The following is a 121,973-nucleotide window of genomic DNA, read 5'->3' on the forward strand; positions in this document are numbered from 1 at the left end:
TCACAATTCAGCGACAAAGACAAACAGCAAAGAAATAAAACCATACAATTATTCAGCACTCATTTAAGGAGAAATGAGAAGAATTAATTAACTGCTCAATTAATCAATATATTAATCAACCAGTTAACAGTTAACCAGTTAATAATAATGAAATAAAAATAAAAAACAACTAAAAACATTAAAACAGATAGCTGCTAGTTATAGGCTTTATTAAAAAAGATATGTTTTGAGTCGTCTTTAAAACTGTCCACTGAGCCAGCAAGTCTAATACTTAAGGGCAGGATGTTCCATATTTTTTAGGCGTAATAGCTAAAAGAAGCATCCCCAAAGGCTTTTGTACTGACATTAGGAACAGTTAAAAGAGCAGCTGTGGAGGATCTCAGGGTTTGTGGAGGGACATAAGGTTTCACTGAGGTTTCTTTCTTGAGGTTGCTTGGGGTTTCTTGAGAGTAAATCTGTACAATTCTTCAAGTATTGTACTTAAGTACAAATTTTAAGTAAGTATAATTTACTTTAGTAATTATATGTTACTTGATACTTTAATGAATGGCACAAGTTTCTTTTCGACAATATAGGGGACATATGAAACAAGGGGTTTGCCTCCGCCTCAGGAAATTTTGAATATCAAACGCTTTTTGTCTTCCCTTCTGGTAAATTTTTCTGCGCTAATTTGTGCTTCCTCTGTATCGATTTATGTTGTATATGTCTTGATATTGAGGGGGGCCTGTCCCCTGCGAAATATTACACCTGTCCTGTCCCTTTACTAATCAATAGTATATGTAATATAAATAATAGTTAGAAAATAGCTCCACCTCAACAATCAACTATTAATATAATAATATCGAGGGCTGAGAACCAAGTAAGTGACATTTCACCAACTTTACAGGAGAGCCAAAACAAAAAATGACCGTACTTTGTTCTTACTTTCTGTACTGTTTTCACCTATTTGAAGCACATTTATTGACACAGATGGATGGCACAATACTTAATTAATAATAATTTATCTTTTAGTCAAAAAAATATTTTTTCTACATTTCTAAATTTCAAAAATAGTCACATACGCCTTTTTGGCACCAAGATTTTCAGTTCATTTGGATATAATATATGGGCGTATCTGATCATTTCATGAGCAGAAAAGAATATGAATGTGCTTTTAAAAGAACAACAGTCATTTTTATACAATAAAAGTCATTAAAAAATATATTTATATTTGATTATTTATTTCAATGCTATTTATTTTTGAGTAGTTATACCATCGACAGAATAGACAGAAAGCAATTACAATGATACAATACAATGAACATCGATGATAATTTAAGAATTCATTTAATTATTAAACATTTCATTTAAATGATCATTTAAATTCATTGAAATTATTGTTAAAATCTGATTCCATACTATCAGTGGACTAGACAACAATAGGAATTAATATGTTTTCAAGTATTTGGAGTAGGCCTATGCGCAACAGTATCCATGATGCGCTAAAGTACCCTCCTGGGAGCCAAAACGCGCGCTAAAGTGCCCTCTTGGGAGCCAAAACGCGCGCTAAAGTGCCCTCCTGGGAGCCAAAACACACGCTAAAGTGCCCTCTTGGGAGCCAAAGCGCGCTTCATCATAGTTTGTTTCTTTTGAGGTGTCAAATAAATATTTGAAATGTGTATTGTTCCCTGTGTGTTTTTATCACAGAGCCATCTTGGGTGAAGAAAACACACTAAACTCCAGAAGACTATTAGGACCAAGAAATACTATGAAACATTACTGTAATGACTTCTATGTTAGACCCTTTTTTGATCTATATTGAGCCAGAACTATATCTCACAGAACCAGTTCGGATTATCTGGTGCTAATATGGTGTTAAAATGCACTAGAATACAGGAAATGGCATCTACTTAATTGAAAATTTTCCCCAGACCCCCCCAGGGATTTATTTCCTTCACACATCCATGTCTCTGTGTGTTCTTCACAGTCCAACGTTGAATCTACACAGTTCTCGTGGATGCTGATCCTAACTACAAACTAACTTGAGTAGTCTGTCTAGTTAGTCTGTTTTAAGGCTTTATAATGTGCCATTTGTGTAACATATAAACATGTCTAAAGTGCCCTCGAAAACACATGGAACTTAGTGCCCTCTTCAGTGGCTGTATGTGCCCTTTTTTTTCTTTTCGCCCCTGCCTTTCAAAAAGTCTGTGCACGCCACTGCACAACACCACTTGGACAAATTATATTCAAGCTAAAAACAACTATTAAAACTTATCCTCATCAGTCTGACTCACGGCATTTTCTATAATACATAATCACACTATGTAACTGTTTCTGTAATGATGTGCAGAATTTCTCCCCATAATAGTTACCCCCCCTTCACCTGTCTTATAACTAAATAATATATATATAATAACTGAAATAGGCTACTAGTTTAGTAGGCTAGTTAGGCAACTAGCTTCTGCTCGCTAAAGGCTAAACTAGCCAGATAAAGGCTGAAGGATACCTTTACTGAAACAATGTGGAGTTAAAACTTACCTTCATCACTTATTTCTGGTGTTTGAAATAACTGTGACAATACCTCTTTAGTGTTAAACACCACTTTTCTGTGTCAGCCTTTTCTAGTCTTACATTTACTATCAGCCATTTTGACTTATGTGCTTTCTTCAGACTTTGCCCATAATGCATTTCTCAGTGCCAAAAGGGCGTAACTGCTTCTGTATGTTCACAGTTAAGACCTTTGGTTTTTGTTTAATAACTCTAAATTTATTAATATTTTACTCCTATAATTTTGTCAGTAGAAAGAGCTCATCAAGAGCTTTCAGGTGATATATATAACTCAATTTTGGCCAAAATGTCACTTACACCCTCTTGGTTCTCAGCCCTCGATATAACACTGACTTATTTTTATTATGAGTACTTTTACTTTTGATACTAAGGGACATTTTGCTGCTAAAACTCATGTGCTTTTACTGTAAGATTTTGAATACTTGACTCTTATCTGAACAGTCTGCCTGGCTTGGATCATGCACTCATGCAGTGGTTCTCAACCAGGGGTCCGGAGACCCACCAGCTTCCTTGAGGGGGTTCCAGGGGGTCCCAGAAAAATGAAAATAGTTTATTTTCACTGTTTAATTCACTATATGACTGAGCCCAGTGTGAGTAAGAGTCATAAGAGTCACTATTCTGATTAGAGTTTTCACTTTTCCATATTATAGAGTGTCTACAGGTCCTTAAAACATCTTAAATTCAGTGTTACAAGGCCTTAAAAGTCATTAAATACTCTTAAACTTGAATTTGTGAGGTCTTAACCGCTACAAAAAATTATCTAATTTCATTTATACATCTTTTCATTTCTGTTTGTGGAAATGAGTGAAGCTTTTTAATGTGTAAGTCCACATTTGTAATGTTACAAATCTTTAAAACTATAATACCGTCCTTGTACTTCAGACCTGCACTTACCTGTTGGCTAAATGTAGATCAACTTAACTCACTCTAATAACCATATTCCTACATAACACCTACCTCTTCACAAGGCCACGTAAATACTACTTACCTGCAATGCTTACATAAGGAAAACATGATTTGTCCAAGCATCTGTCCTAAATTTGGGTAAAGGCGTCTTGAAAGGGTCTTAAAAAGCATTAAACTTAGACACCCTGGGTTATCTCCTCAACTATAATTGACATCTACAGAATTCTGGTCTTTATCAAATCTAACAACCAAAATCTTTTCAGGTGGAGGCTCCTGAGGTGAAATCTTATCAAATGGGGTTCAGTCACATAATGTCCCTCAATGTATGGGTCCTTGACACGAAAGAGATTGAGAACCATTAATCTAATACTATGATGGGTTGAAAACCTTTCGTCTTAGGATGAACCCAGAAGTCCACTACAACATACAAATCTATGATTTACACAGGTACACGTGTGCTCCTATTATATAATATTAAGCATCTAAAAGATTTATAGAGACATGAGGTATAAAAGGATTTGTATGAATATATTGTTAATATCACTGGACCAAACAATAGCTGATATATGCCAAATCTGTATGTATGTTCACTATATGCATTTTCACAGGTGTTGATGGCACAAAGTAGCCCATACAGCATAGATTTCAGAGGGACGTAAGGGATATAGAACATGTGCATTTGTCTCCCCCAAAAGAAACATGAAAGTAGCAGAGGACTTTTATTTTACAAAGGTATAGATAAATACACCAAAAATTGAGCAGGAAAAGGAACAAATTGGTGCAAAAAAAATGAACCACAGTGCAGTTTAATGCTCAAACTTTACTGGCAGACAACCCCCAGGCTCCTGTTTCATATGTGTACACCACATGTTAAAACTCGTGGTGAGGGAAAAATCGATACAGTATTGTATCGCGATATTTTTGTGTGGCAATATCGTATCGTCAGACATTGCCAGGTATGATTTCTTTATTGCATAAATCATTAATATTGTAAATACAACTTTAGGTAGCCTGCTTGAATAATGTTATCAGTTGCTTTTATCACAATACTCAGCATATTGCAACATGTTTAATATCGCAATAACATTGTATCGTGACTAAAGTATCGTGATAATATCGTATCGTGGATCCTGTGGTTATTTTAACCCTATGGGCCCGAACGACGCATTGTGCGTCCAAATTCACACCTGTTCTTCTCTATTGATTTTCTCCGCGACCGTGCGTCATAGCGAGAAGCCACGCCTATCAAACAGCGAAATTTTAGCTTTCCGACAAGACCAAGCACTTGTCGGTAGTCCAATGTTTTTATAGCGAAAAAAAATGCTAAAGTTACACTAAAATCATGAATAACAGAGCTTTAATACAGCTTTGCACACACATTACTCTTGGACGGATTACTCGCGAATGCAGGGTCACACAGAAATGCCAGCATATCACATGAAAGCGCAGGAGCAGAGCTTTCCAGTGATGCCACACACATCATTGTACCGTCATCCCATCACGCTATAAATCCAGATTTATTGTCTACAAAATAAAAACCTGACGAATTTCTTCAAAATCCATTATACGGATCTTGTTATCAGTCACTTCATATAGTGAGGAATATGGTATCTTACCACGTCTTAGTCTTGCGTGTGTTTCTCCCTGTCTATCCACACTTGTAGTCCGGCTTTCAAGATGCAAATATCTCCATATTGTCCAGTTGACACTCCATCAAACTTTGTATGACAAAACCAGCCACTTCACCTTTGCGCACCCAGACAACTGCAGCCTAATTATGCATGCATGACAGGGCCGTAGTCACCATATACATTGAGGGGGACATATGTGTCCCCCAATGCCCAAAATGCCCCCCAATATATAACTGAAACTGAAAAACAACAACAAACTTCGTTTACTGCAAACAAAGTGGCAAATATTATCTTGGAGGACATCACTGCACTTGGTTGACTATTTTTCTATTATCTTAGATGTAAATATTGCATGTTTCTTTCAGATAAAACACATTTTTGACTTGTGAATGAGTCAGTGGAATTTCTTGCAATAATGAAAAAATACTGGCAATCATGTCGGCCTGGCACAAACGACATGTTTTGCACAACTGTGAAGTGACAGAATGTCCCACCATCATGGTTCTAATATTGTCAGATTCCAGAGAGTCTCCCCTCTTCATATATGGCAGAATATGTCTTCTTCCAACTTGCTATGGTGAGATACATGTAAAAATGTAAGAATTTAGTCACACAGATTTGTTTTTTTCATTGATATAAAAATTAATATAAAATACAGGCACATAGAAGGACATGATAGCCCTGATTGACCTGAAAAAAACAAGATATAGCATGTGTATCTAGCCTTTATAATGACTGTGATATGAGCTTAAAAGTAAAGGCAGTAAAAATACCCCAAAAACGCCTAGGGCCCATAGGGTTAAAACCTACACCCTTATCACATTTGATTTGTATAGGTTGCTGATTTACACTCTGCACCCTCTACTGACATACTAAAATTTAAACTATCTAATAAAGGCTGAACAACCAAATATTAAAAATGAGTTTATATACATAGGGCCGTAGTTAACTGTCTGATGAATTTCAGTTTAGCTCTACATGCTGCTTTCCTGCTCTCTTTGTTCAGAGATACTGACAGAAACATGTGACTATAGAGATACATATGTGCCTTTGCATCAACTATAACCTGCTCACAACTTAACCTTGGGCAATCTAGCTTTCTTTTGACTCCTATTGTTACACAGAACATAGACTGATGTCTCATTAACAGGCTCAGCTTCCATTCTGTTAATGGAAACAAAGCCAGATGAAGTTCAAGTTCTTTAGTCTTATCATAGGAACAACAATTAGAGAGAAGCAGTTGTTGGCAATGAAAATCTGAGGCCCCATGGCTGCCTCCAACAATGCTCATTAAATAGCTATAAAACAGGAAATCATGCAAGTAGAAATAAAATCTGGATCGAAGGCTTTGAAGCACAGGGCTAAAATATAAACATAAATAAAATTAAAGTAATATAATTGTGTGTGTGGGCAGTTACGCAGATGAATAAACTGAATGCAAACAGGAATACTGCATACATGTAACAGGAAGTAATACATGTTTACATACAGAGGTGTTTATAAACAGTAAAGTATATAAAGATAAAGTGACAGCAGAAGGTAAAAGTGACATTATAATCGTAAAGTGTCAAGTGATGAGGTCAGGAGCTCAGGAGTTCAGAAGTCTTTAATGAACACGACGGTGCGCTGATTTGTACCGAGAGGCAACTCATTTGCCTCAAGGTCACGTCTCCATTGTGTCGCCCGTTAATGAGCGCGCATGCAGAGCGTTAAAGATGCAATTGTTCCTCTGTACTAAAGCTTTTTCCTGATAATTTATAGCATTGAAAGAAAAAACAGCCGCTACTTTATAACTCAGCAAATGAGCAGCAGTGACAAGATCAAATGAGAAAAAGAAGTTACTTTATGTTTGCTATAATTTATCAAATTCCTCTCTGGGGTTTGATTCTCTGTAAAGATGATGAAATAATGTGTGCGAAACCTTTTCAACCACAAGTGTCTGGAGTATGTTGAAAAACAGCTCTGAATTCAAGGAGAAAGAGCTGCACTATATGTTAGCTTTTATATCAGTATGATTGGATTTCACTGGTTGTACAAAGTTGAATGATGATAGTAAATGCACATGCCAGTTTAGATGCAAAATAAACGCGCACAAAACTTTGCTCCAAACTCACCCACAGTCTCAGACAAAGACAACCTGCCTCCATCGTGCACATAATGACCCCTCATTCAGGCTCCAAAAGGTCAACTTGCCCTCGCTGTGATTTTAATTATGGCCCCATTGTCAGGAACATGAAGAAGACACTGTTCCTTCTTTTACTTCTCTCACAATAAGGCCTCCTGCTTCCTGTTTTGAGAAAGTACCTCCCTATGAGATGCTCCCAGTCTTTTAACCGACAATCAGAAAGGGCTTCTCCCCCATTAAGAGCCCAGAGATGTGGAGGGTCCTGCATAGAAGTCCATCAGAGAAAGACAGAGTTCCTATTTGCTCCTCAAACACAAAGCAGGGGTCAAACAGGAAGCCACTTTCTCTGTGTGCGTTTTGCTTTAAAAACACAGAGGTCAGGGGTTAAATTTGTCGTCTGACTTTTGCATTAGTGGCTCAGACTAAACATCTCAACTTCATCTTGAAATCAAGACTGGAAACACTGAGATAAAGGCTTAATATTCATCTCTTCACAAGGGGCCACGTTCTTAAGAAGAGCACCCGTGGGGGGTTTATCCATCTATGATTCCTTTTCTGGTTTCATTAAACAGTCTGTCAGTGATTTCCTGTGATAAAATCAACACTGTGCTCTGTCGTGAGGGCATGCAGGAGGATGACTGGTGTTTGCGTCGAGTCCGCGGAAGGTCCAGTGGCAAACAAACACCATCTTCTCTCCCAATCAAATAAATCAGCGCATAAAAATCCCTTTGGCTACCTGACTGTAAAGCCAGTGTGAGAATATGACTCAAACCATTAACCCGCTGGCATGTATACCACTGACCTTTAAGTAACATTTACCAGCCAGCAGCGGCTTGGCTCTGCACTCCCTGCGAGATGCTGCCGTGACGGACAGGTGAGCGGTGTTTGCGCTGGAGTTCATACTGTAGGTTACCTTGTCTCTCCGGTGGATTCCATGTTTAGAGAGTTCAGGACCTGCCTCGGACCTTGATTAATGACTATCGCATCCATTTCTGAAAAACGCTTGGCTGTTTGTTTTGGAGGCGACGGGAGACAGCTCACGTAGCTGGCTTAATACGGTTCCCACGATTGCTGTGCGGATGAGTTCTGGAGACGCTCGGCTCCTGCTCGAGTCCAATACCTACAGTGATATGAAAAGCAGTGTGCCTGCATTAATCATGAGTGTCCGGGCTGTTCACAGGAACACTCCTGATCCCACTCCTGGGGTTTTTTCTAGAAGGGGAAGAAAAAAAAATGGAGCTCTGCATCCTGAGATTTTGATTATTGATTCATAAACTTTTAACCTAATGAAACGCTTGTTGAGCTGTTTGTTATATTAGTTGAGACGTCTCTGGAGGGTGATATTGATTTTAGATGAGTGCAGAGTCACAGGCCAATGTGACTCACTCTTCATTACACTATTATTCCCTTTCTCTGCTGTCTTCATTGTGATTTGTGCCGTGGATTGTAAAGAGACAGAAATTCTTTTATGGGAAAAAAAAGAAAAGTGTTTTTGCCATGTTTTCAATAAGGTGCTTTTCATTACTTATGTGCTCTTGCGAAACTAAACTAGAGCCGCTGTTGATTTTCAGAAACTGTATTTCTATACATGTGTATGCAGGCTTACACAATTCCAACAGTTTTTATATGTGAAAAGATATTACCCTCAGCTCTTAAAGCTTTGGTCAGCATAACACTCTGAGCATTTTGCTTTTTAAACTCAAGGACTTAAGAACATAATTCCTTCATACAAAGCTTTTACTTGCATTCATCAAATGTATTGTCCTATTGTGTCAAATGATTAGAGCACCGAGGGGCAAGGGAGCAGAGAAGCTCCTTTTCTACAAGTACAATAACAGGAGAAAATAAATATATATATATATACGGTAGCCTACATATATATATATATATATATATATATATATATAAAATCATTTTCTTCCCTCATCATTTGCTGCGTTTTGATGTATAGAGCACAAATCCCAAGCCGGCAGAGACTGAGCAAATATTTCTCAGAGTAATTAAAATAAGTACACACAGAAATATTCTGCATAGAGACACAGACATGACGTGCTGAATTAAACTAGCGCAGTAATAAGTACAATATTCAAGAAAACACAATTAACCATTTGCGCGCAAATGCGAGCACAATCTAGATGTTTGCCATCTGATTTGCTTTTACTCTAATGAGTAATATAATAATATATGAATAATATACAGTATGAAACAGTCTTTTTGGTAATCAGGTAAATCAGACATGTATTTCTGCTTCCTGTCCATTCCAAGAAATGATGAGGACCATTAGTACACATGTAATTATGGCTAACCACAGTATTATCCTGGTGATAGAATTTATATGAGCTGTGCAGGAAATAAATGCCAAAATACTTAACAGCACCTCTCCCAACAATAGAGGGAATTTGCACTCGACTAAATGCAACTAAATTTAAATGTTAAGTTTTTCGCTTTTTATCAAGCGAACAAACTTCATTACTGGAATAAATCAAACCACACTTGCCATAAAACAAGCGTATTTCCGCGCAGGGGGAAAAAAGAGAAAATGTCCAGCAGTAATATGTTAATCAGCGATGAGAGACCTTTTAGCTGGTGTGGTTGGCAACATGGATGCATGATGGGTAATTAACTGTTTGCAAACACAGGAGGATTTGCACTGTGCGCTGCTGCTACCTTTCCACTGCTCGAGATGAAACAGTGAGGGTGTTCACAGAGAAAAGTAGGTGATTTCTCAAAGTAGTTTGGTGTTGTGTGCGAGGGTTTTTCGAATCTGTTTCTTTGAGCGCTTATGTAGAATTGATTTTACCAGACATTTCTTTCTTCTTCTTTTATTTTCTCCTCAGACATTCATTTAGCAGAGTAAAAGCTGTTAAGTCAAAATTACAACACATCACCTAACTGTCTTAAAAACATAATTTTAGGACAAATAACAGTATAAAAACACTGATCTGTAAAATATCTTATATCCACTCTCCCATGTAGACTGTGTATGAATGCTGTAGCGCAGATGCCATATATGTTAATGTGATTGTACAGCTTTTAAACCACAGCATCTACAAACATAAACATATGTGCAGTGGGATTCTGGGGGATTTAAGAGATTCACGGTATTAAACCGTCAGCCCCTCTTCTGTTCACTCTGCTTATTCAAACACTGCTCACTGACTTTAGATCGACTATTTAATTATTCAACATTAAAAGAAATCATGTCCCCGGAATCCTTTGAAACCAAAAAATGATTAAAGCTAAAACGTCTATTATGTAAAACACTTCCTGTCTACCTGCTCTATACAAGTGCAGTCCTGGAAAATGTACAAAAAAAAAACACGAATTATACAAGCTGAATTAATTGGCACATCTTGTATATGTATTGTATATATTGTTATATATATTTCAAGGTATTTGGGAGTTTGTTTGTATTTATTCATGTCCTTTATAGGGGCAGCATGGAGGGTGAGGCAGAAAGCATGCATAGGCGTGGATTTCAGGGGGGTAGCAGGGGACACGCCCCCCTCATTATTTCGAGCATGTGCATTTGTGCACCCCAAAAACATGAAAGTAGCAGAGGGCTGTTATTTTGGCAAAATTAAGGATATTTACACCATAAATTGGTGCAAAAAAGGCAAAAATTGGTGCTTAAATTCCCCAGAGTGCAGGAAATTTAGTGTTTGATGCTGATAATTTTTTGGCGGAGAATCCCAAACCCCCTGTTTTAAATGTGTGTCCCCAAATGTTAAATTTATTTTCAAAAGCACCCAGAAACACACATAAGAATCCCAATAGAGCTGTCAGTGAGATGTAAATATGAAAATATCATGTACTGTTAAGAGCACTTATATTTGTATAGGCTCCAGAGACTGAATTGTAATTAAATCCGCCCCATTTTTATAAATGCTGACATCAAATCTGACTGTCTGAGGTCAGAATCAGTGTATGGATTCATCATCAGGGCTCGTGAAGACTACAACAGAGAGCTGATGTCTCGTGATCAAACACTGGTGATGCCTCTGACTTCCTCCACACTCTGAGACACAGGAGTGCACGGATGAGACAATCCCCCGGTCGTACCAAACCACAGCAGCTCATGGAGCAGAGGTGAGAGAAAACACAACAAAATAAATAACACCAACAGAAAGCCGTGGGTGCTCCTGCTCCATCTCCATCATTCAGAGCAGCAGCAGCAGCAGCAGCAGTGGCGGTGGCAGCGACGCAGCCTATCATCATCTTATTAAAGGGTCCTGTAGATTAGAATCACCGGGGCGGCATCAGAGGCAGGTGTCCCCACGGCAGGCATGATAACACGCTGCCAGCCCCCAGTAAACTCTCAGGTACCTGCTGCGGCAATCCGGGGAGAGGCCAGCTTGGAGCTCCTCCGCTTTGGTCTGGTCTGTGTGGGCTCAGGTTTGGAGGGCCCCGAGCGGCGGGGTGCCTCTTCTTCCACCGGCTGCCTAAACACAGACACACACTGGATGAGAACCAGAGACGGCAATCCCTTTCCCTTTTCCCTCCCTGCTCCCTAACACTGCCGGCTGGGCTGCAGCCAGCTCGCACAAACACCGCTTTCACCTCATCCAGATAAAGCACATCAGTGATCATTGAGCGGAATAGTCTGCTTTCATGGTGTTGCCTGGTCGAGGTGCGTTGGTAGAGGCAGACTCACAACACTTCAGTGCTGCTCTGTGCACATAATTCACAACACTGCTGCGGAGAGCAGAGGAATTACTGTCACAACATTTGTTTCTACGCATCCAACAGCACTCTGACATGAAACAATATTTTTTTAATCAGCAATTGTACGTCTTGTTTTGATCTTATAGTGATTTTTATTTTATTTTTCTTTGCCAGCCATGTTGCAACAGAGTGTAAGTGTCACCTGGATGTATGCATCAGCTCCATTTCTCGCCGTTACATTTGATTGTCGAATTTGGGGGGGGGGGGATTGCTCCATCAAATATCGGCTATAACTGAAACTGCATTTCCTGAGCTGATGAGATAAGGTTAGTGAATCACCGGTGCTGAGCTCATCACCGACACACACACACACAGGGACACACACACACATGCACAATCCCCTTGTTCAATCACCCCTCCTATTGCTTTTATATATATTTCAGGTGGGCTACGGCTGCGTTTTTTGTCTGTTATGTATCATTTAGCCTGTTTTCACACACAGGAAATTGTTAAATATTCCACATTTTTTAATTTATCGCTTCATTTTTGTATTTTAAATTTTAAAAACAGGAATTTTAAGAATAGGAAAAACAAAATACAGTTTCGCGTTCATGTGCTTTAAATGAAATCTTATAATTTTTTCCACGGTCAGGCTGTATTTTCCTAACATTTTACAATTAAAAACAATCACCTGCTGCCTTTTTAACCTCATATTTGTCTTTTCAGGGTGTATTTCTGACACAAAAATGGAGCAATCCAAAAATCTGCATCAGTTATTTGTGTCCAGTCTGGCTGCTGAGGGAGAAGAGGAAAAATAAAACAGCCCAGCCTGTGCTTGTGCTGCCAGTGAGGAATTCAGGTTAGTCCCAGAGGACATCACACCTGTCAAGAAAGCAGGATGCAATAACACCCTCCATCCCAAAAAATAGATCTGAGGAAGCATTATCTAATATAATGAAAAATAGATCTGAGGCACTGACAAAGCAGATGAAATGGTAAAACAAGCTCAGTGTAATCGCTTTTATTCTGCTTTGATAGGCCTCTGGTTTTAAGTGAGGAGGAGGAGGAGGAGGAATGAAAATATAAAAGTGTGAAAGGTTGGGGGACATTTAAAGAAATAAAATGTAAAGTTTAAAGTTATTTGGCCCCAGTGTGACAGACTGGTGTGGTGGAGGAAGCACCCTTTTTTTTGCCTCTTCCACCAGGAGACCGCCCATATGTGCGTTTAATCCACATTTACAAGCAACTCCTATCTTCCTCCTATTCCACCATCACTGTCCCTGCTCCCCAAACTGCCTTTTTCCTCCTCACATGCTTTTTCTCTGCAGTCGTCCGCCCGGCTTCCTCCAGCCTCTCTCTCTCTCTCTCCTCTCCCTCCCTCCCACCTCCTCCTCTTTCCTTTTTTTTTCTTCCTCCTATTTATGAAAACGTCACTTCAAGTCCCTCCCTGTTTGAATCTCATTAGTTTCTTGTGTGTTTCTCCCTGTCAATAATCCTGAATCCAGACTCTCTCTATTTCCATCCCTCTCTATCTGTCAATCAGCGCCGCCTTTGAACTGAAAACCACTCCGACCAACTTCAACTCACTCAATCCGAGCGGCTCGGCTCCTTCTCCGGCTTCCTTTTTCTGCCAAGATTCCCTTCTTTTTTAGTTTTCTACCAGCCAGCCAGAGCTTTGGAAAACGCCAATACAAGACCCCCAAAACTTAAACTCGGACTCTCTTAGATCAAGGGTTTTAAGAAAAAACTTCGTGTTTTTTTTTTTTGCCCCCCTCACACACGCAACAACAAGAAAAATTTTCGCACGGGGAAAAATGCCGCAGCTCAACGGCGGTGGAGGGGACGATCTGGGTGCAAACGATGAAATGATTTCCTTCAAAGACGAAGGGGAGCAGGAAGAGAAAATTTCGGAGAACTCCTCGGCAGAAAGGGATTTAGCCGATGTCAAATCTTCTCTCGTAAACGAGTCGGAAACGAATCAAAACAGCTCGTCGGATTCAGAGGTAAGTTGCACATTATGAGCAACCCCGATGCGTTCAGGGGCCTACATTTCTTACACACTTGCAAAAAGAAAAGTTAACTCTCACCCCTCATCGCCCGCTGTGTTAACTTTAACGCAATCCCTGTGTTTCATTGCATTTTTCAAGGCGGAAAGACGGCCTCCGCCTAGATCTGAAACTTTCAGAGACAAAACAAGAGAAAGTTTAGAGGAGGGTGAGTCTCTGCTTTATTCTTCCACTCTTTATGCTCATGTCTGCACCGTGACATTGTGTGTGCCGCGCGGAGGGCATCTCCTCCGCCTCATTCCTCAAATGCATATTTGTGGGAAATTAAAAAAAAAAAAGTTTACAAGGCCACTTTATTAAAAAAAGTTTTCTTCTTCTCCCCCCCACCCCTCCCTCCCCACCCCCCGCCATGTTAGCTGCGAAAAGGCAAGATGGAGGGCTGTTCAAGAGCCCACCGTACCCGGGCTATCCATTTATAATGATTCCCGATCTCACAAGCCCCTACCTTCCCAATGGATCACTTTCTCCAACAGCACGCACAGTAAGTTCATTTATTTACAACTGTATGCACACACACACACACACACACTCCTCACACACACACACACACACACACACTCCTCCTCACACACACACACCTTGCAGACACACCGGGGGCAGCCGTGTTGTCACCCAGAGAGTGTAGCCCCCCGATAAAAATGTAGAGCCAAGTTTCTGCAACTCATGAAGTGTACAGTACAACGGCATGCATGTCCGCCTGCAGCATGTGTGTGTGTGTCATGCACAGCAGCTAGCATGCTAACTGTGCTAAGCGCTAATGCAATGAAAATGGACATTCTGGTTTTAAGGCAGCTCGTGTGCACTTGTTTTGTACTAATGTGCAAGCTGGATTTTTAGTTTTGCAACTTTTAAAATTAAATGCATGAAAAATTGTATTAAAATATAATAATTATAATAATTATAATTGTGCAGTGTCCTGTATCTGGGCTACAAGTGCATGTTTTTAACCCCCTGAATAATGCAGTTGGCTTGTGTTTGCACAGCCTCATCAAACATGCCCTTTTTTCTACCACACGCTGCACGAGCATTCAGACCTTTACACTGGCTCCCTGACACAAGCAGTGCAACGCAATGTAAAAAGCACGCAAATAAAAAAAAAAGTCAATATGCAAATGAGCTTTTCAAAGTGATTTGCATGTGTCAAAAGCCATAAAGACATTATGTGGAAGGTGCATGCATTAAAATTAGATTTTTCCCCCCCTCTTTGAAATAATTATTTCTCATTGATTAATATATATTTTTAAAAAGTGTTATTTATTGGATGGAAATGACTGCTGTGCATGTGCACCACCTTTGCTTCTAATGAGGAATTTACAGCCTTTAAAAAAAAAAAAAAGAAAAAAGAAAAAGCATGTGCTATGTAAACCCGTATTTATAAATAAATTCATGTTATTTAGACACAATCAGCCGTGCTATAATTATGCACACTTACTCATTTGCTCAGCACCTCGCCAGTCCCACTGGGCAATGGCAATCCTTAAGCGGCATAATTTTCTCAACCCTGGGTGTTTTTTAGCCCCCCTATTTTAAACGGTTGCAATTACAAGTCTGCGCTTTAGGACCTGTCATCTCATTTTACAAGGTTAAGGCAAAGACCAGGCATTAGGAAATATGACCCCTCCACCCCCACCGCCACCTCCACCACCTCAGCTTTGGCTAACGAAACTGATATTTGTCACCTCAATTTTTTTGTGCACACCTTGAAAATAAACGTCTGACACATAATGCCTTCTTTTGTGTGTGACACAATTTCTGCTTTCGCTCGTCCAGGGGTTTCACATGAAATAATTTTTGCTGCTTACACAATTCTTCTCTACACGTGTGTGTGTGTGTATTTTATAGTTAAAGGATTTTATCATTCCCGGCATATGCACATGTGAGAACATTTTGCCATTCTTTCCCCCTTAGTCAGCCAGCCTTGTTAACGCTACCGGCTGGTATGTGGAATTAGTCACTCATTATTCTCATCAGCACTGACACAAACACACATTCACAACAACACACACACACATGATTTGAACTGAGGCACTTCCTTGTTTCAGTGGTTTGTAGTTTTCTTTGTGCCTATCACAGCGCTGTGCCCGGTCCGTGGAGCGCTTCGTTTCATTGTGCTCATGCAGCAGTTAAGAAAGCATTAAATTGTTGTAGGGTGGCTCGAGGATGCTGCGGCGAGACGGTGTTGACCTTTGCTCTCTTAATTCCACCCCTGAAATACTGTTTCCAGAAAAAGACGTCTTTTATTATTTAAATATGTGCCACCTGATTTGTTACCTGTTGTTTGGTTTCCTCTCTGTGCCACTTGTTCCAAAATCTAAAAAAGCCACAGCTGATTATTGAGATGCTTTATTCACATATTAGGAGACGACACTTACACATGTACCTGAGCTGTGACTGAGGATGGTTTTCGGCTCGCGGTGATCTTCCTACTGTACAGCCTCGGCCCCCACTGTCTGCAGCGCCCTGTGTGTCCAGCCATTAGAGCTTTGAAGTCAGCGGCCGCTGTAATATAAATGTATTAGACTTAAAGCTGGCATAAATAATTCACCTGGACATTGATTAGCTGTCTTGCTCCCTAACATGTCATGTGAGGCACTGAATATGACTGCGAGGATTATTGGAATGAGACTTTTCTCTGTCTTGTCATGAAAGGCTTTGATTCTCGCTGCTTTTCCCTTCATTTTTTCTTCTTCTGCTCCTTTTGGTTTGCTGTGATATTATTTTTAAAATGGGGATTTCAGCATCGAGGCCTGTGTTTTATATTTAATATAAATGATTTAAATTGAGATTTCTGTATGGGGAAAATGTTCAGGTATTTCCCAGAGCAAAATTGAGATTATTTTTTAATATCAGCTGGCACTGATCCTCATCTGTCTGGACATTTTACCTTGCTTCTGTTTTTTTTGTTTTGTTTTGCGTGACTTGAGTAGGAGAAAAAAAAATTCCTGCATGTGGCGGTTACCATAATTTGTCTGACCTCTGGGAGCCATAATCAGTGGGAATTTGTTTTTCCTACCACCTAAGTCCAAGGAGGCTCACAATTTAGTATCATTTAGCAATTTGACATGACGTTGTGCCCCGGCTTTAAAAGCCTTCCTGTCCTCGTCTCCTCCTCTTCTCTCCCTGCCGTCTCCCTCCTCCCAAAACCTCACACAAAGGCCTGCTGGATCACTGGGTGCAGGTTGAATTGGAGAAGTGGCCTGCCCAGTTCACCCCGGTTTTTCTATCTCCTTTCACTTTCCCCCTGTTCCCTTTGCTCTCTCTATCTCCCTTCCTCTCCCTGTCTACCTTTTGTTTCCTGCCGATGCTAACACAGGGCTTGTGGAAAAAAGGCGGCGGGTTAACTGCGGTGCTGTGGGCTAACATCACACCTCAACAGGTCTGGAGACGCAGAGGCTCAGGGAGGGAGAGCGGGATCTGGGCGGCCAGCTCTCCTGCATCGGGGCTGCAGGGCCGTAAATCCACTGGCTTTATTTACTGCCTCTCGGACTTATGAATGTTAAGATATTTGACGCCACCCCTGGCCCCATAATTCTCCAAGCCTGGAGACTTTTGGCGGAGGTTTTGAGTTTCGACGTATAATTACGAGTAGTTTAAAAAAGAACAAGAAAGTGAAGGAGGGGGGGCACAGGGAGAGAGGGGGGGATGAAAACGCAACACCAGCATCCACTGCTGTGTTTAGAGTGAAAAAAGACGCTCCCAGAACCCGTGGCGATTCTACTATAAGACGGTGGAAAGGCTTTGTGTGCTTGAAACAATAGCTTTTCTCCCCTTTTCCCTCTTTGTTTCAGTTGTGTTGTCGTGCCAGGATGCTGCCGCAGATTCACCTTCTCGGAAAATAAATCCACTTTCATACAGTCTGACTTCTTCCTTTATCGTTTTTTTATTTTGAGGAAGACATAATGGAGGATTTTCTGGTCAGATTATTGTAATGAACATGCACAAGTGAATGCAACGCCACCTCCTTTGTGCTCACGTGCACACATTGCTGTGGCCTTATCTGTTCTAATTGACACAGACAGACAGTATCTTTCCTGAACGTGGCAGCAGCATAAGCATAACAATGGTATATCATATGGATTATGTGTGTTCGGCTGCTGTAAATGGATTTTTGGCTGTGACAAGAGGAAAGATAGTTTAATGCGGATTTAAGGGACAGGGCCCACACCTTATCAAATTGGCTTTACATGTTAATAGGGCCTAATTGGTGTCCGCGGGGGGTTTCGTGGCTCGACGCGGCCGCATTTTGTGCCTCCAGCCGCAAAATGCACTCTGAATTTAGTTGGAAGGTTGCGCTCCTTTTGTCTTGCAAATCACTTTTGTTTACAAAGTATGGCGGAAGCGGCTCCCGCTCTCTCTCTCTCTCTCTCTCCCTCCCACTACTCCTTTTTGTGCTCCATCTCTTCCTCTCTCTGTCTCTCTCCCTCTCGGTGCTGTTTCTCTCATCCTATGTGAGGAGAGGGGAAAGAAAAGGTCCTTATTTTTCTCCGACTCAATAAACAGTCATAAAAAGCACAATCTGCTTTGGATTTGAGGAGTTAAGTTAGAGAAAGGGGGGGGGGGGGGGGTTGGAGGNTCTCATCCTATGTGAGGAGAGGGGAAAGAAAAGGTCCTTATTTTTCTCCGACTCAATAAACAGTCATAAAAAGCACAATCTGCTTTGGATTTGAGGAGTTAAGTTAGAGAAAGGGGGGGGGGGGGGGGGTTGGAGGGGTTTGGAGGGGGGGGGCTGGGAAGCAAAGTTTGGCACCATTAAATTAAAATTGGGGCCTGCTAGACATTAGCGGTGCACAGCACATTCTCGGAGCTTAATTAGTCCGAACTGTAATTGTTCATGGTCTGCCAATAGGAGTAATGCTCAGGAAAAGTGGAGTTGCACTAAATCGGCCCAGGGTTTTTAAAACAATAAATCACTTGCATATTTGTGCCGTGATTCAGATGGAGGCTCGACCTCTCCCATCTCGACATGTGGTAAATTGTAAAGTCAATGAATCGCAGATGTAGGGGTGGGGAGGTGGTGGTGGTGGTGGTGGTGGTGGGGACTCAGAAAGAGAGGGAGAGGGAGTACAGTAAGGTTTTGTTAGTGCCTGGTGAATGAATGGAAAAGATTTGTGCAGTAAATATTTACTGAGGAGATATATATATATTTTTTCTCTCTCCCAGCTAGCGGGGCTTAATTGTCTAATGCTGATGATGTTGGCAGGCAGAGCCGTGCGAGAGCTTACGCGCTCGTCGATCTGTCACTCTGCTTGAAACACCACAGAGGCAAAAAAAAAAAAAAATCAGTCAGTTTGTGAGTGTGTTTCTAATCAGATTTTTAACTAGTGCAAAGGGAGTAGTGGTTCCCTGGTGGCAGTGTGAGCTGGGTTTGGGTGTAGCCAGCTGCAGTCAAGTCTGGTTTGGGGCTGAACCTTTTTTTAATTAAATCATTGACTTCATTGTTTTTAATGTAATAACAGCTAATCTGATGCCTAATTTTGACTTCAATGTAACAGATTATGCCTGTTACTCATTAAGTCATAGCACAGCCTGGGTGTGTTTTTTTTTTTTTTTTTTTTTTTGCCTCTTTTGGTGAAAACAAATTATTCTCAGAATGGATAAATCCATTTTCACCTCCTGTATCCTTCCTTGTTTCTGTCAGTGAGCCACCACACTCTGCTTTTCTGTGCCTGAGCAAAGNCCCCCCCCACCTCCCTCCCCTCCCTCGCTGCCTCTTTCTCCCATGCATTTCTATAGAGCTCAACACAAAGATAGTACTGTACATCTGGAATGCAACTTTTGTCATCTGTTAAATATAGGCTCGCTCTGCTGCTGGCCCACAGGGCTTTGGGCTCCCTGAAACATGGAAATTAAATTATTGTGTGTGTGTGTGTGTGTGTGTGTGCATGTAGCCACCAGTTAAATCTGTATCCATATACAGAGCATGTCGCTTTATTTTTATTTACTGTTTTTCCTTGCTAGACAGCACATTGTGCACTCTCCGGAATTGTTGGCGAGTTCACTTTTAATTTCAAAAGCAGTGCAGAGGTATGCACACAAGATTTTAATTTGGTTTTTGAGCATCTTTCTCATTCTAAAGAACCCAGGAACACATGAACATAAATATGCACCCAACTTTCTGTCAGTACTTTCAAAATACATTGCTCTTTTTGCATTTTAAACTCTCAGAGGATAGTGCGTTCATCCCAGTTAAGTGGCCTCCAGTATAAATACACGTGTTGACAGTGTTGGTTGGAGACATGTGCAGCTTCCTCTGGAGCTGTTTCACATGAAGACTTGTTGAAAATGGCGTTACGATAATTTTAAGTGGTTTGCTAGAGATTGTAGATATTATTGGCGGTGTTACGGCGCAGCATCCAGCCAGAAAGATAAGGTTAACTGACTATTGATTGCATCTTTTGAGACATGAAGGTTAGGATTAGCTAGTTTCAAGAGATGATTCATAATTACAAAACCTTTGGAAATGTCATTTTCCAGAGAGGTAGTTTGAGTGTGGGGGAATTTCTCGTCCTGTGGAATTGTAAATGTGCATTTAACCATATATTAACCATAGTGCATTTTTGGTTGAGGGGTAAAAATCCACAGAATGTTATGTGAGGAATTGTCTGAGCTCAGGTATCACTCCAGAAATACTTCTGGTATGTGCATTTCTTTTTTTTCCTTCTTGGTCTTTTCCTTGCCTTGAATGTGCATATTTCTGTAAGTTCATTCATAATGGGACCAGAGTGCTCCAGTAGCCAAATGAGTTCACCAGTAGCAGAGTGGGAGGGAAAGCACGGGGCAGGAGGGAGAGGAGGAAGAGGTGGGGGGGGGGGCGAACAGAGAAAAGCGGGAAATGTGTGTTTGGGCTCTGCGTGTGTGTGAGCGAGTGGAGGGGGACGGAGGGGCGACGGCGGGGGGAGGCCGGGGGTCGGACGCACAAAAGCCGTCTGAATAGAGCGCATAATTGCTGTTAATGCCAGGGCAATGAGAGCAGCGACAGTTCCTGGTTAGATGTCCAAACAATAGTGCCCCTAGGCTTCACATTTATCTTCCCGTTAAAAAAAAAAAAAAAAAACAGCAGGGCCTGAGCGGAGAGGAACACAGATTGGAGCAGGCAAGTTTCAGTTTTCAGCCACGCTTGACGAGCAGGCATGTGTTCATGTGTGTGGTTTCCCCCCCCCTCCTCACCCTCTCCTCCACGTTACTCTCTCCGTGCTTCCCACACTCAATCGTCATCAAAAAAAATTTGCCTTAAAAGCTCTTGGTGAGAGGGCCGCTGTGACGCTGGAGGAATTCTGGCGGTGCCGGCCTTCTGTTTGGATTGTGGAATGTGTTTGGGAAGGGTCAAAGTGCACCAGTGCTGACATGCTTTTCGTTGAGAAAGGAGCTTCCCCTCTCACCCCTTTTTTAATTTTTTTTTACAACAACTGATAGGGAGTGCTTGAGTCTCCACTGGAGTTTTTTTTTTTCCCAGCTTGTGTGTGTGTATGCGTGTGTGTGTGCATGCAGGGAGGAGGTGCCACACTGCCATCACAGCTCTTAATGATCATGTCGGGCTAGATAATGACTAGCCGTGCCAGTGTGCAGTGAACACCTGTGGTACACCAGCCTTTTATGGATGTGGTAGAATGCTCTGGAACGTACCACAGAAGAAGAATCTCATTCATGCTAATGTCTTTTTCTTTTTTTGAATACTTTTTGTTTATATTTTTTTTTCCCATTTTCCCTTTTGTACATGAATAATCAGAGAGTTCTGGTGGAAAATTCTGGCATTGAATTCATTTAATGGAAACAAGATCTTATGTTACCTCAGTTTATTTATCTTGCAGTAGTCTGAGCTTCTGTATATTCTGAATGTGCATTATCAGATATAGTTAATCTACATACATGTAATATAATATGCAGACGATGTCTTGTTTTTGTACCCAGTTTGTATCTCCAGTCTTAATGCAGTCAAGGGATTTTCTGTATGCAGATAATCTGTTCAAAATGGCTCAGATGGGAAGGAGGCACTTTGTGTGTGCTAAACACATAATGGAGGAGTTTAAGGTGATAAAACTCCAGTCAATGTATTTTTGATCTACTAATTAAACTTTTAATTGTAGCAGGATAAGCTCCCGAGAAGTGTACGCGTGTGTGTGATTATGTGTGTGTTTGGGAAGCGGAGTGAGGCCGCTAATGAGGTGATCGTCTGCTTGTTTGTCGTTTAAAAAAAAAAAGAAAAAGAAAAAAAAAGAAAGGTGGTGGATTCATAACTGCCTGCGAGAAAAGGTGAGGGAGGTTTTAAGGAGTGCAAGCAGAAATAAATTCATCTGCTAATCTGCGGATTATGGTAGGATTTGGGGGGGAAAAATGTCGGCGAGATTACTTAAAAAAAATGCACAAGGCTAATAAAATGTAACCCCTTTTGCCTTTGCTGTGGCGTGCCGTGTGGAGCAGCGTCAGATTCTTCTTCTTTTTTTCTCCCTCTCTCTCTCTCTCTCTCTCTCTCTCTCTCTCTCTCTCTCTAGTTGATGAACCAATTCCAGTGGAAAACAGATTAAGAGTAAATTCCCATGTTAGCTCTTTAACCAGCTGTTAGAAACCTATTTACACACAATAATAATACGCCTCTTGTAAAGAGACAGCTGTCAGCTTGTGTATGGCGCTAGATAACATTTCATGTGAACAGCTTGTCACATCCACACATGGCCTACGCCTGGCACGTAAGCGCTGAATGGCCAGCCATTGTGCAGGTAATGTGTGTGCTTAGTTGGCTCCAAAATGCAGCATCGAGCAACATGATTGGTGGCTCAAATTTAAATAGACTCCAGTGTAATTGTATACAGTCTGTAAACGGGTCCTTTGTATTTTAAATTACATTTTAGATTGACTTTCACGTTTTTATTTTATTCTTTTTTCTCTCAAAAAAATGGATCTTGTAATTTTATCCTGCACTGAAACTCAAAACATATGTATGGATATTGTTTTAGGATGTTCTCATCTTAAAAAAAAACTCCAGTGAGAGGCCGGTGTGTCAGCCGTGGTTCGGGGTCAATTCCAAAAGTGGACAAATTGACTCACGGCACTGAGCGTATTGTCAGTTGGCTTCCTCCCTTCAGGGGTCAGAGTGAATGGAGTGTGTTGTTTGGACAACTGTCCCGAGGTGAGATGAGTTGTGGCCTCTTGTCGTTCAGCCACTGATGGACGGACGGACAAGAGGATCCAAATGAACTGGCAGACAAACAGACAGGCAAGAGAGAGTGTGGCACTGCTGAGGTGGAAGACAATGTGTAGTCACCCTTGATTGAAATAATGACCTGCAGTTCGTCGTCGTTGGCAGCTCTGATGGTGTCCGCTGCTGAGGCGTCGTAACAGGGAGGAAGTCATCATTGTAGTCTTCCTATAATCAAACCGAGCCTAAGTGACAGCTGATTTAGTAGACCTCTGTGTTGGATATTAAATGCAGATTATTGCTGCATATGTTCTAGAGTTTACAGACTTTGGCACGGGAATGCTCCTTGGATGATTATTCTACATCCTGGTTTCTCTAATGATGGGTCTTGACCCAAACTGGGACGCAAGTCTTACTCCTGCAGGTTTTCCTGGGGCAGTCCCTTTGCTAAACTTGTTGGAGCAAGATATTGGATTTCGTGTTTGGTTTGGAAGCTACTGAAGCGGAGCAACCCCTGTAGAAGTCCAAAATTAACACCACAAAATTCCAAAGTTTGTCTTCGGTGGATAAACCAGGAAGGAGATACTGGCCTGTAACTTTCTTGTTCTATATAAGCAGTCTGTAATTCTTGTGTTCTCACAGACTGGCAGTGATCGCCTTAATATAATACGATCTTTCAGTACAGGTGAACTTGTCTAGATGGTTTTTCAGGACGAACATGTACACTATACTTTTATTCTCAGTTGGTAAGTTGTTTTATTTTACTATCCCTTGACAATTTTAATTTCAGGTGTAGCAGTAGTACTGTTTATCTGTCTAGATTGTTTTGGTGTGAGTTGCCGAATGTTGGTGATATCGGCCTTTGAGATGTCTGCCTTCTCTCAAATATAATAGAAATAGATGACGCACGCTTGTGGTGATCAAAGCGCCAAAAAATACATTTGAAAAACTCAACAGCAATGTCTCTTTCCAGAAATCATGACCCGGTTACTCTTTCACACCTGCCACTGTGTGGTGATACGGTTGCTGGGTGTAGTTCAGTGGAAAGAAAATAGTTCCTCCTAGAAACTGCTCACAACAAGGTCTGTGGATTATCTTGAGTAACCAGGTCATGATTTCTGGAAAGAGACATTGCTGTAGAGGTTTTCAGCTGTATTTTGTGGCGCTCTGAGCATCACAAACAGAGCGCCATCCAGTTCCATTGTATTTGAGAGAAGGCAGACATCTCTACAGCTGATATCTCCAACACTCTACAACTCACACCAAAACAATCTAGATTGATAAACAGCACTACGGGTAAGAGGAAATGTGTTTTTGATTTTGGTGTGGCCTGTCCCTTTAACCGTGATTCCGAAACCTTGCAGTCATAATGAAAGTTGAGGTAAGTGACTGGCATCACTGAGCAGGGGTGGCCTTTGTGTCATGTGATGAACGTCACTGTGCCCTTTAGAACCAGGAGGTTCTTTATCTCCACTTTACTGCCTCTTCTATCTTTATTGGGTGCCACACTTTGCATATTTGAAATATCAATAAAGATAAATTTCCAGGTTCGTCATTACAGGTGGGGTCAAGTGACTTCAGGACGGATCTTTCAGACGCGTGATGATTTTAGTTCTTTGAATAGCTAATCTGTGTTCCGTGGGAGGTCAGCGTGGACTCTGGCAGTCAGCGTTTAAGTAGCCAGCGCAGGGCTCTGGAGCATTTCTAGTAGATGAGTCCAGTTTTGCATGTCTATAAAAGCCCTTTTGTCTGTCGTGGATGACCCTTGCTGTTTGTAAGGCCTGTATCTGTCTCTGCTCAGGCAGGCAGGCAGGCCTGCAGTGAGGATGCAGCAGCTGGCCGGGGCCCAGGCACAGGAATGCTGTGTGTGCTGTTTAAACAGTGGCTTGTCTCAGTGCAGGCCTGGAGGAGCTGAGGGAAGGAAGTTGCTGCATGTTTACATAGCTGAATTGTCCTTTGGGCCCCCCCAGTGTCTAATGCACTTCTGTTCAAACATTCACAAGTGTGGAGATGACCCCCACTGATGCTGGTCTTCACAGCTCTGCCTTCACCCTGCCTCTGCGCTCTGTCTGAATGTGTGTTTGTGAACAATGAAGACTCACGGCCACTACTTTCTTCCCTACTGTGGGTGTTTGCTGCTTTAACCTGGAGGCTTGAATGATAGATAAAAAAAAAAAAGTAGTACAAGGCTCAATTTATCACACTGAGACATAAGGGAAGGGCAACGAAAAGAGCTGTACAGACAGATGAAGAGATAGAGGGCACCTCATTGCTCTCACTAAGGTCCTGTCCAACAAGGAGCCAGACATTGACATACGGCGGAGTCGTCAAGCTAATTGTTGTTTGAATTACCTGTTATGATCCGATGACAAATCTCTCACACTCCTGCCACCAGAGCGGAAAATGTATCCGGGGATTGGCATGATCTTCGTGAGTGTGTAAACCCGGCTTCAACAAGATGGATAAATGCAATTATTGGGCAGACCTGGAGAGGAGAAAATCCATTTAAAGCCCGTAAAGCTAAGCAGGGGCCGTGGTTAATTCATTTGGCCAATTTACGGGTGATGTACGAGTGTCAGGGCACATTAGTCAGGCGGGGGAGAGGTGAGTGTGTGGTAGGTTGGGTGGATGTGGGTGTGTATTTTTTTTGTTGGGGGGGGGCTACATGTGAAGATGCTCTTTGGTTGCAGAGCAGTCTCCTTGAGACCTGGTTCCCTACTTCCCTCCACTCCCCCCCTCGCCCCAGCTTTGCCGTCTCAGCGGACAAAACAAATGGAGCCTGGACACGGAAATGACAAAAAGATGCACTGAGTGCACTGAGTGAGAGGGAAGAGGGATTGCTTTGCAAATGAGGTGGGGAAACGTGGCCGTGGTCCGCTGGGCGGCAGAGTGAGTACCACAATGCTTTGCCATAGCGAGAGCTCAATCAGGTCCTGTCGCCTCCTGTGAGTTAAATGACTGCTTTCTCTATATGCAGCAGTTGTGGCCACGCTGTGACCACTCATAGTAATTAAACGCCCCAAAAAAGCAGACCTGTAACCTAATTTCTACTTCTAGTGTCAATCTATCAAGTGGTGTCTTAACAAACATTTTAATGTCTGTGTAATTAGATGTGAGTGACAGATAAGGCAAAGGAAGAGCAAGAGAAAAAACAATTAAAATGTTGCCGTAGGGTTTGTGTTAATGTTGATGGGGTTACAATTCACTCTGACCCGGTGTTATAATTACAGTGCGGATCCTCGTGTTTACTGTGGGTATGCAAAGTCTTCAGCGCAGTAACCTGCTCACCTGAGAAACCTTTCCTTTTGGCTCGAGCACTTGTGGTCTCACCTATGATACTTTGACGAAAGCTCTTCAGCTGCTTAATGCTTCTGGTGATTTCCGTCTGTGTTTCTTGTGTAGCGCGGACAGATTTGTGTTTATCAACTCTTGCAACACATTGACATTAGATGGCTTCGCTCTGCTTAGTCTGTTACACAGCCATTGTCTCGCTGGAGCAAAACCACTCAACGGTTACACAAGCTGAGCGGTATGCAAAAACAGTGGTTAGAGCATAGCCGGGCGGGTGAGAGGCGTTGAGGGAAGCTTTGGTTTACAGCTCCAAGCCACAGCCTGAATCAGGGCAGGGTTTGCTATCAGACAGAGAAACATGAGAGGTTAAGACCTCTCTCACTATGATCCCGATGCTTTTTAAGTGGTTGAGATCACACTCGAGTGCCTCTTGGTTCTGTAGATTTGGTTTGCCAGTGCGTGTACGTGTTTTCAGTCAGTGTTGGAGGCAGTTTGTGTGTGTGTGTGTGTGTGTGTGTGTGTTAGCATTTGTCACCTGACTGCCGGGCAGCCGGCTTCAGGAAACCAGAGTCAGTGTGAATGCCGAGGCTTGTCAAAGACAGGTGCCAGCGTACTGCCGTACAGCAGCTGGGGAAAGACTGCAAGTCCCACAGTCAAGTGTGGGCCATTGGGAGACAGCATCAGCTAGAATTCCCTGCTGGTGGAGGATCAAATGGGCAGGCCTCACTGCAGTCCTGTGGCTTAAAGCTGAAACATGCTGTATGCGCCTGTGCATGCACCTCCTGCAGCCGCTCTGTATACCGTACATACTGCACTCTTTGAACTCTTTAGAGGGACGTTAGCATGCTCTGAAATAAACTTTAACACTTGATTATCCTTGTTTTACTTCAAGCGCTGTTGCATGTGATTTAGGTGCTATCAAAATAAGCAAGCTTTAACTTTAATTAAACAGATTCTGTTTCTTTCTTCAAGTATTCAAATAATTTACAGGTGAGAATGAAACATTGTGCAAACATTTGAAGCCCAGCTGAGATTCTTTTTTTTATGTGGCTGCATTTTGAATGGAGAACTGGAGTTGCATTGCACTCACCAAGAATCAGAAACCAAACAGGGCGTGCAGTGGGCAGTTAGTGCATCCGCAATGTCTCAAATGTGTGGAGATAAGCAACCTATCTGCATACATGCTTTGATTACATCATTGCAGACGTGACAGTTGACATGTGCAAGTGAGCTCCAGCAACAACAAGAGGCATGTAGTGGCCTTCAGTGTTAGAGATACTCTACTATGTCACATCTGTTACCTAATTGTGAACAAGAAAAGCAATAAAATGCTTTTATTTAGTGTGTCAGTTGCAATTTAATTTTTATTCAGAAGTTCTTTTTGATAAGCTAAGGTAGTATCAGGAATGCAGGCTAACTGGTTAGAAAATCATAATGTAAAACTGATTTTCTATGTGTGCGACTTCCCTGTGAACACTGTGGTATAAAACAGCAGTGCAGCTTCCCTCCCAAGCAAAGCAATGTCACAACTGGAAAGTGGAACAGGAAACTCCCCCGTCCTCTCAGGATAGTGGGGTTGTAGATGTGCCTGGGAGCCATTACTGTAAGCCCTCTGAGCCTTCGAGGGGAAGTTCCATGGACCCTTTTCTTCTCGTTTTCTACTCTCGCCTTTGGGATCGCTCTGAGTCCCGCAATCTGAAAATCCTGTGCTGTAAATATGCAGATCTAGTCGTCATCTTCTCCATCTGATCCGCCTGCTTGCTTCTTCCCAGATGCTTTGCCCACCCTCATGGGAGAACAACTGCTGGCTGCCGTCTATAGGCCAGTGCAATTCCTCACCCTGACTCACAAAAAAGAAAAAGAGAAAGAGAAAAAAAAACGCGTGGAAGTTTTCTATATGCTCCCACAGATCGTTTTACATCAGTAGACGTGCCTCTCAACACAACTGTTCCCAGTTAGTGGCGCGCTGCCAGTCTTATTACGGTCACCAGTAGGACAAATGTTTTTCACTACCGCTGTGTGTAGTTTCAGACGACATGGCCTGGTGTTAAAAGTTGTTCCAGCCATTGAACCAGACAGTTAAAGTGGAAATGGACAGCTTTTTGAGCTCTAACTCATCATGATGAAATAATTGCTGATTGCACAATGTAATGGCATCAGAATAATGACACCATCAGCATTTAGACTGGTTGCATATGAGCCTTGCCTTCACTATGCAGTTCTTTCTGCCACCGGGTTCGATCTCCTCAGAAAATTAAGGCTACACTTACGGCACCAAGGAAATGTGTTTCCCTGGTAGCTATCAGTGGCTGTCCCCTACCAAAGAATATCAGGTGTGTCCATGAACCGAACATTGTTTGTATACATATAAAGTCCACCCTTTTAATTTCTCGCCAGCATCAGATTAAGGTGCAGTGAGTGGCCGTCTGGTTCCATGGTAGCATCGGGAATGTTGCGGTCCAACTAAGTCTCAGTGAGAATCAGAATGCAGTGTTTCTCTGTGCCTTGCTGTAATGTTACCTTCAGTTTTTGTCGTCCGTCTTTTTGGAAAGGCATCTTACGTTTGCAAGAAAAATGGTTGGGAGCAGTAGTTTGTGCCTCGTAGCCTTTAGCTTAGTTTGTAGTTCCATTCACTTCCCCGCTTCTGCTTTTGCTCTCACTGCTGTTTCCAGTGTCTCCACAAAGTCCGCCTCTCATCTTCTCGCCAGCATCAGATTAAGGTGCAGTGAGCGGCCGTCTCGTTCCATGGTAGCATCGGAAATTATGCGGTTCAGCCACGTCTTGATGAGTACCAGAATGCAATGGTTCTCTGTGCCTCATTGCGATGTTACCCTCAGTTTAAGTTGTCCGTCTTGTTGGAAAGGGGTCATGCGTTTGCGAGACGAATGGCTGGGAGCGGTACTTTGTGCCTTGTAGCCTTTAGCTTTGCTTGTAGCCCCATTCGCTTCTCCCGCTTCTGCTTCCGCTCTTCCTGCTGTTGCTGGTGTCTACCTCCTGGGATAGTAGCCCAAACTGATACCTGTGCTCAGACAGTCTCAGTTGGTAGTCAAACACAGGGTGATTGCATGTAGTGCCAGTTCTTAGGAGATCATGGCGGTTGTAGGCCTCAACTTGACAGTCTGAATCGAACAATAGCAAAAACGACAAACAGTAATAAAGAAAAGATGCCATATTGTCCCAGTATGAAACAATCCAGTTGTTGTTGCGACTGCTGCGCCAACAATAATACCTCATGGAAGTGCTAGTAAAGGGAAGGTTGTCTGCTTCCACTTTTATGTTCTTCCTCTTATGCTTAAGTAAATTTAGAAGTAAAGACTGGCCTCAAGTGTCCAATATGTAGACAAGTTTTTGTTTTGGCACACATTTGTCTGCTCCCGGTGTAATACATTAAGTTGTGGCTTAATATGACACCAAGAGGTAATTATGGCGCTAAATCACCTCAACAAGCAGCCAATCAACCAGAGAATTTATAGTCATCATCTTTTTTTTGGTATGCCCGAGAACCACTTTCTGGTGATTGAGTTAACATTAGTGGGAGGCCTCGCACGTTCAGAAATGATCTCACTGAAAGCATTTTATGCTTGACATTAATGAGGCCAGTCAGCGCAGTTAATTTGCTGTTATTTAGCTCTGTGGTGGTGTTAAATCATAAACAGGCTGAAAGAGGCCTCACTACCAGTTAGTGATGAATAAATAGCAAAACTTAGGCCTGAACTTGAGGAGAATCTTGTTTCTTGGCCGGACAGCCCGACTGTTGGGGCTCCCTGGCCAGAGATTGAGATGCCGTGGTCTGAGACGCTGGGAAAGTCAACCTCTAATTGTTCACAGAAGCCATTGGCAGGAGGAGCTGAGAAATGATGAGTGAGGCATCACCGGGGGCGGATGCCGAGATGAGACCACTCACACTTGCCGTGCGGGGTTTTTTCGCACCCACTGGGATGCTCCCCAATGACAAACTGGTTGTCCTAAAGAGAAAAACTCTAGAAAAACCCAACTCTTTTTCCTTGGCTCACTTTTAAGAGACAGACACTTTCTTCACGTTTTAAATTGGCCTTGTCATGCGGTTTCCTCCGCTGGGCTGCCGGGAGCCGACTGTTTCCATATAGGCCAATGTTCTGTACCAGTTTTGGTTTAGAGAAAAATAAGGGTCTGTTTTTTCTGGCACTGATCACTGCGGTATTAAACTTCCAATTTTTTTCCCAAAAGCTAACACAGTCATGCGCTTGTATTCTTCACGCCTTTTTGATCTCTGTCACAGTTGCTCGGCAAGAGACACATCTGCCTCTCTGTCCTAAGACTGCCGCGACCCCGTAACCCTCCCCCCGCTCCCACTTGTCGCACAAATCCAGTTTTTGTGGTATTTTCCTGTGTGCCATGATTTAGCAAATAACATCAGTAATGATTCAATTGGGCATAAAGTAATTGAGAGGCGGCCTGCTTGCCATCTGTCTGGTGAGATTACTACTTTCTGTGTAATTAAACGTGTGACCTTGCGGCCGTGGAGGGAGGTGCCAGTGGGCAGCTACTGCCAAAGAGCCAGGCCTCCTTATTTGAAGTCGGGGGGAGGCTGGCTGGGAGGTGGGGGGGGAGTTGTTGTGCGGTTTTAACAGTTTAGCCCAGCTGCTAAAGATAGCACAGCCTGATGTGTGTTGAGCTTAAGTGCCAGTCTCTCTTACATGGATGTGTCCTGTGTGCATGTGTGTGCGCGTGTGTGTGTGTACACACACCAACGAGCCCGTGTCAAAACCCAAGTCACCAAGCCTCAGTCAATTTGGCGATGTGAAAGGCGCCCCGCTGAAGTCGGAGTGATCCCTGTGTGCATACAGTGTAACCAGGAAAGGGTAGAGACGCTGGGCCCAAAGAGTGTGTGTGTGTGTGTTTGTGTGTGTGTGTGTGTGTGTGTGTGTGTGTGTGTGTGTTTGTGTGTGTGTGCTGGTGGGGTCACGACGGGCTGAATAGAGGCTGCTGTTTTAACTCTGATTTTATGTGTGGTTTTGTTTTGACTCCTGAGGTTTGGTTTTCTCTTGGACAGTGTCCAGAGATTACAAGGCCTGCTTCTCCTCAGCTCTCCTGCGAGGCCGACGTGAAGGGCCCTGCAAAGCTCTGTGATTGGATTTCAGTCCTGATCTGGTTGTTTTGCGTTGTAAACAGGGCATTAAAGACAGGGGAGATGGTGTGCTAATGAGTCTTTGTGTCAGAGTGTGCATAAGGGGGAGTGTTTGTGTGGTTTTCTGGCTTTATCATCTACATCCTCCATTGCGGTGTCACACACCCAGTTAAGAAGAGGAACTAAAACCCCCGTAGTATGCTGATGACATATTCGCACACAAACACAAAACTGAAAAAGACATCAGTATGGTTTACTCAGTGTGGGCTGGATGGTGTCTTGCAATACTTCCGCCCAGAGCTTGGAAAAAAAAATCCCTCTTGTTCCCCCAAACAAAAATAACCATTTTAATTACTATGGTTGTGCTATGGTGCAGCCACAGCGCGGCTGGCAGGACCCGGCTGAGGTGGCACCGGCCACTGGGGACGGGGACGAGGTCTGGGCTGGCCTCCAGGGAAATTACAGGGTGGTGTGGAGGAGGAGGACGGGGGGGAAGCTGAAGCCTGCCTCCACTCCCTGCTGTCAGCCCAGAGAGCTACCGTTTGCAGCTAGCTAGCTCCTCTCCGTTTCATCTTCGCCCTCTGGAGATAATTGGAGATGTACTCCGTGTAAACATGTTTTTTGTTTCAAAGTTAAGTTTCATTGTTTCAGTCAGGAGATCTGTGTATCTGCCCAGCATGCAGAAAAAAAATCCATTTTAGTTTTTCTTTTATAAAGTACCACTATCAAGTGGACTCAATTTTCATTTTCCGTTGTTCCGTACATTCTTCTGCTTCTGTTCTCTCGCTAACCTCTTCAGCCATCGCTTTCCCCTTATTTTTCTCCACCTCCCTCTCTCCACCCAGCTATCCCTCCCCTCTCTCCCTCTCCTCTCTCAGTATGTGCTCTGATTACCTCTCCAAACTGGCAATAAGTTGATTGCTTTACAGAGATGATGTAAGCCTCTGCCCTAGGGTACATCAGGTTGGATTTCTCCCGCTTTATCTTGTAAAGCCTAAATTAACAGCTGGTTTGGTTGGAGTTCTCCTGGATCTGACTAAAGGATTAGGCTTGGTTCTCATGCGAGTCAATCCGGTTTGATTTATTGCAGGTCTATCAAAAAAGATCAATGGGAGTCCTTTTGAAAGTAAATCCTTAATCGCTCTTTGCACTTACGTGTCATCATTGTGAATTTTTTTCCCCCCTCCCGTCTATCTCTTGCTCTCTCCTTTCTCCATTTCTCACTCCCTAATTCTTATTCTTCCCTTACACCACTGCCTTGTCTGTTTTTATTTTTTTTCTTCTCTCCTTTCCACACCCCGCCCAACCCAATCCGTGGCAGCGATCTGCCTCTGTCGATGGTATCATGGTGAATCGCCGGATAGATTTTTCTCTGTTCTCATTAGGTATCCATCGGGGCAAGGCAGCCCTAAGCACGGTTTTAGCATCCTCTGGTTGTGATCACAACTGAAATGAGACCCTGCTGCTGCCGCTCTTGTCTCGTCTTCACCCAAAACTTCGCCTAAATCATGCCCCGACTTTTCCCCACATTAGGCCTGTCACTCACCTCTGGCTTAAGGTAACAGTGGAGTTGAGAAATTCATGTTTTGTCATCATACCCTGAGACTATCCAGTCAGCTGCTGGCTTGTTCATGTGATAAGGGTAAATTATAACACTGTTGTGGTCCTGTGTGAAGCTCATTTACATGTTGTGGTTCCTTAAAAACACCAAACACTTTGTGTTTTTGGAGAGATAGCTGTTAAACTCTCAAATGTTCTTGGTGTCAGCCTCAAAAATCCAGCATCGGTTCCTGTGTTGACCACCTCCTTCATTCCCTCCAGGCATAGATGCATGCTAACATGTGAAAAACATGTGCTAAACCAATTCCAATAACATAATCCCAACTTTCAGTCATCTCAAATATTGGCAACCTGTATGCTTATTTTCAAGTGCACATGCTTCCCTGTCGACAAAATGATATAACACTCAAACAACACCCTGCTGCATATTTTCTTCCAGACGTTCGTAAAGTGACCTGGCAGCTGTTGAGAAGTAGGGAGGGAAGGGGGGGGGGGGGGTTAAGATCTCAGTAAGGTTTATATTCTTCCTCCTACTCCAGCGTCCTCTTTCTCCACTCATTCTTTCTCACTTTCTCTTATTCCTCCATCAACAGGGCTCATTATATGTTCTCTTCAGTGCCGCTCTCCACACCTTATTTTCCTTCATCTCTCAAGGCCGTGACTTTCAAGGAATCTGTAACTTGAAGATTGCAACCAGTAGCACACACCAAAGGGCTCACTGGAAGGCCAAACCGCACTGATGATATGCTGATGACGTGTTGTAGCCTAAGTGTCGGTGGCTCCTCCTAAGTTTCTCCACCCAACACCCGTATTTCTCTCGGGGATTCCACATCTTTGAATGCTTTGGAGACTCTGTTGTGTGAGAGTGCACGGGGCGGAGGGAGGTGAAAAGGGCTGCGGGTCGATCGAAGTCAAATTCAGGTGTGTCCTCCTGGCGTGCTCGGTGAGCTGGATGGCTGGCAGACCTGGGGTTGGAGGTGTGGGAGGGGCTGTCAAGAGGGGTGGAGGTTGGGTATATGTGTGAGGGGTGTGTGTGCAGGGGGGTGAGATCGACGGGATACGTGGGAAGGAAGGGCTTGCTGTCAGCCAGCTGGACCTCTTAATCCCACAGCCTTGGGGAAAGGGTGTGTGTGAGTGTGTGTATGTGTGTGTGTGTGTGTGGATTGTGTTTGTCTCGTAGAGATTTGTCAAGTTTAGCACACCTCTGCTCCCCTCTTTGGCCCAGCTGAGCCCGCAGTGTGTGTGTTGTGTGTTGTGTGTACGAGTGTTGTGTATGTAGTGTGAGACAACCAGGATTTCATGTGCACTGTGTTTACTGTAGTCCTCGCTTTTAACGGCACACTGTATATTTATGTCGAGACGACACAGCCTCTCGCCCCCTTGATGTTGGAGAGGCGCTGGGGGTTGGTGCGAGGTGGAAGTGGAGGGGGGGGGGGGGGGTCGAGAGAGGTGTCCCGTGTNTCGCTTTTAACGGCACACTGTATATTTATGTCGAGACGACACAGCCTCTCGCCCCCTTGATGTTGGAGAGGCGCTGGGGGTTGGTGCGAGGTGGAAGTGGAGGGGGGGGGGGGGGGGGTCGAGAGAGGCTGTCCCGTGTTGCTTGTTGATGCTGGGGGAGTGAGGGGGGGACGTTGTGAGGGCAACAAACACTGCCAGCACCCCCCGCTCCACCCCATCCCATCATGCCCTGCCCTCTCCGAGTATCAATAGGGTATCCTCGAAAACCAGTGTGTGCACTTTATCCCGTTCTACGTCATACTGTAACTAACTGGCTGATTGCGTCATCCCCTTGTCATTCATTAGACACAAAACATACTATTTAGCCACATTCCATGCAAGCTTCCTCTCTCTTTTTTCCTGCTCCCGACCCTCTCTCTCTCTCTCTGTCTCTGCCCCACTCTCTCTCTTTTGGCGTAGACTTTTGCATATATCACAGGCTGGCAGGCTAAGAGCTTGGGACTTCCCCACGCCACACTCCAAGCCTTTGATCCTTTGCTTTGGAGGTAACATCAAAAGGAGAGGCATAGAAAGGCAGCTACTACTGTGAAGTTCAATGTTCAACTTGATGGNCCCCCCCCCCCCCCCCCCCCCCTCCCTCCCTCACCTCCCTCCTCCCGCTGCTCCCTCGATCCCTTCGCTGCATCCCTCAGCTGACAAAAACACACAGTTTGTAGCCAAGGGTTTTTTTTCCTGTGCCTCTGACCTCACCTCCATAGAACCTATCTGGCACAAAACAAGACCTCCTCCCCGTAAAAACTCCGATATACAGATGGTGTACACAAAGATTCAGTCGTTTCTTTTTGATGGTGTGGTAAAAGGTGCAGTTCCAGCGGTCCAGCCCTTCCCTTCCCTTTCTCTCTGTTTCTTCCACTCTGCGTGTGTGTATGGATAACATGCAGCATCCTATGTTGCAGCTGGTTGCATCAATGCCGAGCCCAGGCCCATTGCAACAGCGGTGCCAGATAGGTTAGCGGGAGGAAAAGGGCATCACGCCATATTGTTTTCTGCACGCCCTCACTGTGCATGGATCCATCCTTACACTCAACGTCACTTCTCCTGAATGTGAGGAAAAGAGATGTGCTCAGAGGAGGAGAAAAAAACAGACCTTTTCTCTGCTTTCTTTCGGCTGCTTTGGTTGCCGTGTTGACACAGGGCACGGAAAGCTTGCAATCATTCGCTCACAGGAAAACAAGTGATTTTCATAATGAACGCCTCGACTGACTTTCTTATGCAAACTCTCTAAATTAAGGCAGTATCAGATGATGCCATGCATTCCAGGTCAAAGCCAGGCTTTTCTGTGGCGTAGTCAACTGTATTTAAATGACACAGACTTGATAAGGCGATCCAGAAAGCTGAGGTGCTCCACTAAATGCTTTTTCGTCTTTTATGAGCTTCCCTGTCTGACTGTGCCAATTAGCAAAGGCGTGTGGCCTGCTTTTCTTCTCCTCTTTTTCCTGCTCCAGCTCTCTTTCTAGATAGACGCTCTCTATCATGCTCCCGCGCGCACACACACACCGCCGTACACACACCAAGCACACGTTTGGTGTATCATTAGCTTAGTGTGCGGGGAGGCGTGCGAGCCCGGGCTCTCCCCTGCCTTATCTCCATGTCAATCACAGCGTGTGTGTGAACATCAGTTGTAATGATCTCCATCCAGCCTGTCGGTGCGTGTTAGCGCCTGGCTTCCCTCGCCCCCGGAGCAAGCCGTTCCCTAGCTAATAGATGCAAAATTAAGCTGATCAATAGATGGCCTCAGCTCATTATTGACATGTTATCGCGGCGTGGGATTTTTGTGCGGGGGTTTTATACAGTGCTAGCTGGAGAGATGCAAGGCAAGAGGAGGAGAAAAAAAAAAAGTTAGCTGTCTTCTCCAAATGGCTCAGGCCACTTTGTTTCAACCCTGTGATGATATTACATTAAGCTAATTTATTCAATCGTATGCATGTAATGTTTTATATGCTAAAGCCCTTTTCTATTTATATTACTTGTCCTATTGGAAGAGTAATCACCTGCTCAGTGGTAGGAAATGAGATGGAGACTTTGTAAAACGCCATATTAAAGATTCATCAATAATTGGCATGTGTGCTGCTGTTTGTGTTGCGGGGGAGGAGGGTGGTGGGGGGGCTCTTATGGACGGATCACCACGTGATTGAGCTAAGTGGTAATTAACCATGAGAGAGGTGTGTGTGCGTGTCTTTCTCGGTGTGTGCGTGAAGATGCTGCAGTGTGTCAGGGAAAGGTGGGTATGCAGAGGGTAAAGTGGGGGCTGCAGCACTGACAGAGTTTATTTGGAGGTGAGCGCCGAGGGCACGTGGTCAGGTTATGGAGGGACGTGGGGGAGAGCCACCCACTCTGGCCCGAGCTACACAGCCGCCTCCCTTGACCCTCCTCAGGTCTTATTGTCATGGAAGCATCTCTCATTTTAATGAGCTCCAATAACCAAGCCCTTATTACTTATTTATTCATTAAGCCACCGTGGCAAAGCGGCAGCACCCCCACTGTGTGAGTGTGCATGTAATTGCTTGTGTGGGACCCCCCCCCCCCTTCCCACATGCACGATATCATAGTAAATACCATGTTGCGTAACAACAAGTTAAGTTAAAGCTAAATGAACCTAAAATAGATGGATGAATGAGCCTAGATGGTCGGGTTATGAATCAATAACCTGAAACTATATTTGAGATTTGCGCCGAAACCCTTAAAATCCTGGGCTTTAGGTATGCTGAGGGAGTAGGCCTCATGAATATGGAGGCTGAACTGCTTCAAGGTGTATGTGCAAGTGTGAAAGAGACACAAAACAGACTGAATGTTTGTTGGTTTCTTATGATGCGTTTGTGAAGATTAATTGCCTGTTGGTACAGCGTGTGTGTGTGTGAGTGTGTGTGAGACACCTTCAAAATAATGCTTTCTGATTGATGAATATGCGTAGGTGGAATTGTGTGATAGCGTATAGTGTTTTCACAATATCGGAAGTCTTTGTGAAGCCTGAGAGTGTACACATTCTCTCCCTCTGAGGCATGTTTCATAGCTTCCTTATATCCAGTCTACCGTTTAACTAATTCATAGTGAACTCTCGCAGAACAAAACCAGACACCCAACATCAAGGGCAGCGTTCAGCTCTCCTCCAGCACAATACCAAATACAGCGTTCTCCAGCAGAACGTGGGCGCTGCAATCAGCTTAGTTTTTCTCCCTCAGCAGAGCTCAGCTGCTGTTCACCTTTTTTAACTCTCCCCTCCACGCCCCAAACCCTGCTTCCTGCAAACAAAGGTAAGCATGTAGTGTGTGTGCACGAGTTGCCCAACCTCTTCTCCTCCTACCCCCTGGCCTGGCCTTGCGTAAGGGGCCCAGACACACCTAGGCCTGCAGACGTGCCTGTTCACCTCCATGTAGCCTTTAAGTAGGTCAGTGTGTACGAGACTGCAACCAGGAAGGTCCGGGACCTGATCTTTGACCCGCCAATCCCATCAGCCTACTTCCTCTGAGCTGTGGGTCCTCCACTCACTACCATAACAACAATGCTGATTTAATTACACAGAATGTACACAACAACAATTACTGTCAATACATTTAGGTAATAGTTCAAGCAGATGTTGACATGCATCTCAGTAATCAAGCTGCTTCATGCTCAAGTTGATGCATGAAGCCTACGATCTGATATAAAAAAAGGCAACTGGATTTTCTGTTTGAACCTTGAGGACTTTTCACAACTCATCCAAGATGCTTATTAGTTCTCAGCATTGATATGCAACTAAATGTCCCCAACAAAACCAGTCAATCCAGTTGCCTTTTGAATAAGTACATCTTGATATCCGGTTACACGGATGACTGAAAATCTTCCCAACAAGAAAAGTAGAGGGACTTGTATATCATGCTGATGATTTGATATAGCACCTTAACACACACCTTTAGTCGAGGGTTTAGCAGTAAATTAAAAAATGTTTTGGTCTCATGCCAAAAAGACGAGCCTCGTCTGTGCTGCTCTTATTTTTTGGAATAACTGTGCACTTTGCATCCGGATATCTTTTCAGCATTTTTTAACCAAATACCAAGAAGTATTGACGAGTATTCCCACTCTGTTAATTCATTAACTGTGATTACAACCTTAACAGTAGTAGGGTGATATAGAGAAAATCAAATATCACAATAATATTTTTGACCTAATACCTCAGTTGAGTATTGGTGCTTTCACAAAATATTTACACAATGAGATTTTTAAAAAATAATCATCACTTATGTGGATAAAATGATTATGAAGTGGGTAAAGGCAAATAATAGACCGAATCACAACATTTGATTGATTGACAATCCCAGTATCACATACATAAACTGAAACAGCCCTGAGCAAACGCTGCCTTAACTGGTTACTTTTTAGCCAACTGAAAAACATCAATATCGCTTTAAGTGTACACCATATTTGTTATATTTTTCACTGCTTCACCTTGCTTTCAGACGGGAAACTGAAGCCGTTACCTCAAGGCCACCAGACTCCTTTGACAAAAACATTTATTTTACGAAGCAGAATACGGGAGTTGTTGGTCTACTGCTGCGTTGATTGGTTTAAGAAGTAAGGTAATGCAGAGAAAGTATTCTGAATATAGTGTATATTTAAACTGATATTAATATGTTAGGTGGCTGTAATAAATTTTATTGTGGCCCCATCCACAGCAGTATATGTCTTAGCTTCCTTGTCAGTAGATTTATTTTAGCAAAGCAACATAGTACATCAAATAAGTACAGCACAAACGTCAGATAAGTCGGACCACAATGTTTAACTATATATCTTTTAAACATTATAGTTACAGCTTAAAATGACAGCAGAAATAAACAAGACTGCAGATTTCACATGCTCTATGCATATCAGTTGGCAGTTGTCTACCTGGAAGTGATTGTTGTTAGAGCGATGTCACGGTGATTCGGTCTATGGATCAAGAACAGTCTGGTATGTTAAGAAAATGACATCACTTTACTGCACTGGTTCCCAAATGGTCCAGCCACAGGGTCTAGATTTCCCCTACATCAGTAGTTCAAGGTCCACACAGTTTAATATATTCAGCGTCGTACTTGCGTTTGGCCATGTTGTCAAGCTAGTTTGCTGTCTTGTCAAGTCGCTGTCCAGTGTACAGCTGTTAAATTCATTGTACTTAAGAATAAAGTCTGTTTTGTACAAACTTGACACATTTGCAAGTCACTTGTGGTCCATTCAGAATGGACCTGTGACGCACTTAAGGACCGTGACCCATCAGTTGGGAACCACTGTTTCACTGTAATGCAACCTTTAAAACCAGGAAAAGACAACAGTTATGATATTGCTGTATTCAAAATCTAAGATGATATCTCGCCTCATATAATGATATAGATATATTGATATATTGCCCTACGAAGGAGTATTGACAAGTAATCCTCTGTTGATTAACTGGGATTACAACCGTAATTGGAATAAGTAAGACAACTCAATTAAGATGCATTGATTACCATTGCAATAAGAGATGTTTCAACACTAGTTGTTACATTCCCAATACCGATTCCGATACCTAGACTTGCGTGTCAGTCGATATCAAATAGTGATCCGATATCATTGCATTACAATACAATGAACTGTTGTAAACTGCTAACTTTGTATGGATGTGTAACGTTTGCTTTGTGCTTTGTAAAACATGAACAAATACATGTAGAGAATGAATGCCACAGAACTTTCCTTTATCCATTGTAAAATATTGCCAAACAGCTAAAGTCGCGCTATTTACCGAACATCAATTCTTCTTAGCTGCTCTGAAAAACAGTAGTTGCTGGTGTTTTAGAGCAGCAAAGATGAATGGATTTCCAGGGATGCTGCTGTTTAATCTGGGTGTGAAACTACTTCAAAGTTTATTATTAAATTATGTGGTATCAGATCGGTTCATAGAGTTATGTCCTTGCCGATACCCAATCCAGAATTTTAGGTAGTATCAGAGGCATTTCCAATACTGGTTTCGGTATCAGAACAACTCCAATCAGAGCTTCCAGCCTCATAACACACAACCTACTTGGTTTGTCACCCAAGTGGTCAGGGAAACCAATAAAAGCCCCCCAAAGCCTGAGTTATATTTATAGAAAGACAGAAAGACTAAAGGAAGGAAAGAAAGAGTCAGTCAGATAGCAGAGGAGCTCTGTGAAGCTGGAGAACCACCTGAAAGCAGAGGCATTCTGCAGCAGAGCCTGATGCTAAAGGTGCCAGAGCGCCTGTTCATTAGCGGGGCTGACGGAAGACCAGCCAGCTCCTGCTGGCCTTCACCCTCCCTGCCACAATATTTATAGAGCAGCCAAGAGATAGTCTTAATGACACAGGGAGAGGGACAGTGGGAAAGGGGGGGGAGGGGGCGCAGAAGTCAGAAATGGAACGCTGTTTACTTTCTGAGGCTTGTTGAGAAGTTGGTGTGTTTTGGACTGCAATCATGTCACCCTCACACTTCCTTTGAGAACGCTACATGTGCATCCAGGTGTGAGTAATCCCTGCTGTGGTCTGTCATCATCAAATCAGTTTAATCAAAGGAAGTGAACTGCATTTTTTACTAGACTTCAACAAGTGGACAGTTTTCTCTCCTTGTCATTATTGTAGAAAAAAATTTGTCGGCTACGTGTTGTGCAATCCTTTGAAACTTTCCGGTCAATCAGCTGGTGTTTGAACAGCACATTTGTCCACACTTGCTAAGTAAACAGTGTTCCAGCAAAGCCATACTTATCTCATGAACCAGTGTTTAAGAGAGCGAAACTAACTTCCAGAACAGGCCAGATAAAAGTTAAGTGTTCATGGAAATAAGTCAAAAGAAAGGACACCAAATACATCAGTTAAAAACGAAGCAATTGTCCCCTTTTTTTGTCAAAGACCTGCAATACTTTCTGAGATATTATGAACAATAGTGGTTTCACAAGCCTGTTTCTACAGCCTCGTTTTAAGGGGTGAGTAAAGTCTGAGCTGGGTGGAGAGGAAGGAGAGGTCATGCACACATTCTCTATGTGGAAAAAACAGGCTTATATGAAAAGTGTCAGGTTGAGTTTTTCTGCAAGAAAGAAAGAGAGAGAAGGGGAGTTTGAGGTGGAGGTGGAGATTGTTGGCAAAGGGAGTAGGGGTAGAGGAGGTGAGGAGGGGAGGTTTTGGATCAGGTCGGCGGCCCCAGTGCTGTCAGGGCCAGTGGAACCCCCAAGCGGTTCTGGCTTTGGAGTAAATATGGGCCCAGCGGACCCCTTCCCGCCCCAGGGCACACAAACCCCAGGCCTTCCCACATTCCACTTTTATTTTCCTGGTTGCAAAACGCCTCTGGCTATCAGAGCAGGTGGGGTGTGTTTTTTCTTTTCTTTAATATTTACTCATAAAATGTGCATTAGTAGAACCAAAGCAGCCATGATGGGCCCTCTTGTGTCTGCTAACTTTCTCCCAGTTTGGGCTTGGTATTCTTGAGCTCGACCGAATGTATCGTATAGCTGAGTGGGCTCTCTTTATAACCAGGGGGATTTCAAAGAGTCTGTGTTTCATTAAGCTTCTCCCTCCCTCAATTACAGAAAATTACTGCCCCCTCCCCAATAAATTACGTGTTTGCACAACCACGTGTCTTCTCTGGCACCTGTGAGCGAGGACAAAGACTGCCGGCAATATCCGCAACAGATCAAGACAATATGCTCAGCTCTCGTTTTTTAAAGGGATAAAATTGTAGTCAAACTGGATGAACTAATCTTTTAAGCTCTGTGCAGTTTACTTGCAGAGCTTTGAATGGGCTCCTCTTACTAGCCTTGATCATTTCAGACTTAAATAAAGCTCTTTAGAGTAGCGGTCTGATTGGTGTAATCTGCAAGCTGTCAATCCCATCTCTGAGCGCACTCCCAGAGGAGCCGCCGGGCCTGTCGACCAGCGTATGTTCAAATGTGGGTGAGCATTGTTGTTCAGGTGCGAATGCGTGAGTAAGCATGTACAGCATGTCAGAGGGGGGGTCGCTGTGAATGTACATGTGTTATCTGTATACACTGCGTATGACGTTCGTGTGGAGCTATGTCTGTCACATGAGGCGGCCACAGATGGGTCGAAGATCTGCCGGACTCTCCAGAGCAACACCCAGTATCCATATGCTGACTCTAAACCCAAGCTGCTATCTGTCTGTCTGTCTCTGCCTGTCTCCCCTCCTTTCTCACATTGCTCACATGGCTGGGAGGCTTGATGAAGCCCCGGTGGTCCTCATCATCTGTCCCTTGGTTCCCCTGCTGGAAAGTGGACCAGTGTTTGCGAGCCACATTGGCACATAAGGAGCTCTGTTTGTTTGATTGGTCTGAAGCCCTCTGCTCTTAATCCAAAACAAAACGAACAAGCCGTGCGATGGCTGCTGCTCCAGCCGCCAGGCTGCATGTGATAAACACATCAGATGGGGGCTTGATGGAAAAGGAGCTGGTTGTTGACCAGAAACGGGCAGAACAATCCTGCACTTTGTGTGTTTGTCATTCACACTAAAAAATGTATGAGCAAGACCTTCTCCCCCTCCTTTGTCAATACGTATTGACGTTTGGTTAATGTTTGATAGGATGTGGAAAAAATGCTTTATATTTGGGAGGATCAGAGTCGAATGCTGGTACCAGGAAGGAGTGTTTTAGGCCAAATTGCTTCTGCGCCAGCTTGTTGAATTAGTAACAGCAGTGGTGGGAGCTGGTGTGCAGACGTGTGAGGATGATGTGTGAGCGCTCAGGATGCCCCTCCAATTGTCTCCAGCCCGCTTCCCCTCTGCCACGAGCTGTGACACCGGGACCAGGGCCCCAGCTTGTTTTCACTGCGATGACAGTCAGTGTGGATCTGGGTTAACACTCATAACATGCCAGACCTTGGTGCAGCAGCAGTAACTCACATTTGGGTGAGTAGTCCAGCGTGCAAATAGAAAGCACCTGCTCGAACGTAGTATAGTAAAAAACAAATAGTGCTGAAACAAGAAGCAGATTATTTTATCAACAGAAAATGAATCAGTGGTTCAGACTCGGGATGTTAGCAATTACTAACCGTGAATTGGTTAACCACCAAGAATATGTGTCTGCTTACACATGTCGGTCTATAGGTTAATTTTGCTGTTTTACATTTTGCACTGTGCACCACGTGGCTCTGGTAGGAGCTAGTGAGCACGCTAGCACCACTCGTAACGCTGTCCCAACCCAACAGCGTTGCTGTGGAAACATGGTGGCCACCCTCCGCGCTCCCCCAAAGTTGCCCCAGTTAGTAAACGGCTCAGTTTTAAGTAGCAAACCCCCTTTAGCATTGTTAACTGTCACTGTTAGCTCTGTTTGCACTGTTAGCAGTGTCAGCACAGCCAGTGGTGCTAACACTGCTAAAGAGGCTTTGCGTCTCAAAATGAAGCTGCTCACTCGCTGGGGTGACTTGGGGGAGAGTGGACGATGGCCACCATGTTACCGCAGCAACACCGTTGGTCGGTCCCACCAACTTATTGACATTACCAGCTGTAGTCGGTAAGTGACCGATGCCACTAGCTAACATTAGCTCACACGCGACCCGTTTGGAGTGTAGTGCAGAGCGACCAAGGCTAGCGTTAACTAAGTATCGCAGCCTGGAGGATGGGCATTGTTGACTATGCATGTCAGTGTGGCTAGCTGTCTGTCTGTTAGCAAAGCCAACAGAAAATAAAATAAAAGGCGAGATATTTACCACACAAAACATGAACAGTTTCCGACCTCATAATGGGTAGTGCTTTGAAATGCGGAGCTAAAGCTCATTGAGTCAACGGAGCACAGGACTAAAAGGAAAGGCCTCTTGTATTTTACGTCATTTCGCTCTTTTTTTCTCCTAAAAAATTAACTGGTTAGTTACCTGTAAATAGGTGTCGGGCTATGAAGCAAAAATCACCTAATCTGACATCCCTAGTTCTGGCTTCTTTTATTGTGAGGATGTATTTTGGTTTTGACAGTTGGTTAGACAAGAAAATCATTTTGAAGACATCACCTTGGGACCCTGGGGTCTGGGAACAGGCACACTGTCTGGCTGATTTTACAGAAGTTAACAGTTAATTGAAAAAAGAACAGACACAATAATCAATAATGAAAATAATCATTAGTCATAGCCCCTGTAAACACCTCCCAGCAGCCCCCTCCTTGTGCTTGGGAAAGCAGTAGAGGACAGGCAAATCGGAACAGTGAGAGTGAGTTCATCCCTCTGTAAGGATTTAGAGGACTCCCTTGTCTTTCACTTCATCAGAGACAATTGAGTCATTCAGCTCCCATTGTGAGGCTGGCCAGGCGAGGAGGGGCGCGGGGCAGGGGAAGAGAGAAGAGGGGAGACTGAAAGGGAGAGGGGAGAAGGAGAAGCCGTCTGCTGCACAACCCGAAGCACAGCCACTGGGTGGCTCTTACAGGGTGGGGGGGGGGGGTGGGTCTGTCAAGGGGTCGTGTTAGTGTTTGTGTGTGTGGGAGGGATGGGGGTGGAGGGGGGCAGGAAGAGAGACAGAGGAGAGGAGAGAGTTATCCTAGAACTCCGGAGCAATTTGTCACATTGGAATGGCTCTTGAGTTACCCGGGGGGCCCCCCTCATAGTGGGAGAGTTTTCAGGTCGCAGAGTGGGGAACAGGGAGGGGCTTGGAGCAGCAGAGAGGGGTCAGAGGTCATGGCCTACTCAAGCCCAGGCGGTGCGTCGGTTAGCAGGGCAGGCGGGCGGGCGGAGGAAGAGGAAGGAGGCCAAGAAGGGGGTGGTCGGAAAGCCCGGTGCTTGCCAGGGCTCCGTTTTCCTTGGCATGCTTGTAAAACCTGCAGGAGAGATTAGTGTGTGAGAACATTTGCAATAGCAGGGCTGAAGTGGAGCCACTTGTCAGGGCATGCGCTGCGGCACCCTCCCTCTCTCTGTTGTCTTCCAGTGTCTCTCTACCCCGCCGCCACACTCGGGGGGTGTCACCTTCACGCTCCTTACCCACCTACTCAGTATGTCCTCTCGCTCGACCCCTTCTCCGGCTGCAGCTGCGTTTGAATATTTGCATGTGGGAGCATGTGTGCACACGCGATGGCAGGACTTTCCCATGACTGGATTCACAGTTCCCCCCGTCTTCTAGCCCCCCTGGCACCAATGGACACTGTCTTGAATTACCTCATAGATGACAGCAGCCCCGTCACTCTCTTCCTCCTCTTTTACTGTTACAACACCACCCTGTCCACCCCCCCTCTTCTCCCCCTCTCTCCCCTTCATGGCAATTAATACCCAGTGTGGGGGGTCCATAAAAACCCACAAGACCTCAACTCTGGAGTTTTTACAACCTTTCCTTTTTCCACTCTCAGGACATACAAACAAGCATAAACAAACCCAGTTTTTTAGCAATAAAAACCTTCCCGGGGTCATAAATGAGTGGTAGTGGTGGAGAAAGACCAGGCAGCAAACAGTTTTTTCCCTTGCATGGGCTGTAACCGAGGACATGGAGTCAATAACTCCCTCCAGCGTCTACCACTGGCAGGCACCCCACAGTGAACTCTTCGCTAATTACCACTGATTTAGACACAGTCTCAGGAAGGGTCGCGACACACTCCCTCTCTGACCAGCTCTGACACACACACATACGCACACACACAGCCTCAGACATGCATACAAACTAGCCGTCACCCTTGCTGGATGGCAACACAAAGAAATTGAATCTAATGTACCTGCATCACTATACAACTGCTACCAGAGAGACATAGCTTAGTTTCCTCTGCGCTTCATAGATTGTGTAGAATAATCACTGATGGTATCATTTATAAAACAGCTGACTTTATGTCACCAAGTGCCAAAATGTGATTCTGGGATTTTGGCCAATAGTGATAGTGAGATAATTATGAAGTGTAACAGGATAGCAGGAACTGTCTTAGATTTTATATCATTATTGCAAAGAAGCACATGATCTCAATCACTCAAGAAATACAAGCGAATAGGATTCAGATAGCGTCTCCAAATGTGGGTATCAGGCGGTGGAAAGTGTTTGGATTTCTCAATCATGTCGAAGGTTTATGTGCAAATGGCATCACAGGTCCAGATCCAAGTCCAAGTTGACCTGTCAGACTGTTTTTAGGGGGATATTTGCTGCGGCTTATATGGATGCCCATCGAAATGACTCTACCTTTGTGATAGTACGGGAAGCAAAGGTTATAAAACAGGCCTTTTACCCACTTTTGTACAACCCCAATTTAAAAAATGTTGGGAAGCTAAAAACCAAATGCAATGATTTGCAAATCCTTTCTGATGTACAACAGAGGAAATAAGTATTCAGCTTGTCAGAGTTATTTTTCAATATTTCAAGTGCAGCTTTTCACATGAAATTGAGACCGGACATTGGTATTGACTCAATAAAACTACTCTGACAGACATTTCAATTCATAAAAATTATGTGCACTAAAGTGGAATGACAGGGAAAAAAAGCATTGAGTACACTAACTTGAATTTATTTAATACTTGGAGAAGCTTTTGCTCGCAATGCTAGTTTCAACACGCTTCCTGTCTGGAGAAACTGATCTCTCACGGTGTTCAGATAAGATTTTGGTCCACTCTTTGTCACAGACAGTCTTTAAATCTTACAATTTCTTCAACAGTTCATGTCTTAAGTTCCCAAATGCTTACTGAGTGTTGTTAAAAGAAAAGGTGATGTGACAAAGGGGTAAACATGCCCCTGTCCCAGCTTTTTGGAACATGTCACAGGCATCAAATTCAGCATGATTCAGAATGCTACGTAGCGTCCCCACTTTTTGGAATTGGCCAGCACCAATGGTTGTTCCTATTCTTTCCTTTGGTTTTTTTGAGACAAACTATTTTACTGCCAAAATTAGGCTTTTTCATTTGAGCACGTGAACCTTAAACTGTCTTTCTCAGTAAGCGCTTCAGTGCTCCACCTAGGTTAACTGCTCTGGTCATTCTACCACCTGCCACCACACCAAATTCCCTTCTCAAATGTAACACTTGTAGTTTCTTGGAAGTGTCTTCAAATATCTGTCAGTTACTTTATATTTATCATTCCAAAGGCCACATGATCCTATCTTGCCATTCGTTCAAGATCCGCCGCACTGGTCTCATTTTAATAAGAAAATACTTCACTTTTAAAGCTGGTTTGCCCGTTACGCCTGTTATTTTCTTTTTCCAAAACAGTGGTGAAGAACACCAAGAGCAAATGCCAAGAGCTGAGTTTTCATTAAAACAAAATTATGACTGGTGTGTTAACTGCATGCCAAATTAATCAGAGCACACGGGGCCAAATTGCCTCCAAAGTTATTACTGGTTGCTGACAAGCCATGTAGCATTTAAAAGGCTATTTTTTGAGTCCAGCACTGTGCTCGCGTCTCATAAAACGCACCAGGGGCTACATCACATCATTTCCAGCGAACCTCACAGAGAACAATGAGGGCAAAAGAGCAAAACATTGAATCCGTCACCACATTAGCGTGATGTCAACCTTTTTGTACCGACAACTGTGCAATCTTCACTTCACCTGTACAGCTGACTTTTGTAGGTTAGATAACAGAGCTTTGAGTGTCCTGCTATTACCACATACATGTGAACTAACCACAGACACTTGTCTTGCACATGGACTCATGCTGCTGGAGAATGAATATAGGGGATAGATTGGAATGGATGTTCTAAAATATCAAGATTTTTTGGCCTGGTGAGGTGTTCCTATTGGCCAGGCTGGTACAATTATATGGGAAACACTGGGCTTTTTTTCTTAGTATGTATTATATTTAGTATTTCTTGGATTAAACCCATTTAAATTGAATGCAAATCCAGAACTGCCATCACTTATGTAGCCACTGAGGCTAATATCTGAATGTAATGGAACTTCTGCTGACTCAGGAGTTCACATTTTTTAGGCCCTTCATCCCTTAGCGCTCATTTCAAAGGACTTAAGAGCTGAAACAGCTGCTGTGACCTTTCCCTCAAACTAGGTGGCCTTGACATTGACAAGCAGAGTCTGGACCACATGCTATAGCAAGGTCAACACCAGGCTGACACATCTACAGAGAATTTGCTGTTTTGATTCAATGTGAATCTGCGCAAACAACGTGTTCTTTAATGACAGTAAATTGTTTTATTATGATTTAAATATATTAAGATGAGGACACCAGCTCAGTCCTGTTCATTTTAGGTAGAAGGCACAAGGTAGTTAGATTAAGGAAAACAGTCAACACAGCACATGTCATCAAATTAAAAGGACTCCACCCAGTTTATAACACAGACAGATGTTTCTCATGACCCTTGTTTCTGCTTATCTGTTGTTCTGTGCTTGTGTGTGTGTGTGTGTGTGTGTGTGTGTGTGTGTGTGTGTGTGGGAGAAAGAGGGAGAGACTTCTGATAGAGGCCAAGTCAATCATTTATGGGAGCAGTCAGGAGGTTTAGCCCCAGAGGAGTGTGGTGAGACGCCACGCTTTAACCTCTTTATGGGCTCCAGTAAAAGTCTGACAACAGTCACATTTATGACATTAGGTCATCTGAAAGCCGTGGGCTGTGTACAGTGCTACCTTTAACCTCTGCCCTCCCCCAACTCCAAACTGGTGACTTAATGAAATCCAAAGTCAGTCGTCAGCTACTTTAGAAAAGAAAATAGTTTTAGTGCTTACTGTGAGGGAGCAAGGCTAGTTAAAGAAGAGTTTTGTGCTGTATGATTCTCTAAAAAAATGTGTTATTCAGTTTACACAGCTCCTGTGTGCACCCCTGCTGGACTCTCAGATGCATGCTTGAGGCCATCCTCACCCCATCCACCATCCGCCTTAAGATCTTTATTTGCTTTTCCATGTTTTTGAGTTCTCACACCCTCGTACACCCGTCAAGAAATGTCGTCTCCCTTTTTTTTTTTGTCTTATTTTTAATTTGTCCTTTTTTGGTTTCTGCATTGTTAACATGTTTTGTTTTCTTTCTTTCCATTCTGTTTCCTTTCTGCCATTCAGTACCTACAGATGAAATGGCCCCTGCTAGATGTTCAACAAGGAGGTCTTCAGAGTAGACAAGCACTTAAAGATGCCAGGTCCCCGTCACCGGCACACATCGTTGTAAGTAACACTCCGCCCGGTACTTTTTTTCTTCCTTCACCAGCTCTTCTTCCCTGAGTCATGACAGAGAGACAAACAAACCCTGCTTTCCTCCTCTCATCTGTCCTGAATACGTCCTCAGTGTTACAGCCCTCCTCTCTGTTGGATGTTTTGATTGGAAAAATGCGTATTTGTTTGCATTTAATCACAGTCACTAACACGTCACCCAGTCAGTTGTGTGTAAACTTTTTTTATAAGTGCCATGAGCGTGTTGTGGATCGCAGAAAGTGGAGTTTGTGTCTGTTAGTGAGTGATCAGGAGGCGAGTGGCACCGGGGGCTGCCACTGTGGCAGGTGCAGCAGTTGTTCTTTGGACAGCCACACTGCCTGTAATCCCAGAGAAAATGATAACTCCCGGCCCAGCCTTGCACTGAGCTGGAAGATTATGGAAAACCGCTCTTATTGTTGACAACTTCTTTTTTTTTTTTTTTTCCACGAGAATGAGCTAATGCTGGGCTGCCGTCTTTGAGGGAAGTGTGGGCGTTCCTTCAACATTGATTACCCTATCCATGGAGTTGGAGGAGTAGTCTGGCAGGAGAGTTGGCTGGACAGCCATAGGGGCATACGCTGCACATACACATAACAGAGCATCCACCCCAGGCATGTCAATATCTAAGAGGCAAGCGGCTCTAGAATGAGCTGTTGAATGTGAACTTGGTAGTTCGCTAAAGGCATAAAGTTTTCAGGAGGTCAGCGGAAAGGTTGAACATAGGGAGGTGTACGTATGTGGTCACAGGGTTAGCAAGCCAGGAAAATCAATGAGAGTGGGGATTGAGCAGAATTAGTGAGGTGATCATGAGTGCCCCGGGCCATTATTGGCACAGTTGTTACTTTTTTTTGTTATGGAGCCGTGCATCTTCTACATATCGTTAGGAAAATGAAAAATTTGAAAAATGCATAACGATTTTTTTAGATGGAGAAGCCTTCCAAGTTTGTGTGCTCATGAATACAGTATCTCCTATGGTAATAGTTCAGCGCCGGCGCTAATAATACACGGCTGACCCTTTTTTGTTTATGTGCTCCGTGCAGCAACATGGTTAGCAGTCGTCACGGCTCTGGAGCTCACACAGAAGGTAGCGATGATTTTTTTTATCACACAAATTACACCGTCAAGACACAGTGTCCCTCCGAGTCCCATTTGACATTTGATCAGTTCAGTTAGTTTTATGGTCTGTAATAAATACCATCTCGAACAGTTACTCAAAAGTTGGCAAGCCGAGGCCTCCTTGGTATTTTGCCCATTTAAGTTAAGCACGTCTTAAAATAGCAGGAGTCGACAGGGCTGTTTATTTGAAACAGAAACCTTGTCAAAAGTTGTGTTTAAGACAAAGAGCTCGCGATGACAGCGTTATTCTGAACAAAACAAGCCCGGCTAAGGCCCTCCTTATCTCTCCCTGCGATGCTCATGTTATTTTTATACCAAAGAGTTCAGGGGCCTCTTCTTACTCTGTTATTTTAGGAGACGCTGAGAAAAGAGTCCCAACTCCTATGAAGTCATTAAACTGGTTGTAGGCAGCAAAAGCTGCAGGTAAATACTTGAGGTTTTATCCTGCTATGAGTCATATGGCTGTAAATACTTACCACCTCACATCCACCTAAACTCCTGCTGTACGATTCCCTTTTAAAGGAGGTTTGAGAACAGCAGTAAAGTGTAGTGGATCGGCTCCAACTTATGAGAATGCACCCCTGACGTCACTTTACATACATCTCTGTTGTGATATATTTTCTAATTCAGATTAAGTCGGGTGCTGAAATGATCAATAATTACAGCAGAACACTTTGAGGTTTTATTTTTGGCAAAATGAATTCAGGCATCAATATTTCAGAGTGTACACAGACAGTTGTAATACAAACAGTCAGGCATGCAACACTAACAGGCTTGGAACAAACAGGCAAAGCCAAAACAGAAACTGGCTGTGGGGCAAAAACAAACTTGAAACAACAAAGATGGACAACCAGTCAGATGGAAACAAATAAGCCTCTGCATCGCTGAAGTGCAGATCCATTCACAGCAACACGTCGAATGACTGCACCTATTGAGCCACATGAAAATACAATAGAGAAGTGCGCGTCATGTGATCGATTAGCATGATGTAAAAACAAAAACATGTTGGTTAAAGTAGAGCTGTAACGATTTATCAATTAGCTATCAACCATTAAATTAGTCACCAAGTAATCTGATAATAGATTAATCATTTTGAGTAATTTTTTAAGAAAAAAAAGTCAAAATTCTCTGATTTTAGCTTCTTAAATATGAATATTTTTTGGTTTCTTTACTCGTCTGTGACAGTAAACTGAAAAATCTTTGGGTTGTGGACAAAGCAAAACATATGAGGACGTCATGTTTTGCTTTGGGAAACACTGATGGACGTTTTTCACCATTTTCTGACACTTTATAGACCAAACAACTAATGGATCACTCAAGAAAATAATCCACACATTAATCACCAATTAAATTAATCGTAAATTGCAACCTCAATTAAAAATACTACATAACGCAATCCATCATTGGGTCTCTGTTCGAATTTCAGCACTGAAGAAACAACAGATTTGATTTGCTCGTGATTGAGATCTGACTTTCAGCCTTCAGATGGCAATTTTAGCCCCAACAGAAAATAAAGTTAACAGACTTGTCCAAATTTTAACGGTGTCTTCACAGGGTCAGATAGACAGTTGGATTTGATGATAAAATAACTCAGTATCTGAAACTTTAATGAACCCTCTGGTTTCTTTTCTTTCTTCGGGCTTTTAGTTCTAAACAGGAGACAGAAGCAATAGCAGAATGGGAGCAGTGGGAGCACCATTAAACTGATATTGTGATTAGTACTGACACTGATCAATATGAGAGAATATATTGTAATATTTGTGGTCATATTGCCCGGCCCTGGTGTGATCTGTTTGATAGAGTACACAGGCTGGTAAGATCAGAGGCATTGCAGCATTGCTGCATAGGCACACATCTCGCTGTTAGCACCAAGTGATAAAATTGAATGTGAAACGCAGCTTGTATAGTTGCCGCTCCTGCCATCCCGCTCCAGCATCCACCTCTGACTGAGAAGGAAGTGTGATTGAATGTTTCCCTGGTTTGCATCATACTGGCTGTTCATATAGAAAAGACAGATTACTGTGGACAGCATCGTGAATGCCAATGATAACCCCACACGGACTCCCGCTGGTGTCACTCAATCAGTCAAGCTTCTTTTCTTTCTTTCTTTCTTTCTTTCTTTTTCCTTAACTAGAAGATGTAGGCATGTTCTCGTACGTGATCCCCTTATCAATAAATCGGGCTGTAAACGGTAGTTTCTTTTTGTTTACAAATGCAAAGAACCACTCAGGCACCTTGATCTCTCCCTGGCTGGAGCGCTAGCAGGCTGCATTGGCCGTGATAAGAAGCCGTGGATTGGCTGGCGAGATAACAGCTGACCCTGAGACGGTTGAAACAACAACAGAAAGACAGCGAGAGATGGAGGGAGAGATACAGATGGCTGCAGATAAAGCCTATTAGAAAGTTGTGGCTGAAGAGACGGATGGAAGGGAGATGGACAGGGACAGAGATGCAGACAGACGGTCTCATTTTCTGGCTGGAAGGCTCAGCCGAGGCGGAACGCTGGAGGACCGGCCCGAGAAAAGAGGAAGTGACCTCACGCAGGCTGGTCTTTCTGAGGGCGCGCTGTGTGCCCCTGTTTACTATGCCCTCAAAGGGGGCCACGCAGGACCCTTTGAAGTGCCTGACCACCCCGCAGGCAGCCTCAAAACCTGCCGCCGCTGAACTTTTATGCCATTGGCTGAAAGTTATTCAATATTTATCCACCTATTGATGTGTATTTTTTGAGGGAGAGACTCCAAGAAACATTTTTATGCCTCACACAGCTCCTGAGGGAAAGATCATAAACAGTCCTTGCTTTGTCAACTTGACTTTTATTGTGATGTTTTAATTTGACATTGTGGACTTGAAGAGTCTTTGTGGGTACTTAGCAGGAAGTGGCTTAAAAACTGGTGGCCGAATTTAGGAAGTGGTGTGTGTATGTTTTTTTTTTTTAGACTGTTATTATTGCATTAACCCAGTAACACAACATAACATACCAGATTGTTTTGTGTGTGTGTTGATACCAGTGACTGTATATAAAGATGTACGGCAAGAGTCTGTGCAGTAGCGGTCTTCACCGTGTCAAGTTCCCGCCCATACACCTGTCAGATTAATCATGAGCGGCGCCATTGATCACAGGCACTCAAATGGCACACACAGCTGTCAATCATGTCGTCAAACCCTGTCTTAATAGCATCAAATAACCAATTAAAACCAAACTTATAAGGATGGAGGAGCTGTCATGTCGTCCATCTTTATATACAGTCTTTGCTTCGTAGCATCAACAATAGTGCAGTAAAGGACTCAGCAGGAGCCTGGGCAGATGTTGGTGATGTCATGACATCATTTGGCTGAGCATTATTAAACCGTCTCATCTCACAAGTCGTGTGATCAAACTTTTTTTTTTAAGCTAACCTCCAGATTGCGATATGAAAGCATTGTAAACACAAGTCACTGTTTTTGAATCAAGTTTCTTAATTTCTGGGAATTGGGGCAGAAACATGCAAATGTTAAGAGCATACACACACGCACCAACTTCTTTCCTGACATTCACGTGCATACACACACATACACACGCGCACACACACAGCCTTAGAGTCTAGAGCCTAGCCCTGGTCGAACAATGTCTCCATTGTTTTGTGGGCTTTCACTGGCAGCAGGGGACGGCTGGAGTGTTAACCATTTCCCAACTGCGCCTCGCTGTGTGTTATTGTGTGCGAGTGTGTGTGTGTCAGAGGTAGTGAAGCATGGGCTCAGGGATGAAGAGAGGGAGGGCACTTGCTCCAAGTGTATGGTAATTAGTGTGGAGGAAGTGATGGAATCTGGCCATTTTTATGGCCTGCAAGACCTCCCACCTCAGCCTTTACAACTACTGAACATGCTTATTTTATTCCCATTCAGTCTTGTTTCTCTGAAGAATGTGTACTGGAAAGAGGCAGTGTGAAAAGAGCTGACGTGTTTTTGATATTATAAGAGAGAAAAAAAAAACTTAACAGAACCTCGTCTTAGCCGGGCATTCAGAAAAGACACGCCACAATGACTCTGTGGATCCCAACAATGGGCCAAAGCACTGGACGGGCATGCGACTGCTACTCTAGGTTGGTGTTAGAAAAAGACAGAGCCGGGATCACATTCACCTTCCTTGACCGCGTCTCTGTCCGTTTTAGAGGAATGGGGATAAAGGGGGCTTCCTGTGGTCTGAATGGGCCGTGCACCTGGGCTAAGGCAAACAATTGCCCAGGACTCTGGGATGCCTGGCCTCCTCAGCTGTTAATGAGCAACCCCATGGTCAGCAGGCGCCACCCACACACTGTCCTCAGGCTTTACCTAGAAGGCTTTCTCTATCCTGACTTATGCCGACCTTAAACTGCTCTTTCCCTCTGCATTTCAAGCCTTTTTCCAAATAACCTCTACCCTGCTTTTGTCTTCTTTCTGTGCACGAATTCCTCCGTCCACCCTTAACCTTTGCTGCAAGAGAAAGCTCACATATTTATTTATTGTTGTGGTCACTGTTGGCATGTAGGATTGACAGAACTGACACGTGGAATCTCTGTCTATAAATAAGTTCTCAGTTGAATAACAGGAAGTTTACGGTATCATTAAATATATTAAGGATATCCTCATCAACGTTTTCTACCCCTGATCCAGGCCACAATACTGAGCATCTGCCGATACCGAGTACGGATCTGAAGCTTCCAATTTTCTAGATGATACAGCTACTCGGTGCACACTAAAAGTGCTTCCAAGTAATTAAAATCAATCCAATGTATGTGCTTGACAATTGAATAGCTCTGCAATACATTAAGAAAAGAAATGCTTGCATCCAAGCTGTTCTTTAAGGTTTTTTCCCGAAATACAGTAGAAAATAACAACCTTCTCTTTAGTCTTTTTGGCCTCTAGTCTGGCGCTCTTGAGTAAATTTAGCTCTCTCCCTTTAAGAGAACATCCTGCAGTGTTTGTTGCTTCAGCTCAGTCGCACCTGAGTTAAATGAACAACCTGTATTTCAGTGTCGTCTGTACGTTTCCTGTGCTGATTACATTAATGAATGACTCTTCTTGGCTGTTTGCTCATGGGGCTTTTGTTGCACTTGCAATGCCGTGCTGAATGGTGTTGTCATTGGCTCTCCAGTGTTCTGCATCAGCGGTGAAACACCGTGCGCCATAGATGACAGCAAAACACAAGAGACACTCACACAGAGCTGGAATTTAACAAGTGCACATAAATTAGGCCTCCATATGGCTCAATATAGCCAATTCCGGTAAGTTAAAGGCCTTGATCTGCCTCGATCTTTGAGATTTGATGGTGGCACTCCTAATTTATATTATATACGTATTATATATATATATATATATATATATCTTAAAGCTGCAAAATATGAGGAATATATGCCATAAAGTTGTTGAATATCAAGTGTATTTTTATTCTCCTACCCAGCATAATAGTGGTCCGTACCTGGTCAATATAGCTAGAGGGAATTGTATCTTTTAAGACTGATGGGTCCCCCAATAGATGGTTGCAAAAGGGGACTGTCTGACCAATAATTCTCTGGACAGAATCATGAACTGATGTCCAAAAGTCCTGAATATCACGTTTATAATATTACTTATGACAAACAGATATTAAAGTGTACTCAGTACTGCCTTTCTGTGCTTTCAGTATACTGCTGAAATACCACAAATTGCTTGTTGAAATAAAAAAAGAAAGGAAATTATTTTGAACATTGAACTAAAAACAAAATGCAACAATAAAAAAAGTGATAGTAACATTTTAAATTGCATTTTTCCGCTTGCACTCTTTCAGCTGACTCAAAAAATCCCTGAGTGCAATGTCACAGTTCTTCGTGATGTGTTTATCATGCAAGTTGACATCTCAGTGACGATAAAAAAGATATATCATTGCGATAGATATTTTGATTTACATATACCGTCCGTGATTGAAGCTTTTATCCGTATCGCCCAGTTCTTTTTGGCCCGCCATCCCGACCTCAGATACAGGCCTTTGTGTCTGTCAGCTGTCTCTCGCCGTCTCTCCAGACAAGACGTTTGTTCGAATGGTCACGCTTACATCATCGGCTCGGGCCAAAATCTGAGACGTTGCGTCAGGCCCCGGGAACAGTGACAAAGAAAATGAGAGCACCTCAGTCATTGTATCTGTCCGGCAGTCTGGACGGCGGCTTGTTCCACAGACAATCCACTCAGTGTTGGCTTAGTCAGCAACAAAACCACAACAATGACAGAAGAGTCTCGTCGCTACTTTATGGACTCAACAGAACACCTTTTAAATTAAAGGTCCCTTAATTAAATTGCTAAGAGGGTCCGTTAGGTTAAATAATGATGTTAACTGACTGACCAGAATTTGTGTATGTTGACTGTGCGAAGGATATCGTCGAGGATCCTCTTCTTTGCACCATTTTATTGTAGGAAATGTGAACAGCAGCTTCTTGTATTGTCTCTGTGTGTTTCTCTGTGTGTGTGAATAGCTCTAGGGCCGTTGCCGTCTCTTTTCCTCGTTGTGGTATTTGACCGATAAATAACCCCTGTGAACGTAAGCTACCACAGGGAACGTGTGACTCTATGTTGGACATGCACATTTAAAAGAAAAATACATATTTGTTTCTCTAAGTGTGTGTGTGAGTGAGTGTGTTTCACCAGTAACCACAGTGCTCACTGTCTAGCTGTTATGAAAAGTTATCTAGCTGGCCCCAGGGTCAAGCACAAGTACAAATAGAACCCAGTGATCTTGCTGCAGTGAAAGCGACCTGCACAGTAGCTTTTAGGTGCTGGAGCCCTTCAGTAAACTAAAGGCCCTGTTGCTTTTCTCTGCATGTTCTGAGGCTTCCACTAGCATGTCCTTTCTTCCTTAGGAAATCAATAACTCCCTTTCCCTATTTTCTTCTTCTTTCTTCCTCTACCTGTCCTCTGTCATCCCCTGACATCTCTCAAAGAGATGCGAGATCTGAATTTTTGCTCCTAGGAGCAGTAGGTACAAATCTGCCAGGTTAACCTCTGAATCCATCCTCCCCCTCGAAAGAAACTTGTGTTTGAACAGCTAGTAAGACTAGGCAGTTCACCACTCCAATTTTAGTGCACACAGTGAAGGGATAAAAATAGCAGACATGGCTGCTCTGGGGACCCGTAGTCAGCATACTTTACTTTTATTTACTTTATAATTGTACTTTTAACTATCGATACATCGATGTGGATCGATATGTTGAATCAGAGATCAATATTCCGTTATTATTAATGCAAATTTCATCTATAACCCTTTAAAATTAGAAGTCCATCGTCATCATATCGTTACGTTACGTTACGTTACCATACGTTAGGTGCAAACACTGTGGCTGATGGATTCCAAAATCTACCAGCCACTCTATGGATTACAGTTTTTTATTGGCTCGTTAGTGAAGCAAATGTAGCAGCCACTTGCATATTTCACCGGCATTCGTCTGGTGGATGGTGTGGATTTCCAACTCTGAGTGCAAACGTAGTGACTGTGCAATGGCGCCGGTACTTCCCATAATCCGATATCAATCTAAAGTAAAAGCAATAACAGCTAGAACATTCATTATTTTTGCGTCAGAAAGCCAAGGCTTCTGTCCTCTGTGTCATCATGTTATACACATGTGATGACGTCATTACGTTACGTTATGTGCAGTGCAAAAAACACGATGAAAAACACATGTTGGCGCGAGTGGAATGAATGATAAAACTATTAAAATGCCTTTGCATACTGCTCATAAAATGGGGCAGATCTCAAAAACTAAACACTGCACATAGTTCAAATAATTTACGGAGTGTTAAGATGTACTCTGCTCATGTTTATACTGTAAGAAATCTTTTGGATAAATATGTTTTGTGAGTTTATTTTGTAAAAGTTTGTGAAAAATAAGGCAGTTTTAAAAAAAAAATTAAATAATATTATTAATTAAAAGGAATATGCAGCATTTGAAGATGCTCCAAGAGTAAAACATCAAAGTAAGCAAAAATATCAATGTAGGCACTGGCGGCATTGCTATTGCACAGTTCAAAAGGTTAAGATATACCTTTATTTTGAAATTCCCATGGCATGTTCAACATCCAGACAGTGCTAGCGACCTAACGCCAAGTGGATAATCTGTCAAGAAAAAGACAATTAGGATATTTATTGACTTATATCATCGAATCTAAATCAAATTGTGGAATGCTTTGTGATATCAGTGAATATCGAATTGTTGTCCAAAGAATCGATATCATATCGTGATGACACTTGTAATTCACCTGCTTTATACCGCTCTAACATCGAGAAAAACATGACCTCGGCACTCTCATAATATGTAGAACTTTGTGTTGACAGTGGATCCCCAGACCAGCTGACTCCTCCTGACCGTGTGAAGGTGTGCGTGCCGAGGATGTTCTACCAAAGCGAAATATTGTTTTAACAACCAGCCAGCCAGTACCAACAGCCGTGTAACCAGAGCAGAGCCAGTGTTCTCCCGTTCAATCTGTGTAAGATTAGTAATAACGGGGCCGAACATGCACCCAGGAGAAAGCTGAGCCAGCAGAGACGAGCTAGTAGTTTAAATAACTCAAAAGCCAGGGGATGCATTATTTCCAGGGAGAACACGTTTCTTTTGCATAAAACCTGGCCGGCTGGGATTGTGTACAGATGTATGTGTGTGTGTGTGTGTGTGTGTGTGAGAGAGAGAGAGAGAGAGAGAGCACGGAGGAGAGATGGAGAGCTGATATAATTGTGTGACTTGGGAACGTCCATCTTTGCCTTTCAGGGGCCCTTCTGCTGGGAATTCCCCGGACAGTCAGATCTGAGCCTTCACCAATTTCATTTGGTGAGAGACCTTTGAATTCCAAAAATATCTTGTTGGATTTTTTTGGCTGATTCCACACGCAAATTAACCACTGATGATTTAAAAACAAAAATAATGAATGAATAACCTAAATTCTGGTGATGATGATGATGATGATGATGATGATGATGATAATCATGCTGTGTTGTGCTTTGTGCTGTAATTCAGTGCTGCTGCTTTGTTGCTGGTGTGCTTCTGATTGTCTCAAATGTCAATCCAGGTGATGGGATGGGATATTTTGGGTGTTTTAAAAGTGCTTACTTAAAATTTTAAACACCAAACAGAGGCTGTCCATCTTCACAGGGTAGTAGAGGTGTTTACTTTATCTTCTGTTTGGCTTTTAACTCTTTTCTGTGTTGTAAGGATTCTGTTTGCCTTCTTTATTTGTCTTATGACTAACCGGCCTCAGTTTCTGGATTGTTCTGGTGTAATGACAACATCCTTTTTAGCTTCACTGTGGATGCATTTGGTTTGAATTAGGCCACAGTCCGCCGGCAGGAGAAGGGAGTCTTTCTGTTTTGTTTGTATTGCTTCGAGAAGCTGTTTTGCTGTCTTTATTAACAGCATCTGGGTCCCAATGCAAGACAGAGATACACACAGAGCAATAGCACACACTGTTGTTAGATGGCCTAACCTGACCGTGGCATTAGTAGAGACTCCTGTGTCGTTGTCCTGCAACTTTCATCACACAAAACCCCTTCAATACGAGCCTGTGATTTTAAAGAAAGTTGGATCCATAATGTAAACTTAGTCTTGATGTGATGGTGGAGCTGACACGCTGAGGACATCAGTAAGTCTTGTTTTGGTTTGCTTCAGTCAGGCTGTGTGAAGTTGGATAGACGCTGGCATTACGAAGCCCAGAGGACGACTTATTAATCTCCTCTGAGGCGACCGTGGCTCTGTGGATTGCCTTCTTGAATTGTTTGACTAATCAATTGCTTTTTGATTTCGCACACGCCACAGGGCCTTTGTTGCCAGTAAATAACACGAGTCCAAAAAAAAAAAAAAAAAAAAGGAAGGTTTATTGTGCAAATAGCTATAAATATGTTGGTATAGTCTACTAGGATTTTAAAAAAACATTCCTCTCACCGTGTCAACTTGCTGCCTGCCTCCCCTCCCTCTCTTATACAAGCGTCTTTGCTAGAACTTGTTTGACAAGGTCTGGCAGGATCACTGTTGGGTGTGCCTGTCTTTCTGCTTGTGTGTGTGTCTTACAAACACACCTTTGTCTACACTAGCGTATGTGTAGTATCGCCGTGTCTAAGGTGTGACTTGAGTTTTAGATGACAGCTAGTCGGAGCTGGGTCAGGTCAGGTTATAACTTTCATGTGTTTGCATACAACAACAACATGAACTCGTTTAACCCAGAGATGTGACTCGCAGGCCGGATACTGAGCAAGAGGATTTAAAAAAAAACAAAAAACTTTTTAGAGAGATGTTGTAAGTGGGATTTGGTCCAGAGTTCATTCGCACAAAGAACTGGGATCAAGGTTCAGAAGTGATATTGATAAATAATCTAATTTATGATGAACCACTCCTAACAGAGCCGACAGGCGAGTGCACTCATCTTTGACAAATCTCCCTGGATAGCGCGATCGCCCGGCTCCGTTCTGCGGCCGGCCTGGTGAGCGACAACAGACTCAGCAGCTCCCCTACGCTACTGTATTAACACTGGAGGCCGTTTCACAGGGAAACTTGTTTTGACAGAACTCCAGGTGCCTCATTGTTGGGGCTGGCATGGTTCAACAGATTTACCAATTAGCACTGGGCTGAGGGCACAGGAAGGGTGGGAGTGGAGGAGAGGGGAGGGAAGAAATGAAGCTGGGGGAGGAGGAGGAGGGAGAATGGATGAGGCGGATTTGGCCACAGTGATGGAATGAGGTTTTGAGTGAGAGGTGCTGGTAGGGGAAGGTGTGGAGAGGAGGGGAGAGGAGGGGAGGGGGGTTGTGACCATACGGAGGCAGGCTGGAGTAAGGCGATCCGTGACCTCGTTTTTTTTTCCCCAGCAGCAGTATGGAAGGGGCTGAGGTTTGAGTCGAGCCACAAAGAGGAGGGGAACTATATAGAAAGAAAGAAGAAGGGGGCAGCTGAGGAACACCGTTAATACATGACAACTTTTTTTCCCTCAACATCCACCTTATCGCAGCTGAAATTCTTCGTCCTGCTTCTCTCAATGAAGCATATTTTAGCTAATTTATTATAGATAAACTCCTGACACTTGATTCTGTTGTTATGCGTTGCTAACACACATCCGTCTGCAGGAGCGCCGGGTTTGTTTTCGCTGCAAGTCCCCCTTGGCTTGCTGTTCTCACTCCGGTACGAGGCAGAATTGTGTGGGATTAAACACAATGTTATTACTCTCACTAACCCTCTTTGTTATTCCTCAGAAATGTCTGCTCCTTTTTCCAGGAAGTTTGGAAGTGAACTTTTGAGAACGGGGTGAAGCGATTTAGTGAATATCCCAGGGGTGGCCTGCAGAATTTAGAGTAGTTTTTGCCTCTTGAGTGTTGTGACACTGGTACACGCGTATTGTAGCATGCATGTACTGTAGGTACATGAGCACCGTGAAATCACCGCCCTTTGTTTAGTCGAAAAATAAAAAAGAAGGGGGGAGCTGGAAATATGTAACAACTGAGGGTGTGTTTGCAATATTGTGCCTCGTTCAAGCTGACAGCTTTTTTGAAGTTGAGAAAAGTTTCACTTTTTTAGAGGAGCGCGCTTTTTTGTGTGTGTGTGTATATTTGAGTCGACCAATCACAACAAAGAAAAGTCAGGCTTTCTGTATGTGTAGGAAGCTGTCAGTTTACTACAACAACCAGACTTAAAACTGTGGTAGAGGAGGAGAAGTTGGGGGGGTGGCTGTTTGTCTGATCTTTTAGTCTGTAGGCAGTGCAGGGGATGTCTTGTTTGAGTCACTGTTCAATATCAGGGACAGAAGTGAAGCTCATGGCAGCCACGCTTTCACCAGTGACCTTGCCTCAATCTTTGTAAATGCTTCCAACATTTTCTGTTTTCCTATAATCACTGAGCAAGACTAAATTCATTAGCACTGGGAATGCTTTTAAATAAATATTTGGGCTTTAACACTCAAAGCTTAGATATTTATACTGGGCTTTACCAGTGCTGACACCCAGATCTCGTGGGCGACAAGGGCAGTGCTAAGATAAATTAAGACAATAGTGTTCAAGGATTCATCTATTCCTAGGTGCCACATGCACCTCAACGTATGAGTGGGCAATATGGCCCAAACTTTCTATCACTGTATATGTAATGGTTTAAAATTACAATGCAGTGCTTCATCACATTTGGAACTTCCATTCAAACAAAAAATTACTACCTCACATTAGAGTTGGGTATCAAACTCAGTACTTTTAAGGGTACTACCGTAGTACGTGGGTACTACCGATTCCCGTTAAATCAATCAGTGCCAGTTTTTGGTACCTGAGATCTCATCTGCTTGTTCAAAAATTACGTTCTTTGTTCATACCGAAAGAGTGAAGTACTGAAAAAAGGTATCGTTGGGTACTGGTACCGAATTCCAGGTACCGGCACTGGTTCAAATGTGAACGGTACCCAACCCTACCTCACATGAGACGACACTTGGTTTGAAACAAAAACTCAATACCGTAAAACTCGAATTCTCTCGAAATGGAAGGTTCCTGAGAACAATAATTTCAAGTGTTACAGGTTTCTGTGTTTTTAACTTCACTCTCCTCCTCCATGTTTGCCGAAATCCTGTTACCTTGCGACGCAGATTGATTCATGAGATCATGCGAGACTCCAGCCCTGATTTGCGGCATAGTCTGCCCCAAATAGCTCCCACCATAGAAACGATATTGCAAAATCTTCACCAGTGGACTCATTTCTACTGTAGCATGGTATATGTCGTCATATCGTCCAACCCTACCTCAAAGCAGTCGATATTAGAAAAGCAATCCCCAGACTGTCATGGCAACAACTGGAGGATGGAGGGCTTTTGTCAATGGTCAGTGTTCCTCAGGGAATACAAAGGCCGAATTAAGTAAGGCAGTAAGTACAGTGTATACCATCCTACTCTACCTCAAAGCAATCAATAATCATAAAAGCAATCAATAATCAAACTACAAAACATGTTTTTAGGGATGCACCAAACAACTTACCGCTATGTCTTTAATTACAAGCTCCAGATCACTGCGCGACTGCATGAATCTCACTGGTTTTGTAATGACTTAGCGTTGAGCGATCCCACAATTGCTATGGTGACTGCCTGTTGTCTCCATATGTACAAGCAGCTTGTGATTGAGAGTGATGGAGACAGCTTTTTGGGCAGGGAGAGAAGACTGGGGACTAGAGTGCGGAAGGATCGGAGGGGGGAGAATATGAGGCCCCGCCAAATTCCCCAAAGAACAATTTACAGTTATGGATGAATACACTGTCACAGTCAAATTTTAACTCCGTGGATGTGTGTGTGCGCGTGTGTGTTGAAGACAGTGGAATGCTGAGTGATTCCAGAGAGCACTTAAGCTGCCTTGAATTCAGTTTTCTGTTCCCGCCCGCGTTATAACAGGAGAGGGGCTTTTCTTTGGAGTTTGCAAGGGTAAACACTGGGTATCTGCTTTCTGAGTCATTTAGCATCGTCCTCTGTCACCTTCCTCATATATTCTAAACAGTGTTTTCAGGTTTGTCGGGCCAGCCTGAACGAGACTAACCCCCCAATTTATTTGATTTTGTTCCTCTTGGCAGTTCCACTGAAGACCTATCTGAACTTTTCTTGGATTTGTTTGGCTCCGGTTTTGATGTGCGTGTTGTTATTTTTTTTCTTCTCCGTCTTCCAAGTGTGTGTAGTCGACGGTGCCTGAGTGCCAGGCCCTGCTTTTGTCTCGGCCCAGGGAAGGAATTTGATGTGAGACTTATTTTCCTACCCAGTCAGTTTCTTTGAGCGTCCCCCCCTCCCTTCCTCTGTTCCTGCTTTTTTTGTTTTTGTTTTGTTTTTTCTAATAGTCCTGGAAGTTTGGGACACTTCTTTGAGGCAGGTGATGCTGCGATTTGACTGCTCTCGCATACCTGTGCAGGTGTGCACACGCATTTATTTATCCAGCCTCTCCAAAAAATGTACTCTAATTGAACGGGCTGTTAAAACGTCACCGAAATCAGTCATGTAATAGCAGGAGCGAAGTGTGATGGGGTGAAAAGGAGACCTGGATTCCATGAGATTAAGGAGGATCATCATACTAGACGTTTTGGATGAAGGCAGAGATGGCTCAATCCTGACGGTATACGGGGTGTTTTTCACCGGAGAGAAGTCTAAACTAATGTGTCAGACCACTTTTTCTCATCAGCGAGATGTGATATAGCATTGGCCAGACGTCGCCTGCGAAAAGATGCAGAGAATTGCATGCTGGGAAAAGAATAAACAAGCCTGTCACCAAAGTTGGGAAGAATCCTTAGTGCAGCGCTACTGTCAAAAAGCAGCTTCCATTTCATACATTATTAACATTACCTAAACGCATTATTTGTGTATTTATTCATTCATTTGTCTTGTTAACATCCTCCTGGAGTAAGATAAACAGCACGGCCAGACTGGCTGTGTGACAGTTGTGTGTGAGATTTGAATAAAAAGCCCGGCAGCGTGATTGGAGTGAGACAGGAGCGGATTCTATGGACACCAGACTTCCTCTCCAGGCTCATTAAGGGACAGCAAGGCGATGATGTCGAATCGGCGCGCACTTTACCGGCCTGCCTTTTTCTTTGAACAGCGTCGCCCTCTTATCTGCAACATGCTCTGTTCCTCCATAACAAGACGCTCCCACTCCCATGCACACACACGCTCTGTCTGTCTCTCTCCCTCTCTGGCGCGCGCGCACACACACATTCTGCCTACATACACACTCTTCATACTTATTTAGTTTGTGTAGACAGAAAACTCTTAAGTATGTGGCTTGTCCACAGAATTTTGGCAGCTTTTGTTGTATTTTCTCCTACGCTATCGAAAAAGCCTGGTACTTGGTTTTTTTTTTTTTTTGTTCTTTTTTTTCTGCACAGACATCACAAATGGATATTTTAATTGGAACTTTTGGCACTGTCTCCATCTTGTGTTGGAATGGCAGACAAGTGAGTGGCTGGCGAGGGCCGGGGCCGGGCTGATTGGTGTGTAGCGAGGCGTGCCTAAATCAACTGGCAGCATGAATAGCTCGCTTGATTCTCACTGGCATTCACTGGAATCCATTGCAGTTTTTTTTAAAACAAGATTCTTTCTTTGGATAAAGTGCGGAATAACCAACAAGCGGAGAGAGAATACCTCCTGCTTCCTTGAAGCATGACTTCCTTTTTGTTTCGTCGGTGCAGTTTACTTGCCTTTATGCCAACTCACTTTCTGGTGCTTTTGTAATGTCAGAATAAAATGGCCAACCAGTGTTGTTGCTGTATTCCAGCCACAGATTTCATTCACTTCACAGCTTCATATGAAGGTTTTGAAATGTTAATGTGCTCATGATAATGGAAATAATCACGTTACCATAATGAATTATCATTGCACCCTTGATGTTTTTATTTTACAGTCTACTAACTCAAAGCAAGTGGTAAGCCTGGTGGGATTAGTGGAGAATAACAAAAACTGATGGAATCAACCCTGAAGATAATTTGAAATATCTGCTTTTTGAAGTGACATTCAGTCTGCAGACTATGTGGCAGAGTTACTCATGACTCCGTTCTGCATCATTGTGTTTGGATGTCTTAAGCTGTTGCGGGGGCTTTAAGACACAAGCAGACTTCTCATATGAATTCAAGACAGTGTCCAGAGATGGAAGAGCTTCACTTTCACACACGTAGCACACGACAGGAGATTGTCCTAGATTAGATTGGACATTGTCCACCTACTGGATATACTCTGTTTATTTCAGGTGAGGGTGGTGCCTGGGTAGAGTGTGCAGAAGGCAGGACAGGACATGGAATACACCAGGGTCATGTAGCTGAATCATAATTTGGTCATAAATAACCAAGTGATCTGATATTCTGTCTGATGATATCGGCTTTGGATGTCACAAACAAAAGTTTCCAAATCTTTTTGTCTTTCCAGGTAGTCAGTTTTGTCGCCATCTTTGTGTAGATGACCCGTCTTATTTACCTGCGTGTGTTTGCTTTCGTCTGCGTAATAGAAGCATCATCAACACCCCACACTCGCTGTGGATTCTCTGGATAATTACCTACTCCATTCACACATGTGCTCAATTGGACATTTTGTGGACTTTTGTACTACAGAGCTGGCAGGGTAAAGTCTGTTTAATATCCGATCCAACTGATTCAGACATTTGCGTTCTCAAATACAGCTCCTCTGGGTAATGTCGGGATAATTTCAGGTTTGGAACGCATGTGTGAAAGGAGCTATAGTGATGTCAAACGAGGGACTTTGTGCACCTTCAAGTTCAAGCATGAGGACTAAATTAAATGAATCAAAGCGAGCTGATAGAACGTGCTTGAATGTGATGCGACAGAGGTAGAAACCTGGGCAAATGGTACATTTTATTCCTTTTTCTGTGGTTGATATACGATACCTTAATATAAAATCATATATGAAAAGACTGCACCTACTATTTCTGTGGAGGACATCATCAGCAATAATTCAGTGGGTCTTATTCAACTACCTTTTTTGGAATTTTCAGGAATAACCCACTTCCTGTACTCAGGGAATTGCAAGTAAATAGATCACCAACCCCAAATGACATGTTGTGCCTGACTCCTGCTCCAGCGAAAGCTCACTCTGGCTTCGCTGCAGCAACTAATGCAAACCACATGCTCGAGCTGCGCATCTGCATAAGTACACACCTGTTTAAACTGTGGACAGTCTTTTACCTCAAACAGTAAATTCAGGCACACTCACGCCAGAGGCGAAGCAGCTGCGGAGCCGGGTCAGGTTGGAGTCATTGTAATCCTCCTTGACATAATGTCGTCCTTGTGTTTGGCTGGGAGTGTGTGTTTGTGTGTGTGCGTGGAGGGGAGAGACTTGGGGAACGATATCGTGTGTGTGCAGGTGGGGTTGTGTGATCTGTATACTCACATACAAATAAGTGGTTCTGTGTGTATGTGTGTGTATATGTGTGTGTGGTGTGGTGGGCCTTTCTCTTCGGGCTGGTAGTCAGTGCTGTGTAATTACCTGGCTGTCTGCCACCGAGCCCCACTGGAGCAGAGACAGAAGTGGAGCTGTGTCTTACACAACGCAACGCAGCAGCCCGTCTGAACCACTGGCCCAGAGTTTGTTCAGCTTGGAGTCTGGACACAACATGGGATCTCTTGAGAAGCAGGCGAGGTCAGGGGAGATTTCTGAAGTCCAACGAATCAAAATGTATATTCTTGGATATATCATTTAGGAAAAAAAATAGCTCTGAAATCCTCACTTCGATGTAGGTCAGGTTTACTTACATAGCACATTTCAGTGTTTCTCACAGGCTTGAAACATACCAGTACAGGAGGCGTAGTGTGAGGGAAGATTGTCCACTTGTTCATCGATAGTGGATGATATCGTTCTCTCCTTCGGATAAAAAGATAAACACAAAAAAAGGTTAAATTGGGTCACCACTTTGGTGGCTGTTAATATACCTGAGCGGTCTGCCCATGTAAAGTTAATGTGTGGGGAACACTGTATTTAATATGACATGTGTGGACTTAGGATGTTTAATATAATACATTTGGAGCCACTGTCATGTTTTTGAAGAAGAGAAAACAGAAATATACAACACTTAAATTTATTAAAATCCTTGCTGTGGTGCTATTAGGCTGTGGTGCACAAAATGGTATTACAAGTTCCCAAATCTCAAGGTGGCATTCTTAAATTGTCTGTCATGTCCAAAAACCCCAAATGTATACAATATAAGATATAAAACAAAAAGGCAGCTAATTTTCACAGTGGAAGTGTCCGAAAAAATGCATATTTGCTTTATGAATGACTAAAACAGTTAATAATTAAAACTGTTGATCAGTTTTTCATTGACTAATTGATTTATAGAGGAATTATTTTAAGCTGAAGTCAGCACAGGGCCACAGGCCAGAGTATGTTGTGAAATGCTGCTCTGCTGCCACAGGGTAGAAATCTCTTAACTGACAGACACAGACGGAAACAGAGCCAGCCAATCAGATGCCAGCAGAAGCCACATGACAGATTTATAGCTGGCATAAAGAACATCTCTCAACTGGTATGTGACTCCTCATTGCTTCACCAGTCGCTGGGGATCCGCTCTGATACCGAGGTGCACCCCCTGCCCGCGAGGGCCAGGTCCAGGGTGCACACACGAGCTGCACGAGCGAATACTGCGGTGTCAGCCTGCCTCTCCCGCCATTTTAATTGTTATATCTCCTCAGCCTTGATATGAGCAAAAAGGGAGGCCTCGGCAGAACCTGGCACATCAAAGGCTACCTCCCCTAGTCTTACAAGTTGCCTGTCTCTTTGGAGGAGCCCAGGCTTCGCAGAGCCAGAAAAGGGGATTGGAGAGGCGGTGTGGATTCCCGGCTGGAATGAGTTTGATGGGCTAATTGTAGCCCCCAGTGGACACAGGCACACATCACAGAGGGCCGGCAGAGCAGGGAGCTGGAGCTGTGGATGAGGAGCTGCAGTGGCTGGAAAATACTCCTGCTAGCTCTCCCCTCCATCTCTGGATTTCTGCACATGGCTCTCTGGTGCCTTTGATTTCAGTGTCCTGTCTTTAGCATATGGATGTGAGGGATATTCCCGACGTATCTTCTCCTCACCTGTTCCCTCGTTTATTGTGCTGCACAGTTTTCCTTTGCTTTCTAAACCTGGCAGCTCCTTGAGAAGTCCTGCCCGTCTTTGTGTTTTCTCACAAGCTTGCAGTGTCTTCTCTGAGACGGAGCTGTAGGCCTAATCTGCTCACTCTCACCATCTCCATCAGAATTGACACTTTCTCCAGGCGGTCACGCACAATAACGATGCAAGCACACCGGGGAAGCCTTGACCGGAGTGCATGTCGGTCATTACATTTAATAAGCCTCCTGACCGCTGCGGAATCAGAGGCTGAGCCATAACACAATGCATAACAAAGCAATGTAACGTACAGACAAACGCACAATCCTCGTGCTTTACTACCGACAACATTACCAACTGGCTCGACTGTAGTGGTGATCAAAAAGGCTCTCCGCAGCTTTGAACAGTTCTCTTTTTTCCCCATCTGCATCAAAAAGAAATCAATAGCCGAAACTTTTAAGTGCATGTATCAGTTTTTCCTCCCAACGCAACCCCCCTGCTCTCCCCTCCCCCAACGCTGGTTTGGCAGTTGTACATTATGCCACAAGAGTAAAACACAGTTAAAAGGAGAAAGGCACAAGGAGATGACACCGGCAAGGAAGCGGCTCGTGTTGGGTAGGGCCCTGGCTGGGAGAAAAATCAATGGGAGGGAACACTTCCATACACGGAAATGGCACAATGGGAGGGAGAGGAGGGAGTAAAGATGTTTTTTTTTTTTTTTTTAACTGAAAAATGATGCATTTGTTTTACCCAGGGAGAGAAAAAGCAAAGACGAGGAGAGAGAGAGAGAGAGAGAGAGAGAGAGAAAAAACACTCTTCTGAACATCTTTTGAAAAAAGCAAGTTCTTTGGTGAGGTTGAGTTGTGTGGTTAAGGTTTGTTTTATCCAACTGTGCGGAAGCGTGTGTAGCTGTCTTTCAGGTCTCTTTTTAGTTGAGGCGCAGAAAGACTACTCATGGCATGTTCAAGGGCACTCAGTGGACACGGATGCCCTGCAGGAGGCGGAATTATGAATACAACATGAGTAAACAGACACCTACATATACTATTAAAATAGTAAGCCTAGTACTTGGCAGGAGAGCCTCCTAAGTAGTAATTAGAGCCGGTCCGTAGCAGTTCAACCTTACTCTACTGAGGGTCATTGATAAAGACTAGTGAAAAATCAGCTCTAATTTGCCTGATAGTGGAATGATTTGCACATTGGCACTAATGTATTCCTGCATGCATTCCTCCAATACAACCATTTTAGCATTCAGTTTAGTGATAAAGGATTTTTTTACACAGCAGCTGTGAACAAAGAATACAATAGCACACAAACTCGAAACACAATTCCGAGCCTGAGCCTTGAATGGCATTCAGACTTCACTGTGACTGAGCGAACCCATTCAGTGGGAGTGCGCGGCGGTTGGAGAGATGGTATCAAGTTGCCTGCAGATGGAGGTCAGTGTGACTGGCACAGTTGGCACCTTGGCACAGCGGCAGCGTGCTGCAGCACTCCAGCTCCGCAAAGGATGCGTCGACTGAAGGGGGGACTGGGGAGCGAAAGCGTTTTTCTCACTTCTCCTTTTTTTTATTGTCTGCGCTTCCTGTTTTGAAAGCCATTAAGGAGCAAATTTCCTCACAGCGAGAGGGGAGATGAAAAGGCCCGGTCTTTTGAAACATGTCCAAGCGCAAATGTGAAAAAGAGGGGGAATGATAGCTATCTGTAAACATCTCTGTTGAGGGGTCGACGGAAAAGGAATTGTGAGGGAATGATACATTCATTTGCGTTCCTTTTTTTTTTTTTTTTTTTTTTTTTTGATTTACTGATGAAAGAGATGCTGCGGTTTTTGTTCCAAGCCAGCTGTATTGCTCTATTCACAGCCACACTAATATATCAGGGCACATAACTACACAGCCACCACCCCCTATCCCCCTTCCGAAAATGCTTTGTGACATCTGCATCCACACATGTCTGCATTCACTGTAGCCAGTGAGTATTTATAGACGAGTTGGTTTTGTCATCCATTGATCCCTTCAGGTTCTCTGATCACAAAACTGTACTTTTAAGTAGCTTTTATGTTGCATCATAAAGGTAATCTCTACGTATTTGAACTGAGAGCACCGGGGGTTACCTGCAGAGCCTGACCTGGTTATGAAGACTTGATCAGGCCCTTAGCAAATCTTTGTCTCTGAGTCCAATACTAGTCTGTGGGCTCGTCTGTCACAGCTGTCATTTCTGTTTAGTATCTGTTTAGTTGGCATTCAGTATATTTACACCAGTTTCCTCTCAGTGGTGCTTGCCTAGTTTCTCAAGAGTAGCAGTAGCTCGTTGCTGCAGACTCTCCTCCTCCCTCTCCTCTTCCTCCTCCCTCCTCTACCCCTCACTGCCCCCGAGCCTGGCCAGTCTGTGCCTCTTAATAAAACTGACAGGCTCTAATTGGGCTTAATTGCACCCTTCGGGCGTCGTCAAAAGGAGTGTTGCTAAACAAACTGCAGGGTCTGCAAGCAGGCCAGCCAGTCTACGGCAGCACATTGGCCGCCGAGCTCATGCCTGCACGTATGTGTACAAATCGCCAAAGCTGTTGTAGAAATGTACAGAATGTGTGTAGCAGCACATTAGGAATGTGCATGAGTAAGCATCAAATTTAATTGCGTGGGTGTACGTGCGCCGAGGTTGGAGGGATGTAGCAAGCCATTCATTCCTCGCAGTGAGCCAACTGAACAAGAGCTCACAAGTCTGAGAATCTTATGCATTCAAGCAGGAAGCGTCACCTGACTGTGAACCTCCGTGCGCTCTCCGCTGCTAAACCGACACCGACAGTAAAACAGAGTGCGTCTGTGTCTTTGAGGAAGTGTCTACAACTCTGGGTGTCAGAGAAGCCTTTCAAATCCCCGCTATTATGAAAAACCCTCACCAAACAAATCCCCGTCTGCTTTTCAGTGGTGTAAGCAAAAAGATGAAGCAGTGCTCTGCATCCCAGTAGCACCACCTCCTGGTTGATGGACACGGGCGACCGCGATGCTGGCTCCCGTTCGAACGTGGTCTAATTTAGAGAGGTGGGGCAGGCGCTCGCCACATGGGCCTTTGCTGGGTCACTGAGCACAATCGATGGAGAGCTCCAGATGCGATTGAGTCATTGAAATGGCAAAGCCTAACCTGTGTGTGTGTGTGTGATTGTGTGTGTGTGAGGCAGGGAATATAAGGCGGCGGTGACCCCTAAAGCTGCGACCCGCAAGGAAAAAGGAGATAATCACATTGAGCACAGCGCTGTGCTAAAATTCTTCTGGCCATTTGTTCCCCCCTTCTACCCTTTGAGCTATTTACTCATTACAGCCTTTCACAGCCTGTTAGTCTTCCCGAAAAGTTTTTGGATTTTCGGTTTGTTTTGAAGGCGTACAGCTTGATACGGAAAACGCCACAAACAGGATGATTTCTGTTGTGTGCGGCGTGCGAGCACGTTATGCCAGGAAAGACACGGGGAACGAGGCATCCACTGTGTTTTTGTCCAGAGCTTAAAAGTCATGTAATGATGCAGTGGCTGAGCTGGAGGCCCCATAAAGACTGGAAGGGCCTCATTTCAGTGGCCTGCTGCTGCTTCAGTGCCTGACTAGCAGACTCCGTCACCCCTTCTTTTAGGAAAAGAGGCAGAGCACATAATTAAGATATACAGCCCAGGGTGGACTGAATATATAGACTGAAAATATAGAGGAGCAGACCAGTCGGCCTCAATCACAGCCTGCGGTTTAGTGTTTGGCTGCAGACGGTGCCCAGACCTGTAAGAGTGTGTGTATCAGTGTGTGTGTGTGTCTGTTGGTGTGTGTGTGCGTTTGTCTGTCAGCAGTCTGAGCAGCATGCTATAAAAGGCTGGTGAGTCGAGCCATAGCCTCTCTGTGTGTCGGGGTCACAGTGAGCCAAGCTGTTTGTGCGTTTATGTGAACACGTACACATACTCTATATATTTATTTGTGTGTGTGTGTGTGTGTGTGTGTGTGAAGGATGCAAACCCAACTCCCTGACCCAAAGTTCCTTCCCCATTCCATCTCTCCGTATTCATCCCTGTAGTAATATATAATCCTGCTGTCTGGGGCAATAGTGTGTATCTGAGAGGACACCTCCTTGACTTCACACCCAGCGCTCACACACATACACACACGTACACACTCTGCCGCTCACGCCTCAGTTGTTTCAGTGCTTTGTCACTCTCTAATGATAACTATCCATCAATGGTAGGGGCGTTGCTCTTGGAAATGAAGATGGATTGAATTAGTGTTGAGTACGCTGGCCGCTGTATTGTGGCGGCAACCCGTAATTACACTGTCAGGACCATTGAACCCCCCCCCCCCCTTAACGAGACGCTGAACTTAACACATTTGCACCCGTGTTGATTACAAGGTCTTTTAGTCTGGGCAGATTCACATCATGTAGTTCCTAATAACAAGTGAAAGGCCCAGTCATTTGCGGAGGATTAGTGTATCGTGGTGTGTACGCAGCGGTTCCACTGCATTGACTCAACAGCAGTGACGGAGCGACTGCTGCAAATTCACCCTTATTGTTGGAGAAATGAAAACAACGGCAAAAGCTTTGTGCTATCTCATCGTCCCATGAGGAACAGATACACACAATCATGTTTGGAACTAACCTGCAGTACTACAGTAAGGCTACAGTTAACAACTGTTTTGATATTTAATTAATTTCTCGACTTTAACTTTGATTAATGGATTATTATTGGGATAAAGAAAAAAGTTGAATTTGACAATTTCCAGCATTTTATTAAAAAAAAAAAAAAATCGTATTCCTCATCTCTTGTACAATGCTCTTTCAAGCAAGCAAATAAAGCAAGAATCAAATGTATGCTGCAATAAAAGTTGATAACTACAGACAAGGCCACAACAATAACAAATGAAAAATTAAATAAATTGACATATTTTTGATTAGAAATTGTTAAAGTTTCTGTTGTGAAAATAGAAGATTCACATGAGACTGTCTCTGACTACTGGCATGAAATATTCCAATGTAAAATACAGCGTCTATCCAACCTAATTTCAGCTAATTAGCATTAGCTTAATCTGCAGCAGTTTCGTGTCTGTTCTTGCGGACAGACCCACGGTTACAACTTTATTTAGAAACAAAGGTAATCTTCCGTATATTTTCTCTTCGTTTTGTGAGTGATCAATGTAGCTGACCCCTCCTTACGTTTTAAAAAAAAAATGCTTTAAAATAGCTAACAAAGCTAATTATATAGCATTTGAAACAGCTATATCAAAGTGTTAAAAAATAGTTATTTTAAATGCTTTAAAACAGTTTTCTTAGCTGTATTTATCAGCCATTTTAAAGCATAAAGCATAATAGCTATTTAAGTGTTTGAAATAGATATTTTAGCGCATTTAAAATAGCCTCATTAGCTATATTAGCTTTTTTAAATGCTGTAAAAACTTAAATGTTTTAAAATGGCTGATAAATATAGCTAAGAAAGCTATTTTAAAAGCATGTAAAATAACTATTTTTATGCACTTCAAATTGCCCCATTAGCTATATGAGCTATTTTAAATGCTTTAAAACAGCCTTAATAGCTATACTAGCTAGCTTAAACACTTAAAGTAGCTATTTTAAATGCTTTAAATAGCAAATAAATGTAGCCAATAAAGCAATTTTAAAAGCTTATAAATAGTTTATCAGGGGCTCGGCTACATTTGCTCACTCCACAGGCAAAGAAAACAAATCATTTTCTGTAATTCATCACGTCAGCTACTCAAGGCACAGCATTGGCTTGCTTACTGCAAGCCTACCTTAGGAGATGTTGCCACAGCGAATGCAATACATCATAAACTCCACTAATAGATTATGAAATTCATAGCCAGCTATTTCTGTAATCAAGTTTAATTGATTAGTTATTGCAGCCCTGCACTATAGTGTAAGCATTTAAAGAAAAAACAGGCAGTTTGGATCTGCTTGTGTCACAAAGGGACCCAAATTTAGAGGGTGGTGTGTGTCCTGGACGTGTTACCTTTATGTATACAGACAAAATATTCGAGGGACTACTTTTCTGAGCCACAGTACTCAGCAGCTGATGTGCAGAGAAGCTGATCCACAGTTTAGGGTGATGTCCTCCCCATAAGAGACAATGCTTTGATTCTATATAGGTCTTCTTGCATTCTGACTTTGCAGCTCAGTTAAAAGACATTTAAATCAAATGTAAAGTTTATGTCGTTACATAAGATGTGCAGCCACAGTAACATAATAGTATCCGGCTTCATGGGATTTCAGATTTTTTTTACAAACAAACCTCAGAAAAGTATTTGGCTGGTAATTGGCTTCCAGGTATCTGTGGAAACCACTGCTGTATGTGCAGTCATAAGCAACAGGACATTCACACTTATTGTGAATTGGAGCTGACATTACACCATTGGTCTTTGAAGAAACACAGATAGCATTTACAGCGTAGGGGCGGCGAAGGCGAGCGAAACAAGCACAAACAACCAAACTCCCCCCTCTCCACCTCCACCACCCGTTCCCTGTATCTCCCCCTCTCTGTGGGAAATGAAAATTGGGCTGAAGTGTTTGTTATTAAATACGTCCAGGGGAAACTCCAGGAAATGGACTTAATTTCATATAGAGGCACATGACTCAGAGGATCTTAGCGAACCAATTAACCTCACCTCAGCTCATTAAAAACTCTCCTTTCATGGCCAGAAGCAGCGACTCATCCGCTAACACGGGACATGAAAGCACAAATTTGTCCATCCAAAACTCTTAAAAGTAATTGGAAAGGTAGATACGAAGGGCCAGTAATCTAGTGACACAGCCTAACTCGAGTGAAGTGAAAATAGAGGTGATTATTAAGAACAGGGGGACGGATCCATCACATAGATGATCTCATATAACTCTGAATATGTTATCGGCTCCGGAAGGGCAACAGTGTGCGTTGGTTGTTAGAAAGTTGCCCCTCAGGATTAAGATAGTTTCACTCAAGGTCACCACATGGTTGAGGGGCATCCTGAGAGCAGCAGCAGCTGGAAAGACAGAATCCATCACACAATGGAAGTCAGATCATTTCAAGGGCGAAGGTTTCGGGGGGACACATGTGAAACAGGGCATCAAATACTTAATTTCCTGCATTCTGGTGAATTTTTATCACCAATTTATGGAGTTAGCTTGTCCTTTATTACTGTCATGCTTTTATTGAAGGGCACAGATGTTCTAAATATTGAGGGGGACGTGTACCCTGCGCCCGCCCCCTAAATCTACACCCATGGCTCACTTAGTGCCTACTTGTTCTGCAAAAAGCAACGACTACACCACACCTGACGTCATCACTGATTCCAAATTTTCCTCTTCTCAGCCTGCCCTGGAATTTGAACAAAGAGGCAGAGCTAAATGTTGTTATTTTTACCACCAAAGTAGCAAAAGATAAGATGTGTGTGTGTGTGTTTGTGGTGTTTTCCTGCTTTGCTTGCATTTGTAAGCTTAACTCAACACGCTCCATTGTTGCCTGGGGTTTTCTCTTTCAATCTCATTGAAAGTCCATTTGTGTCACCCACCAAGAACATTAATATTAGTCATAACTTAGGATTATGGTGCTGTAATTGCATGTGCAACCGTGCTCGGACTTTTTTTTTTTTTCCCTTCTGCACATAAAACATTATTTCCAGGCCTTTGTTGAAACTATCTAATGGGTTAATGGCACTGAGAGGAAACCATTCAGCTCTTTCCATGCCAGCGTGCGTGTGTCTGCGTGTGTCTGCGTGCGCCTTTCGCGAGTGCATGTCTTGGCTCGCATCGTGCACACTCGTCAAGCCACATGCAAACAAGCAATCTCTGTCATCCGCATCAAAATAATTACAGTGAGATAAACACCACCATTTGACCATTTTCACAGTGATCTAATCTGGAGCCGGGCTGTGAAAGCGCACGGGGGAGATGATCAAATCCCTGCTTAATGGAACTGATCAGTACTGTGTGTTCAACATTCAGCCGACAGCCGTATTACAGATGCATCTCTAAGTCTTCCTCTGTATTTAGCATGCCCGCTATGTCCCCTCAGCCATGTCTATGTGAAGCAGAAATTAGGGTAAAAATTACATCTAGAATTAATTTAGATTTTGACTGTCTGACATATTTTTTTGGCTGTATATATAAAGCAGATTAGATATGAGAAAAAGCAGAGGCCTTTTGTCTTGAGGTCAGGATGGCGATGAACTGGGAGTGTATTGGTTACAGCCTTATTGCTCCACGTGTTTCCATCTCCCTTTAGCTAGAAGGCAAACAGCATCCGAAATCTGATTAGCCTCCATTATAAAGAGTGATATTTTCATCCCGCCGATTCTCGGCACTGCGTCAGAGCATTTGGCCGCTTTAATGCCGGGAAAAGCCTGCTCTTTTGACAGATAGTAGATATTCCCAACATCACTTGTTTGGACATTTCTGTCTTTTGTGACATGGAATAAAAGACGGGCAAGAAAATAAAAAGCAACTAAATAATGTCAAAAGATCAGAAATCAATGGGCCGGAGGAACGTGATCCGCACGGCTCCGTGTGCGAGCGACCCCCCACCCCACTCCCTAACTCGCATTACGAGTGTCTTTCCACAGCCACTAAAGTTGCTTTTGTTCACTCCCTCGGAGATGTAACTCAAGCATGAGGAGGCCGTCTGACAATGTTTGGATATCGGCAAAAAATAGCCTTTTACTTAAAGGTTACTGGCCGAGGTTTATTGAGTTACACGTTCGTCAGTGATGGGAGGCAGAAGAGTTGAGCCATGAGAGAGCTTCATTAATGTGTAGGTTTGTATTTCACATTTTGATGTAACGGTGATGTGGAGCAGCAGGAAATGATCAATGAGGCTGTGGATAAAATGGTAGTTTAGATGGAAGTTGGGTTTTTGAGCAGATGTGATGTTTTTTTTTTAAAAAAAATTTAACAGAGCAACATCTAATCTGTGAAGCAAAATACATATAAAACTATTTAAAAAAGGGTTGTAAATTGTGTACACAATATTAGAAATGCATTTTGATATATTTATTTCTTTAAAGGATGCAGTCTGAAATTCATTTATATATAGACAATACAGGATTTGTCAGTAAAAATCAGTTTATATTGACATATTTTTTTAAATTAACCTTTAAATTGTCCTGAATTTATATGATATAAATTACAAAAATGTGTTTATCATATCAATGCAAACAAAATATAATAATGAATTTCAAGCATTTCATTGCGTCTGTAAATTAATGATGTTTATGTGTAAGATTGGTTTTAAAGATTGATGAATGGTAAAAATATTTTTTTTTTTTTTTTAAAAATAGCTCCCCTCGTTGGGTAAGAATAGATACTGCATTTATCATTGTCGTCGTAGTATTTTTGTTAAAACTGTAGGTCACTTTATCGCCTCCTTTTCTTCCTAAAGAAATGTCGGACTCCTTTTAAAATGATTTTTACGGGTTGCTCCAGAGGTTACAGTATAGGGTTTCAACTTCTGTGGGAGTTGTGATCTGTTCTAATGAGAAAAAGAAAATGCAGCGCCACAATGCTTTGTGTCACCCACTGAGGCTGAGAGATAGACACAGGATTAAAAAAAAAGAAAGAAAGAAAAGAAAGAGGGGGAAAAAACAATTTCTGGACATTTCTAGGAGATAAATTTAATTTCTTTGCTATTTGGAGGTCTTCTTTGAAAATGCAATTGTAATGAACACATTCAAAACTGGAGAATAGATTTACCCTCGGCTTCAAATAAGTCGGCGTTATCGGACTCTGTCATTCGCTCCTTCCCATTTTCGAGCTGCTAATTGATGTTTTTGATGTCGGCGAGAAAATTGAAGAAAATGTCATGTGTGAACCGGCGCGGAAGTTAATAAGATTGACTTCGTTGACTGAATTCACAATGAGCGAAGGAGAGGCGTGTAATGGGGACTGCTGCGAATTCGCCCGTCCATCTGCCGAGGGATGAAATCGACACCTAGCACGAATGGGCCCGTAGAGGTCGATATGGAGGGATGGAGCATTTGGGACGCCCCCTCCGCCTAAAAAAAAAAAGAAATCCCAGTTTTTTTTTCCTCCCGTCTTAGCAGTTGGGTTTGGGTTTTGTTTTCCCACTGATTGGAGTGCATAAGCAGCTGTTTTTCCAGAGGGCTCCTGCCCCGGCCCGGTCCCAGCTTTTCGGCGGAGTCGTCTCCCAGGGCTGCCTCCTTCCTCGCTCCAAACAATGCTCGTTCTTAATGCTGTTTTGAGTCTGAAAAGCCACAGAGCTTTACAAAGGTTAGATTAAGATGTGGCTAAAAGATGCACCAATATCAGTTAGGGTCATTGCATATGCTTGGCCAATGTGTAACAGAGCCTGAACTTAAATCCCCTGAAATAAAAGGATAGAAGCACCACCGGGGTCGCTCCATCTTGAGCCATTTATCGGGCGCTGGCTGAAAGCCAAACAAAACCTCTTTGCTTCTCATGTTCTTTCTCATAATATAATCAAATAATCAAATTATTAGTCAGAATTTGCCAATTTTTAAAATCAATGTATCATTTTAAAGTGTGTATTTGTCAGCCCACATTAACGTGAAGTGTAATGGGTTCTGCGTTTTTAATTGGGGTAAGGATTAGTTGAGTTTGGTTCAGTGCTTCTGATTATTTTTCCTGGCCTAAAGGGGACTGAGCTAAACCCCTAATACGGCCAGTACCCCTAAGCGCTCTTCTTTTTGAAGACACCAAACAAAAAAAAAAAAAAAAAAGAAAGAAAAAATAAAGTGGCCTCTGCTAGCGTTCGGCCCTCCGAGGATCGTGGATAAGGGACATTATTCTCAGAATAGGCAATTAATTCCGCTGGCAACGATCGGTTAGAGCTTCTTCCCCCACCGCCCCTCCAAATGCCCTCCTCTCCACCCTCCACTCGCCATTTGAAATGCTAACACAATGAAATATATTTCTATTGGTCCGTGTCCCTCGGCTAAGCCACCGCCGCGGGCAAAGAATTTCATCGACTGATGAGACCACAGGCATGCCCGATAAAAAGGTTAACTGTACGTGACACGCACTCCAAGTAGCCCGCGGTACCTTGAACTCTCAAGTTCTGTAACTTTTATTTGACTTTTTATTGTTTGCGAGGCCGGGCTTGTTTGGCCGCCGAGGCCGAAGCAGTTTTCTGTCGCCGTATTACTGGAAAACGAGGATAACGTGACAGGTTTTTTCTTTTTTTTTTTCACATATAAAGCAATTTTCTTGTTTTTGATTGTGCTTTCCCTGCGATGGCATTTTGCAGGCGAGTTTCTATTGTCTGCTGATTATTTGACGGCTTTTTTTTTCTTCTTTTTTTATAAAAAGGGAAGGGCTATAATCAAATGCAATGCCTTTCAGATGATAACTCGGGATAGCTTTATCCATGTAATGCACTGTTTCATACAGTGCGATTGAGGAATTAATTCAGTGCAAACATTCCCCGTGAAGGAAGTGAAATTGATTAAAAAGAATAAATCATTTGTGTTTGCTCTGAATTATTATTATTATTATTCTGAAACAACCACAACCGTTTGCTTTCATTTACATTTCCCCTCCACACAACACAGTATACATTTTGTATCCATTGTGTTGGATTTTACAATAGCTTGGCTCTGCTGTGTGAGAATAAAGAACAATCCAGGTTGGCACATTTCTTCCACCTTCAGGGATCGGCAAGGTAGACTGCCAGAGAGTGGGAGGAGGATTCCAGGCTGTTTTTAAATTGTTAGTAAAAGATATATGGGCACAGAATAGGTATGGCTGCTGCAGTACCCCCAACCCCATCTTTCATGCACACAAACACACTCGCGCACATACGCTACACACACACACACACACACACACACACAGAGTGCTGTGCGAGGACTGAGGCAGGTGGCTCCCCATGGCTGCAGCTTCATGACAACATGCCATTAGAAATAGCAGGCCTGTTGATCAATCCTGCCGACATGACAGCTTCGCCGCGAGGCCTGGCTCTTTGAGTGCCGACGCCGCGGCAGCTCCCTCTCCCGTTTCTCCCCACTAATTGGTGAAGGTTTCTCTTATATATGCTCGTGGCACAGGGCTTTTTTTCCTCCTCCACCTCCTCCTCCTCCTTTTCTTCTTTTTCTCCCTCTCCCTCTTTTCGCTTTTTTAGCTCCTCTTTCCCCCATCCATACCCCCACCGCCGCCACCGCCACTGCCACCCATTTTTTATCTTTCTTTCTCTCCCTCTCTCCCTATATATAAATATATTATATATAAGATATATTTTTTTTTTTTGTTTTTCATTTTAACATTGTCACATTGGAAGCGATAACTTTGGATGAGATATTGCAAGTGGGTTGAGTAAAGGGATGTGTGTGCCGCGGGCACTGTTCGTTCTGTATTTTTTGCGGGACTATTGGAGCTGGGATTTGACATTGACTCTAGGCAATGTGCATCAGCACCAGATACACAATGGGGATCATCCAGAAGAAGAAAAAAAAATTAAATCTTTGTCAGGTGAAATGAAGGAGAAACTAGACCTTTGATACAATTGCATTTTTAATTGCATGGTTTATTTTGATAATTTAGGCAAGGCTGCCGTAAATACTATATCCATAATTAAGTGACACTGTGTCATTTACGTCGCGACTCATTTATTTATTTATTTTTCCGCTTTTCACAAACAGCTGTGTGGCAGAATCCGCATTTGTGTTTATTTGATTTATCACGTAATCCCTTTCTTTCTCATCAAACAGAATTAAGTTGCAAAATGTCAAAACAATTGTCAGGGAATGGCTGTGTGTTGCGTGCTGACTTGTCACGGCACACGGGGCTGCGTTCTAATTCCACCAGCGTTTTTTCGCCGGCGCATCACTCTTGAACGCCACCCACTCTGAATCTCTCCCAACTAAATAAATGAGGGGGGAGATAAGCACACATTAAATGTTTAACTGTCTCGCATTTGTCATCTGTTTTACCCCTCTTAATTAAACAGACGCAGCTTAGCACCGGCACTCCAAGTGCAGACACACTTGCACACAAACACACACACATATACACACACACACACACACCCCGCCTGTGAGCACTGGAGCCTGAGCGCAAACACTGTCCTGCCGATGATTAATTTAGCCGTTAATATTTATTTTACTCAGTCCTGCTAAGTTAGCAGCTCAGTGGAGGGTAAACCTGAGATTTAGTTTCAGTCTTGCAGGCTGCCTCGATGCAAAGTGAGCAGGAAAACATAGATTTTTTTTGTTGTTTATTTTCTTGTTTTCTTTTTTAAATTTGTCCCATAGTGGTTTGAGCTGGTAGAGGGGAGAAGAATTCTGTGGGCCGGCTTGTGATTTGTGTCTGCTTCAGTATATTATAGTGATACGCTGCATGTTGAAAACATTAACTACTACCTCCACCCAGTGGCACAAAGTGAAAAAAAGGCAGGTGTGATTGGCAGCACACAGTATTTAATGTAGTGGGAAGACTTGCCTTAAGCAAAGAGGGGGATGTATTCACCACACAATAGTACTGCTATCTCCCACTCTGCATTGTCTCTCTCATCGCCGACCTTATTACATGCCGTATTTGGCATGAAGAATCCCCTTCTTATCGACACTGAATTTTAATGCGAATGCGCTTAGATGGCCGCCTTATTCTAGTAGTTGTTTTGACATCATATTGCATTTTCTGTGTGAGTGTTGGTTTATTATTTCTGGGTGAATCAGAAAGGAGATCTGTCTGCACCACTGTACACTACTGTGCTCTCAACTTGCTGACTGTTCTGTGGCGCGATTGAACATTGTGTGGCACCGGCGCTTTTGCCGGTTCTTGGGGCATCAGCAGACGTGGAGAAAAGGGAAAGAGAGAGCTGGAGCCCGGGCCCGGGGTGAGTGGGAGAAGAGAGGAGAGTAGAATTGGGGGGTTCCTGTGAAGCCCCCTCTCCAGATCCGAGGAGCGGAGCGGGGATCAAAGTGGCTTGTTTTATGTGGCTGGTGTGAGACTTTGAAGTCTCAGAGTCACCTACAGCACTCACTTCATCAAGTTCACTAGTGTCTTAATAGCAGATCAATAAGTTTCAAAGTCAGAGAGTTAATTTGATACTAGCGCTGATGTGATCACGCTGGGCCACAGCGCTGCCTGCTCTGCTCCCTCTCGTCTCTCTCTTCCCTTCTCTCCTCCTCACCTAGATTGGACCTGTTTTAGGCTCTCAACTTGAATTAAGCCGCGGTGGGATTCTGTGTTCGGTGCCTGTTTTCACAGACAGCCTCGCGTGAACACTTAATCAGCGTCTGCGCTCGTGTCACAACAATTAAAAGATCATTTGTATAATTAGAATTCAATTTACGGCATTCCTTCGCAGCCATTTGTATTTTAAGATCTACATTTTACATCTGTGTTTTTAATGTTTGTGTTATAAGAGCATCTATTTATTTGTGTGAATTACAGATGTTTTATTTCTCTCATATTTTGGGCAACAAATTATTTAATTTGTCTGGCTCAAAATAATTATTATAATTATTAAAAAGACTCAAATTAATGTAATAAAAAAAATATTTTTAGTTAAATCCAGTTTGGCTCCCTAATTTTATTACATTTATCTGTCTCTGCTGCTGAATTGGATAAATTCATTAGACTTCTCATTGTGACATCTTCTAAATATAAGTTCTGAATTTAAATAGTAAATTGTGTGTGTGATGATGCACATTTAGGTACCATTTTAACATTAATTAAATTAATGAAAAATATAACAAAAGTTTTTAGGTGAATGGAGCGCTGGGGAGAAAGTATGGCAATGCCGACGGCTTTCGGAGATTGGAAGAATCGGGGAAAACGGGGCGCTTTTCTTATGCGCGCTATTCATTTCAGAAAAAGGCAGCACCATCTGTATTTGGTTCCGTGACACCAGTGAGTCGGCGAGGCTGGATCGGCACCTGGAGAACAAAAGGCCAATTTAGTATGTTCATCTAAGGGTTGCTAATGGTATTAGGGAGCCGGCAGGGTGGTCGGCAGGGGCCCGGCGCTCCAAGGTGAGCCCGCAGCTTGACCCCCACACTCACACCAATTCACTGGGCTGCTGGCATTAGTGCCCCACATCTGCCATTTTTTATGTGCGACCCCCCCTCAGTGCTTTCCCCTTTATTTTATAGTTGTATTCTTCACAAGGGCGCAAGTGGAAAATAACTTTTAATTTGACCCAAATAAGATTCTGCATGTGGCCGCTCCTCCTGACGGGAATAATTGAACGGAGAAAAGCAATCAGATAATTGTGGGGAAAGGATGGATGCTGCTTTGGAAGCTTGTGTCTGTGTTCAGGATTTTACAACTTGTGAGAAAAGAGAAAAGCTTTATAAAATCATTCAAAAGATGCAATGATGCTTTTGGTGCAGAGGAGTGAAGAAGATGGCATGTCATCAGCTTAATTTTTCAAGACAGGTACCGGTAGGAAGGCTTTTCAAATATTTCAGATATGAGAGAGTTTTATATTCGTAAAAAAAAAAAAAAAGAAAGAAACATTCCAGAAATAATTTACGTGAGAAAAATTGGAATGACATCATTATTTAGAAAATTGTGCATTGTGACATATTTGATGAAGGGTTGGAAAATTGTGCAGAGAGCCGTGTTTGACAGAGCCGCGGTTCCCGGTGTGAGGCTGCTTCTGTGGGGAGCGGGTGGCGGAGCAGGGAGAAAGCTCCAGGATGGAGCTGAAACGCTGCAGCGGGTGGTGCTGATGGAGGCTGCCTGTGTGGTCCTCAGCGGTCGGTGCTCCGCCGGGCTCTGCCGAGAGCGCTGGAGGTCCTGGGTTTTAATGAATGTTTCATGTTAAATTTAGCGCCAGCGTTGTTCACAGTGCAGCGCTCGCACGTCTTATTTCTATTAATGTTCCAACAAAGGTGAAAAAGCAAATCCAGATCTTCACGTAAAAAAAAAAAAAAAAGAATCAAGGAGAATAAATCCGTTGTATTTCATCAAAAGAGGAAGAAAAAAAAGAGTGGTCTTTGAATTTAAATTTTGTCTGCCGTCATCAAAATTATTTGTAATTTATGATTTCAATCCCTTAAAAAATGGTTAAAATTACAAGTCAAAATATTTCTATATTCCTCTCCTTTTTTTTTCTTGAGGTTCCCGCTGTTCATGCACCATGAAATCTTGCTTCATTAAAAGTGTATTAATCTTGTCTCGTCTCATGGGAGGTACCTTAAGATGATGTTGTGTCTTTTTCTTTAAATTGTTGGAGGAAAAAAAAAATCTTCCAGATTTGGTCCCTGTCAGTCAGAAATAATTGTGTGCTTAATCTTGTCCCTGATGGATGACTTGGAGTTCAGCAATGGGCCAGCTCCAATGACAAATACAATATTAATATTCATTAACTGCTTTGACAATGCTAATTTTGATGCAGTAGTAAAGGGCCTTCCAAAGTTAGCGGCCAAAGCATCAGAGCTGAGCAAGGTGGCAAGATAATTTGTGCTGCTTTACTGAGCTGAAGGCTTTTAAAGTCTTAAGCAGGGGAAAAAAAGGCTAGGTACCACAAACAAAATAAAAGAGAAAGGGAAAAAGTTCAGACGCATTGGAAACCAGGACTGTGGAAGTAATACGATCAAGAGACGGCTACAAAAATTTGACACCTCCAATGCTGCATCTTTGAGCAAATATTTTTTTTATTTAAACAAAAAACTTGCAACAAAAAAGGAGCACAACATGGTAAGTCAGCACATTCTCGATTTTTTTTTTGTTTAATCTTTTTGATCTTTTCAATTATCGCTATTTGAAGATCAATAGTCAGTTTTTTCTGCTGTGGTTAAAAGGCTCACAGCGGTGGTATAGTGGATGGTCGGATCACGGCTTTAAGAGTGGGCTTCCTCTCTTCAAGCCACCAGTTGGCCGGGTTGAATTTTCTATTGCCAGCTCTCCCGAAAACCATACAGGGCTTGTATCCATTTATTGGTATTTTTGGTATTGTTTTAACTGCTGTTGTTGGCTTGTTGTGTGGCAGGTTTGACTTTGGAGTTGGGGTTCCTTTTCCCCTCGCAGTTGTCTTAAGAGAGTTCAGGCAGGAGAGTTGGAGGTGCAAAAGCTGCACCACAGTGACAGGCTCCTTTTGGTGATAAATGTTTTTTGTCTTTTGTGTGGCTGTGTGTTTTTTTTTTTTCTTTTTTTGTCGGGGGCTTCCTACATCAAAAATTGGGGCTACCGACGGGCAGGACTGAGGGGCAACGTGGCTGCGACACCACACACCCTTTGCCCCGGATCGGAAAGCTTTCTCTAGCCTGCTTTTTTTTTTAATTTTTTTTTTTATTCTGACACTTTTTCTGCCCAGCGTTTGTGTTTTTGATTTTGTATTTAATTTAGTGTGACTTGCGGTGAATGGAGCGTGGCTAGTTTTGGGGATTAATGACATGACGAGAGACACCCCGCTGCTTGAGTTTAGCCAAGTTAGGGCAACTCCTATAGACGGCACTCCACTACCTTTATGTCTGCCAAGCCGCTGAATGAAAGCCTCTCTCTTTCTCTCCCTCTTTTTTTTGTTGTTCTTTCAACTTATCAAAGAAAGAGAGATGGACACAAAAGAGCTTATTAGGGGGGATATGAAGATGGGTGAGGGGGAAAGAGGGAGTCCCGGTCAGACGCGGAGAGGAGCAGCGCAGCCTGAGTGTGCGTTTGAATGCATGAGGGGGCTGAGAGTGAACAGCCAGCTCTGGCCATCGCGCTCCTCTCTCCGCTCTGGGACCTGAAGGGGCTGCCGTCCCAAGTCGCTCCAGCATACCTTGGCTCTCGCCCGGTCCTCCGGCCGCTCTCTTATCGGCTTAACCCATCGGGCGTTAGCGAGGGGCTGCCGTAGATGAGGTGCTGCCCCCCAGTGGATTAGTGGCTGACATGGTGGTGGGAGTCTGCTTGGAGTCTGTGCACTACCACGAGTGCCAGCATGCTTGTTTTAACCAGGAACCGAGCAGCATCCCAAATACAGCTCTTTTAAATGGTAAGACTTTTCAACATTTTAATTACAGCTCTGCTTTATTTTCTGCTGCTTGTTTGGCTTTAAATATTATGTTCCGATTGAATTTATTCATGGATATTTTCTCTGGGCTCCGTTTGGCAATTTATAACACTTATGTTGCTAAGTGACAGATTGACAATTTGGATAATGAAAGGCAGTGTTTGATTGCTTTGTCTTGACAGCCTGACAGGGGTGCATTATTCTAAGACATCAAACTAAATATTATTGTTGTTTATCGTATGGCAGAAGACAATTACATTAAATCTAATTGATAGATGCCAGTATTTATATGGAAGCAATTTTTAAATATTATGTGTTGCATTACATTTAATTTAGGGGGATTTAGATCGTATCTGCTGCTCTTATGCTTCTGCTAACATCAATAAATCAGGGTTGTTATTTTTTTTATAGCTCATGTTTAAAATCTTTAAGCATCTGTAATTTTTAATCAAATTTGATTTATTTAAATAACATAATGATGTCATAATGATTGTGTTCAGAGTAGGTTTTCTCTGCAGTATTACCCTGCATTGTTCAGATTTATGTGTGAAAATAATGAATTTGTAAAGGTCACAGGCCGTTCCGTTTCCTTGTTTTGTCAAAGTTTTTGTTCCTCCTTTTTTTTTTTTTTTTGTCTTGTATTGCACACTTTTTGGTCTCGTGCGAACATCTCAGACAGTGGAGTATTTTTTTTTCTCCCCCCTGTGCTCTCTTGTGTCGTGGCGTTGATGCCATTGTGGCTGGGTGATTGGGTGCTGTCCATCACTCGCTGGTGAACTGGCAGTTTACTTAAGAAAGTGCACGTGGGACAAAAGGAGATGGCAGGAGCGTGGCAGGCCGGCTGAATGGAGGGAGGGCAGGCAATTAGCCACCGCCTTGTCGGGGCTCTTTTACTTGTCAAGCTGGAGCCCCGGCGCTATTGTCCAAGCTGTGTAAAGGACATTCCCAGGGCTTTGTTTTGGCTTTAAGGGCCTCAGGACTGCCTGCTGCAGGCCAGGGGAAGAGCAGGGTCCTAACAGTGACAGAGAGGCTGAACGAGTGCAGGAGGAAAAGAAAGGGACAGCGTGTTGGGAATAAAAGTCTGAGTTTTTATCTGTTTTTTGTTGACAACTTTTAAAATGCCTTAACCAAGCTGATTAACACGAATCTTTCTGTTTTACTGGCCTCGATTTTAAAGATATTTTTGTTTCATTTTTCTCAACATTTGTAAATTCCCTTATTTTAATACATTTTAATAATTATTTTCTGCTTTAATAATCTTGATCAGACTATTTTAGAAATATATTAAATGCTGCTGTGCTTCGATGGAAATAATTCTTTGTATAAATATTTAATTTGTCATGGTCATTAGTCAGATTCAGGTTATGAAAGGTAATTAAAGGACGACAAGTCGAGTTAATTATAGAATATAAAAATAAAAATTATCCTCACATTTTTAAGCAGTTTATTCTGCTGTCAGAAATTATATTTGTGGTCATTTTAAGTTACTGTGAAAAATACAATTTCTTTATTTTCTTTTATTTTAAAAATTGTGTTTCTTGTTTTCTTGCTGCTTTATTAAACATGTAGATAATATTTCCCTAATGTGGGAACAAATATTTTCTCTCAGGCATGTAAGGAAAATATTTTATTTTATTGACACATATTTTAAAAACAACTCAGCAGATTTTAGGAGCACGTTTCCAGAGTAAAAAAAACTCAGAAGTGTTTGATGGAATTCCCCTTTAACGCAGCTTGTTCTCTGTGTGCTCTGCTGGCAAACAGATCTCTTGAATTTCCTTTGTTGAAAGAAAGTCTTGACCACGCGACGCTTATCATTTGACTTTAGTATTTAGACGCATAATGGATTTGAAGGTGAAATAGTTGCAGAGAATGTGGGGGGGGGGAAGAGGACGGTAAGGAGGGGCTTGAGGCCTTGTTCACATGAACCTTGAATGGAGACAAGAGTTGAGGGGGGAGTTAAGAGAAGAAGAATTGTTCTCCACTCTGAGGTATTGTTTAGAAAAAGGGTGAGACGGGTGAGGGAAATAAAGGATTGCGACGAAAGGTGCCACGTCCGTGTCAGAGTGAAGACTTTCCCTCCCTCTCCCTCGGTCCCCCCCCCCCCCCCTGGAAAGTGGGTATGAAGAGGGGACTGTCAGCATCACACAGATAAAGTGACTGTTGGCCACACTTTGCTGAGCCTGCCCTCCCTTTGTGGATGTTGTTGTGTCTTGTTCCTTTTTTTGTTTTTTTTTCCCCCTTCTATCTCTCTCCCTCTCCTGCTCTCTCCTCTTTGTCTCCATCTCTCGCCTTGCTCGCTTTACCTTGTAGCCAAAGCTTTTCAAGCTGCCAGTTCGTCTCTGGGCATCCTGGAGGCACAGCAGAGCCCACACACATACACACACATACTCTAAGAAACACATACACAGACCCAACGTACAGCAGGGATTTGGGTAATAACTGATTTTTGTGTGTGTGTGTGTGTGTGTGTGTGTGTGTGTGTGTGTGTGTGTGTGTGTGTGTGTGTGTGTGTGTGTGTTTGTGAGTATTTTTTTTTTTTTGCTGGAGTATTGCTAGTGGGAAGACTGCTGCAGTGCTGAAAAGCTGCTCACAGTAATTTTTCCTTCTCTCTGTCCACATTCTGGCTCTCACTTCTTGTACTTCTTGTCACCGGCATCAAAACTTTCACTGAGAAAGAAGAGGAGACTGCTGGTCGCTAAGAGCAAGAGCTTCTGTGGTTAGAGTGAGGGATTTTGGGGGATTTTTCTTTTTGTTTTTTTGTTTTTTTAAAGGATGGATGTGGGTGGGTGGGGAGGATTGTAGTGACTGTGTGTGTGTGTGTGTGTATGGGGAAACTAGGCCTCAGACCCTGAACGTGCTCTAAGACGCCTCAAGAGACACACACACTCTTAATGTCAAAAACCTGAGGGAACAATGGTCAGCCGGCCGCGGCAAAGAGAGGGGGGACGATAAACACCCGTGCACACGCACCCACACATGCCCAGCAACACACTCGCACACAGTGGAGGAAGGAGCCAAGGCAGAGACAGACAAAGAAGGAGGAGAAGTGGAGGAGAGAAGCGGCCAAGAGAAGCGAGAGGGCTTCTCCCCGGCGTAGAGAGGGAAGGAGGAGCTGGGGGGGCCAGGTGGAAGGAGGAGGAGACGGGGGCGGGGGTGGGACCGAGGGGGTCATGTACCCGCGGGATGGAGCTTCAGCCGGGCCGGAGGAGACGGGAGCCAAGGCAGGAGTCCTGGGCCCCGGGCTCTCTCTCCTCCAGCAGGTGGGCTGCTGGCACCTCAATCTGAGCAGCTGGGTGAGTAACTGCAGCACTGCTCCCCTGCTTCTTCACTGTCTCTGCTTTTTCTTACCACTGAAGGCTTTTAGCATTATTCTGACAGGTTGTTGTTGTTGTGGTGCAGGTTGGTAGTAGGTTGGCGAGGGGAGGGGGGGGGGGTGGTCTTTGGGTGGAGAGAGTCGTGGCCATCTGATTTTTAAGTGTTTAAAATGTGCTGCCACATGAAAACTTTTTGTGATATTTGTATTGAATATGCATGCTAACAGCTTGAACCGTGAACTGAAGCACCACACTTTTGTCATTGTCACACACTTTTAAATAAAACCCCAAATGTTATTGATGCTCTTAAATTGAGGCCTAAATAATAGACGTCATAAACACGGCACCCAAGTTAATTAAAAAAGTAGATTCTCAGAAACACGGTTCTCTCGAGAGGAATATTATTTACTTGACAAAACATTATTTGATCAGGCTCATGTCTTAACCATGAAATGTAAAATAAGATTTCAATAACCTCACAGATTAACATATTCCTTTGTTAATGTTGCCATCCAATTCAGATTCTTAATTGCCTGGCTTTCAACTCAAATTCTGAGGGGCTGATTGCATTTCAAAAGGCAGAATTCAGTCTGGCTCTTAACACTGTGATACAATATCACCTCTCAGAGAAGCCCCTTTAACTCAGGTACGAGAGCTCAAGAGGCTGTTTACATTGAAAAGAGAGGAAGAAAAAAAAAAAAAGGAGCTTTAACGCACGTGCGTCTAAGAGGCGATTTGTCTTCACAGAATACAACAGCTCCACCAAATACCACTTCATATTTAAGCTATTTGTGCGCAGTTTTTATTTGTCTGTGACATATCAGAACATGTCCTTTCTGTGATTCCATTTGATGTGCCGACTATCAAAGATGGGAAGCAAAAATAAATGGTGACGAACGACTTGAGTGCTAGCGAAGAGAGCAGGAGGAAGGGGAGCAAAGGCTCTGGCCCACATAATATTTTTGTTCGGCGCTCTGATCAAGCAGTCGGCATGTCACTGCAGCAAAGTGAATAGATTAACTTTTAAATATACCGTGGTCTCGGGAGCCCCTTGCCCTCTGAGACGCATCTTCTCTGCGAGAGAAAACTGATCAACACCTCCATATCTGCTTTTTAAATCCTTTTGCTCCCCCCTCTACAATTCCCAGGTTCTTAATATTGTGGAGTTTTCTCTCTCTCTCTCTCTCTCTCTCTCTCTCTCTCTCTGTCTCTCTCTCTCCAGTGATTAACCAAGAAATATTATTTCTGAAATGTAGCAGGGTTTTTTAATCAGCGTGGTATGCCGGAGGATCGAGGCTCTGATAAGCCTTTAATTTGTCAGAGCATTTCATATTCCATTGCCGTTAATCTCTAAGTATTCCTTTTAGATTGTCTGCTTGAATCTGAGGATTGATTTGACTGAGTGCTACCAGGGCCAGTGTGTGTGTGTGTGTGTGTGTTGGCTGGTTTGCAAGGAGATGAAGATCTTTAGCCTGGAGGGGGCACTCTATACCTCCCAGAGGAAAACAGCAATCATGTGTGTAAACAGATTTCAGCAGGACGACATTGAATGATACCAGATGATTCATTAGATCGGTGGCAGCACAGTTTGTACTTTTTGTTTTGCTCGAATCAAATAGTGCGCGCATACTCGCACACACGTACAAATTGCCTCCCAGTTTTGCTGTTTTGTGTGTGTGTGTGTTTTCTGTCACTCCATGTGCTTTGGACGTGGGCCACTTGCACGCTCAGGGAGAGGCTCAGGGCGCTCTGGCAGCTTTTTCTGCTTGCTTTGGAATTCGGAGGCCTGAGAGGACCCCAATCCATCACGGCACTGTCATCCCCACATCTCTCTCCTCTCCTCCCGGCCTCCCTTCCCTGCCCCGGCCTCACTACAGCTCATTAGCGCCCCGCAAGCTGTTGTGACAACTCATCATATCATGACATGAAGCAGAGAGACAGAGGCTCTAGCCCTCCTTCCCCCCCCCCCCCCACCCCCCTGGGCCCGCAAGGTCGCCACCTTCACATTTAGGGCTCAAATTGGCCCTGCGAGGTGCCACCAGGCGGAAATGCAAGGCCAACAGCTTTTTCCTGTCCGGCCTCCACCTCTCTGTCTCCNCCCCCCCCCCCACCCCCCCACCCCCCTGGGCCCGCAAGGTCGCCACCTTCACATTTAGGGCTCAAATTGGCCCTGCGAGGTGCCACCAGGCGGAAATGCAAGGCCAACAGCTTTTTCCTGTCCGGCCTCCACCTCTCTGTCTCCCCTCCCTTTGTCTCACTCCGTCCTGCTGTCACTTTCTCACCCCCTCTGCAATTCTCCTGTACCCCCCTCTCCCTCCCCAGAGGTCCGACTTGAAGCAGCTCATTCATTTGTCCACTTCCAAAAGGCTGTTTTCACACGGTGGCGCAACAGCATTAGTCTCCAGCTAGTGAGGGAAATATTTTACCCTTGAGGTAGCACTCTGGCTGTACGGGCACTGCAGATCCTAAGTTACTTTGTTAGAACTTTGAGAACAAAAAAAAGTGGCGTTTGTTAGCCATCATTTGCTCGTAGATGTACAGGTGTGGTAGAGGCTGATCACAACGACACAAAAGCAGAACATATTCAGGCGTATAAGCATCTTCTCCTTTGAGCATGTGAGCCTTGCAGCTGGAAATAAAGAAGAGAATAGAATAAATAGAGCCAAAGCAATATCAATAACATAACCAGAGGCGGCAACTCCTGCTTCTGTTTGTGTCTGCTGTACTTAAGTGTGCTGCCTGCACTTCACAGCACTGGCCTTCCTCAGCAGCAGGCGCTGTATGTGTCCTGGACGAGGAAAGAGTCAATGTGCTCATTGATGTTCGTACAAGAGTGTGCTCTCAAATTTTTCTGCAGGGTCTTTTGAATGCCAAATCTCTTTTTTGAGGCTCGAGAACCTGGTCTTTACGCGCCCACAGAGCGGTGTGTCTGTTTGTCTTCTGCTATATTTGTTTATTGTAATGACGGAGGTGGTGGGAAGGATGCGAGTCAGCGGGGGTGTAGGGGCAGGAAGTGTTCTTTCTTTTCCCCTGGCTTTTGTCGAGCAGGGAGAGTAAAAGCCTCCCACGTTGCCTGCTTTTGTTTCTCGCCGCTCTTTGGGCTCGGTGCGGCTGAAGCACCCAGCGAGCCTGCCAGACGAGTCCTGGGCTCGCATTGTCCCACAGTGGCCTACGGGGCAGGTGCTGGGCCCTGCTTTTCCGCAGGGGACCACTGGGTGCTGCCTTGACGTCAGTGGGAGACAAAGTGGATGATGCTGCCTGTGCAGTGATCACATGGCATGTAGGGTGAGCAGGTGAGCTTATTGAAGACATCAAACCACAGGAAGTCCACATCAGCTGACTCACTATAAATGCTTTGGGTGATTAACACTGTGGGTGTGAGCTTGACTGATGGCAGCTTTCACCCATGTCAACGGATCACAGGAAAGACCTGTAAAGGAATGTAAAAAGATAGAAAGCTGGGTAACAATTCACTGTTACGCCACCAACATTCTTGTCTGTAGAGGACTGAGCCGACTGTGGAGGCAGCAGTCAGTCCAGCTTTCCAGGGGGGGTAAAAAAAAAAGAGCACACTCTCAGACCACAAGTGACTATGATGTAAATCGGCTGGCTTCTAGCTCTCCCCGTCTCTCTCGGTCCCACACACACCCTCTCTAACACCCTCTGTCTAAATGTGGACTCAGTGGATGGGCATTTTGAACTGTCTTCTCAATGGCCGGGGCCCCTGGACAAAAGAACTCATTTAAATGGCCACTAAAGCTTTTCAGCACCGAGAGATGAAGAATTGACAACATTCTTTCACATCATTACCCGAGGGAGGAGCAGGGAGTCGTGAAGGAGGAGGTTAGGAGGTGAGAGATAGAGGGGGGGAAGGAGGGAGCGAAAGAGAGGGAGACAGAGGCCATCTTCTAGCATTCAGCTGCAGACTCATCAGCTGCATCTGGCAGCTGTCATAACCCCCATCCTGATTGTTTTTTCTACCAGTTTATTCTTTTTCATCCCACTATTCTAGATGTGCAGATCAGATCAGGAGCCCCAACGCAACGCCTTGGTTTGTGTTTCTTTTTAACGAATCCCATTCCGCCTACCGCCCCCTCCACCTCCACCCCCCCACCCGACACACAAACACACACACACCCCCAACCCCTCTCTCTGCTTCTCTCCTACATAGCCTTTTCAGCTCAGGGCTGTGAATGAGTCCCAGGAGTCTCTCTGCCTCCCTGGAGTTCTGCTGGGGTTCATTAATCTTTCATTGGGACCATGGCAATAGGGAATGCCCCCCTCTCCCTTCCTCCTCCCATCCTCCACTCCCCCACCACTGCCACTACAGAATAGAGGTCTAGCTGGCCAGGCTTGTACGAGCCATACAGATGGACAGCTTTAACTACCCCGGTGAAAATTTAGTACGGGGCTCTGAATGGACTGTTGGTGTATTAAGCTCTCGCATGGGCCCGATATTAACTTCAGCCTCAAACAGATGATTAGTTTGCAGCATTAAGTTCTGCTCACATTTGTCTCGCCCTGGGCCCACAGCTTTGCATGTGTATTGTCAATGAGCGTCGGGCAACTGAGCATCATTTGTATGTATGCCCCCCCTGCCAACATGTAGTCCCATTAATGTTTTTCAAAGTCTTTTGGAAATGTGCCACAGTGGAGCGCTTTTTTTTTTTTTTTTTTCTTGCATGGGTTAAAGTCGCTAATGAGGGTGTGTGGCCTACGAGAGAGCAGCTTGAACACACACATACACACACACACACGTGCACACAAGCAGCTTGGTGTCTCACTCCTCTCCCCCTGAACATATCATCCATGTTATGATAAGCCTGATTAGTGCTGCTTCTTTGACTGCTGAGGGCAGGATAAGGATGTGTGGGTAAAGAGGCGAGAGCAGCCTCTTCCACCAGCCTAATCTACAGCAGAGCTCTAATCTGGTTATTTTGTGGTCGGGGGGACTGTGTGTGTATTAGTGTCTGTCTCAGCCTGGCCTGATGAGAGGGGCTGAGCTCCGGTTAACGCAGAGGCCCACGGCAGCACACCCCTAAAGCTCCACTGTAATCTTTGGGTAATTGAAAAAAAAAGGGGGTCTGCACCACTTAGGAGCACAAAGAGAAGATTACATAGCTAAAACTAATTTGGCAAAAATGCAGAAATGGATTTTCAGCCCCACCTCCTCTCTCCTAACCCTTTTATTACAATACACCCCTACCCTCCGTGAACCAGGCCCTGGGGGAATAGATGAGGGGAAAGGGGAGCGGGGAAAAGGGGAGACCAAGGAGGAGGCTTGAGCAGAGCGCTGACTGGAGCTGCTAATGACTGTGGATTTACACGCGCTGCCTTGATTTCGTGGTTTACAGATGATCGATTACTTGACTGCAACCGTGGTTAAAAGTGCCTCATCACACATCAGACCCAAATGTGAACTGGCAACCCCCCAAGCCTCTTAGATTGTGTTACTGAATTCCAGGGTGACACCGCAGAAGTGTTTTTAATTACAAACCACACTATTTTCACTGTGGCTTGGCGGTTTGGCGCCTCGAGAGGACCATGAATTTGAGAGTTCTTCTTTCGAGAGCCTTCAGACCAAGTTGTAATTCTGTGGCAGGCGCCTGCAATCTATAACCCCGAACCCAAATATTAACACCCTGGCCTTTTTTCTTTTCTCTCTCCCTTTTCTCTCTCTGTATCCATCTTCTTCTTCTTTCTCTCAGTCTAATAAGGTTCCAGTGGTACAGCACCCTCACCATGTGCACCCTCTCACGCCTCTGATCACCTACAGCAATGAGCACTTCACACCGGGGAACCCCCCACCTCACCTACAGACAGACGTGGATCCCAAAACAGGTAAAGCATTTTTCCACTGCATGCATCTATATGTTTGGCTAGCAACATGCTACTTAACAGATTGCTGCAAGACTGAGCATGGGATGTATAAAGAGAATCTAATACAGCGTTGGAGGCGGAGGCCTGGTCATTCCTATAAAAATTGCTCAGCGGCACATGAAGCCAAAAAAGTTAAGTTTCTGCAGTATGAAATAACCCAGATCTTCTGCACTTTGGGGCCCATGAAGCAGGTGCACTACAGACTTACAGCGACTGAGTGGTTAACGTCTGGTTTAGCTCTCTGTGCAGCTCTTCAAGATTTTCAGAATATTATCAGACCAAATGGATCAAGTCCCCATCGTGAAACAAGTTGTTTTGCCAGGGTTGTGATGCTCAAATTAATTTATCCTCTGATTTACAGATGTCTCTTTCACAATGTAAGTCTATGGGAACAAGGCTCATTGGGTCTCATGGCATCATGTGATGGACCCAGACGTTGTAATTCCTCATTCGGCCACTATGTAAAATTGGCTTCAGAGCCCGGCACTGTTCCTGGGGTCTTGGGAATGAGTTCTGAAACGGGAAGTGAGTTAACATTTTAGCCCTTACGGTTCCCTCGACTTTAAGTCAATAGGTTTGTTGAATAGGTTTTTGGTTTGAATCCTGAAATGAGGTCTGTGGTTAACACAAGCTAAAGGAATTTCACGTTTCGTTAGCTTTTATGTGTCCTAAACAAGACGGTTGCTAACAAGTGGCTAAGTGACACTACAGAGCGTCATCACAGCGAACACAGCCTCGTTGTGGTGGTGATGCTGAAGTCATGCGACCGTGGTGTACCTCCTTTATAGCCTAACTTTAGCTTTTTACTTTCGGCGATTGCATTTACACCTCAGAAATCAGAGAGTGACGCTCATTTGTTAAGATGTCTCGCTGAACAAAACACAAGTCCCATTGGCTTTTTGACGAGGAAACCAGGGCGACGCAACTTCCGGATCGGCCCACAGAAAAACGTTATCCCTGCCGCACTCTTTTCCTGCTAAAAACACCGTTAGAAAACAGCACAGTAAAGGTGTCAGGATGAAACTTCTGAAAACCTCAAGAAGTTGAGAAAACCACAGACGCAGCTCTCCTTAGATGAGGCACTCCAGCTCTTAGAGAGTGTTTGCACCGATGGGTGTGTAAATGTTTTATTATGCCCTGCCACCATGGTTCACATATACAGGGCTCTGTTTGTCTTGATGGCGTCTGTCTGTCTGTAGACACAGTCTTGTAAAAACAACTCAAGATTGAATGATAACTCATAAGTCATATTTACAATATGAAAGATTAGACTGCATTGTTAAACTACTGTCCTGCTCAATATTGATATAATGTGAGGAAGTATTATGGAATAGACATTTTCCCATGCATTGCTTATTTAATGACCCCAGAATCATAACTAGGACTGTTTAAGAGGTTGTGATAGTTACAGCAGGACAGAGTTGTAGTCGTCTCTTGTTGACAACTGCAGCTCTCATCTGTTACTGATTGATGTAGCTATCACGCTCATTAACGTGGTTTGGCTTCGGCGGAAAGTGGCCTCACATTCAAGAACAAGAACCTGAACGGTGGCTCTAAAACCTCTCGTAAAACATGGAATTCAGCAAACAACCACGACTTCTCATGACCGCACCTCCATTTGCCAAGACTCAAAACAAGACGGCCACTGTAGTTGGAGTTCCTCACATCTAAATACCAGGGACCAGAGTCCTCAAAGAGAGTCTGCTCGGAGTGATGTCCTCGACTAAAAAATCAAAATGGATACCTGAGCACTTGGATCTATACAGATTTTCGATGATCGGCTCTGTCAGAGCTGTAGTTATGTCTCCGCAGCCTGTTGCTCCTGCAGAGTCCACGTTTAGCAGTCAGATTCTGCCCACACAACTCTCCCACAACCATTCAGCATACATTTTTAGGCAATTTCATTCATTTCCGCGAGCGTCTTGACCCAGCACTTCATTTCGTTAACTGTCATTCAGCCCATCCTTTCAGGTTAATGCATTTGCGGTGCGAGGAATAATTTCATGCTTTTCAGTGGTCTCTGGTGGATTCAGTCAGTGTTTTAGGTAATAATGTTCCCTTATTATGATGGCCCTTACAAAGGGGAAATAATGCGCCAGCTGCTGTTTAATGTAGTGCTTAATGGGGCTGCTTAATTGGGCTCAGTGTTTAATTAATTAATGAGCTATATTAGGTCTTCCAGCGCTGGGTGGCGATGGGATAATGTTCGCAGTGCTTTCCTTTTTAATAGAATTTGCCTTTGTTATAGCTGTACTCCAAGAAGAAAGTTTTCCGCTTAGACAGCGCAGCACATTGTCCATCAGTAACAGAATCCCCCTCGAGTCAGTTCCTGGATAACCTGGATCAGCTGCAGAGTTTGGGTGTAGCCCCCAACACGGGCCAAGTTCTGATCTATTAAGATCGATCTGGCTCTTCTTCGGCCGTGTTGGCACTGGTCAGAAATATCCGCAACAACAGCTGCACAGACGAGCCAGCTGTGTGGAAGGAACGCACGTAAAGCCAAAATGAAAGTCCCCCGAGTTCCTGCTCTACTGAGCGCACACACCTCCCCGCTGTGCTTTTACACATGTCTAGTGTTCCCTGTTTCAAGTTTGTCATGAGAGAGAAAGTTATTTTTACACCCGGCTGTGTACGAGACCTTTTCAAGGCATTCATTCAGGGCAGCTTGTCGATGCAGTTTCTTCGCCTGTCAGCTGCCACGGAAAGCAAAGGCAACACCGCGGACGCTGCGATTGCTCGGCGATTCCCTCAACGAGAGCTGTCCTTAAATTGGACATCTTTGTCACTGTGCGTCTGTGGGGGGATAAACAAAATTTGGTTGCGTTTTTATGTTAAATCTGAGGATCAGGCGGATGAATAGAAACCAGCAAGCCAGTACGTACATCAATTTTGTCATTAACTGTATCATAGGCGTAGCTTTTGAACAGTCGGCCATTATCTGAGTCAAAGTACTTCAACCTAAAAGGAATTTGCAGCAAATCTGATGCTGACTTTCAGCTCATGATCTTAACTGTTGCATATATTCTAATATTGGCTTATTGATGTATAATATCACATAGAATCCATATCCATCCGGCCAGAGCGTCAGTGTAAATCAGCCTGACTCAACCCAGAGCCCCGTATTAGCAGCTCTCTGATCACAGAGGAGGCTTTAATTATATTGTTGTGTTTTGTTAACTTCTAAACCTCAGTCATTTTATATAATTAATCTTCTGAATCAGTAGACAAATGTGACAAGAATCGTGTTGGTGTTCTCTCCTCACCTCTCTCCCCTCTGCCTCTTCCAACACATTGTGCCGCCGCCGCCGCCTCAAAGGCCTTTGATCAGGAAGTGTGATTTAGCACTGTGTACATGCGAGCAACAAGCCCTCTTCCTCCTCCTCATCCTCCCATCTGCACTCCTGTGATGTCTGCCCCGTTCAGATGTGAAAACTCTCGACAAAGAATGAATTCAGCACTGACAAAGATTTGGTTCTCTCTCTGTCATCATCCTGTCTGTCCACCTCCTCCCTGCTCCTGTCATCCTCCTTTCTTCCACAGGAATTCCAAGGCCTCCACATCCTCCAGATATATCTCCTTATTACCCACTGTCACCTGGCACTGTCGGCCAGATCCCTCATCCGTTAGGATGGCTAGTACCACAGTAAGCAAATCCTTTCTTTCTTTAATACTCTTTCTACAGTATTCCCTTATGGCTTGAGTGAAAAGGCTCACAACACCCACATATTGTCATGATTAATAAACTGTATATCAAGCCAAATCATTAAAGAGAAAAGCAGCAACAACAGAAGCAGACATTACCTTACATGTGTGTGTACACTGTACAGCAGGATGTTGTTCTTTATGTACACAAAGTCAATTATGGAAGCTGTCTCTGTCTCATCTCGGTCCCCAGAGTGGGTCCTCTCTTTGTTTACGGCCTCTTCAACTCAAACTTGATCCCTTAACTTTCGAACACACTCGCTCCTGGACCACAGCAGCCCACGGCAGCTTCCTCGGGCCCTCGCCAACCTCAACTTGCTACTTTGTGGCAAATACTATTTTGCATGTCTCTGTATGGTCCAATTAGAGTAATGAACCGTGATTGCCCGTATTTTACCCACAATTCCACACGGGGGCTCTCCCCTGGTAACTCTTGTCAACACTTGTTAATATGACAAAAGGCTACAAATTAAGCTCTGTTAATTTAATGTTTTCTCACCGCGATCTAAATACCGAGAGAGGCCCCGAGCGCAGCCATGGCGCCCTTTGATTTGCTGCACTTTATTTTGGTATAAATTTACATTCATTATTGTTTGTCTTTGGATGTGTAGACCTCAATTAGCGTGATGGCTCCATTAAAGAGACCCGCGCTTCGTCTTTAATTATCACAACAAAACACCTAGTTCCAGCTTGGGGAGGAACAGGGCCCCACTCTGTCGACACCGAGCGAAGGGTTATGAAATTTAATTAGCCATTGCTATCAAGATTTGTGGCATTCAAATTGTTCAGAGTTTTCCTCCCTTTGATCTGCGCTCTGCAATCCCCTAGATTTTTGTCCTGATCAAATGAGAATAAAGAGGCCCACGGTGGGGAGAGGAGAGAGGCAGAGGGCTTTAACTTCTCCTCTTCCATCAACCCTGTTCCTTTACCTTTTCGCCTTTCTTCTTTTCTTCTCCCTTCCCAGGCAAGGTCAACCTGTTTATCCAATCACAACAGGGGGTTTTAGACACCCCTACCCAACTGCGCTCACTGTCAACGCATCCATGTCAAGGTGAGTTGAGACCTAGGAGCTAAACACGCACTCTTCCTCACTCCCTCGTACATTTATTGTGTGTTTGTGTTGGCTGTGAGGGCAATGCGCAAGCAACACACATGCACGCTCGCACACACAGAGACAGTGAGCAGCAACTTCTCCCTTAAGGAGACCCCGCGCTCCCCATCTCTGTGTTCAAAAGGCCAATTCTCCAGTGTGGAGCTCCAGCTAGCATGCTCAAATATTAATTATATTTATCATTTTCTAATGAGGCCCCTGAAGAACGTTTACCCCCACTGCATGTCAGGCAGATCTGAAATGAGCTGGGGCATGTCCATGCTGTGAGTTTGAGCAGCCAGACAGATAAACAAACACAGCAACACTTTGAAGGGGGGACTAGATGATTTAAGCCGGGGCCTGACACTTGGCTAGTGCTTTGGTCCAGCCCATTAGGGTCCAGCTCAAGTGCTGCTGTGGACATTAGTGCACCCATGGGGGGTATGTGTATTTGTTGCCATCTTGTATACATGTGTGCGTGTTTGTCAGTCGGTGTTAAACTACTTACTGTTCCCTTGAGGGACGCATGTCCTCTATATTGTGTGGAAAAGAATTAATTTTAGATGACTAAAAGCCCCAAAAAAGCAACAACACAAAAACAAACAGCTTGCTACTCCAGTGCCTCCTCCTCCTCCTCCACCTCCTCCTCCACCTCCCTCCCCTCTATACGCCCTTGCAGCAGGGGACTGTGGAGAGGGCTGGTTTAGAGTCTAGGGATGAGGCCAAGCTTCAGTTTAATTACAGCCTGATTGGAAAAGCAGCTCCTGAGGGCGGCGTGTTTAGACCTCTGTGACATTGATGGATCATGTAGATGCAGGGAGGGAGGAGTCACGAGGGGGAATGACATTTTTTAAAGCCAAGAGAATAAGGGAAAGCTGAGTTTGCAAGCTCTAGAAAGTTCAGTTTTGCAGCCTTTTTTTTTTTTTTTTTTGCTGTCAAACTGCGCTTTAAATACATACAGCATCAAACATTACATTTAAAGAAGAGGTGTCTGGATCAGAGTCAGATTTGCCACTCCCGAACAAGTCTCAGGTGCAGGGGGTCAGACGGCGGGCCTGTCCAGACATCAGCATCTGGCAGCAGCACCCAGCCAACCTGGGCTTTAAGTGACTGCTAATTTGGTCCCTTAATGACAGCCTCTACATTGTGATCATCTTATTTCCAGTGCGGCTAATTGAATATACTGGCTGGGGTGTGGGTGGGGGACTGGCCATGGGGAAGAGCTAATGCCCTGTGATGAGGCCCCTAATTGAATTAGTATAACTGAATAGATGGAGGGCTGTGGGAGCTCTCTGGAGAATGGGAGGGTTTAACACTTGTAGAAAAAAAAGCTAAACTCTGGCTTTGACAGGGAAAAAAAATCAATTTGTTTGACAAAATCTAGTAAAAATCAGTCTAATTGTGTCAGCAAAAATGGCAGAAGCCTTTCAAACGCAGCCTTCAGCCAGTCGGTTTTGTTCAAAGAATGGACCGGGCTGTTGTGATAGCTCAAACGATTTGTAGGGAGCAGGCTGACTGGAGGAAATCGGGAGAGAAAAAGACATCCTGGCCTTGTACTCTTGTCGGGAGCCGATTCTTTGCAGGAGCGCGCCGCTTCAGTATCAGTCCCCTGTGCCATAGCCCGAGCTGAATTAGGATGCAGGGAAGGAATCTGGTACCTGGTAGTCCTGCAATGAGCACCTTACACCTAGGTCCTGTTAAAAAATGCATTCTTTTTGGATGGCAGGGAAAAGGAGCCAAGGAGAGAAGAGACAGTCAGCGGAGCAAATGAAAGACATTATTTTGATAATGGGGTTGGAGCCGGTGCAGGTCCCTGATATTGTGTGTGCGTGTGAATGTATGTGTGACAGGTAGGAGGATGTGAAGGCCCCTTTGCCCCTTATGCTTAAGCCTGCCCTTTGATATGTTCCCCCATCATCTTTTCCTTGGGAACGGGAGAAGCGCACTGGCCGGATCATTATACATTAAACAGGCACGGGGGCTACTGCTTCGCATTGGCAATTAAATGGCACTGGCTGACACTGGGCTTGCTGCGCCTGTGACCCCCCCTCACCCCCACCCCAACACCGCCAGCCATTCTTACCTTTTTAGATTGAGATGTAGGAGCCCCAGGGTCGGGGTGGGTGGATGGGTGGGGGTCTCCGCTGCTTCTCCCTCTCTGTGTTGGTTAAATTGGTCCAAGGCGCCGCTTGCCGCTGATGAGCCCGGATGATGATGATGATGCCCCCACGCTTCAAAGGGATGGCCGTCATGTTTAAACCATAACCTGGGCCATGCAGTGGCAGCAGGAGGAGAAGGGGGGGGAGGAAGAGGGGAAGCGAAGGAGTGTGGAGGTGGTGAGGGGACAGGGAGGAAAAGAGAAGAAGAAGAAGGAGAAGAAAAAGAGAAGAAGAGGAGAAAAAATAGATCTTGGAACAGAGGAAATTTTAACAAGTGCACAGAGAGAGAAGGAGGGAGGGTGAACAGGGAGAGAGGAAACGGAGTGAGCGAGGAAAATGCAGCAGCCCTAATGATGGGCGATATGCAGCCACTGCTGCCGAGCTCCCCATCAACGGATGACATGGCACAAACACCAATGTGTCAGTGATGAAGGGAGAAGAGGGGAAAGGAGAAAAAGAGGGAAAGAGTTTGAGGGGGGAGCGCACTGGCACTCCCCTGAGATGGCCTCCAACAGAAAGTAGTTGTTCCTGGCGAGTTTATCCTCATCATTATATTCTGGCTCGGAGCCATGCAGCCAGACACAGCCGGATAATGAGCTGCTTTAAAAAAAAAAAAAAGAATTATTCCTCCTTTTTTTCTTCTCCTTCATCCTCCTCTCTTCTCTTAAATTTGTGTGTGGTCACGTGGAGCTGAGGTGCCACGCTGTAAACATGCGCATGCAGATAGACGCGTTCAAATAATCTGGCACAAATAATTAGTGTCATACATACACTGGCACATACAGTGCAGCAGTGTCTTATGGCTGTTGTAGCCAGTGAAACGATTTCATAAATAAGGGTTTCTGGCCTCGATATGTGGAGCGGGCTGGAGACGACGGAATGATGATAGGAGCGTAGAGGGATGAAGATAAAAATGTCAGTGCTGCTGACAGTGCTGAACTGGCAGAAAAGAATGGGAGGAAGCAAATAGAGACCCAATACCTGAAGTGATACTAGACTTTGATAGAACATTTTAATCTAGTTTGCAATATTCCTTGATAAGACATAATGGTTCAAGCTTTACCCCTCCAAAACCTGGCATTTTCATATCAGTGCCACTGCTAAAAAATGCTGCTTCCTCAAATATAAAAATGAATTGAAGTTATATGTTGGCATTTGGATGAAAGACAGAGAATTTTATCGTCATTTAAATCTTATTTGGAAACCATTTCCTCAGCTATCATAGGTGACAATTAGGGATGGGAATAGGGAACTGGTTTCAGTTGAGAATCAGCTCCAAATCGTCTGATCCATTGGAATTGTATGCCTCTGAGCTTATTTGCTCCTTTTATCAATGCCAGCAAATTTTTCTGACAATTGTGCATTGCAAAACAATGACGTCAAATAAGAGTATCTGCACATTTTTTAGTACAAATTTAATGACTTTTAAGACGATTTTAATGCCTCTACAAGGAAAACAAAAAAACCAATACCATCACTGTGATGAAAGAAATCAACAACCTAGACTTGTAGTGTTTTTTAAATAGGTTATGTAGCTTTAGAAATATCAGACATAAAAGAACAATTCATCTTTCAGTTCATCAGGAACGACTCCATGGGCATGGTGCTAGCATAGCACTTGACGAAGTTCACATTTCGCTTCGTACGCTTCACTGGATGATGTCAGCCAGCCACTGTAAATGTTGTCCTTCAACCACTTAGTGAATTTGCTTTGACCATGTCTGAGCCTGCATTGCTTGCTCATAGCACCGCGTTCTTGTACTTTTACCTCATTTCCCACGGTAGCCCTCAAATCAGAAGTTACACATTTCTCTTCTAGGTTTAGATCCACACAAGGTGCACTACTGCTATCTACTAAGCAGTAATGTACAAACAAATAAGTAGTGGACATTGTGGAGATGGTAACTGTTGTGCGATATAACTTGCTAGAAACAACAAGGAAAGGCCATGGCGGAGGGGAGGTCCAAAGCTTCATTTTACGAAGAAAGTAACAACAGTGCTGCTTGTAATGATTGTAAAAAAATCGTGTCAAGTTAGGAGGAAAACATCAGCCATATGATGCAACAACTTCGTACACTACCTGTGCTTAAATTCCAGGAATACCATGTATTTGACGCTCTACGCATGAGTGCTGCTGCTTACTAGTCAAGCAGCGCGTCCATTACCGAGGGAAATACATAAACATTTAGGGGTGGGAATCACCAGAGGGCCCATGATTCAATATTATCGCGATACTTTTGTCAGTGCACAATATTGTTGGGATTTTATACATTGTGCAATACGCTGAGTAGAGCGATAAAATATATTGCGATATATCGTGATTTATTTCCTTTATTCAACTGCAAATTATGTTCCCAAAGAAAAACTTTGTCAAAACCTGTTTTATTCATTATTTGTAAGCGCATATAAAATTTCTCATGCCAGTCATTTTTATGGCAACAAAATGTATCTAGAGGACTTAAAAGCAATTGATTTTATTATTCTAATAGGCTATGAAAAGTCTAATTTGTATTTGCAATGTTAATCATTTCTATAATAAAGAAAATCGATACTATATTGGCACACAAAATATTGCGATACTGTGCTGTATTGATTATATTACCCACCCCTAATAACACTAGTGCCGCACAGGCAGGCTTAACATAGTGATTTTAAACATTGTGCGATATGCTTTGACTAATAAAAATCTAAATGAAAACAAAATTCTGTACAAATATTTTAGCATTTCATCGCCACTGTGTTCAGACTCAGAGATAGTAAAACAGTTGCATTAACACTGAAAATCTGGATCAGGAAGCAATAAGGGAATCAATAAAGAATGAGAGCGATAAGCAGAATCAATATTGGCATTGTTATCAATAGAATCTTAGCTATTCCCATCCCTATTGACAGTTATGAGGGCAGGTGCAAGCCTAATGTGAGGGGGGGGGGGGGGGGGGGTTCAGCACTGATAAAAGCTATGGGAGGCACTGATACTACATCCGCCTGCACACTCTCAGTAACTACTCTGAATAGACTAGTTCAAGGTGCATAGAGCCCTCAAGCTAACACGTTAAATTGAATCTATTACTTGAATTGTTGCCTGTATTTGTTGGGACACTCTTGATAGAGATTATAAATCTCAATGAGGTTGTGATTTAATAAAGGTGAAGAAATGCACTTGGCTCAAGTGTTCACTGTGTAGGTTTTTTTTTTAGGTTGTTCAAAAAAGGGCATTCAAGAGATTTATCCTTGTGCGCTTGCACTTAATTATTGCCACACAATGTAGTGCTCATGCTTTTGAGTTATATTTTATTGATGGTTTGGTGATGGTTTGCCATAATTTGCTGTTAAACCTTATGCGTGAAGTGTGTAGTTGTCCAGGCTGAATTCTGTGCTCAAATTAAATTGTGTGACATTTGATCCGACACTCAGTTTGAGTAGTAAAATCAAACAGGTTGTGAATACAGGAATCAGCCTTGGACATTTTTATGTGGATGTTTGTATGTGCATTTATGTCTTTTTTGTGGCTAAAGGCCAATTCCATTTCTTTGAGAGAAATTGAAAACCCGCTATTTACTTTGAGAGATGGAAATGGAATTGAGCCCCTTTAGTCTTGTGTATACATGTGCTCCATCTTCTCATTTCACCCGTGTCCATTCTGACGATTTACACAGTCTTCTGTCCTCTAGGTTCCCCCCACACATGGTGCCCCCTCACCACAGTTTGCACACCACGGGCATCCCACACCCAGCCATCGTCACACCCAACGTCAAGCAGGAATCCTCCCACAGCGACATCTCTCTCAACAGCTCGTGAGTAGACTTTCACTGCCCCTGAACGCACGTTTCAGTCTCGGTTGTAGGTTTGACTCTGTTCACCTTTGTCACCCTCTGCTCCTCCACAGGAAACAGTCAGACGCTAAAAAGGAAGAGGAGAAAAAGAAACAGGTCCACATAAAGAAGCCCCTGAACGCCTTCATGCTCTACATGAAGGAGATGCGGGCCAAGGTCGTGGCTGAGTGCACACTGAAGGAAAGTGCTGCCATCAACCAGATCCTGGGGCGGAGGGTGAGTCCTGACAGATCACTGGACGTACAACAACACTGTAGTGATCAGACTTAAGGGTTCATCACAGTGGTTCCCAGTCTTGGTGCTCGGGACCTTCCACCCTGCTGATTTTACTGCAAACATGGGCTGATTTTCATCTGGGGTTTAAGCTGAATGAATGCACCTTGGTGGCAGAGAAGACAAGCAGAGATGGGGTAATTGAGGACCATGATAAAAAGGTTTTTATGGTGACCTGATGGCCCAGTGTTGCACAGGGTGTTTGCACGTCCTCAAAATGTCTTTAATTTGATAAACATTAGGCCCTAATAAAAAAAAGGGATTTGTGTGATCTTAATTGCCACAGACATTTCATCTTATTTAATTTATCTATCTTAATTCAAAACAAGTCAAGCTCTTCTGTGTGTAAGTCCACATTTCTTATATTACAAAGCTTTAAACCACTGAACTTTAGGTTACAAAGGTAACCCCAGTTCTCTGATAACATAAGTGGAACCTAATACTTTCTTTTTACTTCATACTTACCACCTACCTGTGAGCAAATGTAGATTATATGGCTGCAACTAACAATCATTCTCCCGATTATCACAATTAATTGATCACTAAGTCTTTAGAATGTAAAAAGTGTTCATCAAGAGCCCAAAGGGATGTCTCCAGATTGCTTCTCTTGTCCAACCAACAGTCTGAAACCCCAAAACTCTTCATTTATTGTCATAAATGACACAGAAAAGCAGTAAATTCTCACATTTAAGATGCTGGAGCAGCAAAAGTTTGACATTGTTGCTTGAAAATTTGACCGAAATGATGGATCGACAATCAAAATAGTCGGCGATTCATTTTCTTTTGATCAGCTAATCGATTAATACACTCATCATTGCGGCTCTTGTAGATGTATCTATGTTTATTTTATTTAGAAAGGGACAGTGCACTTTAATCAACATGATATAAGCACTGGTAATAAAACAATGACATAACCATATAACCAGAAACATTACGAACATACTATAGTACAACATAAAACCACATTCAATAACCATATTCCGACATAAAATCTACCTCTGCATGAAACCACAACCTTAAATTTATACTTACCCATAATGCTTTAATAAAAAAAAGACGATTTGTCCAAACATCAGTCGCAAATGTGTTTTAAAATGATCTTTAAAAGCCCTTAAGAGCATTAAATCTAAGAGTCTTGATACCTGTAGACACCCTGATTTCAAATTGAAGTCCTATGCACAACCTGTATGCTATCTGCTTCCTGCTCATGATGAAAAATCTTTCTCTCTCTTTCTCTTCCTGTCTTGTTTTTCCTCTTACAGTGGCATGCCCTATCGCGGGAGGAGCAGGCCAAGTACTACGAGCTGGCCAGGAAAGAGCGACAGCTCCACATGCAGCTGTACCCCGGCTGGTCAGCACGAGACAACTATGTAAGTTTTTAAGTTTACAAGTCGGGGGGCCTCTTCTTTTCCCCTCTCACTAGGTGACAGGACCAGGATGAGCTCTTTGTTTTCTATCTAGCCTGAGGGATCCCTTTTTTCTTGTAACTTTCTTTTGATGTGCATATCTGAGACCTAAGCCCACCTTATTGTGACACGAAGGGATATTTGTAACAAAGTCCGACCCTGATGTTGTTAATATGGATCCTCGGTGAATGTTTTGCGCCTCAGACACATTAGCACGCAGACTCTAATCAGCTTCGTCCAGTTTTGGGATCGAGCTGACCAATCATCCACGAGCAGCCTTAGAGAAATCTGTCTCCCAAAGCAGAAGCTCGTCAAGACGTCTAGATGTTCACAGAGCAGAGGAAAATGAGACAAAAGATTACAGACAAAAAAGAAGAAAAGAGTAGAGAAAGACAGAGAGAAGGGAGAGTTCTGGTCTGGCCTGCAGTGGCTGATACAAACCGGAGGGCAGAGACAGAAAGAGGAAGAAAAAACAGGCAGAGAAAGAATGAATGAATAAATAAGTAAACACAAAGAAGAGTCCTATTCTCTGTTTCATGTTTTGGGCATTCTGCAATATAATAACTAAGGTTCCTGTCTGTGTCTATTTTTTTCTTTCTATTTTTTTGGCGGCTAACCAACAGGGGAAAAGGAAGAAGAGAAAAAGGGAAAAGCAGCAAGCAGAGAGCAATGGTAAGTGAGCTGCAATTATCTCCCATATTAGAAGAGCCCCATCATGTGTCAGGCAGATGTGACATCTTGCAAGATAAAAGTCAAGCTAGTTTTTTTGTGTTATGTTTTTTTGTGTGTGTGTGTGTTATTGTGCCTGGCTTTTTTCTTTCTTTCTTTTTTTTTTGTATAGTTATGCTACCCAATGCAATATTTAAATGGTAGAGTTGCTTGTAATACCCCCCTTTTCCCATTTTTCCCGAGCCTTCCCCAGCTAATAACAACTGAATATGCATGACCCCCCCACACTCCTCACCTCCCCTCTTGACACCCCCCTCCTCCCTCCCCTCCCCACTTTGCCCCTTAGCGTTCTGGTATTGTGATATGTATGTTTTGAGAATGTGAAGTTGAAGCATTGTGAGAGCCATTAACTTTGCTAGTGTTGTGTGCGTGGCCCCGTTTTATAATGCCTGTGCCCTGCAGATAGCCTGCACTACTGTACTCTGTGTGTGTGTGGGTGCGTGTGTGTGTGTGTGCGCGCGCTTGTTGGGCTGCCCCTTGCTTGCTTTCATGCATGCTTTTATATCAACATAAGAAAACAAAACAATCTCTTACATCTTAAAATTAAGGAGGTTTGCTAATTCTATGATTTGATTCCCATGATTCTTCTGATCATTTTGTGAGGAGCGACTTGTCATTGTGTATTTTGCGCTCGTTTGGTGACGGATTTCTTCTTGAAGGCCTCTCTATCTGTTCTTTTTTTTTTCAGAACACAGAGAATATTTTCCAAACCCTTGCCTTTCACTCCCTCCGATTACAGGTGCTAATGTCATTTTGAGTATTAAATTACTAACTTGTTTTATTTTTTCTTCTTTTTTTATTTATCAATGTATATTTATCTATCTATCAATGAATGTGCACATATGAGGCAGGTTTAAGATTAAACTATATGAAAATGCTCTTTTTTTGCTTTGTTTGCTGCTTTTCTTTTCTTAAAATGTTGCTATTTATTTGACTTCCAGCTAGATGATATTTCATTACCTCCATTTACTCATGTTGCTATTTAGTTTTAGAGCATTCTCCATATTTTGGCACTATGCAGTATGCTTATGGAGCTGATTATATAAAGTTAGATTATAATTGTGGAGTATGACCTGAAGGATGTGATGTCAGGGTAAACCTCCTTAATCTGTACGCTTCAGTAGCTGCGCTGCCTTTCCTACAGGCCAGCATGAGTTTGGCTTTACTCCCCTTGTACTCCCCAAGACCTGGCCTCAAACACTCCGCCACCATATTCCGCTGTCACTCTGCTCTACTTCTGGGAACCGCACGGTCGCCGGGTAGAGCTAGCAAGTGACTGGCAGCTTTTCCTGCACCAGACAGCCAACGTTGGTGGAAAACAGTCAAGTGTTTGATGCCAGGTCTAAGGAGTAGATTCCCTCTTCAGGTTCCAGCCTTTTTAATCCTTCCCCTGGCGAGGGCTAACTCACGACCGTGCTGTTTTAGCAGTCTGCTACTGCTGCCTAGTTCTGCCACCTTAACCTTGTCTTTTTGAAACCATAGTGCACTGTAACACCTAGTGGTAAATCACTCCAACCTGCATTTGCTCCACTTATACCCTCTCAACCACATACGCATCTTCAGCTTTAACTCCAGTCAGATTTTAGAGTCTTTATTAATCTTAATTTGATAATTTGCATGCAGTTTTGATTCGTACTAATGTCTCAAACAGTCTTTAAAGGCACACTTGAGAATGGCTTTATGGGTGTTTTTTTGGGGGGGGATTTTCTTGCACATTGAGCCACTGCAAAGCTTCATAGATTCACTGTTACCTGTTTTTTCTCCTTATTTCTCTCCTCCTCTTGATTTCTGTTCCTTATTGTTTTGGTTTTTGGTTCTTTTCCCTCCTCTCTGCTGGCTTCCCCCCCCCCCCCCCCTGTTGCGGCATCAGACCTGAGCGCTCCTAAGAAGTGTCGAGCGCGCTTTGGGCTCGATCAACAGAATAACTGGTGTGGCCCGTGCAGGTGTGTATGGTGTGTGCTTGCACTGGCCAGGGCCAGGTGAAGGCTGGATAAACTGTACACTGGGACTTCCTCCTTGGCTCTCTTGCTGCTGCCTTTCTCTTCCTCTTCTCCTCCCCCCTCCCTCTGTCTGTCTGTCTGTCACCGCCAGGCTATCGTGACCTCTCAGCTTCCTCCAGCCACGCCCTGCCGGTCTATCTCTAGGTTCCCACTATTTGATTTTTTTACCTGCTGTTTGGGAAGAAGGGTATTAACAGCATATGCCAGAGTGTGTATGAATGGCGTGTGAATGCGTATGTGTTGATGAAAAAACATTTGGGGTTTTGTTGCAGGATGTACAGTACAATAAGCAGGCTAAACTGGCAGGTCGGGGCTTGGAGGATCTGGAGCCTGATGGCTTGTTCAATATGGAGGACATCCCAGTGTTGCCAGCCTAAACCTAAGCCCTGGCTACATGTTTTTGTCCGTGCAATGACGTGTCCATTTTGTTTTTTCTTTCTTTTTCTTTTGTGTTTTTGTCTCTGTGTGTATGTTTGTGTCTACCTCTTTGGCTAACAGATGCAAATACCCCAAAGAAGTGTCGTGCCTTGTTCGGGCTTGACCAGCTGAGTTTATGGTGCAAACCATGCAGGTATAACTGCTGTAGTACCAATGGGAGGAAGACATCCACAATGAGCAGCTTCTTCTCCTTGATTATTTGCTCAGATATCCCTCTTAAAACGCGTTTCCATCAGTGTGGTAACAGATGGCAAACTCCTCTGCTCCTTTTTTTCCTTACTGAGGAGCTTCCTGCTATAAATTCCCTCGCAGCAATTTTTTTTCCTCATTGAACTCGGTTCAAGCCCAGTGGCAGAAAATGGATTTCTAAATAAGATTACTGAGTATTTTATCTCAAAATATCTTGCTGAAAGATCATGCTTCCCTAATGTCATTTGGAATAACACGTCTTACAGCCTGGTTGAAATCCATTTTCTCTCCATGCAGTGGATAATTCCCTCCCATCTTAACTGTCATGTATGTTCTAATTGGCGTCCTTTTGAATAACAATGTTATGCTTACAAATTTAGCCCTGCTTTCTCTGAGGGCCTGCTCAGTGACACTCTTTTCTGTGCCCTCTTCCTCCTCCTTCTCCACCTCTTCTTCCTCCAAACTCCTCTTCAATAACCCTTACTTAGTCCCTACCTGTTGTCTTTCTGTTCTGACACAAGCAGTCTTTGAATTGGGAATATTTTCATGGTAGGTATTTGTCTCTGCTAAGTAATACCCTTCTCTGTGTCTGGCTTGCACCACACCCTTGCCCCACCCTCTCTCTCTCGACACAACTCTTCCAACACCAGCCATCGCAACACATTGTTTGTTTCCGCTTCTACACGTTTCATGTGTCGTTTTAGTCGCTCATAAGGGCCAAAGTCAAAATTTAGCAGCATTAAGAGGCCATTTTTAGCTGTTTAATAGAATATTTTTCTCCATTTTTGTCATGATTTTAAATGCACTGAATGTCCAACAAGAATTTAACACATTAACTACTCTTTTTTTGCTGTTAAAATCGTCTTTGAAGCAAGTAGCACATCACACTCCACTCCCTCACAGTCCGCCATTGCCGGTGTTTCCACTTGGCTCTTATTTCCCTCCCAGCTGAAACACACACGATAAAAAAATAAATAAATACAACAACGCATTATTCCTTAAACAATAATAGCAGATCAGGAGATCAGTGGAAAGCGCGATAATTCAGTCCTCATTTTAGGAGCCGAGAGGTTAAAAGTTCTCTCTGGGCTCCATTTCCTAAAAGATGCATCTGGTGTAATTTCCCCCGAGACGGCAAAAATCAATAACATACACGGGCACATACTATGAATCGATATGTCTGTTAAAAAATGGATATTAGCTCATTTGTTGCAGTTTGACAGACAGTTATCGAGAGCAAGATGTCTATGTAGTGGCAAATGATAGCTTTTTACGGCCGGTCGATACACCGCACCACCCGGCGCTGCAGTATCAGTGTAGGATGCACTAAAAGCCTTATCCCCACTCTTTTCTAGACTTTTCTAGTGTTCTATACCGTCCGCTGTCGTGTGCCTGTACTGTCGAGCTTATCTGAAATGCATGCTTGTCTTTCACCCTGGCATGCAACAAGGTTTCGTGAGCCCTTTTTTATGTGATTTGTCGATGTCCCTCTTCCTTTTCATTCTCAATAATCTGCTCTCTTTGTCCGTGTTTACGTAGACTGTTCCCCCATCAGAGTTACAGGGAAAGCTTCCAACAGCCTCACTTAAACAGCAGATCAGCCTCATATGCTCCAAAAGCCTCAATAAAAACACCTTAGTCTTCTTTTTACCTACTCCCTGTCCCTCTGAGTCTTAAATACTAATACTCCATGGCCTTCAGGCAGCTTTGTGATAGAATGGAGAGCTGAGAGAGGGGTCACTGTCAGGGTCAGGGTAAAGATGAGGTGGGCAGAGATTCCCCCTTAACCAAATCTGAGCACAGCCTTCGCAGGAGAGTCACCGCAGACAAAATGCAACAATCCCCTACTCTCCCAGCTCCCCCCCTCCCCTCCCCTCCCCTCCCCTGCTCGTTCGCCGGGTTCCACCGAGCGGAATGGGCCTGGCCTCGGGACTCGGCAGGCGGGGGGGAGGGTCCCGACCCCAGGCAGGAATGCAAACATGATGCCTTGACCCCTCACGCACACACGCACACTCGTGTCTGTGGGGCAGATACGGAGTAGTAGTGTGGATCTTGTTGACTTTTTCGCCTTGCATCCAAACTCTGTCCCCTCAGGAGAAGAGAGAGTAGGGCCAGATCGAGGTAGATGAGTGAGACAGGTCCAGTAACCTCGTGTGTTGCTGGAGAGAACATGCTGATCCCCAGCTGGAGCTCTGCCAATAAGACAGGCTCGAGTTTACATCCAGAGAGCAAACCATTACTACATCTAATCTTCTCTCATCATCATCACCGTCATCATCATCATCTCTGTGTGTGCTTCTCATTTCCCTGCTGCTTCCTGTCCAGCTGCTTCACCTGTGATCTTTCCTTCATGTCTGTCCTGTCTGATGGTTTAGTATTTGGAAATCGACTGTCATTTCTACCACCTCTTGTCTTAGCACGAGCCGCTTAAACGCACCTGCGAATCCGTCATGTGAAACCAGTTTCATGGAATGGTTGGACTAAATTTAAAACAAGGTGCATTTAAGTCGGCGGCAGTGCTAAGAGGCGATGCGGTTTGAAGACGTGATGCTAAAAGATGCTCTCTCTGTCTCGCCTTGTCCCCCAGGAGAAAAAAAAAGTGCATTCGCTACATCCAAGGTGAAGGCAGCTGTGCCAGTCCTCCCTCTACGGACGGAAGCTTACTAGACTCCCCCCCATCCTCCCCCTCCTCAGTGGTTCCCTCCCCCTCCTCAAAAGAGTCCAAACCTCAGACTGAACAAATGCAACCTCTCTCACTGACTATGAAACCGGCCCACCAGCCACTCCACCACCCGCACCTCCTGGCTGGGCCTCCACCGCCATCTTTGGTTCAGCTGGAAAACTCTGCTGCAGCTAGGAAAACGCCCGGCGCCTCCTCCCACAACGGAGCCCTGGAGCACGGTGACGTCTCGTCCTCGCGGCAGCCGGGCTCCTCTGTGGCGTCCTCAATGGCCCGGCCCTCGGCATCGCTGTGTCATTCCCACTCGCTCCTCCCCTCCACGGCCCCTCAGCCTCTGTCGCTAGTGACCAAGTCTATAGAATAGTCTACCCTATTCTTCTCCTCTTTTCTAGCTCTGCACACGCACACGCACACGCACACGCACACACACACACACACACACACACACACACACACAAACACACCTTTCTAGGCCCTCTCTCTGCTATATTTCACTTGCTGTCGGTTCTTTTCTCTTTACGTTTCTGTGCCATACGGCTTTGAAATTTTAGTTTTTGTTTTATTAAAGTTCATTGGTCAATATTTGACCCATCATTATCAAAAAATCTAATTATTATAAAGAAATGATACAATGAGCTGTAGTATAGCTTTGTGAATCTGCCAAAATTTTTATGAATTTTGTTTTGTCTTTTTTGTAGTGTTAAACAGTGCAAACAGAAAAATTATCTAGTTCAACTTCAAAATGTTTAAAAGACGGATATAAAAAGGTAGGCTAGATTATTCAGTGAGCCCTTTTCTTGAAAGAGTTGGTTCTCCTTCTTTATTTGTATTAAATACGAGCTTGCGAACCAATCATTTGACATCTGTTCAAACTCTAGGAGGGCATGAGGCTAGCGGTGACACCTCTCCGAGGAACAACTTTAATTGTGATGTTACTTGTTCTTGTTTAAATGTACAGAATAATGGGGAGGGGGGGGGATTACTGTGTTAAATATGCATTCTTCCACTGCGTTGTCTTTTTCTTTGTTGTTTACCTTTGGGGCGGAGTCAGGCAAGTTGGGTGGGCTTGAGGGGAGGTCGGGGTGGGAGGGTTGAGGGTTATTAAATTCAAAATGTCACAACGCTAGGACCAGTAGTATTTATTGCTTTAGAGATTGCTTGTTGTATCTTGTACGTGTCTCTTTTGACTTTTTTTTTTCTTAATACATTGTACAAATATTTTTTCTTAAGGTAAGCGACTTATATATGAATGATCCATTTTTACAAGGAGGTTTTAAAAGGCAAATCTTTTTGTTATTGATTTCTTTCCTCGCTGAAAACCTGGATTCCACTCAGTGTACTGTGTAGATCTCATGAACAGAAGTATGCACAACTTCATTTCAAGAAATGCGTCTATAAGCCATTTTACAAAAAGAAGAAAAGAAAACTTGAAACAAGAGACAGTGGGTACCGTGTCTTCAGTAGTTGGAAAAGTGTCTAAAGCCCTTCTTTTTTATTGCACAGTCACATCTCTCAGACTGTAGATTCGTGTACAGATTTTCCGTGCCAAATTTTGTGATAATTTTCTCTGCCCCTCTAACCATGCTGTAGGGATCCTTTTTTTTTTTGTTTCGTTGTCGTTTGTTTTTTTCTTTTCTTTTCTTTTTTTTTTTAATTTCGATACCATTCTTTGCTGTGACGTTACATAGATTGCTATGTATGTAGTATAAATGTTGCTATAACAAATGTGTTTGGTAGCAAATTGTCAAATATTAAAATTTAAACTTAATAAAAAGGCGGACATCATACTGTATAAACCCACAAGGGCCAAATTATGTATATTAGGAGGTTCATAAAAAAACTATTAAATACAAAAAAATACACAAACTGCCACTTTTAAGTACACTACTACATATAGGTAGATAGAAAAAATAGGCATGTTGATGTTGCAAGAGGCTGTAAAAAAAGCTACAAGAGAATCATCCACTCGGTGCCATTGTAGTTGACATGACGCGACTGTAATCTGTCGATTTCTTCTCTGGTTTATTAAGATGCTAATGATAAATAGTTTGAATGTTTCCTTAACGGCTGTGATGTTCCTGTTCTATTTTATGCTCTTATCTTTTTGTTTGTTTGTTTTTCCTGTTATTTTAAATGGTTCCAAAACCATGTTTTTTTGTAATGAATAAATGTTTATGCTGTACAGTCTCTGTAGCATGCAGTTCTGTATTAATAAAAGCAACTTAGTATGTGCACATCTGCGTCCTCCTTTTATTCCCAAATTCACTGGCAGGTGCGGCGACCTAACAAAGTGTTTGAACAGCATCCCGGCGAGTAGCTGTTATTCAGCTACAGATTGTAACTTTGAATCACCAAAGAATGTGACAGTAATTTGGATATCTTCTTGAAATAAAATGAATAAAGTCACAGTCCAATAGAGAATCATACCTTTGTAATTAAAATTTGGAAATAGTGCCTCAGATTTCATGGTAAGTTGTAAAAAATATTAAAACCCAGTAACTTTGTAAGCAGAGGGCACAGTGTAAGCTGTGTAAGCACCGACAGAAATCAAGAAATTATCAGTGAGGTCATTGTAGCCAAGAAAAAATGAAGATACAAAGGATAGAAAGATAGTTTAAGAAACAGTTTCTACAAATCTGGGGTTCTCAATACTTTGTGTAGTGAGAGCTCTGGATTTGTTGGGTGTCTGTAAATTAAAGAGAATTGTCTAGACATGAAAAGTGCTTTGGGATAACCTTTGTGATTTGGCGCCATACGAATAAAATTAAATTGTCTTGTTTGCACGCATGCAAACTTTCAGCCATTTAACCAATCAAACACTTAGATTGCTAAGTGAGTGAATGTGAAGTGAAATACTAACAAGCCACAAACAACCTGTTCTTTTCAAGTGATTACGTGACTTCATGGTGTGAATGTTTCTTTCCAGTGATCACACAGATCTCTCAACTGCATTCACTTAACGATATTTTATCACAAATTATATGTCATTTTTAAAGGAGACATTGGACTGTACTTCAGCTAAACGAAAATACTGTGTCATCTCTCCAGGAGACATCTGATAAAAGAGAATGTTACTCAGTCTAAAGCTCTAATTATGTTCACAGTCTGCAGGCAAATGACTCGTGAAATTTAGAAAACGAGGCAAACTTATCAGGAAACATGTTCTTCCAAAATGTTACATCAAGACAAGCGATTTAGTTGATATGCTTTATGTTTGTTCCTTAACAGAAAATATAAATGTACCCCCCACATGATGACTTTCTGTAAGATGGAGTAACTGAAGTCGTGCTTTCTAATATTTTCTTTGCTGTGTTGTAGAAGTTCACTGTTTTACGAGCATAAAAGTACACCTGGGATAATTTGCACTCATTTCGGTGGTTCTTCCTCCATTTAACATAGGTATCAGTGACATCCGTATACCATCATTATTTAAAGACCTATTGTTTATTTTTTAAAATGAATGCCTTCTTAAGAGTAAATCTGTCATGTATCCATTTATTACCATTAGCTATGTGGGAGCATAGAAAGACTTTAGTTCATAAGGTGTAACAAAATTCATGTCAATAGCAGCTCCTGTGTACACTTGTGGTTTCATTCTTTGCACATTTTGGATTTCACTTTAGTTGTCTATGTTGTTATAAAGTAATCTGAAACTGTCATAGTATAGTATGAATAAAAGTCGTGGTATAGTATGCCAAAAAGATGTCATAGTATAATATGTCAAAAAAGTCATTGTATTGTATGTCATTAAACATCATGAAAAAAAGTCATAGTATAATATGTTGTGAAAAATCATGACAAAAAGTCATAGTATAGTATGTTGTTAAAAATAATGAAAAAAGGTCATAGTATAGTATGTCGATATTTTTTTCCACAAAAAAAGGTGAAACTATAGCATGTCGATTTTTTCTATGAAAAAAGCCAGAGTATAGTATCTCAATTTTTTTCCACAAAAAAAGTCATAGTATAATATATCAACTTCTTTGAAGAAAAAGTCACAGTATAGTATGTCGATATTTTCCATGAAAAAAGTCATACTATAGTTGGTCAATTTTTTCCATGAAAAAATCATAGTATAGTATGGCGATTTTTTTTTTTCCCAAAAAAGGTGATAGTATGTCAATTTTTTTCTATGAAAAAAGTCAGAGAATACTATCTGGATTATTTTTCCACAAAACAGTCATAGTATAATATGTCAGCTTCTTTGAAGAAAAAAAGTCATAGTATAGTATGTCGATTTCTTTTCCATGAAAAAAGTCATGGTATAGTATGTCAAACATTTTGAACAAAAAACATCATAGTATAGTATGTCGATTTTTTTTCCCTCAGAAAAAAAGGTCATAGTATAGTATGTCGATTTTTTTTCCCCCAGAAAAAAAGGTCATAGTATAGTACAGTCGATTTTTTTTTTCCACAAAAAATTCAAAGCATAGCATGCCATCAAAAATCATGAAAAAAAGTCATAGTACAGTATGCAGTCAAAATTTTTTGAAAAAATCCAAAGTATAGTATGTCAATATTTTCCATGAAAAAGTCATAGTATAGTATGTCGATTTTTTTTTTCCCACAAAAAAAACTTGAACTATAGTATGTCAATTTTTTCTATGAAAAAGTCATAGTATAGTAAAAGTATAGTACCTCGATTTTTCCCCCACAAAACAGTCATAGTGCAATGTGTCAACTTCTTTGAAGACAAAAAGTCAGTGTAGTATGTCGATTTCTTTTCCACAAAAAAAGTCATACTATATTATGTCGACTTTTTTCCATAAAAAAGTCATAGTATAGTATGTAGATTTTTTTCCATGAAAAAAGTCATGATATATAAGTCCATGATTTTGAACAAAAAACGTCATAGTATAGTATGTCGATTTTTCATTGCATAGGATATCGTCAAGAATCATGAAAAAATGTCATAGCATAGTATATCATCAAAAATCATGAAAAAAAGTCATAGTACAGTATGCAGTCAAAAATTTTGAAAGAAGTCATAGTATAGTATGTCAACTTCTTTGAAGAAAAAAAGTCATAGTAAAGTATATTGATTTGTATCGACAAAAACGTCAATATTTTCAATGTAAAAAATCATAGTATAGTATGTCGATTTCTTTTCCACAAAAAAAGTCAAACTATAGTATGTCGATTTTTTCCATGAAAAAAGTCATAGTATAGTATGTCGATTTTTTTTTCACAAAAAAGTCATAGCATAGGATGTCATCAAAAATCATGAAAAAAAGCCATAGTAAAGTATGTTGATTTGTATCAACAAAAAAGTCAATATTTTCAATGTAAAAAATCATAGTATAGTATGTCGATTTCTTATCCACAAAAAAAGTCAAACTATAGTATGTCGATTTTTTCCATGAAAAAAGTCATAGTATAGTATGTCGATTTTTTTTTTCACAAAAAAGTCATAGCATAGCATGTCATCAAAAATCATGAAAAAAAGTCATAGTACAGTATGTCAATATTTTCCATGAAAAAAGTCATAGTATAGCATGTCGATTTTTTTTTTCCACAAAAAAAGTCAAACTATAGTATGTCGATTTTTTCCATGAAAAAAGTCATAGTATAGTATGTCGATTTTTTCCATGAAAAAAGTCATAGTATAGTATGTCGATTTTTTTTTTCCACAAAAAAGTCATAGCATAGCATGTCATCAAAAATCATGAAAAAAAGTCATAGTACAGTATGTCAATATTTTCCATGAAAAAAGTCATAGTATGGCATGTCGATTTTTTTTTCCACAAAAAAAGTCAAACTATAGTATGTCGATTTTTTCTATGAAAAAAGTAAGAGTATAGTATCTCATTTTTTCCCCACAAAAAAAGTCATAGTATAATATGTCAACTTCTTTGAAGAAAAAAAGTCATAGTATAGTATGTCAATTTCTATTCCACAAAAAAGTCATACTATATCATGTCGATTTTTTTCTACAAAAACGTCATAGTATAGTATGTCAGTTTTTTTATTAAAAAAAAAGTCATGGTATAGGATGTCGTCAAGAATCATGAAAAAACGTGATAGTATAGCATATCAGCAAAAATCGTGAAAAAAACCGTCATAGTCTAGTTTGTCATCAAAAAACACACAAAAAAATCATAGAATAATATGTCGTCAAGAATGATGAAAAAAGTCATAGTATAGTATGTCGTTAAAAATCATGAAAAAACGTCATAGTATAGTATGTCATCAAAAATCATGAAAAAATGTCATAGTACAGTATGCAGTAAAATTTTTTGAAAAAAAAGTCATTGTATAGTATGTTGACATATTTCAACAAAAAAAGGCATACTATAGTTTGCTGATTTTTTTCCATGAAAGAAGTCATAGTATAATATGTCAACTTCTTTGAACAAAAAAAGTCATAGTACAGTATGTCGATTTTTTCCATGAGAAAAAGTCAAAGTATAGTATGACATTTTTTTGTACAAAAAAAGTCATACTATATTATATCAAGTATTTCCATTAAAGAAGTCATAGTATAGAATGTAGATATCCCCCCCCCCACAAAAGTCATAGTATAGCATGTCGATTTTTTTTCCGACAAAAACGACATAGTATATGTCGATTTTTTTCCAGAAAAAAAAGTCACAGTATAGTATGTCGATTTTTTCCATGAAAAAAGTCATAGTATAGTATGTCGATTTTTCCCCCACAAAAAGTCATAGCAAAGGATGTCATCAAGAATCATGAAAAAACGTGATAGTATAGCATATCAGCAAAAATCATGAAAAAATGTCATACTATAGTTTGCCATCAAAAAACACACAAAAAAATAATAGAATACTATGGCGTGAAAAATCATGAAAAATTGTCAAAGTAAAGCATGTCATCAAAAATCTGAAAAAAAGGTCATGGTATAGTATGTCATCAGAAATCATGAAAAAAAGTCATAGAACAGTATGCAGTCAAAAATTATGAAAAAAAGTCATAGTATAGTATGTCGTCAAAAATCATGAAAAAAAGTCATAGTACAGTATGCTGTCAAGAATCATGAAAAAATGTTACAGTATAATAGCAAGTCGTCAAAAACCATGAAAAAAAGTCATAGTATAGCAAGTTGTCAAAAATTATGAAAAAAAGTCATAGTGCAGTATGTAGTCAAAAATCATGAAAA

General features: G+C 43.0%; 1 protein-coding gene across 23 annotated transcripts; it reads left to right on the forward strand.

Annotated features, from left to right (window-relative positions):
- Positions 1-13,322: 13,322 nt before the first annotated feature.
- tcf7l2 (transcription factor 7 like 2) lies at positions 13,323-117,088 on the forward strand. 23 transcript variants are annotated; one of them, XM_050060534.1, is made up of 16 exons: positions 13,323-13,877; positions 14,022-14,088; positions 14,297-14,421; positions 49,441-49,542; positions 59,430-59,489; positions 96,186-96,318; positions 99,898-100,000; positions 101,024-101,110; positions 106,965-107,102; positions 107,195-107,357; positions 108,677-108,784; positions 109,429-109,492; positions 110,238-110,288; positions 111,420-111,492; positions 112,048-112,120; positions 114,764-114,866. In XM_050060534.1, exons 1-15 carry the CDS (start codon positions 13,689-13,691, stop codon positions 112,088-112,090), a joined length of 1,506 nt encoding a protein of 501 aa, XP_049916491.1. In that variant the 5' UTR covers positions 13,323-13,688; the 3' UTR covers positions 112,091-112,120; positions 114,764-114,866. The 23 variants fall into 23 exon arrangements, with proteins under 23 accessions (XP_049916491.1, XP_049916492.1, XP_049916475.1 ...); XM_050060535.1 differs by lacking the exon at positions 112,048-112,120 and adding an exon at positions 112,665-112,725; XM_050060538.1 differs by lacking the exon at positions 112,048-112,120 and adding an exon at positions 112,701-112,725 and having other exon boundaries at positions 13,324-13,877.
- The last annotated feature ends 4,885 nt before the right edge of the window (positions 117,089-121,973 follow it).

This window comes from Epinephelus moara, chromosome 13 (genome assembly GCF_006386435.1).
Source record: "Epinephelus moara isolate mb chromosome 13, YSFRI_EMoa_1.0, whole genome shotgun sequence".
Lineage (NCBI taxonomy): Eukaryota > Metazoa > Chordata > Actinopteri > Perciformes > Serranidae > Epinephelus > Epinephelus moara.

What these genes read in the sequence shown, in the direction of transcription:
- tcf7l2 (XM_050060518.1), top strand. Translation starts at nt 13,689, where the DNA reads ATGCCGCAGCTCAACGGCGGTGGAGGGGACGATCTGGGTGCAAACGAT. An exon ending in GACATCTCTCTCAACAGCTC is followed by an intron (nt 107,103 to 107,194) that starts GTGAGTAGACTT and finishes GCTCCTCCACAG; the next exon opens with GAAACAGTCAGACGCTAAAA. An exon ending in GGTCAGCACGAGACAACTAT is followed by an intron (nt 108,785 to 109,428) that starts GTAAGTTTTTAA and finishes TCTATTTTTTTG; the next exon opens with GCGGCTAACCAACAGGGGAA.